At 44.7% G+C, this 143,864-nt stretch overlaps 4 protein-coding genes across 8 annotated transcripts in view; 2 read left to right on the top strand and 2 right to left on the bottom strand.

The window, feature by feature from the left end:
• The window catches only part of SRSF3 (serine and arginine rich splicing factor 3), an 8,279-nt gene extending 4,990 nt beyond the window's left edge, over positions 1-3,289 (bottom strand). Inside the window, exons 1-3 of the mRNA XM_074935958.1 lie at positions 3,170-3,289; positions 1,900-2,107; positions 75-209 (exon numbers count right to left, since the gene is read on the bottom strand). Coding sequence (XP_074792059.1) covers positions 75-209; positions 1,900-2,105 — 341 coding nt within the window. The 5' untranslated portion in view covers positions 2,106-2,107; positions 3,170-3,289. The remainder of the gene's footprint in view (positions 1-74; positions 210-1,899; positions 2,108-3,169) is intronic.
• A 17,665-nt stretch (positions 3,290-20,954) lies between these two features.
• Positions 20,955-40,220, top strand: STK38 (serine/threonine kinase 38). Of its 4 annotated transcripts, none has more exons than XM_074936491.1 (15): positions 20,970-21,039; positions 23,538-23,652; positions 24,181-24,316; positions 26,224-26,275; positions 26,431-26,553; positions 27,282-27,365; positions 29,726-29,849; positions 31,467-31,621; positions 32,944-33,046; positions 34,961-35,022; positions 35,972-36,089; positions 36,399-36,522; positions 37,781-37,876; positions 38,222-38,316; positions 39,234-40,220. In XM_074936491.1, the coding sequence occupies exons 3-15, from the start codon at positions 24,186-24,188 to the stop codon at positions 39,362-39,364; spliced, it is 1,398 nt and encodes a 465-aa protein (XP_074792592.1). In that variant the 5' UTR covers positions 20,970-21,039; positions 23,538-23,652; positions 24,181-24,185; the 3' UTR covers positions 39,365-40,220. The 4 variants fall into 4 exon arrangements, with proteins under 4 accessions (XP_074792593.1, XP_074792591.1, XP_074792592.1 ...); XM_074936494.1 differs by having other exon boundaries at positions 24,184-24,316; XM_074936492.1 differs by lacking the exon at positions 23,538-23,652 and having other exon boundaries at positions 20,955-21,039; positions 24,184-24,316.
• A 6,635-nt stretch (positions 40,221-46,855) lies between these two features.
• On the bottom strand, positions 46,856-91,272 carry KCTD20 (potassium channel tetramerization domain containing 20). 2 transcript variants are annotated; one of them, XM_074936141.1, is made up of 10 exons: positions 91,223-91,272; positions 79,060-79,192; positions 76,057-76,102; positions 57,204-57,406; positions 55,229-55,502; positions 54,313-54,415; positions 53,752-53,872; positions 51,612-51,809; positions 49,995-50,105; positions 46,856-49,680 (listed from the first exon to the last, which is right to left on the bottom strand). In XM_074936141.1, exons 4-10 carry the CDS (start codon positions 57,358-57,360, stop codon positions 49,388-49,390), a joined length of 1,257 nt encoding a protein of 418 aa, XP_074792242.1. In that variant the 5' UTR covers positions 57,361-57,406; positions 76,057-76,102; positions 79,060-79,192; positions 91,223-91,272; the 3' UTR covers positions 46,856-49,387. The 2 variants fall into 2 exon arrangements, with proteins under 2 accessions (XP_074792242.1, XP_074792243.1); XM_074936142.1 differs by lacking the exon at positions 79,060-79,192 and having other exon boundaries at positions 91,223-91,252.
• An 11,334-nt stretch (positions 91,273-102,606) lies between these two features.
• Positions 102,607-112,329, top strand: ETV7 (ETS variant transcription factor 7). Its single transcript, XM_074936479.1, has 8 exons — positions 102,607-102,613; positions 103,930-104,088; positions 105,083-105,247; positions 108,656-108,778; positions 109,452-109,667; positions 110,548-110,690; positions 110,839-110,939; positions 112,042-112,329. The coding sequence occupies exons 1-8, from the start codon at positions 102,607-102,609 to the stop codon at positions 112,157-112,159; spliced, it is 1,032 nt and encodes a 343-aa protein (XP_074792580.1). The 3' UTR covers positions 112,160-112,329.
• The last annotated feature ends 31,535 nt before the right edge of the window (positions 112,330-143,864 follow it).

The following is a 143,864-nucleotide window of genomic DNA, read 5'->3' on the forward strand; positions in this document are numbered from 1 at the left end:
AAGAAAGCCTGCTTCTATGATGCTAAATGGTAACAATTTCAACAGCTCTATGCATGATCTTTGACCTAGGGTACCTGCGGCGAGGAGGAGGACTTCTTCTGCGATAATCATCTCGAGGACGCCTACCCCATGAGGGTGGCGGACCACGATTACGACTCCGTTTTTCACCATTAGACAGCTCCACCCTGACACGGCACCCGCAGAGTGTTCTGGAAAAGAAGGCTGCTGTTAATGCTCTAAGCAACAGATCTGTGTGCACTGAAGACACGCTGATATGCACTGGAGAAGGGAAACATCTGTTCTGTACATTTAGTCAAATATATAAGGTGTTCGGATACTACCATAATGAGCACAATATAAAAAGGTCTAAACAAATTCACAGGTGACCAGAGCCTCTCATGTCCAAAGCTACTTAAACAGGGAGACCCAGTGTCTTCTGGCCATGGATTTTGTAGATTTGACTCCATTAACTCGAACAGTAGTTTATATATATCTGATACAGCTGGAAACTAAAGAGGATAGATTTTAGTGAACACTGTAGTTTTATACCTTCACAGCATTTCTGTCTTATGCCAAGATAAAATTTGACAATTAAGCGAAGCAGATTTTATTGTATACTCTAGAACAAAAATGGCTTCCCTACTACCATTTCTGAGAGAACAAAAAATCCTGCATCTCCTCTCTCCATAGAGGATTTTACAAGAAAACTAAACCAATTCATTTTTAAAATTTGACTGAAATGAAGGGATAGCATTTAACACTCAGATACAATTTATGGACATGTCAATTGCACTATGGCAAGGGTTCTCAAACTGGAGATCAGGTGGGGGGGGTCACAAGCTGTCAGCCTCCACCCCAAACCCTCTTTTCCCTCCAGCGTTTGTGGTTACATATATGAAAAAATTAACAAACAAGTCACACTCATAGGCTTGCCATATGAAATGTGTCACCAGTATAAAAGCTTGAGAACCACTGCACTAGGGTTTTGTGTTAAGTCTGTACTCAGTTGTAGCTATAGAGACATATGAATTCAAAATCAGGGTAGGTTGCTCAGCTGTTAATAGGTTTAAACCTGGCTGGCTGTCAAAATGCAAATATTTTTATATCAGTATTTTAAAAGATCTAATAGCTCAAAACTAAACTATTTTTGTTCTCATGCATTTCAAATTTTAAACTTAACTCCATCTTAAAAGCAATGATCAAACACCAGATACTTCTGAAGTATTGTATATTCATAAGTTACTTCAGAAAAATCTAAAAATTCCCTTCAACTCAAAATGAAGTGTTATTGACAGATGTCCATCTCTTGTGCCCCATATGCCAGGTAAAGGTGGACTCAAACTAGTCTGAACTCTAGAGGCTCAAGTATTTCTTCTAGATGCGTTATTAGGTATTTCGAATTTCCAATCTCAGGCCAAGTCTATACTAGAAAGGGTTTGTCAGCATACCAGCAAGTAATATCAGCTTATACCAACAAAACATTTCCTATACCAATTCCCCAAATGAGAAACTATAGCAGCAAAAGGACTGCTTTGCTGGTATAAATACCTCTACACTAGGGCTTTGCCAGTATAAAAACAATGAATCACCCCCCTAAACATTACACCAGCAAAGGATCTGGCTTCAATGACCAAAAATATGAACACAGATTATCAGGGAAAAAGCCTATTTTTACATAGTTAACCACTTCACTTACCAACTAGTTTAATTTATAATGCAGAATAACTATTTTAATTAATACTAACCAACAACTGCATGATTGGTTAAGAAACTCAAGACCATGATGTTTAGGTGTCACTGGATCTTGGTCAGTTTAAGTGAGAATACAAGTTGCTTAACACTGTCTATATTGTTTAGTTTTAATTAAATTAACTCCATAGCCCAAAAAGCAAATTTTACCTTCCATCTAGTTCTCTCACTGCATCAGCTGCATCTCGGGGATCTTCAAATTCAACAAAAGCAAAGCCAGGAGGATTTCTAGCAACCCACACACTGCGCAGTGGTCCATAGTAGCCAAAAGCTCGTTCCAATTCAGTTTTGTTGCCATTGTTTCCAAGGTTACCTACATAAACCTTGCAGTCCAGCGGACAAGAGTCACGATGCATCACTAGAAGAGAAATACTTAAAGTAAATTTTTTTTTTTACTTCCATTCAACCTACAGATAAGTGCCTTATTTTGGCCTTTGGTTCAGATCCTCAGAGGTTGTTAGGCTAACATCCACTGAAATCCATAGGAATTAGGTACCTAAAAACTACTGCACCCAGAAACCACAGCAATGATACATAATGAAGAGTAAAGATTAGGCTCCCCCACAGGTTAACATGTGTTAAAATTATAAACGGACTGGTCTTCACTAGGATTTTAACTCAAGTTAGCAAACTCCAAGAAAGAGCAGCCTTCTTGGGGAGGAAGCCAGGACCCGTGGTTCTTTAACCCCCGGCCCCTGGAGACTATGCCAGGTACAGGCGGACTCAAAACTAGGCTGAACGCTAAAGGCTCAAGTATTTCTTCCAGAAGAGGTGTTATTAGGAGACTCGCGCCCCCGCGCCGGCGTGTCAATGTCAGGTCTGGAACGCTGGCACCAGCGAAGCCTGCAGGGGGCGCCGCCGCCCGCGCGTGCCGAGGGCTCCATTGTTCGCGGGGCAGCGCGCGAAGCTGACCTGCGCGTGGAGGGCCAGCAGCGGGGCAGCCCGTCGCGGAGGGGACCCGGATCAGGCCCAGGCCGGGCGTGCACGACCAGCTTCCCCCCCCCCCCCCCGGAGCTGCACGGAGAGCGGGGACACCCCTCCCTGCGCAGCTCAGCGGGAGGCCCCGCGCTCCCCAAGCCAGCTCCGGTGACGGGAAGCCGAGATGGGCAGGCGGCTCCATCCAGGCCCGCCCCGATGAGGATCTCCCTCCCCCCCCATCCCCGGACCCCCGCGGCGCCTCTCGCCCAGCCACGCCTCGTCTGGCCGCGGCCCCGTCGTGCCTCGGGTGCTCTCTCCCCGCTGCGCCCCCGCCCCGGGGGCCCCGCGGTCCGATTAGCGGGCGGCCGCCGCCCGGGCCCGGCCACACAAAATGGCGGCGGCTCTTTGTTCGGCGCGCAACGGGCCCTGACGGCTCCATCCGCCCCGCCGCGGAGCCGGGCCCCGGTTCGGCCTCGCCCTGACCCCCGGGGGAGGCGCTCACCGATTCCCGGGGTGGGCGTGAGAAGGGAGCACGCGCTACGCCACAGCCGACTCGATCCCAAAGACGCTCCCGCTCCCCGTCTCCTCACTGGACAAAATGGCGGCAACCGCTGTCCCTGCCCGGACTTATATAGCCCCACCCTGCCCCCACGTGTCCAGCCGGCTGTCAAATCACAGAGCGCCGCTTAAAGGAGTGACAGTTCCATGGAACCCGCCCTCTCCCGCTTCCTGAGTAGGGCCCGGGCCCGCCCTTCCCCCTCCCATCGTCCAGTGGGGCCAGGGCCAGACCTCAGCCTTGGAGCCCATTGGGGACCCAGAAAGGGGGCGGTGGTTAGTGTGCAAAGGCGTGAGGGGAAGATGCTCCCCCCACCCTAACACCCCAGCATCAGGGGGTCCAGCCCCAGACCCCAACTGGTTTGTCTGTAAGGGGCCGAACCAACCCCCCCATAGGGTGACCAGATGTCCCGATTTTATAGCAAGAAGTCCTGATATTCGGAGCTTTATCTTATATAGGTGCTTATTACCCCCCACCCCGTCCCGATTTTTCACACCTGATATCTGGTCACCCTCCCCTCCCCCGGCCCCAGTCCAAATCCCCCTGAATGTGGGGATGCAATGCAGGCCCATCCCTCATAATACCCGTCTTACGTCTATGTGGGGCCTTCCATCCCACTCAGTCCCCCCAACGTATTTGCCTCTCATCTGGGCACTCCTGGGTTCACTCCAGCTTCGGGACTGGAGGAGCGTGATTGTGCCTTCAAGGCATAAAAGGCAACTGTCTTATTAACTATTATATAGCACTTTACAAACATTAGTGACACCTTGTTGCCAACCCCAGTCCTTCACAAATCTCATGTGTCAGGCCACAGCAACTCAAGAGACTGGCTTAAAAATCATGAGATTTAAAAAAGAATAACAATAAATACTAGGTTTCAGAGTAACAGCCGTGTTAGTCTGTATTCGCAAAAAGAAAAGGAGGACTTGTGGCACCTTAGAGACTAACCAATTTATTTGAGCATGAGCTTTCGTGAGCTACAGCTCACTTAATTGGTTAGTCTCTAAGGTGCCACAAGTACTCCTTTTCTTTTTAATAAATACTAGGTTCTTTTTCTTTTCTCAGGTCACATGTTTCAGCTTTTCTGCCCAACCACTTACTTTTCTTTAATGAAAGCTGAGAAGCTCAAATAATCAGTTATGTCTAGGAGCCGGGGCTATACGAAAAACGAGAAATGCTGTGATAAAATCACAAGAATGGGCAATCAGAAAAAATTTCATGAGTCATAACATTGGAAAGCAATGTTCAAACTGGTAAGAGCTCACCATGCCTTTTTTGTGTTTTTTGAGGGAAAGCAAATTCAGTTGTTGCAAGTTTGAACGTTCCTTCCCAATGTTATGACTCAAAGTGACATTTTTTCCTGTGCAAGGTTGTTAGGTGCAAACTTATTTATCCATTCATCCATGTATCTATCTACAGCCTGGTCTACACTAGAATTTTACGTTGGTGCAACTACTTCTCTCAGGGGTGGGAAAAATATAACCACCAGTGTAAACAGCTTTAGGTCAATAAAAGAATTCTTCCATGATCTAGCTACTGCTTCTCAGGGAGGTGGATTACCTATGAAGACAGGAGAATCCCTCCCCTCGGCATAGGTAGTGTCTACACCGAAGCACTACTGTGGCACCACTGTATTGTTTTAAGTGTAGATAAGCCTTACCCAGCCATCATTTAGCTGCCCGAGTGTGGCTTCTGTAAAGGAAAATAGTATCGCTCCAATCTAGTAGAATTCTTTCAGTGCATCCACAACATTTTGGATAAAGGATGACTGGCTGACATAATTTATTTTGACTTTCCAAAAGCCTTTGACAAAGTCCCTCACAAGAGGCTATTAAGGAAATTAAGTAGTAGGATCAGAAACTGGCTAAAAGACATAAAACAACAGGAATTAATGATCAGTTTGATGCATATTGAGGATGATCAGTGTTGTGCTGTACTGTAATTCCAGTGTCACAGTCTGGCAGCATGAAGATCGCAGCATCTTGACAAACTCACAAAGGGGAAATCCCTACGTCAGCCCAATAAAGAGATTTGGCAAAATTCCATTTTTATTTTTTATAACATTGACGGATAATATTGATGTTTATATTTAAGCACTTTTTTCAATTTGTCTCCATTCAAATTTTAACATTTGTGCAAAATTACGAGGGATCAGGCAATAAAGACAGTAGACATGGAATTCAAAAAGTTCAAGCTTTCTTACAGTTAAAACATAAACTGTCAACCTCACATGTCAAAATATGCAAAGTAAATATCGGTAAATCGAACTCTAATAGGTTGTCAAGCAATTTTTCTCACTTCATAAATTTCAGTTATTTTCTCTGGAAATATTTTTGTCAGTTTGTGTGTGCAAGGTGAAATCAACGTTTACCAACATTTATCCCTAACAATCTAATCATCCCAAATATAGATAGATAGATAGATAGATAGATAGATAGATAGATAGATTTGGGATGAATATATATATATATATATATGAATATTGTAAGTGTGCGGTCAATTTCTCTTCCTTCCCCAAAGTTTGCAAAGTACTAAAATGGCTTTGGAAAAATCCTGTTGACTAGAGTTGTTAAGAGAAAGAAATATATTGCTTTTCTCCCTTTTCGTGCTATCATAATATCATATAGCACAGTGACAAATATATCACTCATGGCTGTTATACTGATGATGCCTTGGGGTGATTTACTTTTTTCATTCACATTTTCCTGAATGTGGCAGGCAAAACTGACACAAAAAATGAGCTCAGGGCCATTTTACAGTGATGGGTAAAGATCATACTGTCTCTGGCTGAAAAAAAGGGGGTGTAAAGATTATTCTGCCGCTCCTGAGGAGGCGTCACTGATGTGAAAGGATTCATCTGTTTAAAACATTCCAAGGAGTATGGGAGACATGGGTTTGGACTGGGCCACTATGCAGCTCTGTGGCACACTAGTAGCAACTCTTTCAAGCCGCTATCTTGTTCTACAGAATCTGAGCTTTCATTTAAAAAAATGAACGCCCTCTAGCTGTTATGGTTGTGAAGAAAACCTCAGAAATATGAATCACGTGTAACCGGGGGTGCAGAGATGTCTAAGGGCAAATATATAGCTAGACCAGCAAGCCCTCCCCTGTAAAGACATATCTTACACCGCAAAAAATGCTTTTGCCAGTGTAGTTTATACCAGTTCCTTGAATGGAATAAGTTGTACTTGTCAAAAGCACTTTTATAATGGCATAGCTGCATCTGCGCTAGGGCTTTTGTCAGTATAGAAATGTCGCAAAAATTCACACCCCTAACCAGCATGATTGAGATCTACTGATGAAAACTGCTATCTGAGAGCTAAGGATTAATAATAATACCATACCAGCAAAAGCTTCTAGCATAAGTGACACGTTTCAGAGTAGCAGCCGTGTTAGTCTGTATTCGCAAAAAGAAAAGGAGGACTTGTGGCACCTTAGAGACTAACCAATTAATTGCATAAGTGACTTTGTCGAAAACCTACAATAGCTCTGAGCTGTGTGAACTGCCCCGTTCATCTTAGTGAAGTGTCAGCTTAGATGCCCAGTGACGATCGATTTAATGTCTACATGTTAATGATTTCATTCCTCATTCATGTAAGCAAGGAGAGGGAGGATCATAGATCTGCCCAATTTACTGGGAACCCAAGGGCATATTTAAGCCCCCTCAGGTGGAGCTTAGAGAGCATCATATTTTGAACATCTGCCCAACATACTGTGAGCACTGTCACATTTTGTCTGCTCATATAAGCAGAGTTTAATTAGTAAGCAGAGTTTGGAGGAGTACCTCCACTTTTTTCCCCTTCAGGTTGATCCCCCATTGGAGACTGACTGGGGGATAAAGAAAGTAACCCCTTCAACTCCCGATCCTTAGCCCAAGAGAGTGTGCTACAGAACAATGGCTCTAGGGCTGGCAGTATGAATAGGACTACAGCTCCACCATTTTCTGAATCATCAACAAAACTACCCACAGCATATAGGTTGTCTTGCAGACAGTACAGAGCCTGATTTGTTTGTAAGAGCCAATAAAATCCCAAGCTACAGTGCTATAGCTACAAGCCACTTACTATGGGAGAGGAAGATGTCACATTAATGCTCTTCTAAAGAGCTTGTCATCCCTTGATCTCAAAGCACTTTGCAATGGTGGATAAATAGGATCATCCCCATTTCATGGATATGGAAACTGAGGTGCAGAGAGGTGAAACAACTTTCCCAGGATCACACAGCACATCAGAGTCAAGATGAGAGGAACTAACACAACCTGATTCTCAGACCTCTGCACACTACATGAGAGCTGCCCTCTCTCACACTTGTAACTAGAATAAGTTGGGCAAGGAACATTTATGTAGTGCAGCTTCATTTATGCAATTATGAAGTGCATCTGGCGCTCAGTTAAATGGTTGCCAACACAATGCTGCTTCTGCCTCCTTCCCCTGGGAGGGCATGTAGGGGGTGAAGGAGGGTGAAAGGATAAAGGCCGCACAACCGAAACTTCTGTGGCTGCTATAGCATGTGTGTGTGTGGTGGGGATTCTTTGTGACCTTAGTGTTCACTGTGAGGTGTAGATTCCTCTGATCTCTAGGTCAGGGTGGGGTAAAGAAAGCAGCAATTCATTAGTGTCTGCTTCACCATCAACAGAGGGAAATGGACTATATTTACCATTCACGTGGTCAAACAGTTTCCTCTCAACAGTGTGGTGCCTCTTTCTTTCTTTCCTTCCCCCCCCAGAGCAATTCTGAACCTGCCCAAATGCTAAGAAAAAAAAAAATCCTTTCCAAAATGAAATCTTAGAGCACACCCTCTTCTATGAGCATGCCCCCTGCCCCTCCAGTAAAAGCCTGGAAAAATGGGTGAGCCTTGGGGCTTGCTCTTAAGGTTGTTAAATCCAGGCTCTGACACCTCAGGCTATGTGCATACTATGAACCTTACAGTGTGTTTTTTTCACACCCCTGACTGACAAAAGTTTTACTGACAAAAGTGCCCATGTGGATATAGCCTCAGGGACACTTCCCAAGAGTAGAGCCTTCTCAGCAGTTAGGATACTAGCCTGGGAGACAGGAAACCCTGCTTCAGTTCCAAACATCAAACTTCCTGAGCTTGGGCAATTGCTTTTCTGTGCCTCAGTTCCCCATCTGTAAAATGGGGATGCTAGCTCTGCCCTGCATCACGAGGTGTGTGCTCCCGTAGTATGGCGATAAGAGTCATATGAATAATTAAGAGGCATAGGATTCCTGGGTCCCTGCCAATTTGTCCCCACCTGAAGTTGACCCAGTGAGTACTTGCATTTGACTGAACACCCAGTATAGTGCTGCTCTCGGCAAATTTCCATTCCATTTCCCCTTGAGAGAATAGCGTTCCCTCAACCTCTGAGTCCCTATCCCCCATAGGTGCTGGAACTAGGGGTGCAGGGGGTGCTGCTGCACCCCCTGGCTTGAAGTGTTTTCTATCATATCCAGGGTTTACAGTTTGGTTTAACAGCTCTCAGCACCCCCTCTATAAAGATTGTTCCAGCCCCCCTGCCATCTCCTGCAGTTTGATCACTTGCCTGCTTCAAACCTCGGTGTAGTGGAGTTTAATATAGTAGAAACATGTAAGCCCGAGAAGGAAAAATTAAAAACAAAGCAAAATTCAACAAAAATCATGGAATTAATAAAACATTTGCAAACCATCAAACTGTTCACTCCGCTTGTGGGTGCTCTCCCTTGCTCACAACTCCTCATCTGTCTTGTCTATTCAGATTGTAATCCCCACTGGGAAAGGACTGTTTCTTATTCTATGGCCCTGATCCAGCAAGTACTTTTGTATACCATGAGTAGCCCCATGACTATGATTATTAAGTATTATGATGATCAGTGTATTATACTAGAGTGCCTGGCACAGTGGGGTCCCAATCTTGGCGGGGATCCCTAGGTGCTATCTCATCATAAATAAATGACAACTGCTGCTGCTGCCGATCACAATAATAATTAACAATTAATGATAATAAATGGAAAAGGCCCATTAGATCAGCCAGTCGGTCTCTCTGCAGATGATTGTCCCTTATAGAGCATATTCAGGTGTTTTGCCCAGTCCCACTTCCACCACTGCCCTAAGGAGACTATTTTCCTCTTCTCTTCTTTGCATTTCAGCCCCTTCCCCCACCAACCTCGCTCTTGTGCTGGGCCTCCATCTCTTTTCTTTGCCTTTTCTATTATGCTCTGTGCATCCCTATTCACTTTCTCACACCACCTGGCTCCCTGGGGAGTGGATTACAAAGCAAAACAAAAGAGTCCTTGGCATGGGAAACCCTGATTCTATTTTCTATGCACACAGGCCTCCTCATTCAAATGCATTACATTGAAAACAGGTTATTGTGTTTTAAGGGCCTCATCCTATTTGAAGTCATTTGAAGTTTTGCTATTACCTTCAGTGGGAGCAAGAACAGACTCTAAACCAGAGGCAAATTTAGGGCTTGGTCCAAAGCCCCTTGAATTCCATGGAAAGCCTCCTGTTGGTTTCAGCAAAAAGAACGAGGAGTCCTTGTGGCACCTTAGAGACTAACAAATTTATTTGAGCATAAGCTTTCGTGGGCTAAAACCCACTTCATCAGATGCATGCGGTGGAAAATACAGTAGGAAGATATAAGAAGGCCCTAACATAGTAGAATCCCAACCAGTTGCTTCCTAAGAAAATGATTATATCACTTGGAAATAGATCTTCTGATCTACACTAGAAAGGATTTGCCAGTACAATTATACGGATGTAGTTATACTGGCAAGCCCTCCTAGTGAAGATGCTGTTTATATCAGCAGAAGAGCTTTTCTTCTGGTACAGTTTAGACCAGTTTCCAAAACAAAATAAGCTATACTGGCGAAAGGACTATTGTTTGCTGGTATAACGGTGTCTATACTACACCTTTTGCTGGCATACCTAAGCTGGTAAGGGGGTGATTTTTTTTTCACACTTCTCACCGACATAGGTATGCCAGTGAAACTTTTAAGTGTAGACTAGGCCCGAATCCGAACTCCAAATGAATCCGCAGAGCAGTGCCTGTAAAATTAATTTATATCCGAACTCCCATGCTGTTCCACTTATGCACAGTTGCCAACTTTTGTGCGGTAAATAAGCACCCCGACTTTCACAATAAGCCAAAAATCAAGCTAATCCCATTTCAAAACAAGGTCAAAACAAGCCAATCCCTAAGAACCCCAACACTCTATGTGACTAGAGCCCCCCGGCGTGCAGTCTGGGACTGTGGTGGGCCTGCTGTGCACCCCTGACTCTCTCCTCACCTTGCCTCTGCTTGCCAGGAGCCGATCAAAAAAAAGAAGTAACAAGCTACAACAAGCTACAAGCCAAACAAGCAACAAGCTACCAGCCAAAAACTAACCAACAAGCAACTCACAAGCCTATTAAGCCAAAAACAAGCCCAATTTCTGCATTTTTTTCCATGGGTTTGGCATATCTGCTTACTAGCTGTGTGTCCATGAGCAAGTCACTTAACTTCTGTGCATCTCAGTTTCCCCATCTTTAACATGGGGATAATGATATTGCCTCTTGGTGGTGGATGGTGATGGTCGTGTTGCGTAGTCATGTATGATGGTAGGTAGCAGGTATTATAGGGATTAATTAATGAATGCTTGTGCAGCACGGATAGAAATGTGCTATATAAAGTGCTTTGTGTTATTATTTTTAGAAGTGCTACTATCAAACTCTGCTAACACTTCTTAAGGCTAACGTTGGTAGCGCTAACAGCGAGTCCTTGGATGTGATGTTTCGCTCATAGCAGTTTTATATCATTAGAACATAAGAACGGCCAGACTGGGTCAGACCAAAGGTCCATCTAGCCCAGTATCCTGTCTTCTGACAGGGGCCAATGCCAGGTTCTTCAGAGGGAATGAACAGAACAAGCAATCGTCAAGTGATCCATCCCCTGTCGACTGTCGTCCATTCCCAGCTTCTGGCAAACAGAGGCTAGGAACATTCAGACTATGGTGTTTCATCCCTGACCATCTGGGCTAATAGCCATTGATGGACCAATCCTCTATGAACTTATCTCGTTCTTTTCTGAACCCTGTTATAGTTTTAGCCTTCACAGCATCCCCTGGTGAGAAGTTCCATGGGTTGACTGTGTGTAGTGTGAAGAACTACTTCCTTATGTTTGCTTTAAGCCTGCCGCCGATTAATTTCAGTGGGTGACCCCCTGGTTCATGTGTTATGTGAAGGAGTAAATAGCACTTCCTTAGTCACTTGTGTCAGACCTCTATCATATCCCCCCTCAGTCGTCTCTTTTCCAAGATGAGAAGCCCCAGTCTTTCTAATCTCTTCTCATACGGAAGCTGTTCCATACCCTTCAACATTTTCCTTGCCGTTCTCTGTACCTTTTCCAGTGCTAATATATCTTTTTAGAGCTGGCGTGACCAGAACTGTAGACAGTATTCAAGGTGTATTCAGTATTCAGTGCTGCATGACTGGTATCGGTGGAGTTACTCCTGATTTACACGTAGCTAAGTGGGATTAGAAAATTGCATGTCACCAAGGAAAAAGTTGGCTCTGACTTCCTGGCTTAAAATGGTAGGTTTTGTCGAAAGTACTGCAATAATAATGTACATTCTGCTGAACCCTTGTGATTTAAACTGGTCCAGGCCCCAAATCTTATTTAATACAAGACTTTTGAAGCCACAACCTCAAAGAACATTTTGTGCCTCCGTCCTCCCGGTTCTTAAATGGAAAGAAGTATCCACGGAGGCAGAGTAGTCAAGGTAATGCGCTTTGGCCATGACAGAATGCTTCAAGTGCTCATTCAGTGGCCATGTTTCAATTTCCCTGACCTGCCTGCAATTGCTCAGACAAATGCAGTTTGAGTTCTTACCATGAAGATGCCAGTAATTGCACTCAGTGAATGCCCATTAAATAAAGGAGATGATAAAAGTTCAAGGATGAATTAGACCAGATGTTTGGGACTTGACTTTTGCTAATGCTTATTAGTCTTTGAAGATGTAACTAGGAAGCTCTGCATTCATGGAGAGATAATTCAGCGTAACTTTAGGCTACCCTGGAAACTAAAGAGAGAAGCAGGCTTCTATTTTAGCAGCATTTTTAAAACTAGTTTTTAATTGGTGACAGGCTTTGTCCTCTTAAATTAATGACCCTTGCATCATCAGTTGGAACTCATGTAACGAAGACCAGGAATCCTAATTTGATTGCCATGAAATATCATGGCTCGAAATAAATTGACCCGAGGACAATAATAAATGCAATTTGATTTCAATAGGAGCTATTGGTAAAGACTGGACAGCTGTGAGGGCTGGTAATGGGATACATCTGCTTTTGTCGTTAAGCCACTGGTTTGAATCCAGCCATGGTTGATTGTATTGGAAATGTATAGTTCTTTGGGAGCCTATGCAAAATGAATTTGTGGTCTTTGTTCCCACTGAGCTGGTATCTTTTTCTTCAAGATTTCTAAGGAATTAGTCCTCCAAGAGGACAAATATTTTTAAATTCAGAAAATAAGAATTTCCCCTCTAGAATAGACTAGTGGTTCCTCTAGTCACTTGATGGACAGTCCACATGGCAGAAGACACCACCATAACAGGGACTTATTACTCCATGTTGTCGGGAGCCTGTGCAGAGAAATCAAGGCCCCAACTCCCCTTCTTCCTCTCACTGTGGTTGATACTGGGATCTTATCCAAAACACACTGACGTCAATTGGAGATTGATGTCAGGTCAGGAATGGGACACACTGGCAATAGGCACTGTAGGGTGTTATACCCTCTTCTTGGGGGAAATAGAGGATTTTAGTGTCCAGTCCAATCAATTCAGCACCATTCACCAGCATTAAAGATATTAACATAAGTAAACAAATCAATAAATAACCAAACCCTGAATTTTATGTGAGGAAAAACAAAAGTTCAAAATGCTCTCTAGCTGGTGCATGTAGGCTGGGAAACAATGAAATCAAAGCAGGGCAGAACTTCAGACATGATTCATGTATTCCAAGAAGATCTCTAGTCCTTTCCAGTCCTAAACTAGTGCTGGGTGAGCATTTGGATTCTCTTTATTCAATTGATTTAACATCTCTGGCCCTGATCTTGCAGTGAGGTACACCCAGGTTTATGCCTATCCAGAGCCCATTAATGTCAAAGAAATTCCATGCAGGTCAAGCATCATGGCCTAAGACCTCCAAGATCTTCAGCTGCCCCAGAGCTCTGCTTTAAGCCAACTGCTAGCTCCCCTGAGTCCCCAGACTGCCTTCTCCCCGACACACCTTGTGTACACCTGATAAACCGGGGCAGAGGAGTGTATGTCCATAGAACCAACCACCTAAAATGCCTCCATGCCATGGGAATCCCCAGCTGCCTGTTCAAGCCATCTTTTCTGTATCTTTGCCACACCAGAGTGGTGCTAAAGGGCAGGAGCAGTGGTCCGAATCTGGTTCCCTGTGTTTGGTGAAAACACACATTTTCCTGGTAGCTAAACATATACAGTCACATTTTCAGGGTGGCCACTGATTTTGGGTGCCTCCGTTACTGACTTGCCCACATGAGACATCTTGGGCCTGATTTTCAGAGGGGTTGAGGAGCTGTAACTGCTATTAAAGAAGAATGGCCCAGGCAGTAGGGCACTACTCTTGGATCTGGGGCAACTTGGTTCAGTCCCACAGACTTCTTGTGGGACCTTGAGTAAGTTACTCTCTGTGCTTAAGTTCCCTGTGTGTAAAACAGGGATATAGTACTTCTCTGTTTCGAGGGGTGTTGTGAAGCTAAATATGGTAAAGATTGTGAGGTGCTTGGACTCTATGGTACTTGGAGCCACATAAGTCCCAAAGGAATATTTACTTCAGATGGGGTGGTGGGTACTCAGTACCCTTGAAAATCACTCTCACCTTTTCCCATGCACCGACAGACTCAATACATGCAGAGCTACCATCCTTCATTGTTTTCATAGGTGTCCAGCTTCAGACAAAACTTCACGTGGGTACGATTCCTGTGATGCATGCCAAAATTCATACCACATTCCCCTGTTTAGCTTTGACCATTGACTGAAAACACATCAGAATGTGGCCTCTTGTGTAAGATCTAGTGCAGCCACAGTTTAATATCTAATACAGGCTTTATCTGGGGAGGTCTAACATTTCTTGTGGTAGTATGAATTCAGTGATCTGCTAGGTCTTTTCCATATCTACCTATTTTATAGGATCCAAAATAAACAGATGTGTTTCACTGAACAACCAATGGGCTTAAGCAAAATTCTTCTTGTTGAACATTAAAGTCCAGTGGCATCCTTATTTACAAATGTCTCAGATAAATTTTCCATTAATACCAGTCCTCTCTTACCAACTTTGTCATCCTCATCAGTATATACTTCTACATTATTATTAATCCAGACACCTACTTTACAAATTTAGAGCACTACTGATAGGTCTGGAAGGATAGCAAAGCAATGAAATGTTGCTGAGATATTGTAAGTCTTTTCTTTAATCACCAAAGGACAGCAGACTTTATCATCCAAGGTGTATTGTCTTTGGAAATATGAAGCCCACTGATTTCACCAATATGAGAGGAAAGGTCTTAGTCACAGAAGGCACTGTACAGCTCATGTCTATTGTTTGTGTGGTTCCTGAGGAGGTATAAAAGAAGCTGGAAGACACACACTGGCATTGCAATTTGAACTTCACTAGAGGACTTGCCGTGAGACTGAGCTGTGCTGATCTGGATTTGACCCTGTACTGTACCCTTTAGGATCAACAGTAAGTATACCATATGTTAATGTTGTACTTTTGTGTCTCAGAGATGCTTCTCATTGATGTACAGGTTATTGTAGATCACAATATAAAGATACAGCATGTCTATTACATACAATCAGACTAGTTATATCTTGAATAGTCCACAATATCATATGATAGGTGATATATGAAATACTTGAAAAAAAATCAGAATTGGTAACCATTCGCCCTGCAATACCTTTTTCCTCATCTTCCATGGAGATCAGTCTAAAAAAGTGGAATATATTTGTCAAGAGTGAGGTTTAAGTTCTACTGTCCGCCTATTTGATATATTTCAGAGTAGCAGCCGTTTTAGTCTGTATCTGCAAAAAGAAAAGGAGGTCTTGTGGCACCTTAGAGACTAACAAATTTATTTGAGCATAAGCTTTCGTGAGTTACAGCTCACTTCATCGGATGCATGCAGTGGAAAATACAGTGGGGAGATTTTATATACACAGAGAACATGAAACAATGGGTGTTATCGTACACACCGTAATGAGAGCGATCAGGTAAGGTGAGCTATTACCAGCAGGAGAGAAAAAAAAACGTTTGTAGTGATAATCAAGGTGGGCCATTTCCAGCAGTTGACAAGAACATGTGAGGAACAGTGAGGGGGGGGGGGGAAATAAACATCGGGAATAGTTTTACTTTGTGTAATGACACATCCACTCCCAGTCTTTATTCAACCCGAGGCTGTAGCTCATGAAAGCTTATGCTCAAATAAATTTGTTAGTCTCTAAGGTGCCACAAGTCCTCCTTTTCTTTTTGATATAATTTCTGCGGGTGTAAGAGAAACGGAACACCCTTCTATCCAGGTACTGCCAGTTTATTACCCAAAATCAGTATGAAGCAAATCCATTTTTGGACGCTGTTGAAGCTGGGCTTGAAATGCATTATCCCAAAATGCTTCTCTACTTGCTTTTGTTTCCGAACAAAATCTTTTGCATCTAAAAAAAAAACTATATAAATCTAATTTATATAGAAAAAATTGTAATCTTTCTTATGCATACATTTTTATACTCCCTTTTTCATTTGTTTTGTTTGCCTTAATTAACATACACCAGGTTTTCCTTATAACAGTTAATCTGGAGACCTGTTAGTAAGGTGATAGGATTAATCCAATGTTTAAAGCCATGCACTATAGTTGAAGTAGACAACCCAGATAGTGTGGTGATAAAACAGATGATAGATAGATAGATAGATAGATCTCAGAAACAGGTATCAGTGTTGACTTGATTGTAGTGATAATTTAAATTAAAAATAATTATTGCACATACAGTTAAATTGAGCAAAAAGAATGAGGAGTCCTTGTGGCACTTTAGAGACTAACAAATTTATTTGAGCATAAGCTTTCGTGGTCTTATGCTCAAATAAATGTGTTAGTCTCTAAGGTGCCACAAGTCCTCCTCGTTCTTTTTGCTGATACAGACTAACACAGCTACCACTCTGAAACCTGTCACCAGTTAAATTGAGCTAATTCTTACTTCCCTAATCCACAAATCCAGTAAATCTCAGAAAAAGCCACAACAGTTTCATCCTGCTTCTCAGCAAAGATTTAATAGCAGAGTTGTATGGTCTGATATCATTGGCACAGGCTGTGTGTCAGATGTGGATCTCAGTTAACTCCAGTCAAGGCTGGATTTAAAGCGGTGCATGTGAGAGCAGATTCTGGCCCACCATATATTTTCTGCTCTGAGATGATGCATTATAATAGGACCAAGTCCCAGAGTTCTTACTCTGTCTTCCACTCAGTCCTTAGGGTCCAATCCTGCTCCCACAGAAGTCAATGGCAAATATTAGGGATGAGTCCTGAGTTCTTTACTCCAGTCCGTCCTTAGTAGGCACACCTCTTGTTGGTTTAAATTAGTGTGATCTACCGTGCTTGCAGATGCACAAGAGCAGCTACTAATATGCGTACAAGTAGAAAATGCACCTGCCAGAATGAAAGCGGCAGCTGAAAGAAAGAGCGGTTTGGTAATAATGTCAATCTTTTATTGTTTTGTTCAGCAGATACAAAGAAGTCAGAAGATGGTCCTGTCCCAAAGATCTCTGCAGATAGTTCCATTCTTGGTCATCTTTTTTTTTGCTTGTTTTGCAACATCTCAAGAAACTGAAAAGTAAGAAAAATCACTTTTGTAACTAATGCTGTTCATCAGCTGCTTGCACTTAATCTACTGGGCCGCAGTCTCCACTGCCTTGCATCCTGTGTAGCCATTTACTCCTGTTCAGAAATGCTATCAATCTGATTTGGTAGCATTTTACATCCACTTTGCACAGTAGAGAATCAGGTCCTCTGTATTTTTAGATACATTAATGTTGTGATTTGTGTTTAGTTGTTACTTTTATACTATGCTAAATGCAGTTTAGGAGACACCTTGTAATACAACACAGTAATCCAGAGCTGAATCCTGTTTCAGAGCCAAATTCCCGGCTTGAGCCTGTTGCTGTACTTGACCAAATCTAAACTCACTGAAATCTGAGAGCATTTGGGTTTGTATCCAGATTTTCAACCCCTACATTCAGGAGTGTTTTGGATCAATAGTTTTGGTCAGGCTCATTATACGGTTATAAGGGTTGATTCTCCTTTCACTTACACCACTGGCTTCAACTGAATTATTTCTGATTTACATCTGTGTAAGCAAAAGAAAACTTTGGATCATAAAGTTGAGATCTAGATCTGGATCTGGATCTGGATCTGGTTCTGGGAATTTGAGGGCCTATATTTAGACCACTGGAGAGAGCACAGGATTGTGGAGCTGGAGAACTGGGTTTTGTCTGCAGTTCTGCCCCGACTCACTCTGTGACCTTGAGAGAGTCGCAGCCCCTCCTTGTGTCTCAGTTTCTTCATTTCTAAAAGGCAGAGAATGTCGATACAGACCTAGCTTTGTAAAACACTCTGGAATCTATGTACAAAAACCAGCCCCACTAGAAATGTGAGCTCAGCCCTGAACATTCTTCTGCTTCCTAACTACTTTCCTTTCACATTGCAGTAAAAGAGCAATATCGGAACACCAGTTCATGCAGGATAAAGGAAGAGCACTTCAAGGGCTGAAGCGGCTGATGTGGCTCCACAATGTCATGGGTAGTGTGCACACAGCCAGGGCCAGAGATGCCTCACATTCAAATTCCTTGTGGGACTCACAGAAGAGCCAAGACCTCCCTGACCTCTATGACAGTACCATCAAGGATGAGATGCCAAACCTGGTGAAACAGCTGCTGCTGGAACTGACAGAAAAGGAGCAAGTTTTCCCTGTGCTAAAGAAAGCTGATTTGAGGCAATATCTAAAAAATCCGAAGGGTAGCTGGAGCCTGCAAGATCTTTCTGATCTATTTCAAGTCAAAGACCATGGTAGCAAGAGAAATCCTGCCGCTGAGACAGAGCTCTTCCCTCTAGACTGACTCCATCTCAGTTTGACCATTGCTTGAGACATGTGATGTTATCTTGAGGGTAGCTCTAATGTAAAGGTGAACTACAAAAGAAAAACGTCTGTACCATTTACTACTCCTTGATATTGCATGGACAGCCTCTTAAAGGTCCAGAGTCTCTCCTCAGCCCACAAGCTTGTGTGCCAGGGAGGTCTGCAGGGGTCTGAATTTTCCCTTGCTGAAATGCTTCTGCTGCCTCCTGATTGTGGTCATCCCTGCAGCTCTGGTACACACGCTCCTCCCCACAGTCCTGTTTGCTAAGTCACTTATCTGTAGATTTGCATGGTCATAGATCCCCAGGGTCCCATGATTCTGAATGCCCCGTTTGCATGTTTGGGTGCAGCTAAGATGGGTCATTTTGGAGCATCAGTTTGCCGCATCCTAATCCCCCTTTGTGCAGAAGTCCTGCACCTGTTCCACTGTGTTCATGGCCTTCTGCAACCATTAGCCAGGCTGCAGGATTTATTTTTCTGGTTGTTTTTACATCAGAAATAGAAGCTCCCCACCTCTCACTTTTTCCTGGAGGATATTGGAAAATCTTTGGAGGGCATGATAGCTGGAGGTTGGGAGTTGCTTAGCACTTCTCCCAGCCTAAGGGTTTGTATACATGGGGAAATTGACCAGCATAGCTAAAGCAGAATAATTATACCAGAATAAAGTCACTTTATTCAGGAATAGAATATCCATGTGGGAAATCATACCAGCATAATGACAGCGATATAATTATTCTGCTATCGCTATGCATTTCTTCCAGATAGACAAGTGCTAAGACTCAGCATCACCACCCAGCACCTTTGGAGAAATGGAAGAGGTGCAGCTCAGCTTCCAAGCTCCATATTTGATATCATGTTTCAGGTCCTCCTAAAGATTTCCAAAGTCCCCCAAGGAAAAAGTAGAGGAAGGTCTGAGCGACATAAATATTTTCTTGGGGAAAAATAAATTTTATGAGGGCATCTCCACATATCCAAAAGGAGCAATAAAGGACACAAACACGTTTTTATTTTGCCAGTCACCTTTAATGCCAAATTTGCCAGCTGTGTCTAAGCAAAGCAACATCCAGTTCAGTTGCAAAACAAATATTTCAGATACTATATTTTTGTCATGCTTGTAACAAATGTATCAACATATCCATTGATTGGGGATTACATGTGCCACTTGAATTCATTGAAAATCCACTGTTGGTGTATGTGCAGAGATCAGGAGTGTGTTTCTCATTTTACACAGTGACAGAATGTAAACAAAAGTCCTCAGTGTCATTAAAGTTAAAAGGCTTTTAACATGAAATATATATATACACAATATTATATATATATAATATTGTACTTGATTTATTGTAGAAATATAAATAAAATAAAGCAAGATTATCTTTCGCTAATATCTCTATATATTTGTAATTAACATGGAATCACAATGGCTCTTTTTCTTATGTGTACTGAGACAGAGAGACGACTGGATGGCTCAACTGAGATTGGAATATGAGCATATAAAGCCGGTTTCAAGATTAGCCGCGGCTGGCAACAATCAAAAGTCACGTCACATTGTGAAATGAATTGGTTGTCTCAGTCCAGTTCCATTCTGACAATAATATTCTTTTGCCATTTATGGCACCTTCTGTCAGAGGATCTTAAAACACTTTAGAAACATTAATGAAATAGAGGAAACGTCCCAAGACACACCTATGAAATAAAAAGAAAAGGAGGACTTGTCGCACCTTAGAGACTAACCAATTTATTTGAGCATAAGCATTCGTGAGCTACAGCTCCCTTCATCGGATGCAAGATGAAGCTTATGCTCATATAAATCGATTAGTCTCTAAGGTGCCACAAATCCTCCTGTTCTTTTTGCGAATACAGGGCTGCTCCTCTGAAACCTACGAAGTAGAGGTTTTTAGATCCATTTTACAGATGGGGAAACTGAGGCCCCCACTGGTTAAGTTGCCCATGCAGTACGTCAATGGCTGAGCAAAGAACACACTGAGTCTTGACTCTTACGCCCCTGCTCTTTATTTTGTGACAAAACCTCATGAATTTTAGGCCAGTCTCACGATTTGGGGGGCAAGGGGGGCTGCCTCATGACTTTTTGCACGGTTGGCACGGTCAGTGCTGTCATGTTGCCCTGGCAAACGTCATCAAGTAGATGGCACGAGCAGCGTTACTGGCTTTTTATGCGGCCACCGACCGACCGACCGACGCCGGCCAGCTGCAGCCACCTGCCGCCTCTGCAGCGGCGCGGGGCCGACTCGGAACCCGGGGCAAGGAGCGCAAAGGAAGGAGAGACATGCGCAGGCGCACAGCGCGGTCCCCCCCCCCTCCCCGGCTGCAAGACACGCCTCTGGAGGGAAAAGGAATTTGCGCATGCGCCGTTGCCCGCTCCGCCTCTCTCGGGGTGAGGACTGGGCGCTGAGAGGGCGGCGGCGCATGCGCAACGTCGTCGAAGTCTCCGGGGGGGGGGGCTTGCTGGTCTTGTCCCGTCCGCGGCGCCGTCCGTTCCGTGAGTGGCGGTGCGGAGAGCGCTGGGGGGGCGGCGGTAGCGACGCACCCCGATCCCTTCCCCCACCCCCCCCCCCGCCCGTCCCAGTGAGGAGCGAGTCTCCGGCTCTGAGGAGGGGCTGGGTCCGCGCCCCCATCTCCGCCCCGCGGGGGGCTCCGGTAAGTGACTCCCCCGGCCCCCCCTCCCCTCAGCTTGTTGCCCCGGTGACGCGCCCCCTCCCCTCGGGGCAGCTGCCTCGGCCCCGCTGCCTCCCGCACCCCCCCCCCCCAGTCTGCCGCTGCATCCTCCCTCCCGGCCTGTGGCCCCCCCCCGGTCTCCCCTTCAGCTCCTGGGGCCCCCCCGGCTCCCCCCCCGCGCGCCCAGGCCCCCGGCAGCTGGAGGCAGCGTTGGCTGCCCCTGGCGGGCTCAGCCCCTCGCTCCTGTGGCAGACAAGCCTGCAGCTGCCCCAGCCGCCGGCATGAGGGGCCTGCCGGCCTCTCTGCGAACAGGGCGCCCGGGTGGGCAGCTGCCTGGCCTGGGCTGCGGGGCTGAGCTCCCAGGGCCGGGTCACAACGCGCGCCCCGGGGCTGGCTCCTTTTACTGCCACCCCATCGAGTGGCTCCTACGGCCGCCGGCTCGCCCTGGGGGGGCACCGCCAGCTGGGGGGACCAGGTGTCCCGATTTTACAGGGACCGGCCTGATACTGGGGGCTTTGTCTCAAGTGGGCGCCCTGGGGCCCCCTGTCCCGATTCTTCACACTTGCTCTCTGGTCATCCTTCGGCCAGCGGACGACCAAATGGGCCCTCTCCTCTGGGTCATCAAGGTGGTCCTTCCCCGTCCAGGTTGAGCCGTGGTGGCGGGGCGCCTGCACTGTCCATGCTCTATAGATAAATAGAGGCACGCGTGCGCTCTCCCTTAATAAATTGGTTGGTCTCTAAGGTGCCACAAGTCCTCCTTTTCTTTTTGCGAATACAGACGGACACGGCTGCTACTCTGAAATCTCCCTTTTATCAAACTTCACACCTGCATAATTGCATTTGAGTGAGGGACAGTTGTCTGTCTTCCTCCCCCTCCCTTTATCTGCCATCCAACACCGGCTTTGTCACTTGATGGTTTTCTGGGAAATAGGACCTAGTAGCATAATCAAATGTGAGTGATGTAAATGTGCTTACAGTACACAGATACCGGATTGGCACGCTCTTGAAGTGCTGTGTATAGAGAGAATCTGTCCTTTCTAATTCAGATAGTGTCACTTTGAGCTGGTTTTTTTTTTTTTAAAAGAAATAACTTCATCAAAAATACAGCAAAAGTTCCTCAACAGTCCCTACGTTGCCTGTGTTCTTTGAAGAAAGAGAAGATGTCTAACAGGTTAAATAAAAATAGCTTCTATTATAAGGTCTTTGGGGCCTGCCACTTTTTGTTATCTAGAGGGCCATGCACACCTGTGGTGCCTCGGATTTCAGATTTGTCACTTCATTTTTTAGAATTAAAATTTATGGAGCAGTCACTGTAAATTTAATAAAAGTCAGGGTTTAGTGACTGCTCTGGGATTTTGTTTTTTAAATTAAAAATGCCCTGATAAATGAGGGAACACCAACCACTTATAGCAGCACGCTTGGCCCTGGCATGGAAACCCTAATCCTAGCTCTGTGAGGAGAGGAGGCCCAGGGGGAGTGGAGGTAGGAGGGGGCTGGAGAGAGAGCCTGCCTTGCACTCACCAGGGACACAGCAGTGGCTCCTGTGTCCCATGGGGCTGGGCCATGCTCCCTGTTCCAGGTCTTGCGACTTGGTGCATGGGGTCACAGCGCCACTTGCTCTGGTTTGGCCCTGCCTCCACTTCATTGTAATTGGGAGAGAGGCAGCAGGGCCAGATTTGAGTAAGTAGTGCTGCAACACGCCCAGAGTGGGGAGCTGGGCCCAGCCGCACAGGAGCGGCTGCTGTGGGGTGAGTGTGAGGTGGGCTCCGTATCCAACTCCTCCACCTGGGCCTTCCCTCTGCACCACCCTCCATGCCCCACCCCCCTCGAGCCTCATGGACAAACAGAGAAGTCACAGTATGCATGACTTTTTCTGCACCCTGCCAAACCTGCAGCCCTATAAATGAGATAGTGTCTGTAAATGATATCTCTGACTTCTAGGGCTGTGTTCCAGCCATGGGAATTTTGTTCTTTTGGGTTATATTGCCACTAGAAAACCTCAATGAAAATAGGTTTCCGATCGCAGCCATGTTAGTCTGTTTCCGCAAAAAGAAAAGGAGGACTTGTGGCACCTTAGAGACTCACAACTTTATTTGAGCATAAACTTTTGTGAGCTCACGAAAGCTTATGCGCAAATAAATTTGTTAGTCTCTAAGGTGCCACAAGTACTCCTTTTCTTTTTTCAATGAAAATACTGTCTTAAATTGTTCAAAGAACTTGTACATTTTATATACATTACATTTTACTTATTGTTTCTTACAATAAACAAGCTAGGGTCTTGCCCTGAATTTGAGCCATAACATGGAATCGGCTAGCTTTTGTATTTTTCTTAAACTTTATTTTTAATTTAATTTAATTTAAGATGTAGATGCAGTATACTTAAACCCCCCCCCCCCCCAAAAAAAACAACCCCTCAAGATTGTTGTTTTTTTTAAAGTTCGTACTTGTTTAGAGGTAATTATCTATCTGGATTTTGGCAGGCTGTTTGTGGAAATGTCTGCTACAGTGGGAGACCCTAATTGCAAAAGTAGCTAAAAATAGCAAATTTGTCTGTCTTCAGCTGCTCCACACATCCATTTAATATTTTGGCTCCTGGTAAGTTTCATAATAAGGGGCTCTGCATGTGACTGACAAACGTAGAGGTACCTTGTTTCTCGAAGTGTAAAAGAAAAGGGAACCCCTGACTGGGAATCTCGGGGTGGGTTTTTCATGCCTAACAATTTTACAAGATTAGGAGAATAGATTGGGTGAAGTACAAAACATTTTCAATACTGCCTAAAATGTGGTTTTTGAGGCATAATATTTGTCAAGTTTCCTTCCCTCTTTTTTGAATGCTGTTCAAAAACAGGAAGCCTGACGTGTACCTTTTATTTTGTAACCCTCTTCCCTTCAGACTCTCTCATTAACTGATGGTGCCCAGTTTAGACAACTAGTCTATCGTTTTTCTCTCTCTGATAACTTAGATATATAAACTATATAAAATATTAACTTCAGTCTGGATTCTTAATTCCAATGTCTAATGTAGTTGAGCATCAGTTATTTGGTCAGAATTCTTGCTTCCATATTTTGTTGTCATTAGTAATGTCAAATGTGTATTTTCCCCTTTTTTTCCCCCTTTTCTAGTAGCCATGGCAATGACGGGTCCAACACCCTGTTCATCCATGAGTAATCACACCAAGGAGCGAGTTACAATGACAAAAGTGACATTAGAAAACTTCTATAGCAATCTCATAGCACAACATGAAGAACGCGAAATGAGGTAAAAATCCCAGTTGGGAGATGGAAAGTGCGTCTATGTAGAAGTGAAAGGAAACTAGTGGCATGATTGTTTAACTTGAGGTCCCATTTGAGCAGGTGCTATCTAGTAAATTGTAGCCCAAATTTAACTTACCTTAACGTTACCTTAGGCCTTGCTAGTAACTACTTACTTATCTGAGTTTCTCAAATATGATGTTGACGAGTAAAAATGGTTAGGTAGAGGACATTATTATAAATTAAAAGAAGACGTTTTTCTGATTCAGAATATCTGTTCTTAAATCCATTATTCCATTGCTGAGCAATTTTAAAAAAAGCCATTTTGTTGAGCATGCTTTGATGAAATCAGTTGAAACATTTTCCTTTCAAACTTGAGTCAAATAGACACATTGTCAAGATTTAATATATCTTAGTGGAAACCAATTGTATATTTAGCTTAGATTCGTTTAAGCAGTAAAGTAAGAGGCCAGTCTCTACAAATATTTACTCTTTCAACTGTTGCTCCTTTTGATTTTTATTCCCTTTTAACATTTCTTGTAGTTTTATGAAGTCATGTGGTTTCAGCTTCATTTTCTGTTACAGTTTATGATGCAGTCCTCTGATAAGGGGAAATTCACTTGTTCAAAGGCGCCAAGCAGCTGCTGTAAAGGCTGTAATTTAACATTAACTTGACTAACTCATAGGTGGGAGGAGCCTAATAGGCTTCGATAGATGAGATATGATAAATTCCTTAAATATCCTTGGAAACCTGTATTTTCTCTTTGTGGGCCAGATTCTCAGAGGTGCTGAGCACCCTAAACTTCCATCAAATTCAGTGAGACTTCAGTGTGGTGAGCAAGTCACAAGAATAGGCCTATAACCAGAATTTTCAGAAAGGTTTCCTGTAAACGCTTAATGTTGGAAAAAGCTTCAACATTGCTTGGTCCTGCCGAGTACTACTGCTGCGGAAATTCACATTTGGTATTTGAGTGGGGTGTTAGAGAGAGAGAGAGATGGTGAGCAAATTGTACTTCCTAGGTGCCTAAATAAGGGGAGAGCAATTTCAGTATACATGATAGAGATGTTGGGCTAAAATGTTATCATACCCCAGCAGTTGCTTAGTGGCAACTGGAGGTTGGAAAAGGATCTTGCAAAGAATGACTTGCATATTGAACAGGAATTCTTCAGTGCATTTGTATAATATGATGCTGAAAAGGCCATCGGGAAGCTCAGAACATAATTAATGTAGGAATTTTTCCTGCAGTGGCCAAAGCTAAATCTGAACAACAAAAATAGATTACCTTCCTTGAATCAAAAAGGGGGGGAAAAAAGTGGAATTAAGGTTGTAAATGTATCAATATTTTAAGGGAGAAAGCCATTAATATCAGTTTAGGTACAAATATGGCCCCATCTCCAAGGTATCTGAGCATCTCATAGACATTAATGAATTTATTCTTTCAACACCTCTAGGTAGGTGGGGAATTATATTACCCATTTTACAGAAGGGGAACTGAGGTACAGTGAAACTAAGTGACTTCTCTGGTGTCACACAGGAAGCTAGTGGCAGAGCCAGGATTTGAACTCAGAGTTCCTGAGTCCCAGTCCAGGTGTAGCCACCAAACCATCCTTGCATAAAATAAGGCATGTGAAATTTCAGGCAGACTGGTTTAGATGAGCAAAGTTATAGAGGGAAGGTGGTGAAGTTGGACTTCTATTGGAAAGGTAGGCTTGAGCTTAAAACTGGAGAGACCAGCATCTTTCCATAACTCTGATTCTTCACACTTCCATATTGAATCCAAATTCCTAGTCCGCTGACTTAGTTCTAGACAACACTTCCAGGTGTTGAAAGTATCTGTGCTTTTTATAGGATTTTCTGAAGAACTAAACATGAATTTTTTTTCATTGCTTTTTTTTTTCTTTTTTTTCTTCCAGACAGAAGAAGCTAGAAAAAGTGATGGAAGAGGAAGGTTTAAAAGATGAAGAGGTAATGAACAGAAAACAAGTTTTTTGGTTAGATAATATAAGTAACCCATAGTCATACCTTTAGTAACCTCTCTGATTGGTTCAGTATGATCCAGATGAGAACTTCATTATGGAATCTCATAAACCATATGGCTTTCTTTTTCAAACAAACACTAGAAGAGAATCAGGAGGTCCGCACATGCCCGAAAGGAAACAGAGTTTCTTCGATTAAAGAGAACAAGACTTGGTTTGGAAGATTTTGAATCCTTAAAAGTAATAGGCAGAGGAGCATTTGGAGAGGTAAGAACAGAGCAACTGATTACTGAATAAAACTGTAGTAGCATTATAGGGACTGGAATGCTTTTGAAAAGACTTGAAAAGATCAGAACAGTACAATTTGAAGCCAAATGACACAATAATCACTGCTGAATGTTTGTTTAAAGTTTGTCATTAAAATGCATCAGACTTTATATAGTCAGTGCTAGTTTGTATTAAACAAACAAGCAAAACTCCACATCTTTAAAAGGACCAAAATGCTGGTGAAATGGGCTTGGTTGGCAACCTTGGAAAGCCCCTCTATCTATAGAACAGATATAACAGTAGCAGTGCAGGTGTGATGCTGCTGTGCCAGTGTGCCTCCACCCTGGCCCTGTAGTAATGGGATGCAGCGATAGCAGAAACTGCATGCCAAAGGGCCTTTAATAATGGGTTTTCATGATGTAGAAACTTGCCCACTAAACTGGGTTTTGACCAACCAACTCGTTTCATGTTACTGATTGCCAAATGATATCAAATGGTATCATCTTTGTTACAGTAATCTGGTGTCCTAGAGGTAGCCGGCTCTGTATCCCATTACCATATCATAAGACAGCTAGTGCTAGTTGTCCTTATAATCTGATTCTGCTTCGCAAAATAGAAGTTAAATGTTTGCTTTTAGGGTATGATACCCAGAATACTGTAAAAGAAACCTGGAAAAGTTGGGGGGATAAGGATGTGTTTCTGACTCCATATTTTTGCAAAACTTGAAGGTGCGGCTTGTCCAGAAGAAGGACACAGGGCATGTATATGCGATGAAAATACTGCGCAAAGCTGACATGCTTGAAAAAGAGCAGGTGATTAATAGTAATTTCAAATAGCAATTCTAGTAGCTCTGCCTCTTTTTAAAATCTTTTTTTCTGCTCCATTGCAAACTCAGATTCCTGGGGGACAAAAGTGGGCCTATATTTAAAAAAAAAAAAAAGGACTAAAGAATAATCACTGCAACATATGGTTTAGATTTTGCTAGCTAAAACGGCTAAGGGGGTGTGGATGGATTTTTTTTTTTGACTTTCCAACCTGCCTTCGATTTGGATACTCAGTTTTCCCTAAAACGCTTAGAACATTTCAGCCTTATTGTAACTCTTTCTGGAAGAAAGACTCTAGAGAAATTACATAACTTTTATGTGGTAATGGGGAAAAATATAGGTTTCACTTACTATATTTCTTTATCGATTTTTATCAGTGACTAGTTAATATGTATTAATTCACATGTTCAAAACAGCATTTAAAAAAAATTCATTGTCTCTGCAACCTTGGTCAATTTCTTGATGAAGGTTTCAGTTGTACTGGCTTTTCACAAGAGGCACTGTGATCAGATATAGTGTGTGACTGTACATTCTGTTTCCATTTGAAAACATGGAGAAGCAAGGTGTAGGAAATCAGCAGTTTTCCTCTAAACAGCAACAGAGGAACACTTGTATTGCAACTGATCATGTTCCTCTTTCTGCATTTTGTGATATTATGTTACCACTTGAAACCAAAGATATGTATGTGAACTCTCAATACAATCTTCAGAGTGCTGGCTTACTGCAAGTCTGATTTCATCCTGATTTAGCGTGTCTAATGGATTTAATTGTAAATATCAGTTGCTGGAACTGCATGAATCCTTCAGACTCACTCGCAGGACCTCCAAAGTAGTGGCACTTTTCATATTAATGCCAATCTCTGAATGATCGTATTATATCTTTGAAAGCCCTTCTGGGAATATTAGTCTGAACTAATCAGTTCTTCTTCGGCACTGGAGTTCATCTAGGAAGCAATGTTTTTGTAGGCAGTAATTCCTGAATTAACTTTTGTCTTTTAAAAGTATTCGTTGAAAAAATAGCATTGCGTTCTTGACCTCTTTGTCTTTACATAGCAATTTTGAAAGTCAGTGCTTTGTGTGTGGGCCTGCATTGATGTGTTTTGAGACCTGGGTTTGACTCCCAATCTCGGTCATGAAATATCCATGTCTCATCTGCTAGATGTTAACTGTTCTGAACTGTAGTTAGTACCCTTTGTGCATGTTTTAGTTAGTGCTCTTAATATAGCAGATATTTTAACTCAAATAGGAAGTAGTTTATCTTGTAAAATAAGCACCTCAAAATCGAATGTGTATTTTCATCATATCTATAATTCAATCAATGTTCTCTTTTCCATGTGAAGGTTAAGGAAGTAACAATATTAGACGTTGAAGTGCTCTGTTTGTCTACAGTCCAGGTATAAAGCAGGTAGCTGTAAGACAAGCTTCTCCATACTACCCTAGCCACAGCTGCACTTCTGACTTGGAGGGGATCCATTTTTTATAGGTATAGTAGGTGTATATATAAATGGTCATCTAGGGTAAAATGGGATTATTTTTCTCCATGAAAATTTGCTGAATAGTTGTATGCAGTGGGTTGAGTTACACGCTACGGTGTTAGACTCGTCTTTTGTTCCAATGGATGAGGACAAAGACCTCTTTAGGACCTGATCATGCAGCCATTCGCTACTAGACATAGTGTTCGCTACTGTCAGTAGTCCTGCTGACTGCATTTAATTGGACTAATTGTTGTAGCAAACGCTACTTAAGGTGGTGTTTCTAGGATCGAGCCCTTCAATTGCCGTTAAAACTAGGGTCATATTGTGAACCCTTTGCTTACATTGGTGAACAGTTACTTACGCAAACATTCCCTTTGCAGTTAGTAGATCTACTGATGTAACTGGATAATTTTTTCAAAGATCCTCAAAACAAAAACGTGTCATTAAGGTTTACAGTTGAAACCTCTGAACATAAAGGATCTTCAGATCTATGCACTGAGGGATCAGATGGAGTCAGAATCCTAAGGAATTTATTCAGTAGGTACATTCCAAACAAAGCATATGAAAGAATGGCAGTGACCTTTAGTAAGGTTTTCTGCCTGTTCATTCTCAGAAGCATAATTTTTTAAGCTGTTGCAGTCTTCAAAAGTTATAATTGTCTGAAAACCTGTCACACTATTTTAATATATGAAAATGTCCAGTGATGAAAGTATTGAGACGGGCTGGTATTTCCATTCCTCATGTAAAGACTTGACAATTGCATATTCAGTCTTTCAATCCCCTCAAAACAGTGTTTGAATTGAGTGTGAAGATAAATGCGTCTAATAAAACATAATAAACTTAATAATTAATCATATGCATTCATATACCCTAGGTTGGCCATATTCGTGCGGAGCGGGACATTCTAGTGGAGGCAGACAGTTTGTGGGTTGTGAAAATGTTCTATAGTTTTCAAGATAAGTTAAACCTCTACCTTATCATGGAGTTCCTGCCTGGAGGTAATTACCTGAGATCAAAAGGTCCCTTTCATTTTGTTCTGTGGCCGTCTTCTGGCTTTATAACAAATCTTGTCTGTCTTTGTTACCGGTATTTATACATGTGTAATTGCTTTACAATGTTGTCTTGGGTCTGATCCTGTAGGGAACTGAGCCATTCTTAATGCCTGGTGACTTCATTGGGGAATGAGGGTGCTTGGCACCTTACAGGGTCAGGCCCAAAGTTACCTGTCTGTACCATGGGGCTTTTGCAGTCATGCTTAGGTACAAATGCTTGCAAACTTGACCTAGATGTTCTGTCAAGCCTTATCTTCACAGTCTGACATCTATCTTCTTAGAACCTTAACAGCTTTCAGTTTTCTAACTCTTTTCTTGTAGTTGGTTTGCATCAGAAATAACCTCTTGTCTGCAAAGAAGAGCTTTAAAGGTTAACTCTTGAGTGCTGAAACCACTGGAGTTCACTAACAAGAAGAATGTTATACTGAAATCTTGCTGGGTTATACGGAAAACATGATGTGACTATTGAAACCAAATGATTGACTTCAGACCTGACATTGTGCAGTAATGCAGTCTGTTCTTGCTAAATGTGTTTCTGGCTGCAGAATTGTTATCTAAGGTCCAGATCTTGTGTGTGGTTGTCCATAACTAACTTTGGTTTGTGGAACATTTCTATCAGACAGTTCACCTTTTTGCTAATTGGATGTTTTATAACTGAGACAGAAACTCTCAGATAGACTGACACAAAATAAAATGCAGTAGGGGCTTGCTAAATAGCACACAATAGTTTACACGCTCACAAGACAGTCTCTCTTCACTTCTCAGTGACATCTATATAACTGACTATTGTAGTGAGGCTTTTTTATATCCATTACTTTATAACATTATTTGGTATGTTATCAAGTCTTTAATGAAAACTAAACTAAAATTATAATGAACCAACGCGCATTTGGCATATCCTTTTAAATTTCATCTACTCGCTAATTCACAGAATCTAGTATTTCAGTGGGTCTCTTGGTGATTAGTACAAATTAGTTTGGGTCTACTGGATTTCTATAAAATTGGATGTCTCAATACCTGCCACCAACAAATTCCTGTATGTGGCTTTACATCACTAAACAATGTCAAGGTGACGTTCTCTGTTAGCGCCAGCTGATGGCCTGTGATCATTCTATTTGTGATGTCACCGAGAGAAGACATTGCCTGGAATCTAGATAGCATATATCTTAAATTTATGTATCTGTATTGTGCTAGCAACCTGAGGCCTCAATCAGGGTACAAACAAACTGGTAGTCATGGTCCCTGCCCCAAAGAACTGGCATTCTATTGAAGCTTTATTTTCATAATCTAATTGCTAAATACTCTTTCAATTGAACAAACTAATGAGCATCAACAGGCTCGACTGTAGCTGAGTGAAGAACTAATTACACTTCTGTATGCATTTCTTGGGTGTTTGTGAATCCACAATGTACAAAATATAATTGTTTCATAAAAACTCTACATTCACTGAAATGTAAAATGGATGTCTTATTTAATAGCTTTGGTGACATGTTACTAAGAGGCTAGGGCTTAATTATCAGTTTGTATTTACTTCTGCTGTTTGTGGTGGCTGACTTTTTCTAGGTGATATGATGACACTGTTGATGAAAAAAGACACCCTATCAGAAGAAGAGACTCAGTTTTATATTGCGGAGACTGTGCTAGCCATTGACTCCATTCATCAGCTTGGTTTTATCCATCGGGATATCAAGCCAGATAACCTCCTCTTGGATAGTAAGGTACAAATATATTAACCACTGTATGCAGTGTTGTTGTAGCCATGTCGGTCCCAGGATATGAGAGAAACATGGTGAGTGAAGTAATATCTTTTGTTGGACCAATTTCTGTTGGTGAGAGAGTCTCCCCAACAGAAATTGGTCCAACAAAAGATATTACCTTAACAACTGGGTGACGTTTGGGTTAGCAACAAATATACTGGGTAACTTAAAATTCAGAATGCTATGATAGATGGCACTATCGGTTAGTTAACCTTCAATTTCTTACCCTTGCAGAGGATATTTTCCATTGTCCTGATAGAAGTGAAGCGACCTCAATCTAATCTTCAGCTGACAGTACCTTATTTACAGAGTGCTCTCTTGTGGCAGTTATTTGAACTGATCTGGGTGGTTTTCAGTGCTGTTTTAAAACCATCTTTTGGTTTCATTTCTTCCTCCTTAGTCTAAGACGTTTCCTTTGGGTCTGACATCTGCTTTGCGTGTGCTCACCAAATATTGAGTAGTGTGTTTACACCAAGTGTGGGGATGTTGCTGATTCATTAGGCTTCCAGTCTCATTAGCTCTTCTCAAAATCTTTCTCCAGACTGGTCAGGATACCTGTTTACTTGTATGTATTTATAGTAGGTAGTACCCAGGAAGTTGGGGTGTTTCAATACCTTACTATTGCTAAGTAAAATTTTATATTTTTCTACTTACCTTGTCTGGGACAAATTTGCTGGCAAGAAGAATTTACCTACTTCTGTTAATTTCAAACTATAATGAAGTGCTCCGATTGGAGCAGATCTTTACAGAGTCATGCAAGTTTAGGATATAATATGCCGTTTTTAGGCTCAAAAAAGAACTTCACATTGAAAGTCATTGCTGCCTTGCACTGTGGATAAGACAAATTCAAGCAGAGTAACATTTTTCTTTGTGGAATATCCTGTGTCTTAGCGAGTCTGCCCATGACTCATCCACTTTCTGACAGAGGAGTAGACAGCACTGCTCCTGGAAACGCTTTGTTCTTACCTGGGGTGGTCATTGCCTCATCCCATTCAATATTCTCCCTCAAGGGACTATGGGGCTGATCCTGCAAGGGGAAGTGCCTTCAGCTCCCATTAAAGTAAACAGGTATTGGGAACATTACTGGAAATTGAATCACATCCACTGTGTGGCAGTGCAGAAAATTATCCCTAGGTTTGTTCAATATCTCATTCCAGTTGTAGGCTAGAGCAAGGTAATAAATATGCTTGGTGTTTTGTCATATGAAATAAATGGGTAAATAACTCTATTCTTTGGGTGGATGTCTTGTATTTCTTCTGCATTTTGGGTCTCCACATCTCTAGGGCCATGTGAAACTATCAGATTTCGGTCTCTGCACTGGGCTAAAGAAGGCTCACCGAACGGAATTCTACAGGAACTTGAACCACAGTCTTCCGAGTGATTTCAGTAAGTTCTCTGTCATCAGTACCAGCACTTACATTCTCTCCTATGGGAATGGCGTTAGAAATTCCGAAGGGGACTGATTTCAACACAGTGGTGGAAAGCTGCTGTTAGGGATCTAATGAATCCTGCCTATGTGGAGGGTTTGGGGATAAAAGGGTGAATGGTATATGTGGCACATTAGTCCCTGTTAAACTGCAGCTTCCCTCTTGCTCTTTCTGCACTGTGCACTTCCTTTATTTTTGCTACTTACCAAGATATTTATGTAAATATAAGCATTTACCTTTCCGATAAGCTTGCTCCTTCCTTCCAGTCTCACATTATCCTTTCCTTGCTGTACTACACGGTAGGCTCATTGCATGTACTGTAGCAAGGACTGCTAGCGGATGGCACAGTAGCAGCACGCAGGACTAACGTGGCCAGCCCTGCCATAGCACATGTGGAGGCATGGAGATATTTTAACTCTTGGGAATACACATCCCCAGAATCTAAATCTTTAAAATTGTTTCGCAAGAAGAGCTGGAGCATGGCACCAGAACGATAGGAAATGGCAGACTCTCCTGAAGCTAGGTCTTTAGCAAGAAACAGAAAACTTCGTTCTCTTCAGTTTCTAGTCAGTTTCCCTCTGCAGCAACACCAGTGTGTATGCTTCTGTGCTGGATCTTGGTATGACTCTGTAGTTGCTAGCTCCTCTTTCATGTATTACTTGAAAAAAAGGAGGCAGTCACTTTCTCTTGGCTATTCCTCCGTGGTGAGGATGTGTGACTAGTAAAAAGGCTTTTGATATATTCACCCCAGTGCTTTTAAAAGAAACAGTTCCTCCTGATCAGAGGCTTTGAGATCCCAATTAACTAACATTTATGATTAGTAGTCAGGGTCTTGGCTATCTCAAAATAGTTTCATTGAAATGATTGACACCACTGTGAGTCCAGTTCCTGGTGAACAGGAGTACACATTACAAAAACCACCAACATAGTTAGTACTAACTGACCCTTTTTTGGCAGTCTGTCTTTGGCCTCTCTGAGCTGTAGACTGAACACCCCTCTGTCCTTTACAGATGGTCCCTTCAGATCAGGTTTGAGGCATGATAGGAGGGCAGTGTTGGGAAGCTGGCGCTGCTGCTGCTTCTACTTTACCTGCTCTGTGGACAGAGAGGACGTCAGTCTCCAGGGCTCTCAGTCTGAGAACTGCTTTTCTGAACTGAATTCGCAGAGAAGAGATGGATGCAAAGAAAATGTTGACCTATATTGTCCCTCCTGTTCCTGTGTTGCACTGTAGCTTGAGTGCTTGCACTGTAAAATTCCATAAACTTGACCATACCTGATATGCCTGTCATCAGAGATAAGGTTTTACTAAGCAGATAAGGCCCAAGTACCCAATCTAGGCTTTTTTAACTAGTTGTGCCTATGCTATGTGAGTGACGAAAAGACCCTCAAACATCAATGTCTTTATTTTGCCTTCAGCAAACAAAAGCATATACCGTGTGTGAATAGATTTGTTTGGAACTTTACAGAGAGTAGAGGTTGGGTTGTGATCTCTTTTACATCATTTTAAAGCTGAGCTAACTCTGTTGGATTAATGAGATTTATTCCAGATGTACATGGATGTAAGTGAGATCAGAATCTAATCTTTTAAATGTAGTCATCTTGAAGTGAGTATTTTGTTCCTGGAGTTATAAACTTCTGAAAACATGGATGTCTAATGGAAGTGCTTACAGAATTTTAACTTTAGTGCAAAGAATGCAGCAGTGTCTAGTGCTGGCAGACTGTCAAGTGGCAGGGTCTGGAAGCTACAGATGAGCTAGGAGTAACTCTGCCCCTCTATGTATAACTTCAAGTGGGGCTATTTATCGTGGATAAAAAGTGGAAAAGAAAAGCGAAATGAGCAATACTGATGTCTGTGTGTTCTGGTCCTCTTTAGCTTTCCAGAACATGAATTCCAAAAGGAAAGCAGAAACGTGGAAGAGAAATAGACGTCAGTTGGTAAGTGCAGTCCCTCTGTCTACAGATGCTCATGGGTGAGCTCTGAGATGCAAGTGGGTTGGCTGATTGATATTAAAAATGACCAGCATTTACACTGTGACACTTTTCAAAACTCTCAGGGCACTTCTCTGAAGTACTGTGAAAGATCTGTGCAGTTGGGCTTTAAAAAAGAAATAACTCTTGTTTGTCCATCTGCAAAATTCTGGTGACTTTTATGCTTAAGATAGAGAACCACCATGGCTTGTTGGTTTTTCTGGTGCAATTATGGCTAAAACTAGCCAAGTTCTTAGCTACTTCTAATGTAACATTGCCTCTGGGGAGACTTCTAGCCCATACCCAGACTGCGATGCCTTAAGAGAACGGGACAAAGCAGATTGAGGCACATAGTGGTGATTTTACCTTGCAGATTTCGTAAACAATAACATCTGCCCAAGTCTAGCTGGATCTGGCAGAGAAACTCAGTGATTAGATTTGCATCTATCACATGTTACTTGGCAGTGCTGATGCTAGAGATGAACATGAGCCAAGTCTCTAGTGTGAACTAGGGCTGTACTGCAATTTGTGTTGCAGCTGTTGGCCACTGTCTAGCCTTTTTGCCTCTGTAGGGGCTGGAGGAACAGCTTCCTACAAAGACACTTAAACAGTATTATTTATCTCTTTCTTAATCTCACTTGAAATGTTTCTAACAGTCTATCTTCTCTAAGAGTAGAGCCGCGGCATTTAAACAGGTTTTATTCCCTTCCCCTACAATAGTGTTTTTTCACTGCTGTCACTTTAATGGTATATTGATAGTATGTGAGATCTTATTTAAAAAAAAAAAGTCATCTTTTAATTTGAATAAGTTGTCTGTGTGGGTTCTGTTCGAGCCCTCTGGTCCTGTGAAGATTTCTCAGTCACTTGTCTGTCGGGATCTCTCTCAAAATGTGTAACTGAAGCCATTCAATTTCAGGCCTTCTCCACTGTGGGAACTCCAGATTACATCGCTCCTGAAGTCTTCATGCAGACGGGTTACAACAAGCTTTGTGATTGGTGGTCACTTGGGGTCATCATGTACGAGATGTTAATTGGTAAGAAACGAGCAATGCACAAACCTGGAGTATATGTTAAATTCATATTACGTAATAGCAGAGTCAAAGTTCACTTTTTCATGGCTTCGTTTATCTTTGCTGGCACACCTTCACACTTAGTGCCCATTTTCACATTAAGCAATTTTCTCCAGTTTGCTGTTCACCTGAATTTTTTTAAACTGCTATCTTGTAACCCAAATGCAGTTATTGCTGTTTTTTCTCCCTGGTGACTTTAAATTAGTTCAATTTAAGCTTTAGTAGCCATAAATTACTCTTTACTTCATTGCAGGAGTGTATTTTCTCTTTTAGGTTATCCCCCTTTCTGTTCTGAGACCCCTCAAGAAACGTATAAGAAAGTGATGAACTGGAAAGAGACTCTGACCTTCCCGCCGGAAGTTCCAATCTCTGAGAAAGCAAAGGATCTTATTCTAAGGTACCAGTCAGTCAATTGCTGCAGCTGACCAAGCTTGTAGTGTGGTGCCACTTGTTACATGTCATGAATTTTCTCATCCTACAAACTGCATGAAACACCTCTTACAACTTGCCTAATGAGACAGTGGGTGCTTCAAAGTTTAAGGTGATGCATTTGTCGCATTTATGTATTGACTAGGAAGATTGCTAATCAAATGTTTTTCTCATCAAATTCGTGGTGGTTCACTGTCATTTAAATTGGGAGCCCTTAAAGAACTGCATTAATGGGGGCTCTTGTAAAATGCTTATGTTTGGGAGAACCTCATCTCGTAGCTTTTTTTGCCTCTCACATGTCTTCGTCCCCCATTTCCTGTGCCCCTGAATTCTTCAGAAATTGAATCTCCACTTGAAGGAAACACAGAATGAGAATGTTGAGTTGTATTAACTGGCTGTATGGACCCTTTCTGTTTATATTGGCAAAGGATGTCCTTGAAATAGGCTTACGCTTGTTAGGATAGCAGGTTAGAATTACTGGCTTTCCATCCTGTGTATTTAAACGCTTCTCATGAGTGATCTAAATTCCTTTGGGAGTTGAATAGTCTATCCAAACAAACTCCTGTCTGAAATAAGGTTTACCCACTTTGCTTCCATATGATACATATCTGCCTTAAGGCTGTTAACGCCCCATCAGCCTTTATGCGTTCCACAAAAAGCAATCACCAACCCAGAAACATTTTGTCTTTGTCTAAACCAAGGCAAACATACGCACTAAAACTCAGATTCAGTTTAGGGAATAAATTCCCTACAAACCTCCTTGGAAGTGGCTCAAACTGGTTTCCAGACCCACCATTGTAATGCAACAGGCAAGTGTCTGACACTGTGTGTAGAGTTTGATTTATAAACCTATTCCGTGCACACTGAGCTGGGCTTGTGAAAGAGAATGTGCAATCATTTTGCTCTTTAGTCTTAACTATGTACATAATGTTTCGGATAGGTTTTTAATCTGGTCTCAATACAAAAGTGAAATGTACATGCTTTTGTGTGTACTGTTGCCCTCTGCTGGTCCTGGATGAAAGGGCATATTATCCTTGAAAGTAAATTCCCTATATTCTATCACAGCCTTAACATTCCTTAGCATGGTTTGTGTGTTACTTTTAAAATAAGAGCTTTTATCGTTATCCTTCCGTTACAATTTCATACATGTAAATACTAGTTTCTGTTTAAAATGACTCACTGTTTCTAAATATAACACTTCACTATTTTCATGCTTCCTTTCACAGATTTTGCTGTGAATGGGAGCACAGAATTGGTGCACCTGGTGTTGAAGAAATCAAGGGTAACCCCTTCTTTGAAGGGGTTGACTGGGAGCATATCAGGTAGGACATTGCCAGACACGTCAGCATCCTTCTAGAAAGCTAGTCCTTGTTTAATTTCCTATCCAGTGGTCTAATTACATTAGACTGTTAGGTTTGTCAGAAGTGCTGGTACAGTAAAAACTTGCCTGTGATGGTAAAAGGGGCAGCTCTGACTTGAACACGCAGGGAACCAGGCCTGTGCAATAACCAGGCCTACGTGGCAGCGAAGAGGTTCAGATCCTGATCCAAACTTCTCTGAGGTTCAAGCATATCCAGATCAAGGCTTTTTTTTGTGAGTCCCTATAGAAATGGAATGTATTCATTGCCTGCCTTAAAACCTAATATTGAGAATGTTGCTTTTGGCAGAGAGAGACCTGCTGCAATATCAATAGAAATTAAAAGCATTGATGACACCTCAAACTTCGACGAATTTCCAGAATCAGATATCCTTAAACCAACAGGTAAATATCTCCCCTTCTTGTCACTATCCTACATATAATGATAATGTAGGATTCCTGTTAAAGTAAACTCTGCAAGTCTGGCTTGCTAGCAAGTTCGGGATAAGAGTCCTTAATCATCTGATACTTAAGGGGAATGCTGAATGGTAACTTTTACAAACTGTGGGCCCACTTCTGCAAGTCCTTCATGCACAGAACTTCTACTGATATCACAGGGAGGCAAGGGCTTGTGGGAGCAGACTCTGAATTTGCTGCAAATCTAGATGTAAGGGGATTTGAGGGCAGTTTCAGACTTAAACCCACAAACTAAAGCGAAACTCAGAACTGTCAGATCTTTCTCCCTCCCCCTATCTTCCTCACTCGACTAGTGTAATACATTTTGTGGTAGCATTAAAGCCAAAAATCCCTCATGGAAGTGCCATTGATAGCCTTACCTGAGTTTTTCATATACATGTGTTTTATAAAGAAAATATTCATCTTTTATTGTACAAATAAGACTACGATGGTTCCTCTGGTGTTACGCATGACGACTGCCATGGAAATGTATAGTTGGGATGTGGCAGTGCTTCTCAGGGCACATTTGTGAGACTTAATGTGTGTAATTTTATAACGTTTTCTAGTGTCATGGCGAAAATGGCTCTGCTTTAATCAACGAATGGTGGTTCCACCATGTGTTTTGTAATGGCAGCTTCTATGTCAAGGCCTGTTTGAGCATTTGTTAGCATGTGGATTTTTAACACACAATAGACTGTAATGACTCCCTTTTTTTCTAGAACTGAAGAATAAAACTGGGAAACAGTATTTTCCCAACCAGAAGTTGTATAATTTCTTTAAAACTAAAAGGCTGTGTCCAGTGTTCTGTATGATGAGTACAGTTTAATATCTGAAGAAGCTAACACTTGTATCGCTTTGTCTTCCAGTGGCCACAAGTAACCATCCAGAGACTGACTACAAGAACAAAGACTGGGTCTTCATCAATTACACCTACAAACGATTTGAGGGGCTGACAGCCCGAGGGGCAATACCATCCTATATGAAAGCAGGAAAGTAGTGAACTGTGACCTGAGACTATTTCTGAGCCTTGGATCTTGTTTCTCTGTACTGGGTTTATGCCCTTAAAGCAACTTACCTGAAGGCTATGAACTTTTTGAAAAGTTTTTCAGGTCACAATATATTACACGCCATTGTTATTTACTTGGATTTGTTTCTTCCGCTCCATTGAAAACTTCCACGAAACTCTATCACCTCTGATGCAGGCAGATATTTTTTGCTGCTTCAGGAGCAAGTCTGTCTCTGTTTTCACATTAAATTCCTTGCTAGACTGTTCAGTCCAGTAGAGGAGGAAGAGAGAGAAGAGCGCCTTTACTTTCTAACATCACAAAGCACATGGTATTTACAAAATATTTCACCAGTCCTGCAATGAGTGATATACTCAGTCCGCCAGTTCTGCCAGCACTGTTTTCCTAATGGCTAAGAACTGTAGCACAGAGGAAATAAAGCAATAATTAAAGCTTGAGATAGACAAAACTGTCCAGTAAATTATCTAGTAGATGAACAAACCTTGTATTGCCTTAACCGTAGTGTGTAGTTTGCTATTTTTTTATAACTCAGAAGCCTCTTTAATAGCATTTTTCAGCTCAATCAGTAGCCTCAAGTTGTGGTGCACTTTACTTTTGGTACTAAGACAATGACCCTCAAGCCATTAAATATTTTTCTAAATTAAAAAATTGTGTAACACTTTGCTTTTTCTGAGCAGTGACAGGAGAAACAGGCCACTCATCCTGGTAGAATTTATTCCGTGGAAGCTAACAATTTCCAGCTGTTGTACTGAAGAACCTCCATGCAAACAAATGACTATTGTAGATTATCAGTAAACTAGCCAATAACAAGAGCTGACCTAGAAAAGGAGTGGGTAAGATGGGGGGCGGGGGCATAGGAAGGGGAGGGAGGGAAATCCGTTTATCCTGATTGATGATGGGCCTCCTATGTATAATAGGACAGGAGATGGGGTTTTCTGTTCTTGCTGCTGCCATCTCTTGGCCACTTGTAAAATCTGCCGGTCTTGATCAGTTTCAGAGATGATGATGCTAATTTGCTAGTGGCGTGGGGTAGTGTCAAGTAGCAAGATATGGCAAAAAGTGTGACATTCTGCCTAGGGCTCCTCTTACAAACCCTTATTCACAGTGGCCTTCCCATCCTCTACTTGGTATTTCAAAGTTCCTCTCAGTACCATGGCTAAGACATCTGTACCCAGAGTCTTCCAAGGGGGGGGTCTGAAAATTCTGGTACATGGGTCCTGCCATGTCTCTCTGACTAATTATTGCCTAATGTAGATTATGAAAGTGTATTCCTTTATAATCAGGATGCTCTCCATGAGAGCGCCAAAGTGCCTTCCCTTGCCTAAACACCTCTCAGAACTGTCTAACTGGATCAAACTAATTTGGAGGATTCTTTATCAGCTGAGCTCTTGAGAATTCCTTTCCATGTGCAGGAACACCACTTAGCTATAAAAGAGGTGCAATCAGTGCATTCCTAGTGGCGTGTGAAACAAACAGATCCACCCCCCTTGTGGTGCTGGTCTTCAGTGTGTCACTAGATGTTAAATTAATGAGATTTTTAACAAGTGCATATCTGTTTGAACAGTTTAAATTCCTGCTACATTATATTTTTGGTGCTGAACACTAAAAATACCTAGCAGCTAAAAACTACTGTTTTTAAAAGCTAGATCAGTGTGTCAAGATGACCTGGTGGCTATCGTTTGTATATAGCCCTAGCTTTCTAGATTAACAAAGGGAAGAAACTGTGATTGTAATGTAATAATGTTTTTAATGGCTGCATTAGGGAATATTCCACTAAATGTCTTTTGGATTAAAGTGTCACAGGGTAAATGTTGAATGAAGGAGTAATTTGAGTGCAAATACTGTACATAACAGAAAGGCTGATTAAGAGTGTGGGTGACAACTTGTTAACATCCTCTCCCTAAGTGCTGTAGCTATGAGACCGTCCAGAAACCCTGAATCTATGCTGTTGTATTTCTGCGTAGTAGGAATTGGTTTGGTGCATTGCTGTAAGCAGTTTAAATGCTAAATTCAAGAGTAGTTTTTACTCTGACAGTAGTGATTTTTGGGCCCATGGGATTATTCATAAGACTACTTAAGCAAAGTAAAATAAAGATCAGGGTCTTTATTTGCTAGCCAGCAAAGCATCCTTTTATATTACTTAGTTTTTTTGTTTTTTGTTTTTAAATCAAGGATTGATTATTACATTTTAGATGTGGTAAAATTGCTCTGTCACCCACATTTGAAAATGTTGCCTTATAAGCCATTGGAAAGTGAAGAGCTCTTGGCATTTTTAACTATTGAAAATTGTTTTGCAATTCTTGCTTTCTTAAAATGTGAAGATCAAAACCCTTTTGAAGCTGTTCTGGTTTCGGAGTAAAAGGTTTTGAGACAGCAGATGCATTGTTAACCCTTTAATAAAAGGGACTGGTGTTTTTACAAATACCAAAGAACAAGGGAGAGAGCTATACAATTATAGCTTGTAGGGGTTTGCTGTGAAAGTCTATAAACAATACCTTGTTATGTAAATCTCTAGTGCGCATGTGATTTTCTGAATGCCTTCTGACCCCACACTCAGATTCTCCAGTTGGGTGTTGTATATTATTGTCCTTGAGTTAAAAAGTGGAGAACTTCAAAGGCACAAGTGGCTCTTACGAACCTAACTTCTTTCAACTTTCAGTGGGAATTAAGTGCCTTTGAAAATCTTCCCCTATGTGTGAAACCTGTCAGTCATCCCTTCTAAGTGGTAATTTTTCCTTTACAACAGAGCCTGCCTTTTCCTACAGGTATTTTTTTATCAACACTAGAAAAACAGTACTGTGTATTATTTCCAGGATCCACACTTCACTGTTATCAGAATAAGATTTTTGTACTTTTTTCTAGATATGCTCGCCAAACATTTTTATTAAGTTAATAAGTTACCAGCTTGTGTGCGTTCTCATTAGCTGATAAATGGAGGTAATTAGGAATGCCTTGTGGTTTTTTGTTTAAAGCTGCAAACCGATGAAGGTTGCAAGGAGTGGGTCTGGTTCTTTTCCAGCTAGACCTGCAGGAGAAACGAATTCTCATCTTAAACTTCCTAATGGATGTGACCGTAAATTATGCTGCCAGTTCCTCTCTTCATACTCTACCTAGCACAAAACTGCACTTAGGTGTCACTTATTATCACTGTGCCCTGACTCTGCCTTAAACTGTCCGTTGAAAAAGCGTTCTGTAAATACATGATGCTGTTACTAAATTGCATTGTAAAATTTGGCAAACCTGTTGTGTGTGATGCTGGGGTCTCAGCAAGGAGAAACCCAATTTATTTTTATGGAATGATCTTTACATTCTGCTGAGCTGTGTAAATAAATCCTCTTCAGTCACTGTCGTTTTGCTGCTGTGTTTTGTTTTTTGCAAAGGGGAATGTCCCTTGCTGATATTTACACTTTTTTATATGCAAAATAGCAATTACTTTGAAAGTAGGGTCCTTCACCTAGGCACATTGGCTTAGACATTGACTTTGACATTTTAGCCCCTTAGACTACAACAGCTCTGGATTTGATGATGGAAGTGTCTTGGGTTTTTTTTAAAATAGCCTTGAGGATTGTTTCCTTAGGTGCGTTCTACTTTTGCCCAAATGAATAAGATGTTGCAGGTGAAAGAAATATGGTCTCTCAGCACAAGAGATTATAATAAACCCTGGTACTAGGCTGATGGGAAGACAAAAGACATGACCATGAGATCATGTAGCTGCGTGATGGGGGTGAACAAACCCCACACTGGGCAACATGGGGTTAAGGGATTATTTGGGTTTAGTTACTCCCCCCACACACACCTGCAGCAAATGCTCCATCTGCTGGAGGAATTAAGCCAGGGAATTAGCTCATTTGGGTGGCAGAGCTGGAGGTGAGCAGCTCTGCAGCCTACAGCTCCAGCAGTGCTGAGCAGAGGAAGCCTAACGGAAGAGAGGAGCAACCCCAGAGACAACCAGCGAGGGAAGTATCCTGTGGACCTTGGACATTGGTAACCCCCTCTTATTGTGGTTTGGGTTTCCCCACCAGGGGAAAGTCTCGGACTAAGATGATGTGAGGGGAGAGGGGAAGAGGCCCACAAAGGACCCCCTTAAGCAGCCTTGGTTGCCAGACCACTGGTAGTCCAAAGTTCCCTGGGTGGAATGGGAAGGCCTGGGGTCCCCTCTCCATAACCCCCTTGGCAGTCAGTTGTGGCCGTGAGCACTAGGCCATGCTCCCCAACCAGACCCAGAGTGAGGATTGTTACAAGCTGCTTTGGTGAGGAGCATGTGATGATCCTGGTTTGTTAAGGTTCTGGGCCAGATTGCCAGCTGGTGTAAATCGGAATACTTCCGCTGATTTCAGTGGAGCTCTGTCAGTTCACACCAGCTGAGGATAGGGCCCATTATTACTGTAAGGGGAAAGTGTAGGGTTTATTGTTGCTGTTGGGTGGGGCTAGGTATCAAGAAGAAGAGAAATGGTTTGATGTGCTGTGTGGAGACAGGAATAGGGAGTGAGGGATGACCTGAAGGAGGCTCTGGTGGTGTGAGTGAAGATTAGACTCCTTTCCTACCACACTGTGGCCTGCCACAGCCAGCTGGCAGTTCAGACCTCAACACAAGTTTTTGTTCAGTCTGCTTTTGAGCACAGGATCAGTCTTGCCAAAGCACACAGCCCTGGGCCAATATCTGATCATCACTTACAGCTGTAATTCCACTTAATGGGGCTTGGGATTCCTAAAGCTCTGTTTGTTTACAAAGGCTGTAACCCCAGCTCAAGTTGCAATCAGCTAGAATGCAGTAGGTGGGTGAATTGTCACTGGAGCTAACTTAGAATTGTGCTTTAGATTCTTTTAATTTTTTTACAAATGATCTAGGACTTTAAAATACCTTCTTAGCCCATGAGGGCCAGCTTAGATGCAGAGCTGTTACTAAATGATGGCAGGTATTCTCTGCTCTTACTGGGTCTAATTAAAGATGGTTTCAGGGCCACATTTGCCTGTTTATTTGTACAAATCACTCCTAGTCCCAGAGACCTGGTGGCATTTATCAAGGGGTAGCAGTAATGTGGGTCTCTTTCCCAGGCCGCTTTGCCACTTATTGAAATTACCGAGTGGTAAAATTAAACTCTGGACTTGCTGTGACTCTTGCTTCTTTGTGGAAGCTTCCATAATTGCCATCAACTTGATAAGCAGCTGCTCGCTCTTCAGCCTAGGAACCTATAAATGGGCCTGTCTTTGACTCCCTTAGATCACCCACCATGTCAGAGCATGGACGGAATTCAGGTCACCTGTTTCCCAATCCAGTGTCTCTTCCAGTGGGCTGATACCTGCCCCTATCCAGTGCTGAGAGCTCACTCAGTGTGCTTGGAGATCCTCGGCTAGAAGGGGCTACAGAAACGAGGACTGTTCAGGTAGCCTTTTGTAGCTCAAGGTTTGGGTCAGAAGCTGGTCCTGGTTCCATCTTAAGTTCTAAGGCACTCTTAGGAATGAATGAACACACGTTCCCTCCCCCTGCCTGTCCCAAATTAAAAAGAAAATTCAATGAATCGGATTTGTGTGGAACTCATTATGAAACTCATGGGGCTTTTGTTTTACAGTGACAGAAATTATTGCTCATGAAGATGAAGACCCTCAAGCCTTCCAAGCACTGTTCGAGCTACCCCACGCAGCCAACAGCCTTCCGTGCTGGCCTCCAACCATACCCAGCCAGAGGGATCTCGGGCAATGGCTGATGATTATGCCAAATGGTTACAGTCTTGTACACAAGAGACAGCCAACAGCACTGAAACTGCTGAAGAGTGAGTAAAATCTGTCCTACTCCATTGTAATAACTCCCCTTCTCGACTGTGCAGTACCCTTATTTTCCCCCCAGGCTACACTTAACAGCAACAGAACAGCTGTAGACAAGTTGAGTGTTGCTACCTGTCTAGACCTAGTGTTTTAAAACTTTTTAGTAACCACAGGCTGGCACGATGCCTTGACAATGACACTTGACAATGGTTAGACAACTCCCTGCTCCCCTTGTTTTATCCTTGGTAAGTGCTTTGTGTAAGGGGCTGTCTCTGTTGTGTGTACAGTGTCTAGCACAATGGGGTGTTGATCCCAGTACGGTCTATCTTAAGTAAATCATCACAGGGCTAAGTGGTAACCCCTGAAATGTGTGCAGAGATGATCTTTTGCATGTGAACTTAACCCTTGCTGTGCGCACAGGGAAGGAGCTGCACCTGTTACTAGGATGCTAGGGTTGGGTCTTCGGCTCTATTCCCATGGAGCTGGAGGGTCAGGGGCAATCAGGACTGCAGTTCTTGTTTGTTAGACTTTGCCACATCTCCCAGGAAGGAGTCTAGGGCTAGAAAAAAGGGTGTATGGTGTTCGAATGGAAGAGGGAAAAGATGCAGGAGTTCAGTTTCTTTTCCTTTAGTGGGTCAGACCATCTGAGTGCCACTCCTGTATTTCACTCCCTGTTGTATGTACAGTTGGAACTGAGCCGCACTGTTTGGATTGTGGGGTGTTAGGGACAGCTCTTTAGGGAACTAGCGTGCCTGCTGTGAAAGCTGAATCGGCAATCAAATTTAGGCAAGGCTCCAGGGTATTCTGACCCAAAGCCCTTGACCAGACACTTTAACCAAGGGCCAAAGACCTATACTCTGAAAATCAGGTCTCTTTAAGTTGTCATGTTGTGCCCCCAAGAACTGAGAGCCCCAATATCACTAGCCCTTTCTGAAAATCTTGGCCATCACTTATACCAGCATTAAATGGGCTGATGTTTAAAGCTGGTGCATTAGAATCTTACTGTGTAACTTGTTATAGCCAACTGAGCCTACAATGGCATGAAAGATTGAAATGGGTCTGACACCTGCAAACGTTTGTGCTAGATGAACAAACAGCACTCATTCCAAAATCGGAAGTTGAATTTCAATAGCTGTGTCCGAGCCCTTCAATCTGCCAGGAAAGGATGAGATTTCATCACTGGTCAGTGACCGCTCTGGCCTTTCTTTGAAAAGGCTCTAAAACCCTGCCCCTTGAGAGCTTAGCTTGGGAAACTCTTTAAACAGATGTGACCGAACAGTAATGGGTGGCTGCTAAGGGTAAGTGCTGCACGGGACCTAGGAACTGAACTTTGTCTGCCAGCTCTTGAGCAGCGCAGCCCCTGCAGCAAAGGAAGGTCCCCTCTTGTTACCCTCACAGGCTCTGGCCTTCCACTTACAGGCTCCATAAGTTCATTCCATTTTCCTTGGCTAGGACAACAGTGGTTACAACATTGGGCTCTGAGGGTAAAGCAGAGGAAAATGGGGAGTCTCTTCAGGGCTGTATAAAGGGTGAGTGGGATCTTGAGTGCAAGGAACAGAACTCTCAGTAGAAAGCACATCAGGGGAATCTGCAGGCTTGATGGACAGCTCGGTCATCCAAAATTCCCTTTCTGCTTACTAGAGAAAACAGAGGCTGCATGTAAATTATAACACTTTATTACAGAAAAGAAACCTTACAACTGCAGGATCCTGTAAACACCATGAGTAACACTGAACCAAATACAAAACGTAAGAAACGAGTTGATCTTGTACCTGAACAGTTGGTGACATTCAGTGTCACCACTTACTTAGTTTTAAACTATGTTCCAGTGGAATCTGCTTTAGAACACTCGAAAAAGGGATATGGTAAAGGACACCATTGTGGGTGAACTGAATGGTTTATGTAAACCCTTTCTTAATTAGATGTATTCCATACCCCTAACACACTAAGACCTGATTGTATGAAGTGCTGAGTGCCCTCAACACCCACTGAATCTAAAAGGGTCTGACCCTGTGAAAAGCGTTCAGGTGCCCAACCCCTGATGCTCCAATGGGGTTTGAGGGCACTGTGTGTGTGTACAGAAATATGTAAACTCAAATTCCAGACCAGCTCTCCAATATATATCTAGTTTACTTAAAACTGAAGGTGGTTCAGCAATAAATAGACAATGTACAACCCGTAAGCCCAATCATGCTGGTGAGTACTCCCAATGAAGTCTGCTCATGTGAGCACCTCCCTCCACCCCGAGGAAAGGACTCAAGTGGGCCTTCCAGGAGGCAGATTCTTCTCACGTGCCATGTAAAGTCTTCCAGTATTTAACAGAAAGAAATTAAAACTAACAGTCACAAGTGATTGCATAAAATGTCTATTGACCTGCCAGCAAATGCTTAAGGACACACTTCTGTCCTGCCCTAAAGAGTTAGGAGGAGCTTTTCAAAAACATCTAAAGGGATTTAGGAGCACACAGCCTAGTGACTTTCAGTAGGCAGTTTTGAAAATCTCCTTCCCTTAGGCACTTGTAAGGAGAGGAAATCTGTTTGCTGTTCTTCCGAGGCCAAGAAAGAGCCACTGCAAATATGGGAACCTGGCCTCAGCGATAGTCAAGCACAGATACAAATAGAAACTAGATACACATCAGCAAGTGCTTGCCTCTTTTTAAACTACAGCAGCGTTTGTATATTCATAAGACAATTTGTGCTTATTATTATCAAGTTAAATATGGTGAGAAAAAATATACCTTTAGCAGCAAGAGAGTCTAGTTTACAATCTGTAAACAGACAGAGGGAAAAGAATGAAAATATGCTTTGCTTTCACCAAACGATGCTTAGGGGGGAGAAGAGGAAATGCTGAAAGGGGATGCTTATTTTAAGAAGCTGGGCTCTGTTTTTGTAGGCAGGCAGATGTGTAAGTGGTATGAGTTTCAACCACAATTAACTGCAGGTGTAGTTATTTGGAGGGGCAGAACTGAGCATTTGCACCTCTTTAAAAAAATGAGGACTTCAGACTCTTTGGACTGGAATCAGGACTGGACTAGCTGTAACTCTTTTTGACCATGGTCATGGCTAGTACATTCCTGTATCCCGTCTGAACTGGGCCTTTAGCGCACACACCCCCTCCCGAAACAAGTCAGGAGAAGCAGGAAATATTTTCTCTCACCTGTAGATTTACTTCCTTACACAGCTGTTCTTACTGTGTGTGTCTATAAAATGCTGCTAAAATTCTTTCCCCCTCCTCTCTCTCTTTGCCTGTTTGACAGAATAAAATTACCCAAATCAAACTGGAAGGAAGGAGTCTGCCTTGAAATCTGCAATCGGATGGGTGTGGGGTGCTCCCATGGGAATTATGAACGAACAGCTGCAGCAGTTATAAAAGAGGAAGAAAAAACTACCTACAGGTTCTGCCAAGGTAAATTGCTGAGCTGAGAGACTCTCTGGCTTAGCATGCGTGTGCAGCAAGAAGCGGTGGTTCTTCGGGTACAGAGCCGTCACTAAAGCAGTTTCACGCATTTAACAGGCTGTCAGACGGATTTATCTGGTAAAATATTATCTAGATTTGTTTTCATTCCACACCACCACCTTGTCCTGAATACGAGGAGGTGATTCTGTCTTGCACAGAATTGTAAATGAGCCTGTGACCATCCGAATGCTACTTGTTAAACTAGCTCCACCCTTCTAGAGTACAGTAGTATACGTGCTGGATGCAAAGCCTACTGGTGGTGCAAACAGATTCCTCCACACATGGTGTTTTGCTGACACAACGGTGTCACGTCTGTGCTTGGATGGAAAAATGGAATCTGTCTCACGGTGCCGGTTGTAACTGAGGGATTATCGTTAAAACAAAGGCAAGCGTCTAATACAGTTCTCGTTGGATGCTAATATTCATGGAATTCCCCTTCTCATGCTGAACAGGTTGTTCTGTTTTTCACAGGTTTAGGTAAAGCTCAACCACCACCAATCCACGTGGGCACAGGCACCTGGGGAAATCTCAAAACCTCCAGCCGGGAAGAGCTTCCATCCCTTCCTTTTCAAGGAGACTGTGCTTGCAACTGCACCGTTAGATTTAGGGACCATAGCTCATTATTAACATGCTTGAAATATTCCACTATAATAAGAGCGACTACAAGGATAAACCACCTTGCAAGAGAGCGTGTCCCGTGTCCTGGGATGAAATGATGCTGAGAAATTTCCCAACGCAGGAGCCCTACTGGGAACCCGCAGACCCCTTAGTCTGTATTAATCCGGCAGATCGTTAGGAACTATTTGTGAGAATGGTGCGTTTAACCTATCGAGTTCATCTACCTGGGGTGGATGATGCATCAGAAGTTCCTGGTCTTCTGAAACATCCTCGCCTACTGCCACCAGGTTTGTTAGAGATTTGCTTCTAACACACTGGAAGTCGACGTGACGGCTCTTTCCTTCTTCCTTTTCCCAAGACATCTGGATAAACGGCCGTTGCACATAGTTGTATATAACTTCTGACCGGCCTCCGGATCTCCTCTTGACCTTTTCTTTACAGGTGGGATAACCTGAAACACAATCAATCAGCCTGTCAGTCTCAATCCAGCCCTTGCATGCATCACAGCACCGCTCAAACAAGTTATGGCCTGGCAAGAATGCTGGGTTCAGCTGGGACAACACCTCATGCACTAGGTAGAAAGGTGCTCTCATTCCACATTTAGACCCTGTAAAAATGAACTAGGCCTATAGCACAGAGCTTCAGATTCTGTCAGCTCCCACAGTGACAGTGTATTTAAATTGGCAGCAGTGGTGTTAGTGTCCAAACCAATTGTTCTCTCTTTTTATTTAAGGTTTGTGGTGGTGTTTAGGAAATAAAATTTACCTTCAATGCCAATTCGAATATTTTTCAGCCCACGCTCCTTTAAGACGGTTTTTGCAACATCACGGTTCTCAATGTACTTGAAGAATCTGTACAGCTTGGAACTGTAAAGAACTTGAGAAACAAAGTGATTCATTAGTCACAACAAGACATGCATCTCCAGCTAGCATTTGGCTAATGGGTATCAGCTGCGATATTTTACCCTGCGATGCCTGTGGGCAGCCCGGGTGCTGGAAATATCAGCCTTAGGTATTAATAGTAGTTCTAAAACCCCATCATCAGGCAATGGAAGGGCCTAAATTCCTTGGTGGTGGTGATACAAGTTACAGGGTAGGTAAAAAGGGGTCTGGAAACAGCAAAAGTCATGTAACTTGCACCAATCTACCATTCGGTGGCTGGGTAAAATGAATACAACTCACTCTTTGGGGGAAGGTGCAGAAGGAGTTTTTACAGGCAAGGCACATTAAGAAAAGGGTGCAAGTTAATGTGTTGTTTTCTCTTATCTTTTCACTAGTTCTATCCTCACAGTGTTAGTCATTTTGCAAACCCAGTAAACACTGCATCTTCTCTAATGAATCTGTCCCTGAGACTTTTATGTAAGTAGCATCTTCTTGCATTAGGGATCAATGCAATCTAGGGTGTAGCAGTGATCTAAAAACAACCCATTGCATTTTAAAACATGGTTGGTTGGCGGCTGCTTTCTCTCCCTGTAACTATAGGGTGTTGGATATCGCTGATCATTTGCCATTTTTTTAGTGCTGGTAAATGGAACAAGTCTTTGTCTTCCCTCTCTATCCAGGAAGCTGCAAGTGGAAAATATGAATGTTTTGTGCCTTTGTTTATGCATTGCTTGAGATAAGCTAGTACGAAAGGACACTCTTATTCCAATGCCAATATTTGAGAGCAATCCTGTAGTCAAAGCTCCCATTAATATCAATACGAATCTTGAGTGAAGGAGGGATTGGGTCCACTGACAAAAGCGGAGGACAAATACTATAGACTACTATACAAATAGTAATACAAATAGTAATACAAATACTATACAAATAGAGACTTTCATAGTGGAGCAAACCTTAGAAAATAGTAGTCTGTTTGAAGCCAGAAATCTAACAGCAGAGCAAAACAACCGATCTTCATTGGGATATTTGGCTTTGTATATATTAACAGAACTCCTACAGATGCTGATAGCAAAAGGTTGGAATCAAGCTCTGCCATATGGCTTGTACAGAAATGTTCTACCTGACCCTGTCATCACTAAACACTTAGCCATGCTGATATTAATGAGAACATTGTGCTTTAAAATAAATATTTTTACAAGATTTTGATTAAATCTCTCACTCCCTGGTAACCTGTTCCCCCACTAATGAAATCTCAACAGAATAATTTGAGTGAATCAAGCATTCTGAAATAAACATCTAGGGTCTGGTCTTCCCAAGTGTTGACCACCCACACAACTCCAATGGGAGATACAGGTGCTCAGGACCTCTGTAAATATCAAGCCATTATCGTCTTTTCAATACAAGGAAATGTCCTTGCCCAGGATCTGAGAGAGCCAGTCGCTGGAAGCTCTCTGTCACCCCATTCAACAAATGATTTTACAATACAATTCTCAGTTCTTACTTTGTGAGTATTCCTCTCCCATTGGAGGTGGATGGTCTTCGTCCCAGTCCACTGTGTCTTCATCTGTTAATACTACAATGTGGCATTCGCGTTCTCCTTTCTTGGCGCTACCCACCATTATGGGCAGAATAAGCTCTTCCAGGTAGTTATCAAACTGCTTGTGAGCGCCATCATTAGAGAGTTCGTGCAACAAAGCACCTAAAAGGAGATCAATCAAGTACAAATAAGTAAGCATTACTGATCTGCCACTGCATTTTATACCAAACTGATGTCAAGCTGAAGTAGGACACACATTTCTGGGGGTATGACTCCTTAAGATGGTTTTAAAACCACCACTTGCCTTTCTGTAGCACTCAATCTGATGAGCTCAAAGCACTTTATAAACATTAACGAACAAAGCCTCATAACCTCCCAGTAAAAGTGTTATTCCCATTTTACAGATGGGAAACTGAGGGTAGGAAAAAAAGGCCAAATGGTTCAAAACAAGGCTCCTACTGTACATTTATAATTAGGCCCCTAAATAAGGGTGGCCTGATCTTCAGAGGTGCTAAGCATGCACAGATCTCTAACCTCAACGGCAGCTGTGTTTACTCAGGCCACCTGTAGATAGAGTTAAGCACCCAAGCATGGACTCACTGGCTTGCCCAAACTCAGTCACCGGGAGAGCCCATAAGTTCCAACTCCCACTCCCTTTAACCATCTCACTCTTTCATGTAACATACATCCCAGTGTTTTATTGATCATCGTATTAAATCTACAACAAACGAGAACCCATCCCAAGGCCCTGGGCACCTTTGACAACCACCTTAAAAACACACATTCATACCAACAATATCTCTAGTCCACTTCCCAGATCACAATGCTGGCAATAGCAAAAACAGAATACAAATTTGATTTAAATTTTATGGCCATTACAAGGAACGATTTTTTTTTTTTTTTTAAAAAGAGCCCAGACCCAATCAATATAGTAAAATCATAATCGAGAATTATGAATTCTTACAGTGAATTTAAATGTATGCATCTCTCACAGATCCACGGGATCAGCAGTAGACACCCCAGATTTCGAACAGTCTGTAGGAGGAACCCCTTCGGTGTGCCTGCCAGATCCCAAGGGGTCTCGCTCTTCCTGCACAGGGTAGGTCAATGCTATCTCAACCCCCTCCTTAGACTGAACCTCTGGGGCACCAGCACTCCTGTTTCACAGCGAGTCCAGCAGACAGAGACGCCTGGCAGAGACTTGTACGCTCTTCAGGGATGAATGCACCTCAGCAAGCACTTGGAGTGACGCTCAACAGTCGGGTTTGTTAGTTAATTGGAACACAGCACAGGAAGTCTTTAGGTTACCACAGAGAGCTGAAGGTTAAAGCATAGCCCATTCTGCTTAGCCCAGAGCTAGAGCCATGGCTACACCACCACTTATGCCGGCCAAACTTATGTCACTCGCGGTTTATGTTGCTGAGCGATGTAAGTTTCACCTGCATCAGTGGGTAGCGTGCATAGGGCCATGGCGACGGGAGAGCTCTCTCCTGTCGGCTTAGAGCAGCTACACGAGCGACCTTACGTGGCAACCCTGGGTTGCAAACTGCCTCATGTAGACCTGGCCTAGGGGTCACTGTCCTGGTGATTGGATCGGCTATTGTCTTCTCAGATTCACCCTAGATATGGGGTCAGCCCCAGCCAGTCCTTTTCAATGACTCGTTTCGGCTCAGACAGCTAGGCGTCATTCATACCAATATCTCAGCCTGCTCTGAGAGCCAACTGTCCTCCTCCCATTAACGACGCAATGCATAAGGGAAACTGAGGCCCACACAGGGGTCACAAAAATATTACCTCATCGCAGCATCATAACCAGCAACAGCCCTCCAAGTATTTAAATTCTTGCAATTATTTGCAATCACGCACAAAGTGAAGAGCAAGAACTTGGATCTTGCAAGATGCGGAGCACTCTGGCCCTGGTCTAGCAAAGCACTTAAGCACACGCTTAGTTTTAAGCACATGAGCAGTGCCACTGAAGTCAATGGGACAAAACTGCTTAAAGTAAAGCACACAATTAAATGCTTTGCTGGATTGGGGCCAAAGTGAGCAGCACCCTGCAGGATCAAGCCCTAACTTCTAGCTAATTTCCTCTACCCCTACTTACTTAGGTCTTGACATTTGATTGTGTTGAAATCAAAGTTGATACAGAGGTAATCGCACGTATCTCTGAGATCAGGGATAGAAATTCCATCGGGGCAGTGAATGATTCCAGTTTTGTAATAGTCCTGTAAATAAATTGTAAAGGAGGAAGATGATGTTTCTTTAAAAAAAAAAAATCTCAGGATAACCTGGAAATATTGTTGTTAATTAGCTTATCGTTCTGCGGGAAGACAGTCACGCAGAACTTTGTTAGCTAGCAAAAAAAGACAAAGCAGCTTTGCCGTGCAACAGAGCAATTATTCATGCAATTAATGTATGCAGAAATGGGGTGACTGAGGGCAGAGTTCAGAAACCGAAACGGTATAAAGGGAGGGAAAAGAAGTGGCAACACAAATTCAGAGATGGCAGATTGAGGCACGTAAAAAAAGAGGAGATTAAGATTTATAATCCGAATGCAAAAGAGTTCTGGAACGTAAATTTGAAAGGGCATGTGGCTGCTTTGAAGGAAGCACAGCTTTGCAAACACAATGAGCAACCGTTTTCATAGCTAAAAACGTGCCCGCACCAGCACTGTGTGAAATACAGTGGAGCTAATTCCTTCCGCAATTTCATATTCTCCCTTTTCATTTGGCCGAGTGAAGTTATATTCTCTACCTGCTCCAAACATTCTGGAAGATAAAAACACATACACAAATATATTTAATACATTCATAATGTGGACCAGATGGTGCACTGACATTAAAAACAATCCAAAAGAGTTCTAATACGGTTGGAGGCCCAATTGCAAATCACGTAAAGTCCCAATAAAAGAAAGCATCGATCTCAAACAGGCCCTGCTGTAGCAGAGTTCTGTGTCCATAACTGAACCATTCCACTGTACGGAAGAAGTAGCAGTCACTGTTCTGTGAAGGCTGGCATTCAACCTTGGGTCAGATAAATGGTTCTTGGCTACAAACGCCCTCCCACTGAGGTCCAGCTTGAGAGGGAAAAAGGATGGCGGAGTGGCAATGAGTATATATACTTTGGCTAGTAGTAATCAAGCTAGTGAGTTTACGATCAGGTCACTTATCTGCATAATAAAGTTTGTCATAGAGGGTTGGAAGGGATCTCCAGGAGGCTCCTGGGACAGCTGGGGGACTAAGCCTCTGAATTACTCAGAGCAGGACTGGGTTTCTGTTAAAGGGATGGGGAGGAGTGAATGACATGACAAATAGCAAAAAGGCAGGGATTGAAGTGAGCCAGTGCACGGTGTCTCCTACTGCCATACTCACTGCCGATTCAGTACGGACTCAGAGCGGGGAGCACTAACTACTGAATCATCAATTGCCCTCTTGCTGGCTCCACTCTACAAGGTCTCCCAGGCAAGTGCTGAACCAGTCTGATCCCGCTTAGCTCATGAGAGCTGAGATCTCACGTTCTCGTCCCTTTCGGAAAGCGTTTTCCCCATTTTAAACATCTTTAAAGTTACTGAAATCACCTACCTTCCCAGCATGGTGTCAGGATGAGCAGTGAAAATCTGCGGATTCACAACAAACCGAGTGCCATCTACAACAAGAGTCACTTTCTCCGGGGCCTGGGATTGTGAACTACCGGTGGAGCCCATAGCGCTGCTTGCATTTCGTTCTTGAGCAATAAAATGGTCTAGATGTCTTTTACTCCCAGCTTTGGAATTAGTGCCAGTTGTATCTTCAGGGGTGGGTAACATGTTACTGAACTGGGGAGTTGCTGGGCGGGAAGCGTATCTGAATTCGGTATCTAAAGCCAACACAAACAAATATTGTGAGAATGAAACACTATTTGCTGGATAAGCTCAGTTCATATTAAAACCCAATAGTTAAATAGAAAAGCTTTGGGTCATGCAAGAAGGAAGAGCTGCTGACCGACATCAACAATCCGAGTTGAAAATGGACGTCAATATATGGAATAGCATTTTGCAGGACATTATATTACGTAACGCCGCACTACAGCTCCGCCTGATGTCTGATCTAGGTTCAGATCCAAACTTCTGTACAGTTCTAGGGAACTCCGCTTAATGTGGATGTTTAAGTGGATAAAATGGGAGCATAAAGATTCAAATGAGGCTGAGAGAAAATACACTAATACCTGTCTTAAGCAACCGCTCAAATAACTGAAGATGGAACAGAATCATACTCTTATTTCTGGACGTTTGAGGATACTTTGGAGATGTCACTTGAGACAGGATGCACAGTATTAAGGGCAGCCTCTTGTGCTGGTTTCATTTAATTACCTTCCCCTGTGGTATGTGTGGGAAAGGTCCAGCGAACTAAACAAGGCCAGCTGTTGGCACTAGTGAACTCCGCAATTACAGGGGCCCTCTCGGTGGATCTGGGGTTTAAAGTGGATATAAAAGTTATATAGGATATAAAAGTTACTCTGTGGAGTGTAAAAGGGCCCTCATACCATTGCTTCCAAGTAATCCTACATGACCCTGGCCCGGCCCTGCAAGGGCAGGTCTGAAACAAGGGTAGCTTCTTTAAGAACGGTATAGAATAGGTCTGACTAATAATTGGTTTTAATTGAGAGCTGCTTCTAAACTGAGATATTAAATACACACATGTTATTTCCTTTCCGAGACATAGCCGTCATTTAATAAGGAAAAAGAAAAGGAGTACTTGTGGCACCTTAGAGACTAACCACTTTATTTGAGCATAAGCTCTGCATCCAATGAAGTGAGCTGTAGCTCACGAAAGCTCATGCTCAAATAAAGTGGTTAGTCTCTAAGGTGCCACAAGTACTCCTTTTCTTTTTGCGAATACAGACTAACACGGCTGCTACTCTGAAACCTGTCATTTAATAAGGGTTTCACTGAAGCAATAAATCATTAGAGCTCAGACATTTGGGTATAAATATATAGGGCCTGTCATGTGCCATTAGTAACAAATATTTGGGGTGCAAACATAAAGAATGGGCCTGATTTTGTGAGATACCGAGTGCCCTCCATTCCCACTGAAGTCAAGTTTGGCGATGAGGACACGACATCTCACTGGATCATGTCCATTACTTGATAAATATTAACTGAGAAACAGCTTTTAACATGAATTATATATGCAGCGGGCAAGTACATGACAACCAGGAATAGGCTGATAAAGACTGAGGCCTGCTTCAGTGGATTTCCTCCTGGCTGCTTGGGAAAGAGACATGATGATCTTTCCAAGACAACACTATCCCAGACCGAACCTGCATCTTTCATACTGACATGATTAACACAGATTTTGCAAGTGCAAATAACTAAGTAAGGGCACACGTAGGTGCACATTCAATTCCGTACACACACAAGTGCAGGCCATTTCGACGCCCGGCTGAAAATGTGTCCTTCGGTATCCTGAATTGCCTTCTGGATCCTGGGGAACACTTCCCCAGGAATCAAAGGACCTTTGAAACCATGTCTCCCTTAGTTACGTGTTGTTACAAAGTAAATGTGTCCATCATCCTTACCATCATTCCTGGGCACTGAAGAAATGCTAGGGGTTTGGCTGCCTAGGGCCAGGCTATCTTCTTCTGGATCATGGATTGGAGGAGTTATATTTTCTGCAGAGTGACTGGACTCTTGATTTCTTGACTGGTCAGTCCCACTGGCACAGTTATTATTCATGCTGGACCTCTGTAAAGCAAACCGACTGCCGGTCCTTAGAGAGGTCCTATAAGAGAGGATCACAGGCTAGTAGGGTTGGAAGAGACCTCACAGGTCATTGAGTTCAACTCCCTCTACCTAGGGCTGGATCCACAGCCCATTCAGGTCAATGGGTGTCTTTCCAGCGACTTCAGATCAAGTTTATATTACCTCCTCTAATCCATGGAGAGTTTTATCTAATCTCATTTTGAACGGCTCACCGATGTCTCAGTGACTTTCCCTGGCAGATGTTCTGTTGTAGAACTGTAGAACATTAGGAAGCTTGTCCTACATCTAAACTAAACTTGCCATTTTTAGATGAACCTTTTCGACCCTCAGCAAGGGTCCCAACTCCCACCTCACGCCTGCTCCCTCTCACCTCCACAGTCCTTTCATATCCCATCCCTGCCAAGCACCAGAAGGTAGAAAGCTTCCTGCTTACCTGACTGCAGTCACCAGGGACAACAATGGGGTTCCAAGGAAAGAAAAGGGAGGGCCATTGGGGATTCACTGATGGCAAGTCTCAAACAAACCCTCCCTCCTAGCAGCCAGACACCCTCCCTCCTCTGAGCACAGTGTCCCCTAGAGGTTCCTTCAGTCGCTACTCTCTGAAGAGTTAGTGAAATTACATTTTTGTTCAGTGTTGAATAGGTTCTCCCCCCCTTCACACGATTTTCTCCCAGTATTTGTGTAGCGCCATCTTATCCCTGCTTTCCCCTTGAACCTGCTTGCACATGAGGTCTTCCAACCCTAAGATGCAATACCCAAACCCTGTCGCTTCTTCATCTAAAACATCTTAATAATCCAGCCTTTCCTCTCCACCCTTTCTACTAAAACCCTGTCTCATGGTCACAAGGCTGGGTGTGTCTCGGTGATCTCTCTGATCTCTGAGTGCACCCGTCGGGTACCAGCCTCATGACATTCCTCTCCTGGGGTGGAGACATGCAATTCTCCCACTCTTAGCCTGGGCCCTGGGTCCCAGTACCCTGTGTATCAACCATGCTAAGCCAGCAGGTCCAAATGGGTTTGGCACTTGCAGTTCTTCCCTTTGGGAGTCTGTGACCAGTGATAAATAGTAATCAGAGAGCCTTCTTAAACCAACATATTGTTTAATCTTAATTACACGAACAAAGCATAAAAACAAGAGAAAAACAATAAATGGTCTATACACGTCTATCTTACCTATAGGGTTACCATCCTCCCCGAAGGGAACCTAGAAGGCCTAACTTCCTCAGACAGCTCCCCCAGTGTGTCAGTCTGTCCCCCAAAGAGCCCTCAAAAAACTGAGTGACTGCTGGACAGAGTCCTTTTAACTGTTTATAGTCTTTTTCATCTGCTGGTTCCCAGCACTGGCAAAACAAGCTTTGTAACCTGGCTGGAGCCCAGAAGGTATGATCTTCAAAGTTAATAGCTCAGGCCACTTGGAAATGTTTGCCAGGAGATGTCTTATCTCAAACCACTGTGTTGCCTTCCTCTTGGTTTCCCAACTCTGTTGATTTAACCCAGTGCTGCTGTATATTAAACCTCCCAATACTTAACCCAATACAATCATACAGTAACTATCCCGACAACCATATCGCATAGAGTGCTCCTGCATTACCACCGAGCAGCCTCACGTTTGCCAAACCCTGGTCCGGGCCTTCATCAGCTCTTGCTTTAACTAAAGCAACCCCCCTCCCGTGTACGCTAAAAGCCACCCTCTTCCACTTTTCTCATTGTGAGCCCATCACCCCTACTCCTTGTATCTAGTCATTGGTTTCTTCTCATTCCACATTAAGTTCCCTTTGTCTGTCATTATCTTTATAAAGCTCTACCCATCTATCTGTGCTCATTTCACCCAATCCCTCTGTATCCTCTCTCCCAACAGCTCCCCTTTGCCTCTTTCTCCCATTCTCAATTTGACACTTTCATGGCAGGCCTGATACAAGACAACTTTCCCCTCTCTTTGCTTTGGGAGCCCGCCCCTTGATCCTTCAAATCCCTCTTATTTTAAAAAAAACTTTCCTGCACTGATTTCACTAATGAGGTGTCTACCACTTCCTGAGCTTCCACCATGATTCAGTTGCACTGCCTTTCTCTCAATTAGAGTCTAATGTCTTCAAGTGTGTTCTGTAAAGCAGGACATAACATGTACCAAGCTACAGAATTAGTGAATAAAACAGATCAGATAATGAAACAACGAGCTACTAATAAACAACAGCGAGGGCGCTTTTCAGTCATAATGCACCAAGAGGGATGGTCTTAATGAGCAGCACAACGGAGCTGAACTAAGGGTTTTAGGACTGTCATTAGTGTAGCTCAATGGAAGCGTTTCGATCCCAACTAGAAATGAACAAAAGCGGCAACTAATTATCTTTTCTAAATGGAAACACTAATTTAGCAACGTGTTTATTTCTGCGTATTTTTAGTCAAGAGGCGGCTTGTGCTTCGTGTGATATTCATGAGAATAAAATAGTTCCTTGGCAACCACAGCACCTTCTTCTGGATCACACTTCTATTTTAGATGCCTATGACGGGCTCCAAGGGGTACACAGCAACGTGAGAGACCAAGTGAGGACATTTCAGTCTGAGGAAATTGAACAGATCACAATGCAACATTGCACAGAACTCCTATCACCGATTACTAGAATTCGGCTACGCTCACCCGACTGCATGACAAAATGAGTCGCCAAGTAATGAACTCCCTTTAAACGAACACAACATGACACAACTCTGTTTCTAGCAACTTCCGTCTGCAATAAGACTGAATATGTACATCCACAGAGTGCAGCACGCTATAAACCTTCCAATGCCATTGCAAACCTGACTTTCATTTAAATTTCAAACTCCATAAAAATTCACAGCGATTCTTGACAGGGTTTCAGAGTAGCAGCCGTGTCAGTCTGTATCCGCAAAAAGAAAAGGAGGACTTGTGGCACCTTAGAGGCTAACAAATTTATTAGAACACAAGTGAGCTGTAGCTCACGAAAGCTTATGCTCTAATAAATTGGTTAGTCTCTAAGGTGCCACAAGTCCTCCTGTCCTTTTTACAGCAATTCTTGGAACTCATTTTGATACAGACCTATAGCATATATTTAAAAGTAAATCAGTTAAGATCACAAAGCTTTATCAGACATTTTTTAGGCCTGGTCCACATGTAAAACCTATCCTGGCATAGCCGCTGGTTAGGAGTGCCGTTTGTTTGGCTTTTTTACACCTGCATAGCTATGGCAGTACAAGCCCTACTGTAGACACACACGGACTGGCATAAAATTGACTTTGCCAGCATAGCTCACGTCTCTTGGAGAACCGGTGTGACAGCAGAACCACTTTTTCTCTGATCTAAGATGTGTCTACACTAGGAGGGTTTGCTGGTGTAGCTACACCAGAGCAAAACTTTTCTAGTGTAGACAAGACCTCACACTCTATACAGTTACATCACACCTTCCAAATACACGACATTTAAGCAAAGATAGGTGACAAGGAAATACTGCTACCATTGATCATAATTTTATAACTATCCAATAGCTGCTGTGATCAAATCTCAACTGAATTTTTTTGATCCGTCAACCCACAAATCTTGCCGTCAGTTTTGTTCCAGATTAAATATACATATATGTCAGAGATTCCACGAGCCACATATTGATCGCCAGCACTCTGTAGGCACCTGGATTGAAATGACCCAATCCTTTCTCATAATTTCTTATAAACCAGTGTTATGAAAGAGAAAGCCAGATGCACCAGACACCTATAAGTTGCAATAAATGTAATATGACTCAGATAGCTTTTTTACTTTCTACTTAACCTGCTGAATGTGCTTTTTATAAGAAGCTGGCTTTACCGACACCTTATTTCTCATCCCCTTCCTCCCGCATAAGTAAGCGAATTTAGTCCTGGTGAAAGGTACCAGGCTAACAGTCCTCAAGATGTAGCAGCAGGTGCACACCAGTATCAATCTCGCGAGTTCTTAGAGGCAATGTGGCTGTTGTTCCCCATTGATTTCAACTGAAATTGAGAGTGCTCAGCCCTTCTGAAAATCTGGCGCACTGTGAATAATGCCAGTTGTGTTTCCACTGCGGCAGCGTGGCTCCACTCTTCCCCCAACAAGAGCCTGTGCCTTATAGATGTGACTAAACCCCAGTTTTGGTGGATTAACAAAATGGGTGCTATTGAGTCAGCATTTTACGCCATGACCACACGTGGAAGGCACAACAGATGCTTATTTAATGTACCTACAATTATATGAACAATCCGGCATGGAAAATGGTTCTTAAGCCCATATAACAAGGCTATATTGAAGTCCTCCCAGTTCATTAATGTCCTGACTGGGGTAAAGGTACATTACCTTAGTCCTTGCCATGGTGGGAACAAGCATATAAATAATAATTAGCACTTTTCATCTTCAAAGCTCTTTCCAAACATTAACTAATTAATTCTTTGAACACGCATCTGAGGTACTGTCAGAAAGTGTTTTAGTGACAGAAAACAAAGGCACAGGGAAGGCCAGGACTTTTCCAAAAGTAGCCATGGGTTCTGAGTGCCCAACCTAAAACAGCTTGGGCCTGATTTTCAGAGGCATTGAGGGCCCTCAGCTCCAACTGCCTTCAACTGGACTTCTGGGTACTAAGCACCTCTAAAACTCAGGTCCATCATGTCTCAAGTTCAGCACCCAAAACAAGTTTTTGAACATCTAGGCTCTGACCTTGCAAGGGAGTTAGTGCCAGAGCCAAAATTAAAACTCAGGTCTGGTTCCTAGCATTTGATTTTACTTTGGCTACGTCTTCACTACCCACCGGATCATAGAATCATAGAATATCAGGGTTGGAAGGGACCTCAGGAGGTCATCTAGTCCAACCCCCTGCTCAACGCAGGACCAATCCCCAATTAAATCATCCCAGCCAGGGCTTTGTCAAGCCTGACCTTAAAAACTTCTAAGGAAGGAGATTCCACCACCTCCCTGGTAACACATTGCAGTGTTTCACCACCCTCCTAGTGAAAAAGTTTTTCCTAATATCCAACCTAAACCTCCCCCACTGCAAATTGAGACCATTACTCCTTGTTCTGTCATCTGCTACCACTGAAAACAGTCTAGATCCATCCTCTTTGGAACCCCCTTTCAGGTAGTTGAAAGCAGCTACCAAATCCCCCTCATTCTTCTCTTCCGCAGACTAAACAATCCCAGTTCCCTCAGCCTCTCCTCATAAGTCATGTGTTCCAGTCCCCTCATCATTTTTGTTGTCCTCCGCTGGATGTTTTCCAATTTTTCCACATCCTTCTTGTAGTGTGGGGCCCAAAACGGGACACAGTACTCCAGATGAGGCCTCACCAATGTCGAATAGAGGGGAATGATCACGTCCCTCGATCTGCTGGCAATGCCCCTACATATACATCCCAAAATGCCATTGGCCTTCTTGGCAACAAGGGCACACTGTTGACTCATATCCAACTTCTCGTCCACTGTAACCCCTAGGTCCTTTTCTGCAGAACTGCTGCCGAGCCACTCTGTCCCTAGTCCGTAGCGGTGCACGGGATTCTTCCGTCCTAAGTGCAGGACTCTGCACTTGTCCTTTTTGAACCTCATCAGATTTTTTTTTGGCCCAATCCTCTAATTTGTCTAGGTCCCTCTGTATCCTATCCCCTACCCTCCAGCGTATCTACCTCTCCTCCCAGTTTAGTGTCATCTGCAAACTTGCTGAGGGTGCAATCCACGCCATCCTCCAGATCATTTATGAAGATATTGAACAAAACAGACCCGAGGACAAACCCTTGGGGCACTCCATTTGATACCGGCTGCCAACTAGACATGGAGCCATTGATCACTACCCGTTGAGCCCGACAATCTAGCCAACTTTCTATCCACCTTATAGTCCATTCATCCAGCCCATACTTCTTTAACTTGCTGGCAAGAATACTGTGGGAGACCATGTCAAAAGCTTTGCTGAAGTCAAGGAACAACACATCCACCGCTTTCCCTTCATCCACAGAACCAGTTATCTCATCATAGAAGGCAATTAGATTAGTCAGGCATGACTTTCCCTTGGTGAATCCATGCTGACTGTTCCTGATCACTTTCCTCTCCTCTAAGTGCTTCAGAATTGATTCCTTGAGGACCTGCTCCATGATTTTTCCAGGGACTGAGGTGCGGCTGACTGGCCTGTAGTTCCCAGGATCCCCCTTCTTCCCTTTTTTAAAGATGGGCACTACATTAGCCTTTTTCCAGTTGTCCGGGACTTCCCCGGATCGCCATGAGTTTTCAAAGATAACGGCCAATGGCTCTGCAATCACATCCACCAACTCCTTTAGCACTCTCGGATGCAGCACATCTGGCCCCATGGACTTGTGCACGTCCAGCTTTTCTAAATAGTCCTGAACCACTTCTGCGGGTAGTGCTTGATCTATCGGGGATCGATTTATCATGTCTTGTCTAGACGCGATGAATCGATCCCCGAATCAACGCCCGTACTCCACCTCGGCAGGAGGAGTAAGCAGAGTTGACGGGATTGCCGTGAGGACAGCCAGGTAAGTCGAATTAAGATACTTCGACTTCAGCTACGTGAATAGCGTAGCTGAAGTTGCGTACCTTAGTTCGTAAAAAGAAAAAAGAAAAGGAGTACTTGTGGCACCTTAGAGACTAACCAGTTTATTTGAGCATGAGCTTTCGTGAGCTACAGCTCACTTCATCGGATGCATAGCATATTGTGGAAACTGCAGAAGACATTATATACACACAGAGACCATGAAACAAAACTTCCTCCCACCCCACTGTCCTGCTCGTAACAGCTTATCTAAAGTGATCATCAAGGGAGGGCCATTTCCAGCACAAATCCAGGTTTTCTCACCCTTCCCCCCGCCCCCCCCACAGACACACATACAAACTCACTCTCCTGCTGGTAATAGCCCATCCCTCTTTGAAACCTCTCTTTATAATGCGCATGATAATCAAGGTGGGTCATTTCCAGCACTAATCCAGGTTTTCTCACCACCGCCACCCCCCCCCCCACACACACCCCCCTCCAAAAACCACACACACAAACTCACTCTCCTGCTGGCAATAGCTCATCTTACAATGTGCACAGCAATAATCCAAGTTTAACCAGAACGTCTTGGGGGGGGGGGGGGTTAGGCTACCTTGCATAATGACTTAGCCACTCCCAGTCTCTATTCAAGCCCAAATTAATAGTATCCAATTTGCAAATGAATTCCAATTCAGCAGTTTCTCGCTGGAGTCTGGATTTGAAGTTTTTTTGCTTTAAGATAGCGACCCTCATGTCTGTGATTGCGTGACCAGAGAGATTGAAGTGTTCTCCGACTGGTTTATGAATGTTATAATTCTTAACATCTGATTTGTGTCCATTTATTCTTTTACGTAGAGACTGTCCAGTCTGACCAATGTACATGGCAGAGGGGCATTGTTGGCACATGATGGCATATATCACATTGGTGGATGTGCAGGTGAACGAGCCTCTGATAGTGTGGCTGATGTTGTTAGGCCCTGTGATGGTGTTCCCTGAATAGATATGTGGGCACAGTTGGCAACGGGCTTTGTCGCAAGGATAGGTTCCTGGGTTAGTGGTTCTGTTGTGTGGTATGTGGTTGTTGGTGAGTATTCGCTTCAGGTTGGGGGGCTGTCTGTAGGCAAGGACTGGCCTTTCACCCAAGATTTGTGAGAGTGTTGGGTCATCCTTCAGGATAGGTTGTAGATCCTTAATAATGCGTTGGAGGGGTTTTAGTTGGGGGCTGAAGGTGACGGCTAGTGGCGTTCTGTTATTTTCTTTGTTAGGCCTGTCCTGTAGTAGGTGACTTCTGGGAACTCTTCTGGCTCTATCAATCTGTTTCTTCACTTCCGCAGGTGGGTATTGTAGTTGTAAGAATGCTTGATAGAGATCTTGTAGGTGTTTGTCTCTGTCTGAGGGGTTGGAGCAAATGCGGTTGTATCGCAGAGCTTGGCTGTAGACGATGGATCGTGTGGTGTGGTCAGGGTGAAAGCTGGAGGCATGTAGGTAGGAATAGCGGTCAGTAGGTTTCCGGTATAGGGTGGTGTTGATGTGACCATCGTTTATTAGCACTGTAGTGTCCAGGAAGTGGATCTCTTGTGTGGACTGGACCAGGCTGAGGTTGATGGTGGGATGGAAATTGTTGAAATCATGGTGGAATTCCTCAAGGGCTTCTTTTCCATGGGTCCAGATGATGAAGATGTCATCAATATAGCGCAAGTAAAGTAGGGGCGTTAGAGGACGAGAGCTGAGGAAGCGTTGTTCTAAATCAGCCATAAAAATGTTGGCATACTGTGGGGCATGCGGGTACCCATAGCAGTGCCGCTGACCCCCCACCCCACCCTCAGTGTAGCCCAGGCCTTAGTGTGACAATTTGGGGAACCTGCCTATGTGCATGTTATGAAATCTGCTTAGTTATATGAAATTGTTGTATCAGTGAATGTCTCAATGCATAGAGAGTCAGCCATGGGATGGCGAGGTCCGTGGTATCAGCCATCCTGTCTGGAAGAAGCTTCAGAAAAAAGAAAAGTTGTTAAACTTAACGATTAGGCTCTGGCCAAACAATGGATATGCAAAGAAGGGTGTCAGAGCTGGAAAACCACTTTGATCAAGTTTATCTGCAGGGAGTGCAGAATGGAAAATCCCAAACAGGAGAACAAAGGGACAGAGGTGATAGAGCAGAGGCTCAAAAAGACTAAAGGAAACTTGGGGCAAGAGAGAGGTCCAGAGGGGCATGTTTTCATAGCAGAGGGGACAGTTTTTGATTGAGGTATCAGCTGAGAAAAAAAGAAGCTGTCTGCAGGAGACAAACTCATTCAATTATTTCTAGACGCTATATACAGGAGTGGGGTCCTGGACTCTGACCAAATCCCAAAGAATGCTCAAGAATGGCGAGGAAACTGAGGCAGGGAAGGGCATATAGGTGGTTTATCATTTTGTTTAGATCTGTGTATCTCATGCCATCCAAAGTAAAGAGTAATTACCTTAGAAACCTTTACAAAGCCTGTGAGTTATGTGCTTCAACTATCATGTGTTGCTGAAGAGATAAACTGTAAACCAGAGTGCCCGCAAGGCTGAAGCTCTGGGAAAGAGTGTGCTTAAACTACTGGGGTTTCTTCGCAGGGAGGGAGAAAACGGGTCAGCACTGGTCGTGGGGGTCTCGGGCTGCTGAACCAGGAGGTTCCACTTCTGTGAAGGGGTAACGGACTGTGGCCAGAAAGTGTGTCAAGAGGTCAAAGAGTGCTGGAGCCTACTCAGATCAAGGGAAGTTTAAGAACACATGGGTCCTGTGTAGCGGGGCCCACACGCAGTAGCCTACTGAGTATCCAGCAAGGGGAGATTTACAGGGCTGATATACTTGGCTTGGGACATTTGCCCATTTCCTGGAAAAGGAAGTCTCCATTTTAAAATAACTTAGAAAATTAAAACATTCCTCAATAGCCAAGACGGAAGGTGCAGGGTTATCTGTCGTGATTCACTGAGGAATGTTGTAAAACACTACAAAGGCAGTCTGGCAGGGAATAAGGAAGTACAGTTTTTACAACATTTTAAAGTGAAAACGGACACAGCTTCATTTGGTACAGCATCTTTCAGACAGCCTGCAAAACACTCTGCAGAGGTAAATAACAATCAGACTGATGCTTGTTCCACATGATTCTCAGTAAGGTGGAACCCTCTGTGACGTTGCACTCCATAATGTTTTATGGAAATATGCTTATGAGTGTGAATGTGATGTAACTGGAATATGCTTTATGCAAAAGGTCTCTTGTAACGTATTATTACAAAGCTTATAATCTACTGAGTGTGTTTGTCCTATTTGTATGCATGTATCATTCTTGTATCTAAAGCTAGACATATGAAGTATAACTCTGAGGTCCTGTTGTAACTATTCAAAATGTGGGCCATTAACGGTGGTTTAGAATCTTGATGGCTCCCATTGACTAGGACAATTGATTGTAGATGGTTTATTTACCTGCAAGCCTTCCTGTGGATGTGTGGGCCAGCACATGGGTAATGAAGAATGAGGTCTTACAGTGACATGTGACCATGTCACATGATACTGGAATCCATTTAGAAGGAGGGTTGGGGACCCAGTGAGACAAAAGATTCCCACCTTGTGCCAAAGCTATAAAAAGGGGTGGAACAGAATAAAAGGAGCTGCCAGTCATGAGAATACCCCTAGTTTCCACCTAAGATGTCTGCTGGAACTAACAAGGACTGTGCCAGAGGAAAGGATTGGGCCCAGACTAGGAAGGAGTCTAGTCTGTGAAAGAAGCTTATTGGAACATCTCTGAGGGTGAGATTTTACCCGTAAACAGTTTCTTAATGTATTAGGATTAGACTTGCATGTTTTGCTTTATTTGCTTGGTGACTTACTTTGTTCTGTCTGTTATTACTTGAAACCATTTAAATCCTACTTTTTATTCTTAATAAAATCACTTTTGTTTATTAATTAATCCAGAGTAAGTGATTAATACCTGGGGGAGCAAACAGTTTTGCATACCTCTCTATCAGTGATATTGAGGGCAAACAATTTATGAGTTTACCCTGTATAAGCTTTATACAGAGTAAAACAGATTTACTTGGGGTTTGGATCCCATTGGAAGCTGGGTGTCTGGGTGCTGGAGACAGGTGACCTGCTGAGCAGTTTTTGGTTAAGGTCTGCAGCTTTGGGGGCGTGGAACAGACCTGGGTCTGTGTTGCAGCATGTCTGGCTCAACAAGGCAGAGTTCTGGAGTCCCAAGGTGGCAGGGAAAACAGGCTCAGAGGTAATTCCAGCATGTCAGGTGACAGTCCCAAGGGCGTCTCTGTGACCGAACCCGTCACACCCTCCCTTTGCATCTTCCCTGTTGTGTACTGAAAGGTGGGGGGATGGCTAGCTGCCTCTACTACACTATCCTTCCCTGCTCTCTGTGATATTAGGGATTACCCCCCACAGCACACAGTCCCCTCACACAGATATTAGAGGGGTTGACTGGGCCACCTATGACAGAACAAAATAAAAAATAATTGTAAACAGAGAATGTGGCAAAGGAAAATAGTTTAAGTCTGTTCACAATAATAAATATCCAGCAACCGAAGTTCATCTGTATTTAGAGCCCGGCAAATCCGAAGATATCCGCTGTATACCCATGGATATTTGCATCCGCAGATGTGGATGTCCGCAAACATGGTCTGCAGATCAGATGCAGTTTTGTATCCCAGCAAGGCTCTATCTATATTCAAAGTATTTTATTCAATGAAAGATAATAAAAACCCAGTGCAGACCAGCTGTCTCCTGCCACCTCTTATTTTCATAGAGATATTATGTCCTTCTTCCTTATCCCAATACAAATTTGATATTTAGTTGATAGTTTTTAAAGACATTACCAGGTGGTTTAGGTTAGGAGGTTTTATAAAACCTAATATTAAGGGAAATTTTTCATACATTAAACTGAATTTTGTTTGGAATTAAACATTTCCTTAGTGTTTGGCAACCCTGCCCAAGGACTGTGCTTTTTGCATGACAGCAGGAAAAGTAAAACTGACTAAAAACAGTGGAAGTGACTAGTTTAATTCACCATTCAAGATACTAGAGGCAACAAAGAAACAATCTCACATTTAAAATTCTTCCAACCTTAATAATTTAAAGTGTAACCAAGATGAACAACACAAAATCTTAGTTTTAAGGTGACAGTGTCCCTTTAAATCCGCAAATAAATTTCCATATGGAACTAGGATGAGAAACATGAGTTAAGCAGGAAAGACACACTTAGGATGGGTGTGCCTGACCTAATTCTATACTACATAATAATTTAGAACAGGAATGTATGTGTACTCTAATTGTACACATACAATTCCTATGTTTATCCGTGCGGCAATTTCCTAAGACACATCCTGAGAACATGCCAAAATGAAAGGAAACTGCACATTTGGCTACGCCTTTACAATTCCTAGTTTGGAGAGTAAAAGGGAGATTGCACAAGAGATTAAGAAAAATGAGAAAAAAATATAGAAGGAACAGCATGTTGCAAGAATTAGTATTGGGGTCACTTTTGTGAATTTTGTATCTATACCTAGGGAGGAAGCAATAAACACGACGGAATTGGTTTCTGATGTGACACAGAGGGAAGCCCGTACCCCTTGGGCCTCTGCTCAGCAGCCAGGCACAACTGCAGCCCGTGAGAAGGGGTGGGAGCATGCCCCAAAGCACTGGTGAGCAGAGGTGGGTGGAGATTTGGTGTACAGTGCTCCCCCTGTGTGTTGGAGAACTATGGCAAGGAACTCTTCCCTGCGGTCTCCATGGGTCAATGTGGCTTCAGCACAAGGCTATGCCTATATATAGCAAATTGGGACCAAAGGGAAGAGGGTGATAACATTTAGCATCACTTAAGACTGAGGGGATGTGGCGGATAAATGATTTCTGTAACTCATGGGAGAGAAAGGCAAAAGAACAAGAAGTAATATATCCTCAAGCTACAAAAGAGGCCTGGATGGGAAGGAGAGGATAAAATGGAACTCCAAACCCAGGGTCTGACAGCAGGACAAAGTAGACAATTCCAGTATGTATACAAGAACCTCATGAATGTCGGGGAGTCTCAGTGAGGAACAGTGAAGTTTATGGACCACTCCGGAGAGGGCCAAGATTGGGGGAACAAGCCCCACTGGCTGATTGTAAGTGCCCTCCCTCTGATTTCAGTGACTTACAGAGAGGTGTGGTGGAGCCGGGGGTTACACGTTGCTCCCCCAGTTGACAGGGGCGAATAGGTCATCACCCACATTAGCCTTGCCCCCAGTTGTGCTGATCTGTGCTTCAATAAACTGCTGGCCCGACAACTCCTTTTTGATAGGGATTATTTGGCTGCACTCCAGAAACAGATTTTTCTTGGAGAAAGATTCAGAAGTGTGATGAAAATCAGGAAAGTGGAATTAAAACTGGGGGACCTAAAATTTGCTATTTAAAAGGCCATCTTGGCAACCTGTCAGCAGCCCAATCTATGCTGACGAACTGTTAGTCAAAAAATGAGCACATGACAACCATAATGTTTGCTCATGCTCATATCTTCCTTGAGAGGGGGATAGAAATTGCTTGTCAGCTGAGTTCATCAACTTTGTCTTCTGAGCCTGCAGTTATAGGGAAATAATTCCAGATGGTTGTACAGAATAAAATCGTAATATGATTGAAAAAAAAGCTGATTTACACACACACACACTTACAGCTCCATTAGAGAGCAATAGCAGATCAGGGGCCCAGTTCAAAAAGGCGGAACTTCACTGAAACCAATGGAGTTCAACTGATGTAAATTAGATCAGAATCAAACTTCTGGAGTTTTGGCTGGTTAAAATTATTAGGCTCCCCATATCGTATCATATATATCATATCTAGTAGCTAAAATATAGGAAACTGGAGGTATCACCAGATGGCACTGATTCTCAGGCTGTACCTTGGGTGCCCTTGCAGTCATAATAAGCAAAATGGAGCTGGTGCAGAGGGGTTTCAGTGGGCTTGGGAGAAATTGAAACCTGCTATATTGTTTCTCCTCCTTACCTTTTCTGAACTTTGCTCCTTTCTGTGCATGACACATACGAAAACAACATCAGAAAAACAATCTTCACAGTAAATTGTATCAAACTAATAAAGAGGGAGAAAAGTCTGCTTTTCTATTTGTCACTCAAAAAAGCTAGTCTGAATAAACATGAACCTATCATTCTTTATCCACTCAAGCATAAAAGTGAGTCCATGGCTCCAAGTTCAGTGCCAGTAATATATGGTTTTTAACAGAGGGAGGTTTTTGTCTTGCAGTAATACCATATTATGCAGTGTGTAAATCACACTGAATCTCTGCCTGCAGTCAGTAAGTGGAGCTATCGTTAAACAGAAAAAACTAATTGCCTCTCAAATACAGACAGCAAAACAGTGACTTCTTACAAAGCTGAAGCTACTGTTACTGAAACTTCTGCACAATTTGAGCACACAATAACATTGATGATGTTTGATCTTTTATATTTTCAGTCCCATATTTTTATTGCCAACGGTTATTCCAAATATTTAATATGTAATTACTTCAAATATTCATTATTGAAAAACAATTCACTTCCTTCAATAATTAAAAAAAAATGCAGAACCACTACATAATCTTTTGCCTTCGATATGCCTGCCCTGTAATGCTGCCCTTTTCCATTTTTAGCCTTGTTATGAACATTACACAATCATAAATTGCACAATACTCTCTCTAGAATGCTTCGTAATTCTGGACAACAAATTCTTACACATGTGAGCTATGTGAAGGAATTTTGTTTTGCTTTGTGACCTACAATGCCTTTGACTGCTGCTTTCAAACTGTAGTCCTTATTTTCAGCTAAGTTCCACGGTCTGAACAGTTTCTCAGATCCACAGGGCCTCCTGTCACTAAACAACTGTAAAATGTTTATAAACATTTCGGAAATTCTCAGACAAAAAACTTTGTTAATACTACACGCTTTAGCAGTATGACGATTCAAAATTAATATCAACCAAAAAAGAAGATGGAAATATTTGGGACATGTGTTAAGAATAAGGCCAGAGCATCTGCAGGTGTGCCACTGGGCAGCTGGAGAAACACCCAAAAGGGCCAGTCAAAAGAATCCCTCTGTCAAATGCTAGAGAGAGAGGGAAAACTTATGTGACTTAATAGAGAACATGCAATGAGCAGCCAGGACAGACAGTGATGGCAGAGCCCTGTTTGTGCTGTAAGCAATATCTGACGGCATGAGAAGGATTCAGATTGAGGGATACTGCCAGGCATTGCTGAGGCTGGTGGATTTTTTTCTTTAAATAGAGGATTTTTTTACATTTTTGTGGAACGCTGTGATGCTACAGTACTTCACATGAAGTGAATCTCTCCGTCACGTGCAGATCTCTACACACAAGCACAACAGCAGTGACATAGCCCTTGCTTCTTAGTTCCTTCTCTTTTGAACTGAAGACAGAAGTTACCCCAGGTGTCCTGCAGATAAGCATATACTACAAAGTGCAATGTTTAATTTTCTGTGGAATCTTTTATGATGACTGACAGGTTGCTTTGTTTTAACAAGGACAGTAGGCTAATGAGCATCTTGGGTGTGAACTTCAGGAGATTACATATACATTAATTTAGACCAAGGAACAGTAGATCCAACATATGTACAAACTGCAAATTATTAGCTACGACCCTGATCGTGACAGCCAAAAATTACCTGGAGCACATTTTTATGTACAAAACATTGCACATTCTCCTCTTCTCTCGTAATTCATGCAATCAGATCCAAAGCAAACAACAAAGATACATCTCAAATATATCTTGATACTACAATGGCTCTTTTTACATAGTTTTTGTGATACACGCTAGATGGCACATTGAAATTTCTCTTTTGCTAAAGTCACAATCACAATCAGGTAATAAAAGGGCACTTTTACAGTATGAAGCAGCGTGCACACACATTACAAAATGACTTTCCTTTTTTATGAAAGAGCTCTATTAATACACAGTGGATTCATTTTGCCTACAGTGTTAGAATTATAGAAGGAAAGAATGTCCACCAGGATTCATGCAATTTAGTAAATCCCAAAAATTCTGGTAACAGACTTTACATTTTAAAGTCTGATGAAATGCCTGATTGTTTCCCTCTATTCTGCGTATAGTACTTTACTGTTAGGGAAGTTTATTGCATTTCTCATTTATTTGAATCCTAATAGAAATTCACTGTTTCTACAAATGTAATCTGAAACTGCGGTCTGGAATATGGCTTTAGTGGCTTAACATAGCACATCCACACCATGATTTAAGGGCCATGTTTTGCCAGTTTAACCTTTAACACTGAAACACCCTGTTCTCCCACCGATGGTTGGATGATTTACACGCAAAACAATTATTATTATTATTATTGGGAATTATATCAATTCTCTACAGAAACAGAGGAAACAGAATCTTCAGAGTTTTCTTGGCAACACATGATCAGCAGGAGGACTTAACACACAATGAAAATTAATTGGGACTCATCTAATTGTATAGAACTAATTATGCTTTCAGGAGTGCTTGGGAAAAGAGTGAGCAGTGGGAGGGGAGAAGATGATGGGGAGCTGGTACTCCTGGCATGCCACAAAGCAGGGAGGGCTGAAAGCAGTGGGAGGAAGGGAGGGTGCATGGACGTTTAGGACTAGAGGGAATCAAGGAAGGTCGGTACAGTGGAAGGAAGAGGGAGGGAGGGAGCCAGGAATAGGAGTTCCTGGGAACTGGTAGTGGGTGGGAGGGAGGGCCTGGGGGAGTGGGAGACTGGGAATGGGGAAAAATGGGTGGAGGGCCCAGCATTGGTGCTGTAGGTTGGGGAGGAGATCCAGGTTACCTGGGAGTGGGGGATATTGGGAGGGAAAAGGTTGGAGAGTGCAGGGAGGGTCCGATGGTATGGGAAGGGAAGGTTCCAGGAAGGCAGAGATTTGGGGCACACCACTGAGATTGCTTTTGCCAAAGTCTCCAGTGATCTCTCCCTAGCGAAAGTTCAGAACCAGTACTCCATCCTCTTCCTCCTCGACGCCACTGACTGTGTTGTTCTTGAAATCTTGTCTTCCCTTGTCCTCTCCTGGTTCTCCTCTTACCTCTCTAATCATTCCTTCAGCATGTCCCTTGGAGGATCCTTCTCGACAACCCACTCCAACTTTCTATGGGGGTTCCATAGGGCTGTGTCCTTGGCCCCCTTATCCCTGGGCAACCTCATCCACAAACCAATGCAACTAACTCCCTATGTGGATGACTCACAGCTGTACCACGCCACTCCAGACTTGTTTCCTACCGACCGGGCTAAAATCTCAGCCTGTCTCTCTGCCATTTCCTCGTCGATATTTCCCCCAAGCCTTCTACCCTACCTCCTTTTTCCATCATTGTGGACAGCACCACAATCCTGCCTGTTTCTCAGGCCCATCAGCTGAGCATCGGCCTGAACACTGACCTCTCTCTAGGTCCTCACATCCAGGCTATGATTACATCTTGCATTTTATTTCTGTATAACATGGCTAAAGCACAGCCTTTCCTAGCCATCCACGCAGCTAAACTCTCCTGTCTCAATTACTGCAACCTTGTTTTCTCTGGCCTTGGCAAATGCAATGCCCTGCTCGCTATCTATTCAGAATGCTGCTGAAGCAGTAAACAACCACAAAGCTACTTCATTATCCTCAAACATGACCTATGAGGAAAGGTGAAAGAAACTGGCATGTTTAGTCTTGAGAAAAGAAGACTGAAGGTGGGGGATGATCACAGTCTTCAAATATGTTAAGGGCGATTAGAAAGAGGTCGCTGATCAATTGTTCTCTGTGTTCACTGAAGGCGAGACAAGGAGTAGTGGCTTAATCTGCAGCAAGAGAGATTTAGCTTAGATAGTAGAAAAAACTTTCTAACTATAAACATAGTTAAGCTCTGGAACAGGGTTCCACCGGAGGTTGTGGAATCCCCATCACTGGGAGGTTTTTACGAACAGGTTGGACAAACACCGATCAGGGCTGCTCTAGGTTTACTTGGTCCTGCCTCAGTGTTGGGGATGGACTAGATGACCTCTCAAGGCCCCTTCCAACCCTGCATTTCTATGATTACTGTGAACTTTTCCAAAACAAGCAGACCACAGGATATTGCCAAACTAGAACGGACTACGATCCATCTAGACATCTGACAGTGATCTATACCGAATGCCTTAAAAAAAAGCCAAAATGCCTCAGTAACACTCCTGGCCAATATCCCGCCACACACATTTACGTCTGCCCAAGAACTGACAATGTTACCAATGATGCGTGGACGGGTGCAGGGGCACCACCATATGAAGGCTGTTTCCATTGTTTACATTATTTGGGGATTAATCCTTTGAGAAATGTTTGCTCTTAAGCCTAACCCTTGTAAAGGGCATTAATATACCACAGGAATGGGAGTTTCATAAATGCTTGTAACAATCACTACGTGAAAGAATTATCTTTGAAATCAATTAGCACTTAAAGTTAGCCTCATTACTTCAGAAAGTGATACCTCTTTCCCAGCCAGACGGAAAAGGAAACCTGGGTTATTACTAGATTAGGGGAAAGGGCCAATGAAAATGAAGCTTCTCCAAATATAAGAGTTTTGTCCACATTTTGACTCAAGAAAACAAATTCTGCTTTCACATATACAGTCATGGGTGTAAGTGAGGTCAGAATTACAACCAGGGAGTTTAATTAACAATCGCATACCTTTATATTACTGGATCAACCTAAAAACCCTCACATAAAAGCTTTTTACTAAAGGATCACGAGGGGATCAATAACACGATGTTTTATCCTGTGTTCTGTGAATAGACCTATTTACAAGCCCTACAGAAATTCACGTTACACTTCAGCATAGCATAAAGCAAGATTTTTAAAAATCCCTTTATATTTTAAAATGGCATTTTCTCTTTTGCATTCTCTTCCTTAGTAACCATCGGCACTTTGTTTCAGTTCATAAGAATATCTTAGTCTACAGATTGAGATTTTACATTAACATTTCGGGGAATCCCCTTCTTTATACGATCTCTATGGGAAAACTCCAGAAGAGCAACAGTCTATATTTGAAAAGTCGTGTATTCTAGACTCTGCCTAACGGCAGCATTTAAAACCCCAGAAGGAAACACGCATGATTCTATTTCTAACCTTGGAGTAAAGCTCTCACACAAACACTCATTATGACAGACAAATGAAATACGCCCAATTACTTACTGTCAGTTCATATGTTCCTGGTAGCTCTCTGAAGTCTGAAATCCACCTTTAATACAAGGAAAAAGCTAAGTCATAAAGAAGCTCCAGAGTTTAAACTGTTTATGCTGCAGCGACAAATGCTCCTCCCCGAAAACCCAGATGTCTGATTCATGTTAATATTTCAAATTAAAAGACCTTGCCATGCCCAGCATATATAGGAGAGAGAGAGAGACACACACACCCCCCAGAGGGAGAGAAAGAGAATGTTTGCATATGCAAGAATATGTACATTTAGTTTAAATATGGACAGATGGCTACGAAATAACATTCTTCCAAGCCTGATGCTTTAAAACATTCTTTTGGACACCTGTTTCGTGTTGGTTTTCCACTAGTAGCCTAGTAGGAAAACTGCAGCTCCTGATCCCCTATGGTTAGGTTTTCAATGTCACTTTACAGCATACCCTAGCCCACTCTCCCACTACAAATGCTAAATCCAGATATTAAGGGTCAAATTTTGAAGAGGGCAGAAGCATGCAGTCACGCACATAAATACACATGCAATGATGTATCCTGGGCCTTTTCATTGACTCCACTGGATTTGGATCATGGTTCCAATATGCATGCACAATTACTGTGGATAAATCGGACAACTGCGTATGCAAATGACAATTTAGACACCGAGCAAGAGAGCTACAAATACCTGATTCACACACACACCAGCAGTACGTGCACACACAATTGCACAGGCATTACTGCATGTGGTTCTGAACTTCTACCCTTTAGAAAATCAGGCCCCAATTCAAAAACTTCTGTTGTTCCTAGATACTTTAATGTAAGACCTTACTGGATTTCTCAGAAAGAATCAGATGCAAATATCATTGACAAGAACTACAGAACTGGTCTTTTACTGCTAAAATTAATGGTAAAATATTTGCATTTCAAGACATTATTATAAGATGTGAAGAAGTTACAATTTTTGTTCTGACTCATATCAGTGGTAAAGCTCATGGCTATTCCGGCAGGTAAATTTTAAATCTGAATGCACTGTTAAACACACACTAGATACATGATTCACTTTAATTTAAAAAACCAAAGCTTATCTAAAAAAATCAAAATGTCGGACATGTAAAATCTAGCTGCTTGTCATTAATTTACTAACCCCATTTTTGTAACGTGCTTTGAATTGCATTGTGAATATTAAGTAGTATTTTTGTTTTGGGAACAAATTGTGCAGTGCCTATAAAGGACTAATCAACCGGGGGAAATTTTTAAAATGTGAAAGGTGCAAGTCAAGGAGTATACTTTTATTTTAGGCAATTCAAGTTTTATTATGTCTATAATCACAGTCACCCTGAAGAAGCAAGGACTATAATTATGACTATTTGATATCAGGTCATTGCTATTACAGTACTATTAATGTACAGCTGCTTTCAGAGTTTTTATATGTATGTATTTAGTGCAAACTGTAACATTCACACATATTTGCACAGTACAACTAAAACAGGACCCTTCCTCTCACATCGCAGATAACCAGAAGTGACTTCATTGAAGTCAGTGAGTTACACCTGCATGAAACAGCGTAAATAAAGGCAGATCAGGACCAATGTATTAATAATTTGCAACATGTTAAAATATTTTTAATATCCAAATGATTTTTAGGTACCTGTTATATGAGAAAAATCTCTAAAGACAACCTTTAAAAAATCCTTAATTTCTTCTCATCACTTATTGAGATTTTTGGTTTTTTATGAAGTGTCTTTCGATGGTTCCCCCTCAGAGTCAACATACAATAGTTACTCTCCTAGACTCTTATTTTAAAAAGATTTTAAAAAGCCACCATCTCTCCTTGGAAGGAATCCCAATAAGTAACTGCTAACTCATTCCTGTCTCAGCTGCTGCTCTCTAACTGCCACTGATTTTTAACCAACTACGTGAGAAAAAACAAAAATAAAAAGGCAGATTCTAGAAAGCGATGTCAAAGATAGCGCGGCTATTAATTGCAGAAACCCCTTGTGACACTGGAGCATAGCTAGATATCTTGAAAGCAAGCCAGGGAAATACCATATTGCTTAACTGAAATGCCTCTGAAATCAAAGGCTTCGTAACTTGAAAAACAACGGCTTCTGAATGAGTAGAGGAAAAGTTCTGAGTGTAAAAGGATAAAGCAGTCACTAGAGTGGGCACTCTAGGAATAACCAGCTGAATCAAGTGAATGCCAAAGTGACACCATTGTAAAAAGCAAAAAGACTGTAAAGTCTATTTTTAAAAGTATGGGTAGTGTTGACAAACTGTGTAAGTGATATTTTGTTTACTCCGGTATGAGATGACCACAACAGTTTTATTTAGCACAATTTCAGCTGTCACGGGGATACATCACATGTTTTGTCGATTTATTTTTCTGGGGCCACAGCCTCAGCTGGGGTAAATCTGCAGAGCTCCAAACAACGGTGTTAAGCCAATTTGCAACAGCCGAGGATTTGGCCCTTTGTTTTTAATAGCTGGAAGTGTTTTGCTCCCTGTTTCATAATAGCTAAGCTTTACGACAGTGCACTGGCAACAGACCTCTTGCTTTGTTTACATGACTGAACAAACATTTGACATAGCACACTTATAAATAATATATGCTTTCTAGGAATATTTCCATAACATCCTTATTTATGGGACTAATAAATATCCTCTCACATAAAAATATTTAGTTAGCATAACTGTTTTTAGCAAAATCTCTTGGGAAATCTGTTGTTGGAAATCCACAAAGACAAAATTGTGCAAAAACCAAAACCAAGCAATCCAAGATGATACCTACTCCAACACACATAAATAGGTGCCTATATAAAGTGACAACTAAGTGGGTGCCCACAGTGGTTTCTCAATACTGTTGCTCTTGAAACTAAAAGTTGCTGAACTCTAGTGTACTCCAAAACACAACACAATCCATTTAAGCTCATTTTAAATTTAGCTGTTTTAACAACGTTCATTTTATGCCAATTTTTGGGTCCAAATTAAGGCTGTTTTGAGAGTCCTTACCTCACAGGGGAAGGATGAAAGGAAAATCTGATCTTTAAAACTTCTTGCCTTATAAGGAAAGCTGCACCATTCTGCTCAGCAGTCTGATGGGTTCACATATTGAGAAGCACGTCTGGTGTATAAGCCGGGACACCTATGTAAAAGATTTAATTTAAAATAGGTTTTACTGAGGAGCCTGGATAGCTCAGGAGATTCGTAATGTATAGAATCTCTCTTTCCTCCTCAATTCCAGATTTTAATCCAGGACAGGCTAGTCATGCCAAAAATTGTTACCATCTAATGGCTGTTTTGTGGCTCGTGTGAAATCAGTTTGATGTTCTCAGGCCAGCTGCTAATGGGACAAATGTCCACATTTGTCACCACCACCAACTGGCCTTCTTGTTGGCGGCCTCAACAGAGAGACGGAGGCCTAAATGGGCAAGAAGCCTAAACACCCTCTCACTGCTAGCGGTGGATGGCCCCTCCCGTGCAGAGCTGAGGTGCATTGGCAGAGAAGCATGATGAAGTTGGCATGGCGACTGTCAAAACTCCACTTGTTCTGTGGAGAAATGGAGGATTTGAATCCAATAGCTGTCAATCTGGTGTTCTGCATCAGCACTAAATTCACAAGAAATTACTACCATTGTTTTTTTAAAGTTATTTCTCACCCTCCTAGAGGGGCAGTCATCCTAATGGCAAGTAACATCAAATGGCACGGAAACTCATTGTAAGACCAGGGAATAATATAGATCCTGCATTAATAATGGTTTAACCTCGGTAGAATAAAAAAAACAACCCAACCTTTTAATATTAATACAGCGCTTCCTGGAGCTATTTGAAACACAGGTTAAACCGGTTCTGGGATAAAATGGTGTAAAAGACTATACAAATGCTAAGCCACATTAAAATCAGTTTTAGAAACCATGGTCAAGATTGGGTAGCGACAGTCTCAAACACGGCTTTTAAAAATGGTTTTTAATATGTCTGATCTCTCCAAGCAACATTTCATAATAACAGCAAGAGACAGTTTGGGACAGCATTTAAATGTATTCCCCACCTGCCCAATATAGTGCCTGGTAGCATACATAAATACATATATGGTCAATATTTTGCTCGACTAGTAAAGCATGAGAATGAATGGCCTTGAATCACACTGACGATACATGAAGATTTTAAGCACTTCTGTACTACCTGCTTACACCACAGATATGCAGTATTAGGGGGAAAAAACCTAAAACCTGTCGAGCTCAAATCCACCGAAACATTGCATTAATGAACAGACCATACGAATGGATCCATTAGAAATTTGGTGGATTAGTGGATTATGTAAGGAACCTCTTCCACTTGACTGTCAGAGAAATTTTGAACAGTTCATCTACTACAAAACTAAAACTTTCAACAAATGTATACTGAACCATCTGTGATCTGAAGATCACGGAATTAGCTAATGATTCTCAACACTGGTCACTAGGTCCGTCTGAAGGGAAGGGGAAGAGTGCAGTGACTAAAAAAAAAAAAATGCAATGAATAGCAATTAGAAAACACCCTTCAGGGGAAAAATACTGTACACATATACTGATAACATTGAAACTACAGCTGAATTGAGTCATTAATATTCTGTACCTACAACAGCATATTTGACGAACATAGAGTATAATTTAAATCATGATCAGTTTATCCAGTTTCCACGGGATTACAAGATCTAGGAAAACACTGAATTAAATCAATGACACATGCTCTTTCAAAAGTAAAGTGTGGCTCAAAACAAATGTAACAAAATATGACACGTTTTTACCTTGTCTGTCTAAAATGCCTTTGATACGGTGAGCGTCTGTCTCCTGGCTCTGTATTGCAATCACAGTCACTCGCCTGATGAAGACCAGTCATCCCAATGAGCATTAGACTACAGAAAGTTTTCAAATGTGTGCCAAACTGTTAATATCAGTAGATTAGGGGAACTCATTCATAATTATTAACTACTACTGTAGATAAGACTAGACTGTAGTAACCTTTCCTGCGACAGGGTGTTATATAACAACATGCTTTTAATCCACTCTCAGGCAGAACAGTATGGAAGAACAAATCCTCCTGCTTTTATAAAGGTTTAAGGCTCTTCATTTTCTATTTTCCTTCCCCATTTACTCTACATAAACTGAGCTGTTCCCGTAGATGGAATTACTTATGCATAACCTGGGAGACGGTTGTAAAATTTGCCCAGATAAACTGTATCTTCCTCTTCTACTAGTAACTTCTACAAAAAAAACTGCAGCCATTATATTCACAGCTCAGACAAGGTTTCTCTCCTTCCTGTCACTATCCGCTCCCCTTTTGTTTGATCTCTTACTCCAGTTACACAATGGTACCTAAATATACCGTACAAGAATAACAGTCACATTAAAACATGTTGTATACGGAATAAACATTTTCTTACAAATACCACTTTTAAAAATAGATTCATAGAATCACAGGGTAAGAAGGGACCACAAGAGTCATCTAGTCTAACCCTTTGCCAAGACGTAGGAGTTGTTATGTCTAAACCATCCAAGATGGATGACTACAGTCAATGACTGGTTTCAGAGTAGCAGCCGTGTTAGCCTGTATTCGCAAAAAGAAAAGGAGGACTTGTGGCACCTTAGAGACTAACAAATTTATTTGAGCATAAACTTTCGTGAGCATCCGATGAAGTGAGCTGTAGCTCATGAAAGCTTATGCTCAGATAAATTTGTTAGTCTCTAAGGTGCCACAAGTCCTCCTGTTCTTTTTATAGTCAATGATTATTACTATAAAAATATTTGCAATAGTTAAAGGGAGCCTTTCAGCAACACAAGAAAGACCAAGTTTTTCACACATGAACAGCGTTGATAGGCCATTTTGAAATTCACCCTGGTCTCACAGCTCTTCTGTAGCTGAAGTTTAGGAAATGCGATGGGCAATTGATGATGGCAGCTGATGGACTGAACCAGTGGGCCAGGAGTTGAGAGAGCTGGATTCTCCTTCTAACGCCACTGTTTGATTTGCTGTGTGTGCTGGGGCAAATCATTTAACTCTTATGCCTTAGTTATCTTGTTTGTAAAATGGGGTTAATATTGCTTACCTATTTTCCTAAAGGGCTTTGAGTTCTATGAATGAGAAATGCAAAGCATCCTCAAATCAAAACATCCATCCAATCTGTCAGTCACATAATGTTGCCAGATCACTGCATACACGAAAGATGACAAGACTGCAGGGAGAATGTACTGCACATATACCGTTTCCCATGACAATGGCCACAAGAACAGATTTCCAGTGTACCACTTCATGCTTTTTCCTAATCTATCATGGGAATTAGGCATAACTCTGCTACTTTTACACACACTGATCAGTACTTGACTCTGCAAGTAGCCCCACTGATTTCAGTGAGGCTATTCATGGAGTAAGATACTACACCCAACATTAAAATGGCAGAATCTGGCTCTGAAATTGTGGTCTCTCATTTTCTGAAAGATAATTAGAAACTGCATTATTGTTCCATTAAACTATTAATGGCAAATTCATACATGATGAAGAATAAATCTGACTCCATACCATGATTTAGCTACAGAGCAGTTACAATCCAGGTGCAAGGTACATAATTGCTCTCCCACTTCTCCCTGTCCTGAAACAGTGCTTCTCTCCCCAGTCTTTATTTGTCTCTGTGACGATTTGGGGAATCTATGTATGATTTAGGAATTGTAGTTAATTTGATGTAATTGCTGTGTCATTGAATGCCTTAATGTCTAATGACTCAGCCATGTGTTGATGAGGTCCCTGACACATTATTACGTACCCTGTCTGGAAGGAGCTACTGAACAAACAAAAGAAATGGTAGGGAGCATGCTTGAGCTGGAAAACAATTTTGATCAGCTTTATCTGCAGGGACAGAGAAATGGAGAGTGGAAAAATCCCCAAACAGGAGAACAAAGAGACAGAGGTGACAGAACATTGGTTTAAATAGACTATAAGGAAACTTGGGGCAAGAGAGGAACAAAGGGGCATGCTTTCATAGCAGAGGAAATAGCTAATGGCTAAACCAGCCAAGGAAGAAGGAAGCTGGCTGCATGATTCAGAGAAACCATGTGCAGGATGGGGATCCACAAGAACTCTGACCAAATCCCAAAGAATACTCAAGAGCGGTGAGAAAACTCAACCGGAGAAACTGGGGTGTTTTATCATTTCATCTAGATAGCTATATTGCTTGTGCCATCTAAACTAAAGAATGATTAGTTTTGGAACCTTTTGCAAACTTTCTGTGTTGTGTGTTTCAACTTTTCCTCAAGTGGTACGCTGTAACCCAGAATGTCCACAAGGTTGGAAGCTCAGGAAAGGATGTGTTTAAGTAATGCGGGTGTCTGGGGGTGGTGGTTTTGGGGGTCGGGGCAGCTGGTCCATGAGGTCCCAGTTCTGTGAAGGGGTAACAGTGTGCGCCCAGGGAGCATGCCAGAGAAGCCAAAGAAAGAGACAATGCTGGAGCCTACCCAGCCCAAGGAAAGCTCATGGGCACATGGGTCTTGTATGGTGGGACCCAGAATTCAGCAGGGGGCGCTCAACTAGATCTGTGCCAGTGTGTCTGACTTTGTACCTTGTACAATTCAACCTTTTACTCTTGCAACAAACAGCCAACTAACCTTTACAAAGCACCCTCTGTTAGAGTGGGATATGTCCATATCAAATTATTAAGTCTGGGTTGTATTAAGTGTGGAAATGTTACTTAGACCTATGACTGCAGATTCATCCAAAAACATTTAGCCTTCATCTCCCTCCCCTAAAGAAGAGAACTGTGGGACACTTTCCAGAAAAACACAACAATAATGTTAAAAGCAAGATGTATAAATAAAACAAATTTCACTAACCTAATTGCTGTGTCTGTCACACCTTTATTTTTTTTCCATGACTTTGCTCCTTTTCTTCTAATGTTTCACTGTATCTTTGCTTTCATGAAAAATTAACACACAAATAGGCTTGGAAGGATTAGATTTATCGTAAATGTCGATAAACATCGATTTCACTGTACCCACAAACCAATGAAAAAATATTTTCAGCGATAATAATCTAAATTTACTGATAAGCAAAGTAAAAAGAACAAAACCTGTTGCTTGAGAACATATTAGATTTTGATGCAAGGACAAAATTTTGACATGTGTTGTTAACACTTTGTGTTTTAACAGTTAGAAAAGCTTTAAAATGTCAAAATGATAAAAAATAAAATAAAAATGGAATTCTGCCAAGCCTACTTCTAAATAATAATTAATCTCCTGTTGTATACTCGTCTCTTTTTTTTAATCTTGCCCCTTCCTCTACCCATCTTTCCCTTTTTACCTCTCCTTTGCCCCTTCTCTTTCAAACCAACACAAAAGGTAGCTAACTTTGCCCCAAGTTACAGATCTCGGTTTTGCCCCAATTCATTCCCGAATCATAGAAGATTAGGGTTGGACTTAGAAGAGACCTCAGGAGGTCATTTAGTCCAACCCCCTGCTCAAAACAGGACCAACCCCAACTAAATCATCCCAGCCACAAACCGTCCTAAAACAAAACACAGCCTTGATAAAACAACAGAGAGAGGCGTGAAGGTACAATTGGACATTATATGTCAAAATGGCATAATATTCATTCATTTTGAGCTTTTACTTGTAACTTAGGATAGTCCATTTAAACTGAAGTATGTCACTCCACTCGAGCAAAAAGGAGCTCAGAGACCATAGTAATGGGCACATTATAAATTTAATCAGATTAGACAGATGACAGCCTACTTCACAAGCATATTCTGACAAGTTTTATTTGGAAGAGAGCAACAAAATGGGAACAGATTTCCAAATGAAATGAATTACTGGTAGCAGAGGAATACCAAGATCCAAGTCAGCCTGTTCTGGAATTGGTTTTATCTGCCACCTTGTGTTCATTATAGGAACAGTTAAGCTTTATTCATTAGGTTTTGCTTTGCAATAAACTGTCTTGCAATTGTGAAATAAAGCATTAAGCAGAAAGAGGAAGTTCCAGAACATGTCCAATGTGTAAGCTATTTACTTTAAAAAAAATCGCAGAAGTCTCTTTTGAGAAAGTTCTGTTAAAATGGGATGTTATAATGCTATGTCCCGCCAAGATAGGACAAGAATGATGTTGGCACTCCCAGCTAGAGTAAAAAGCTGCTGTTGGATCATTTATTCCAAACCCTTATGTGCCACTGTAGAAAAGTATTCATAGAGACCTAACAGGGATTCCACTGAAATATGTCTACACTTGTTTCTATTACTTCCACATATTCCCTTGGCAGGTTATTCCACTGTCAAATTAATCTGGATAGTATAAAATGTTAGTTGGATTTACCTTGGACAAATTTAGCTCTCTTAATCCCCACAGCCAAGAACTAAACAACACTCTGGTACCTTAAGATGTACACCGATAAGTGATATTCACATGGGGTAAACCCAGGCGCTTTATACTAGAGATTAATTTGGTCCCATTCAATCCACTTATTCCCTCTGTGCCTAATTCTGTGCTGATTTACACCCCCTGTAAAGCCATTGACTTCAATGAGTCTAAATCAGTCTCAACTTGACTCTCTATTCTATTTCACATATCTACAAAGTTCCCTTGCAACATTTTTCATTATGGGAGGCATGACCTGGACCCCCTCCAACTCATCTCCTGGCTGGTCCTACAGCTTCTCTCCTTGTGTTTTCCCACTGCAGCTTCGTGGCAATTCAACTGAGAGAGGACACATCTGTCCAAGTCATTTGACTGACACGACAGCTATGTCTACACTACAGAGCTTATGCTGCTAGTGAGATGCTCTAAGCTGATGGCAGAGAACTCTCTCTCTCTCGTCTACTTAATTCCTCCAGCCCCTGCGAGCGGCGGTAGCTATGTAGGAGGGATAGGTATAGCTATGCCAATGTAAGTTCCCAGTGTCCTTGCTAATGTGTGAAAACTACGAACAGTCTTGTCTTCACTAAGATTTTACCCTGTGTTAGCTTACACAAAAAAAGAAAACACCTTCCCGGGCCTGGTCTACACTTGAAATTTTAATTGGTATATCAGTATCAGTCAAGGGTGTAAAAAAAAAAAAAAAAAAACCACCCACCTCCTAGTGACATAGCTATGCTGATAAACCCCCCAGTGTAGACGCAGCTATATGGAGAGAAGGCAGCTTCTGTTGGCATAACGGACGTTGTTTGAAGTGGTGGTGTTCCTATCTCAGCAGAACGCCGCCTCCTATCGGTGCACATTGTGTATATACTAGGAGGCTCAGCCAGCATAGCCAGGCCACTGTAGCTATGTCAGCACAGGCTATGTAGTGTAGACACAGCCTAGGGTGGTTGCACATCCAGGTACAAAAACATGTTAACAATTATTAATAGTGGTCTTACAAATGCTTAACTACTATCTCAGAGACTGCCTTTCAGAGAGATCGTTATCTAGTTGTATCAAGTTTTAGTCAGGCCTTTTGTAAAAACCCTCCAAACAATTTGGTTTTCTTCAAGAAATATGGACAAGTCCCAAGACCCTCCATCGCAGGAGGGAATAACTTATACCAAGTCCATATCACCTCCTACCAGCAATGGGTATGAGACCAAACAATTCATCGACTCTTACCATTGCTAAGCTAGCCTCAACTTCAGCACGAGATATTATTCCAATTGCCTGACTTACTCAACAGTGCAACACACTGAGGAAAGATGGTCTCATGGTTAAGGCACTGAAATGGGACACGAGATCTAGATCTTGTTCCTGGCTCTGCCACAGACCATCTGTGCACGCTTGGGCAAGTTACTTAATCTCTCTTTCTCCTACTCTTTAAGGTCAGAAGGGACCAGCATGATCATCTAGTCTGACCTCCTGCACACTGCAGGCCACAGAGCCTCACCCACCTGTGTTGTCTATTTAGACTCTAAGATCTTCAGGATGTGGATGCTATCATAGAATACCAGGGGTTGGAAGGGACCTCAGGAGGTCATCTAGTCCAACCCCCTATATGTTATGGCACTGGCTGAGTTCCCTCATTGTGGCCAGATACCAGGCTTGCTGTATTGCACCCAATCTTTGGATCCCACATATTTCCAGGCCTACTGGGTCTGATCAGCATCTAGACACTGCAGCTAAATCTGGCCCCTATAATCCCAGGGTGCTGAACCCTTGTGTAGCACCCCTTTTCAGGATGTGGGGCCCCACAACCCTAGACTCCGAGGCCAGTGTAGACCCCCTCCCCAAGGTCTGTCCAGTAGCTTAAACACACCCTGCCCACAGCTCCACTCTTGTGTGTATTCTGGTTTACAGTTTAACTCTTTGGGGACTATGACAGTTAAAGCAAGGAACACACAGGCTTTTTAAAGGAATTTCGTAATTGGACATACTTTACTCAGTCAAGCACAAGAATTACAGATCTGGTGGTGGTAGGGGGAACAACAACAAACATCTGAATGCAAGACCCTCCCTCCATTTCCTCATCCGTCTGAGAGCCCTTTGGGTTTTGGTCAGCGTTCTTCAGAGAGTCAGGACTGTCCAGTACCCCACTCCTCTTGCTCAGTCTTCTCCTCTTGGCAAGTCTCCCAGTTTGCGAAAGAGCGAGTGCCTTTTTAAAAGCAGTTTTTAACACCATGTCTCCTTCAGCCTTTTCCATTCTGTCCACCCCCCATGCTGTTGGCACAGATAGCCATTACAGTGGATAAGAATCACAAGTTGGGCCCAATAAATTCACAGTCCATTTTGGTCAATTTCACAGTCATAGGAATTTTTAAATGTAAATTTCATAATTTCAGCTATTTAAATCTGAAATTTCACAGTGTTGTAATTTGAGGGGTCCTGACCTAAAAAGGAGTTGTGGGGTGGGGTTGGGGGGGTCACAAGGTTATTGTAGGGGGTGCTGTGGTACTACCCTTACTTCTGTGCTGGGCAGCTGGAGCATGGCGGCTGCTGGCCAGGAGCCCAGTCTGAGGGCAGAGCCACCGCCAGCAGCAGTGCAGAAGTAAGGATGGCAGGATACAGTATTGCCACCCTTACTTCTGCGCTGCTGCCTGCAGAGCTGGGCCCTCAGTAAGCAGCTGCCACTCTCCGGCCACCCAGCTGTGAAGGCAGCGCAGAAGTAAGGGTGGCAATACCGCGACCCCCCTAAAATAACCTTGCGACCTGCCTGCAACTCCCAGTTTGAGAAACACTGGTTTCCCCAGTGAAATCTGTATAGTATAGGGTAAAAGCATACAAAAGACCAGATTTCACGATCTGTGACGCGTTCTTCATGGCCGTGAATTTGGTAGGGCCCTAATCATGAGTCTTTGACAGTAACCTCCATTGCTAGAGCAAAGCTATTCAATTTCTGGGTGGTTCTTGATGTCCCTGTTATTCACGCTCAAACACCTAGATATTGGTGCCTCCCCCCAGCACAAGAGGGATGATGCAACCTAGCATTAGCAGTATATAGTGCAGCATGCGATCAAGGGGTCTCAAAATGGAGACTGACATTCACAAAAATCAGACTGGGTATACTAACATAACCCCTCAAACTATCATACTCTTATTATGTGTATGTGCAGCACCTAGCACAATGGGACCCTAACCTTGGTTGAGGCCTCTAGTCATCAGTGTAACGCAAATAATAAAATACTGCCACCTACTTGGACTCTGACACTACAGTTACATTATGATGTTTACAGTTTGTGCAACAGTGGTGCTGAGGCTGAGTTAATTTTCACAGAGCACTGTAAGATCCTGGCATGAAATTTACTGTGAAATGCAAAGTAGTATTTAAACTTATTTGTTAATTTTTTTCTGCACAAGGGTCTTCAGGCTCACGGGGTGGAATTTTTAACTGTGTTCAACTCCCACTTTAAATTGGTATTGGGCATCTGTATCCCTAACACCCTTTGGAAAAATCCCACCCACTGATATAAGGCCAGTGTGAAAAAAGGGGTAGTAGTAAGGAAGTACTAATAAAAATGTGACAGACACTTCTGGGCGGCTCAAGGAGAGGTCAAATGATAAACAAGTCCTAGCATGTCCCCAGACTCTCTATGCTAGTAGAATATAAACCACCACCCCAATAAAAGAAACATACAGTTGTTGTTTTTGATGAGCTATGGCAGACTGCATCTAACCAACAAAAATGTTATGATGTATCAATCACAAAGTGACAACAGACATAAAAGCTCATGGCAGTGAAGCCGTTTTCTCAGATGCTTACCAGCAAGGCAAGACTGAACACGTCAAAGAGAAGAGACAGCAGATATGGCAAGAAACCCAGGTAAGAATTCATTTACAAACAGATCAGATGAAATAAAACTGCTTCTCAATCCTTTTCCCTAAATATACACGCAGGCCAGGTAGTGGGGGGTAGCACAATGCATAAACCAGTAAAAGGGTATGAAGTTAGGACCACAGTCTTTGGAGTGCAAAACAAAGTAAAGAGTTATCTCCATTCTCTTCGACTCCATCTGCACTACACATTTAGCCATTTTGAGAATTACTTTTAAAGTGGTTCCCACTAACATGGTGGATTAGGTATACATTTAAACAGTTTGAGACCGGTATCCCTTGCTCCCCTTCTCAGAGACCAGTTTCAATGGATTAAAAAAATAAAAATCCACAGTTATATACCAACCACACTGTCCAACACAACTGTGTCTGCTAAAATCAGTTTTTGAACATGACTGAACTTGTAGCAGACAGGGATTTGGGCCCTTTTGAGTCCCACATGGACAAATCCCTGTAACCTCTTGGAGCCAATGAAGTCAATGGGGCTCCACACAGGTGCAGACACCCGCCTGCACAGAACACCTCAGAAGGTAAGAGACCTTAGAAATATCTATGCTATGATTTCCCACATATAAATATAACAGTATTGCATACCTCAACCCACGCAAAAATATTTCAGAACTATTAGCAGGGGCAGGGTTGGAAGAAAATGAAAACATATTTTCCAAAGATAATTTTAATACACAAAACAAGGCGTTATCTATCCATAAATCTACACCAGTTTAGCAAAGCTAGTGCACACCTCTGCATGGATTCTTATTTTTGTTTAAGCACATTTTATTTCAGGTCAGTTTAAACCTGTTCCTAACTGATTTAAGATCTACTGAAACAGACCTGACTGATTTAATGCAAAATAACAGTGAAGTGCCTTTATACTGATAAAACTGCATCCAACTAGGTTGCACTGAATAATTATTACTATTGTAAGGATAACATCCCTAATTGAAGTAAAAAGAACAGGAGGACTTGTGGCACCTTAGAGACTAACAAATTTATTTGAGCATAAGCTTTCGTGGGCAACAGCTCACTTCATCCCTGGTACAGAAACTGCATCTAAACCTGCCCTCAATGGGTTTAAAAATCACACCTCCAGTTAACCACTGCAACTCTGTGCATAGACAGTAAATCCAAATTTAAACACTAAATAATTGACTGCCTTGCACCTTGTGTAGTTATTTACATCTCTGCCAAGTGAGCATAAAACAACACCAGTGCAAGTACAGAATCGTGATTCAGTACCATTTTGCACCCCTTGCAAAAGAGTAAATGATACACAATTTGACACCCCTTAGCCTTCATAGTGAGGAGGCAGCCGCAGCCCCTAGCACCGCCAGAGACCCCCCTCAAAGTATGTGTGTGTGGGGGGCAGTCCTAGCTCCTACAGAGACTACTCCCCAGAGTGGGGGGTAGCCCCTAGCACCCCCAGAGACTCCCCTCACAGTGTGTGTGGGGGGCAGTCCTAGCTCCTACAGAGACTACTCCCCAGAGTGGGGGGCAGCTCCGAGCACCCCCAGAGACTCCCCTCACAGTGTGTGTGGGGGGCAGTCCTAGCTCCTACAGTAACTACTCCCCAGAGTGGGGGGCAGCTCCGAGCACCCCCAGATACTCCCATCAGAGTGGGGGGGGGGTAGCCCCTAGCACCCCCAGAGATTCCCCACAGTGTGTGTGGGGGGCAGTCCTAGCTCCTACAGGGCTACTCCCCAGAGTGGGGGGCAGCCCCTAGCACCCCCAGATACTCCCGTCAGAGTGGGGGGGTAGCCCCAGCCCCTAGCACCCCAGAGACCCCCCTCACAGTGTGTGTGTGGGGGGGCAGTTCTAGCTCCCCCAGATACTCCCCTCAGAATTGGGGGGCAGCCCCAGCCCCCCAGGGCCCCCTCCTCAGAGTGGGGGGACAGAGCTCCCCACCCCCCTCGCTCTCTCTCACCTCCTCTCCGCCGCGGGCCGCACCAGTCCAGCGCCCAGCGTCACCGCCCCAAACCACGCCCCCTCCTCAACGTGATTGGCCCACTGGATTGACACCGATAGCCAATCAGATCCGAGAAAGAAGAGGGCGGTGGCCGGGCTCTCTGGTGGGGCGGGGGGAGTGAGGGGGGGCATGGCCCTGGTGACCCAATGGGAAGTGACGTGGGGGATATCCCTGGTGCCCCAAGGGGGAGTGATGGGGGGGGGGGTTGTCCTTGGTACTCCAATATGGGGAATGATGGGGGGGGGGGGAATGTCCCTGGTGCCCCAAGGGGGAGTGATGTGGGGGGAGGGTTGTCCTTGGTAGTCCAATATAGGGAATGATGTCCCTGATGCCCCAAGGGGGGAGTGATGGGGGGGGGGGGTTGTCCTTGGTACTCCAATATGGGGAATATGGGGGGGGATGTCCCTGGTGACCCAAAGGGGAGTGATGGGGGAGGGGGTTGTCCTTGGTACTCCAATATGGGGAATATGGGGGGGGATGTCCCTGGTGCCCCAAGGGGGAGTGACGGGGAGGGATGTCCCTGGTACCCCAAGGGGAGTCACGGGGAGGGTTGTCCCTGGTGCCCCAAGGGTGGAGTGACAGGGGGGATGTCCCTGGTACCCCAAGGGTGGAGTGATGTGGGGGATGTCCCTGGTATCCAAAGATTAGGGAGTGATTATTGGGGAATTTCCCTAGAAGGAACTCAGCGAGGAGGGGCATGGGGAGGGGTGATATCTCAAGTGGATTGTGGGGGGTGGAGTGGCCTTGTCTCACACAGAGGAGGGTTTATTCCTTGGGACTGGGAAATGTTCCTGGCCCCCGAGGGGCAAGTGTAGCACTGTTGATGCCTGTTAATTATACCTTTGCAGGTGTCTCTGGCAGGATTATGTTCCATGCAGGCAACATGAGCCAACTGCCTTCACAATTCTATTGTTTAACCTGTGCTCACCCCCCATCCAGGTCACCTTACCCTTCTTCCTCAGCCAGCTCTTCCCTCTAGGAGCAGCAGCCAAGAGGAACTGTGCCAGAAGCTGGCCCTTCAGCTGGCTCGTATTGGGGATGCTGTTGATCACAGGATTGTCAGAGAGTTTAGGCAGCATGCTGAGCAAGAGGAGGATGTTGAGCAGGTAGAGAGAGAGAAGGGGGGACAGGCCTTTGTGCTCTGTATGCAAGTATTGTCTGAATTAAACCGCAAACTCCTTTGAGCGGGGACCGTCTGTTCCTGGTCATGCTTGTGAAGCAGCACGTGTGTTCATTGAACAGCGCTCTGTAAATACGGTGTCACATCCATGGACACATCCCAGCAGCAGGAGGGAGAGGAATTTGCCATTTTCCTTAAAAACACCTTGAGGCCCAGCTTGGCAGTCCTCCCTCCTGAGATTGGCTCCTACTGAAGCCACGAGGTTGCAGGATTAGGCACCTGATGTTTTCTGGTTACAGGCAGAAGGTGTGATAATTCTCACATTTGCATTCCCAGCCTGTTGTTTAATACCTTGGCATGTATGTTTTCACAGGGCCTACACATGGGAGAACCAAGAGACGTCAGAGAGGGGACAGCTCACTTTATTTTGTTCTTGCTTAGAAAGTTTCATGAAGTTTTGCATTATTTCTCACTACATTTACAGTGGGATGTATATAACGAAGCGATCCCTTAGCTTAGACTGCACTGATGTGTTGGTCACTGACTTCACGTGATGCGGTTGGACAGATCAAATGAACCTCTGTGACCATTTTGATTATTCACAACATTCCTTTGGGATGCACATTAATGAGCCTGATCCTGCAAACATGTAAGCATTTTAGTAATTTTACTCACCCAGGACCTATTGAATTTAGGGGACTAGGCACACGAGTAAAGTTACTCACTTGCATAAATGTTTACTGGATTGGGCCTATATTTAGTTAAAAAGCAAATTCTGTAAATTGTATTACTTGTAGCCAGTCACCTTCCACCACATCTTATATCACTCCTGAAAAATGAATGGTGACGGCAGTAATACACAGCGTATAGACTTCCTTATCAATCATTTGTCAAGAGATCTGGATACCAGTGCACAAACACACACATTGTTGTTGCCTACCTATATATACACATGGAAAGAAAAGTGACCTACTTGTTAAAGGTGCTGAGTACCTTCTACTTCCATTGGCTTTTTGGGGGGGGGATTTGCAGGTGCTCAGCACATCTGAAAATCAGGCCACTTTTATTTAGATGCCTAGATATGAAGTTGGGGGCCTGTCTTTGGCACCCAGCTTGGAAAATGTTGGCTATGAATGTTAATTTGAACTTCTTAATTAGTTACATATCCAGGAAGCTTCAGTCTCTGGTTATGTGGCGATATATTCTGCGTAGCAGCTACTTTGATGTTTAAAGCTATGATCACACTAAAGCAGCAGAAAGAATGCTGTAGTACATTGCAGCTGTTGTGGTAACAAATGTGTTCATGACGCGAAGCTGTCGGTTTGAGATGGTGCTTTTCATCATGCAGGGTCTATTACCTAAACCCGCCAACATGGTACAGATCAATGCTAATTTCTAAAAGTAGCTCTTGAGTCAGGAAGTGTAATATTTGAAATTATTGCCTGTGTGTGGCATTCCTTCCTGTGGTAACAGTGCATTAGCTTGAATCTACATGGGAGAATCCACAAGGGAACAAAGGTGGCAGAATAGAAGAATTACAGATTGTGTCATAAGATTATTTGAAAAAAATGTCTACTTGGATCATAAGTGGTGTTCTTTGTTCTATGCTGGGGTGCTTTATGGTTGTTTCTATGATTAAAAAGTTCAGGTTTAAAATATAGAGAAAAGTTTCTAACCCCATTTTCTTTGAGCTCGTTTATGCGAGATTTGAAAAATAAACATTTAGCACTTGCAATTAGTGTTTCATGTTTCTTTTGTTAATGAAGTCAAATGCGATCCTGCCCCCGAATGTGGTTCGGGTGTGTCACCCCACATTGGCTGAAGCCACGTTAGTCAAAGCCAGAGAAGGGATGGGGGGTTGTCGAAGCACAACAGAACAGTAGTTATGCCTGCATAAATCATCTTTTGGCACAGGCTTTGAGGAGTTGTCCCTAAGGAGGTGCTGGGCCCTGCGGGGAAGGTGTTGGCAATAGGAAGACAGAAACTGGCCTGCAAGGAGCTGACTCACTGGCTGAGTACGTCTTCACTACCAACGTTAAAGCATTGCCACTGTGTAGTCACGGCTCCAGCACTAGGAGAAAACTTGTTAAAAAACACAAAAAAACCACCATGAGGGGTGTAGCTCCCAGCACTGGTGCGCTGTCTACTCTGCCACTTTACAGCGCTGAAACATGCATCGCTCAGGGGTGTGTTTTTTCACACCTCTGTGTGAGAAAGTTTCAGTGCTGTAAAGTGGCAGTGTAGACAAGGCCTTTATTTCTGAATGGGTTAGGCTAAAATTTAACTGGGATTGGATTCACCAAAATCTCACTGTCCCCCCCCAAACTTCATGGTCTTCCCCTTCCCAGGGGAGAAGTTGAGCCCATTTACGAGACAAGAAGATTAGGATCTGCTTTTATAGCAACCACTTAAAGGGAGATGCTCACTGCTAGTGGGCTGTCACAGAAAGGAAAGAGGATTCAAAAAACAAGAAGCAAGGGAAGATTTTTCTGCTGTCAGCCACATACCCATAAGTCAATTGTTTAAAAAAAAAAATCACACCACCTATGCCCTTTCTGTGAAGACTTGTGCCTTTCAGGGGCATAATTTCAGGAAAATTTGGAGAGGAAGAGATAGGGAGGGGCAAAGTTGTGTTAACGTTATATGTGATTTTATTATATCCTGCAAAGTCAGGGGGAGGAGGAGCATAAAAGGGAGCATATTGACCTATGACACTGGGGGGGAAAAACAAGGTTGGGGGCACCTGCCCCCTTTGCCCTATAGCAAATGACACCCCTCGTGTCTCTCACTTCAGATCTATATCTACTTGTGAAGAACTGCTGCAATGCCCACCAAGGGGATCTGCTACTGAGATCAGCTTCCCTTTTACCGCATTTAAGTTGACCCTCTTTCTGTTTCAGAAACCTGTTTCAGATTTGCTCTTGTCTCTTTTTACTACCTCCTAGGACCCCTACCACAGAGTATTGTTAAGCCAAGGCCTTCTGCCATTATACCAGTTCCCCCCCGCCCCCCCACTGGCTGTGTGGTTTTGGGCTACTCATTTAGGCAACAAGTTTTAGGACTGGCCCCTGATTTCAGGTGCCAAAGCCCAACATTGAGAAGTGTTTGACTTCACACAGCTGTGTGAAGTCATTGGGGATTTTAGGTACTTAGCATCTCTGAAAATGAGACCCAAGGTCTCAGGTTGGGCACCTCAAAAAACAGAGGCACCCAAAGTCAACTGGCTACTTCTGGACATGGTGACCCTCATCTTCCCCTCTGTCAAATGGGGGTAATAAGTATTATTTACCTGCCTCACAGTGTTTTATGAGGATTAACCAGTTAATGATGGAGGGCTGGCTTAACTAGTTCTGGGTAAGGTGAGTGAAAAGGTCTGAGGGAATCCCAACAAATGGTTGTACAGTGCTTTGAAAACACAAGTTGAGATGCTCAGGGAATCAATCAACAGACCAGATTAACACAGAACTCTCTCAACCTGCTAAATAAAGGGAGATTCTTTTATACAGATTCATTGTTTATTGCATGTTAGACATTGAGAGACATTCTGACCCCCCCCCCCCCCCAGACTTTATGGTAGTTACTGAGCTGTGTAATATGGCTACTTGGAACATCACAAGAGCGGTCACTAGAAATCAGATCCTTCTCATTTAGCTGAAGTGATAAGGGCCAGCACTTCTAGAGAAAGGTCAGAGTTCTTTCTCTGTTGTCTGGAGGATTTTGTGATAAGCCCCTTCCACCTGAAGGAAAGGGGAATCTCAATTAGCTTCTAGCAGCAGGGAGTCTAGACTGTTGTCTAGTTCTGATGCTATCCAGTAGAAGACAGTGGAGGACACACACGAACCAGCTATTTCTTGTTTGTATTATCTTGGCACCTAGGAGCTTCAGGTGTGGACCAGGACCCCATTGTACTAGGTGCTGTATAAACAGTAGAGACAGTTACTTACACACCCCCTTTGTAAATCAAAGCTGGTCCTCAAGAAGCTAGGATTCACTGCCTTTCAATTTCACATGGAACTAACCAACCGTCATTACCTAGGATTTCAGAGCACCCCCATACTGCACAGCAGGGGCATTCAGAGCTATGCTCAGGGGAACTAAGATTCCCTGCTGCTAAAATAGAGCCTGCAAGCCCCTACCACTTATGCTAAAGGAGGATCCTGGGTAGATGTTAGCAGTATAGGCACTATGAAGCACTTCTGCTTTAATCCTGTAGGGGGCAGCACCACCACCAACTCGTTGCAGTAGGAAAGGCAAACTTTGCAGGAAGCTATAACGAGGATATTTGGGCTGGGTATTTGGGGCTATAACGAGGATATTTGGGCTGGGCGCTGAAAGATAGGCAAGGCTCGTTCCTGGTATGATTAAGGTACCCTGTATGTACCCTGGCAGGGGGTCGCCATCATGTGCCACACAAATTTACAACCCACTTACGGATGGGGTTAGAGGTGTGACGGGGGCTGTAAAACACCCCCCTGCCTCCGGCTGTCAAAATCCTCCAGCCCAGAAGCGCCTCCTGCCTCTTGCCCTGGGAGGGCAGTTCCCTGGCACCGGGCAGCTTAGCTGGTGCCCACCCTGCAGTGCTTAATTAGTAATGAAAGAGGTGGCGGGGCTCAAGCAATTAGGGGTGCCAGGGCTGGGAACTGCCAAGCCTAGAGGGGCCGGGGCTAGGGACTGCCAGGGTTTGGCACAAGCCCTGCCGCCTTGATCCCACCGCCCTCCACCCAGCGCGGCGCCCCCAGGTCTTTGCAGGGCTGGCGGGGGCCCGGGCGGCATGCGGGGGGGGGCCCGGGCGCCGCTGTTGCCCCGGGGCTGAGCGCCTGGTTCTCTCAGATCCGGTTTGTTTCGTTTTCGTTTCCCGGAAGGATCCGAGCCGCGGCCACACACGGCTGTGTCTGCGCTCGCGGGCGGGGGACCGGGCAGCCCGGGGCGGAGGGAAGGGATCGCTGCTCCCCCGCTGGCTGCGTGGGGGGGAGCGGGGGGGAGCCTGCTCGGGGAGCAGCGGGAGCGGAGCCCCCCGGGGCCGGAGCTGCCCCTTCCACCTCCACCTGGAATGCAGGTAAGAGCTGAGCCACATCGCTGCTGCACCAGCCACCCACCTCCCACTGCACCCCCCCCCACCCTGCAGCCTTCCTCCCCCCTGCCCCCCCAAGCACCCTCCCCGGCTTCCTTCCCGACCCCATCCCCTCAAACAGCCCTGCTAACTCACCCCCCTGCCCAGCAGTCTTCCCCCCCTTCAAACACTTCCAGCAACCTTCCTCATGCACCCACACATCCCGCGCTATAGGTCTCTGCCCCTTCAGTATAGCTCCCCCCCTCAAATCCCCAAGCTCTCCTAGCCCCCCTACTCTGTCCCTTCCCCCCCGCCAGACACTCGCAAGCTTGTGAGGCTTCAGATCTCCTTGAAACATTCTGATCCTCCTTGCTTCGTGTAAGCCTGTAATTAACGAACACTGGAATTCCCCTTCCTTCCTTCCTTCGGGACAGTTCATAAGGGGAAGGAGGCGAAGCGGGCTAGATCATGCTTCAGTATATAGAGCGTGGACCAATACACTAGCATTTTGCAGAGAAGACTAATTTTTTTTTTTTGGATACCTCCCCCATAATTTTACAAATTTAACTTTTAAAGGAGGTCACCTTAACTTAGAGCTGCTGGAATACTCTAGGATTTAGGTTTTGTTTCCAGGTAAGTTTTATCAAGTTTTTAAGTCTGCAGCAAGCCTCCATAGACCCCCCCCCCCCGAAGAGAACCCATGAGAACTAAGGAAATGAAATAGCCTCAAACACTCTAAAAAGGAGAAAATAAATGGGACAATAATTAAGGCTGCTTTTCTGGTCTCCTAAGAATACCTGCAAACCGGCAGAATTTTGACCACCTGGATTTTTTTCTTCTTTTCTAAAGGGTAAATCTAGCTGCAATATAGTTGAGCTAGGGGAGAGAAAAACCCGAAGTTGGAAAGTGTCTTTCCAGAAGAGAAACACATAATTTACCCTGCTAACCTCTTTCACTTTTATTTTTCCTGTAGCCTGTTGCTTAGAATGAATCTGAAACATGCCTCATGTTGCTGTAAAAAGTGTTAAAAAGTTCATGCTGGATTGTTTCCTAATAAATTAAGTTTAAAAAACCCAAACAGATACAATACTACCTCTAATAAAGCTAACTAGACCTGCTGAAAGAAGTGCAGAGATTTTGGAAAGATCTAACTAATCATTAAACCAGTTTCGGAAGGCTTTCTTCCTTTTGGACACAGTTAACACTAGACATTAAAGACATTGTCCACATGAAGTAGGAGACTTCCTAGTTTCATAATACACAACCACTCCATAAATGGAAATAGTGCATCTCCTACTGCAGTTATAAATTGTTGCTCAAACGTAATGACATGGCTACCTTGGGATGTTATGAAGACCAGGAGAGATCATAGAAGATTAGGATTGGAAGAGACCTCAGGAGGTCATTTAGTCCAACCCCCTGCTCAAAGCAGGATCAACACCAACTAAATCATCCCAGCCAGGGCTTTGTCAAACTGCGCCTTAAAAACTTTTAAGGATGGAGATTCCACCACCTCCTTAGGCAACCCATTCCAGTGCTTCACCTTTGAATATCCAACCTAGACCACTGCAACTTGAGACCATTAGTCCTTGTTCTGTCATCTGCCACCACTGAGAACAGCTGAACTCCATCCTCACTGGAACCCCCCCTTCAGGTAGTTGAAGGCTGCTATCAAATCCCCCCTCTCTTCTGAAGACTAAACAAGCCCAATTCCCTCAGCCTCTCCTCGTAAGTCATGTGCTCAGGCCCCCGATCATTTTTGTTGCCCTCTGCTGGCCTGTCTCTAATTTGTCCACATCCCTTCTGTAGTGGGGGGCCCAAAACTGGATGCAGAACTCCAGATGTGGCCTCACCAGTGCCAAATAGAAGGGAATAATCACTTCCCTCGATCTGCTGGCAATGCTCCTACTCATGTAGCCCAATATGCTGTTAGCTTTCTTGGCAACAAGGGCACACTGCTGACTCATATCCAGCTTCTTGTCCACTGTAACCCCTAGGTCCTTTTCTGCAGAACTGCTGCTTAGCCAGTTGGTCCCCAGCCTGTAGCGGTGCATGGGATTCTTTTGTCCTAAGTGCAGGACTTTGCACTTGTCCTTGCTGAACCTCAGATTTCTTTTGGCCCAATCCTCCAATTTGCCTAGATTACTCTGGACCCTATCCCTACCCTCCAGCATATCTACTTCTCCCCCGCAGCTTAGTGTTATCTGCAAACTTGCTGATGGTGCAATCCATCTCATCATCCAGATCATTAACAAACATGTTGAACAAAACCAGCACCAGGACCGACTCCTGGGGCACTCTGCTTGACACCGGCTGCCAACTAGACATCGAGCCGTTGATCACTACCCATTGAGCCCGACAATCTAGCGAGCTTTCTATCCAGCATCTAGTCCGTTCGTCCAATCCATACTTTTTTAACTTGTTGGCAAGAATACTGTGGAAGACCATATCAAAAGCTTTGCTAAAATCAAGTTATATCACGTTCACTGCTTTCCCCATATCCACAGAGCCAGTTATCTCAGAGAAGGCAATCAGGTTGGTCAGGCATGACTTGCCCTTGGTGAATCCATGTTGACTGTTCCTGATCACCGTTCTCTCTTCCGAGTGCTTCATTTCCTTGAGGACCTGCTCCATAATTTTTCCAGGGACTGAGGTGAGGCTGATCTGTCCATAGTTCCCTGGGTTTTCCTTCTTCCCTTTTTTAAAGATGGGCACTATATTTGCCTTTTTCCAATTGTCTGGGACCTCCCTCGATTGACACGAGTTTTCAAAGATAATGGCCAATGGCTCTGCAGTCACATCAGCCAACTCCCTCAGCACCCTCAGATGCATTAGATCTGGACCCATGGACTTGTGCATATCCAGCTTTTCTAAATAGTCCTTAACCTGTTCTTTCATCACTGAGGGCTGCTCACCTCCTTCCCATACTGTGTTGCCCCGGACAGTAGTGTGGGAGCTGAACATGTCTGCGAATACTGAGGCAAAAAAAACATTGAGTACTTCAGCTTTTTCCACATCTGTCACTAGGTTGCCTCTCCCATTCATTAAGGGTCCCACACTTTCCCTGACTTTCTTGTTGCTAACATACCTGTAGAAAGCCTTCTTGTTACCCTTCACATCCCTTGCTAGCTGCAATTCCAGTTGTGTTTTGGCCTTCCTGATTACACCCCTGCATGCCGGAGCAATATTGGTTATACTCCTGCCTAGTCATCTGTCCAAGTTTGGACTTCTTGTAAGCTAGCTTCCTTTTTGTGTTCAAGCTCACTGAAGTCTTCTCTGATAAGCCAAGCTGGTCACCTGCCATTTTTGCTATTCTTTCTGCACAATGGGATGGTTTGTTCCTGCACCCTCAATAAGGCTTCTTTAAAATACAGCCAGCTTTCCTGGACTCCTTTCCCGCTCATTCGCCTCCCAGGGGATCCTGCCCATCAATTCCCTAAGGGAGTCAACATCTGCTTTTCTGAAGTCCAGGGTCTGTATTTTGCTATTCTCCTTTCTTCCTTTTTTGAGGATCCTGAACTCAACCATCTCATGGTCACGGCTGCCAAGGTTGCCACCCACTTCTACTTCCCCTACCCATTCTTCCCTGTTTGTAAGCAGCTGGTCAAGAGGAGAATGGCCCTGTACATGTAGATTACAATATTCACATTGCCAGTAGCCCCTCCCATGAATCCTCCATTCATTCTGGCTGAGACCAGGTTCACATCTTTGGCCTCAACTAGAGTGAGGCATACTGATTGTGTGAAGGAACTGTATGCGGCTGAGGATCTTTGCTTTAGAGTCTGAATGTTCCTTGGTGGCTTGGAAAGGCGAGAAAAGTGTATGCCTTGATTTGGGGCTACACAATTTGATTGTCTTCACACCTAATTTTTGGAGGTGCTGAGCACCCACAACTCCAAATGAAGCCACTGGGAACTGCAAGGGTGCGGCACCTCCACCAATCAGGCCCAAGCTGGGCTCCCAGAAATTAAGGTGCCCAGAATCAGTGGCTGGTTTAGAAAATTTGGCTAAACCTTTTTGCACGGTGGGTACTAAAGTTCCCAGGGAGTGAAATCTTTTCCAGTGTAAAGTCAGCTCAGCGATTGGTTAGAACCACATTACTGGGATTCAGAGGGGGAGGGGGAAGACTACTTCCTTGCACATTTCACAATATAAATTGGATTGGATGCAGAACACTGCTGATTCTTGCTGACATAGCATTATAGAAGTGTAGGGCTGGAAGGGACCTCTTGAGGTCAAGTAATCCAGCCCCCTGTGCTGAGTCAGGACCAGGTATACCTAGATCATCCCTGACAGGTGCTGGATTCCACAACCCCCTTGGAGGTCTATTCCAGTGCTTAATTATCCTTATAGTTAGAAAGTGTTCCCTAATAGAGAACCTAACCTTGCTGCAGAATAAGCCCATTACTCCTCATGCTACTTTCTGTGGACATGGAGAACAACTGATCAGTCCTCTTAACCGTCTTCAAATAGGTGAAGACCTGTTATCAGGTTCCCCTCTGCCCCTCCTTTTCTCAAGGCCAAAGATGCTCAGTAACCTTTTCTCATAGGTCAAGTTTCCTAAACCTCTGAACCCTCTCCAATTTGTCCACATCTTGAAGTGTGGCACCCAGAACTGGACATGATATTCCAGCTGAGATCTCACCAGTGCCAAACAGAGTAGGACAATTACCTCCACTGTCTTACATATGCCATAACACACCTGAGAAGGGTATCAGCCTTTATTGCCACTGTACCACATTTTTGACTTGTATTCAATTTGTGATCCCTGTAACCTAGCTGGTCAACCCCAATTTTGGGATTGTGCATTTGATTTTCCCTTACTCAGTGGAGTACTATGCACTTGAATTTCATATGGTTGATTTCAGACTGGTTCCCCAGTTTGTCAAGATTGCTTTGAATTCTAATCCTCTCCTCTAAAGGGTTAGCAACACCTCCCAGCTTGGTGTCATCTGCGGATTATTTTATGCACGCTCTAGACTCCATTATCCAAATCATTAATTAATGACCAGTAGACCAGGACAGACCCCTGTAGTGCCCCACTGAGAGTAATTATCAGGTCCCTCCAGTTTGACAGCAAACTACTATCTAGAGTATGGTCTTTCAACCAGTTTTGCACCCACTTTAAAATAAGTTCATCTAGGTGACATTTCCCCTAGTTTGCTTATGAAGATGCCATGTGAGACTGTCAAAAGCATTACTAAAGATCAGGATCTCAGGTCTACAGCTTTGCCCCTATCCACTAGGCTAATAAAACATGTTCTGGATTAACATGAGTGACAGACTGGGTTTGGGATGGTATTTCCCCCAAGAGCAAACTGGCAGGGACCTTCTGCATGCCCCCCCCCCCACTGTCAGCACTGAACAAGGATTATTCATTAGAATCGGGTGTGTATACCCCATATAATCAATTCCCAGTGAATATAGAGGGCACTCCAACAGCAGATGGATGGTCTTGGAGTGATGGTGTTAATCTGGATTTGTGGAGAATAGGGTTTAATTCCAGGCTCTGCCACAGCCCCCCTGTGGGACCTTGGGGAAAGTCAGTCAGTGGGAGTTGGTGCCACTTTTGAGGATCTGGGCCTTAGTCTGGCAGTGTGTGAGTTCCCCCATCTAAGTGGGGGTAGCCCTACCTCAGTGGATGTTGGAAGGATAAACCCATTAAAGAATGTGAGGTGCTTGAACACTATGGTAATTGGGGCCATAGAAGGATAGGAACTGCCATTTATGTTGAAGTCGATGAGGGAGGTAGAGGGAATACAAATATATGGCTGCCATCACCATGGTATCCTGAGCATCTCAGTGTCACTAACACAATTAATCTTCAAACACCCCAGTGTGGTAGGGAAATACTAGCTCTGGGTTTTTTTGAGGCACAAGGTAGATTAAGTGACCTGCTTAAAATCTCTCAAGCTGCCTGCTGCGGGGCTAGGAATTGAATTTGGGCCGGCACCCTATCCACAAGACCATCTTTCCTAGATGTAGGCACAAAGATATAGCTCCTTCCATCCCACAGATCAATTTCTCCATCTCTGGAGCGTGAGTATGGTGTGCTTAAGAAGAATTAGAGAGCCAATGTTAAAGTTTAGGGAGAAGTTAGGGAAAGGGTGCAATTGCCCAAGTGACTTTTGGTCAGTACATCAGGGTTAAAAATCCTTCCCTAGCTTGCCCTTGAAGTGAGCGAGGGGGAATCTGACCACCAGACAGTTAGCACTTCTGCTGTGTGTTCTTGGATGTAAGATGGCACTTCCAGGAACACAGCACTAATTCAGGCCTGACTCAGGAGAGTACCCTAAACTGAATCAGCACTGGTTCCTGCAGTGGATTTTCCCTGATGGTATCCCCTCCACCTACCACCCAGACTCAAGTTTGCTGAGCTTTTGAGGATACCTGCATTAAAACAGAATAATGCTACTGTTTGAGACTGCTTAAACAAACAACCCCATGCTTGGGCACAGCAGTGGGGTACTTACAGCTGCGGCTGTTCTTTTTCAGTTGATGTGTTAACCTCTCTCCCCCAGGGTGAAGTGACAGTCAGTTCTTCTGGGAGCCCTGTAACAGCAGCTTCCTTACCACTGCAATCACAGTCCAGGTGTGCAGCCTTCTCGCAGCCAGTCAGTGAAGGCGAAATCTTCAAATTACCAGGCAGGCTCAGTGAGTAGATGTTTGTAATGGCCTACAAATTAACGTTACTGAGCAGGTATTTTGTAAAGCACGGTGCAAAAGCAACAGCCCACTAGCCTAATTTGACTTCTGGATCTTCATTACTGTACTGAAGACCTCTACCACTGGAGCTAAAGGAGTAACTCCATTAACAAATAGCACTAGTAGGTGGTTATGCTCCAGCTGACCAGTCACCAGAAGGGGGAATAGTACACACTGTGCTCATGTTGATTTCATAAACATTAATTACCTTAGAAGTGGTTAAGTCATCTTCATTTCACAAATGTGGAAACTGAGGCACAGAACAGTGAAGTGACTTTTCCCAAGAAATGGGACTCGTAAGTCAGTTCCTGCTGCCTTGATTTCCTTCCTCACACCCCTACATCTCAGACCTTCCCAGGATCCAGGCTTGCAAACTCCATGTTACCTTTTACATGCCTGAGTATGGGGACAAAGGGGAGTAACACTGACCAGAGGGTGACATGAACTCTGAGGTAGGCACCCTTTCTTACAGTCTGTACAGAACCTAGCATAATGGGACCAGGATCTCAGCTGGAGCTATAGGTTCAATGGTCATGTCAATAAGTTGGGCTAATGCCAGTCCCTGCTCTCACTGGGGTGTGAGGATGCAGTAATGCTGTCGAGTGCTTTGGGATGAGATAGTACCAGTTATACTCAGAGGCTGGGAGTTTCAAACAGGCCTAAGAATTAGGCACACAACTCCTATTGTAACTGTGCAAATAACTCTAGTCCTCTGAGAATCCCAGCCAGTGATGTTAGGAGTAAGTGGATGATACCAGAGCCAAACTTTACACGTCAACCTCATGTGTATTGTATTTTCTCTCAGGGGTTTTGTTCTGATTTATTGTAATCAGAAAGTGGTTCCTTTAGAATGGAAGTTTGATGCTGAACAAGACCAGTGTCCCATCCCACCCCTGGTCTAGACTGGGGCTTTATTTCAGAGATTGTTATGCCTTGGTTTCAGGAATCCAGCCCTCACTGTGGAGCAAGGATGACGTGATTCACTGGCTAAGATGGGCCGAGAAAGAATATTCACTCCGGCAAACGGATGAAAACAAGTTTGAACTGAACGGAAAAGCCCTTTGCATTCTCACCAAGGAGGATTTCAGATACAGGGCTCCTAGTTCAGGTCAGAAGAAACAATAGTATTTTGTAATGACGCTGCTGTACAATGCAGTCCACAGGATAGGGCACTGGGTTGGGATTCCGGAAAAACCTGGCTTCAGTTCACCCCTCTGCCACTGACCTGCTGCGTGACCCAGGGCAAGTCATTTCCCCACTCACCTGTTGTCTGATGAGACCGTCAACCCTTCAGGGGAGGGATAATCTCACAATGTCTGTACAGCACCTAGTACCATGGCACCCATCTCTATTTGGGGCCTCTTGGGAATGCAGGTAAGGACAGTAACAAAGTATCAAAATCCTGCCCAGTCTTTTTTGGATGCCCTGAGGAAAGGGGTGGGGGTGGAGGGGGAGCATCGCTACCATGCCTTCCTCACCCATCTATCTAGGGTATAACTAGGCAGGGTTACAGGAATTGCCAAATTAGATTAGACCAGTGGTCCATATAGTCCAGTTTTCTGCCTCTGGCAGCGTCCCATATGGAATGCTTCAGAGACAGGGGCAAGAACACTGCAGTGGGGAACCTGCCTATGGAGAAGGTTTCTTCCTGAGCCGTCTGTAGAGATTGGCATATGCCCTGACGTAAGAGAGATATATACCCTTATGCTGTCTAAATTAACTCTGGATGTTCTCGTTCATACGAATGTCCAGTCCTGTTTTGAACTCTGCCTTATGTTCTCACACACTGCCAAGCTGTCCTGCCGTGGCTTAAGAGCAGGAGTACCAAGGGCAGACTTAAGAACCAGGCCCCCCCAACCCGGTTTTGAATTCGGGAGTTAGATTTCACTAGCCAGTCAAGTGCAAGCACCACATGTGCTAGAACAGTCTCAACATGGAATGACAGACAGTCCCCTTGGTTTTGCCCATCTTCTTTTGCCACCCAGGTAGGCATACCTTTGCAATAGATGATTCCTTACACCAAGAATCGCAGCAGTATTCAGATTACTCCCAGCCCCAGAGGGCTGGGGAAAGTGGCTGGATCTCCACTGTATTTTCTCTCAGGGGTTTTGTTTGGATTTATTGTAATGTTAAGTGGCTCCTTTAGCATGGAGTACAGTTGAGATCCAGCCACTTTCCCCAGGTCAATGGCACTTCAGAACTCACAGCAAAGACCATGCTTGCACCCAGTCCTAGAATAAACTATCTAAAGACTTATTAACTAGGAAAAGGAAGCAAGAGTTATTTACAAGGTTAAGCAGGTGAACACACACACAAATGAGTTCCAATCTTAAGATCCTAAAGGTAATAGAAGCTTCTATAATAAGCAAGCTCAATGTGTCTTTTAGGGCTCTTGTTTAGGTCTGGAAAATGTTGCCCCTTATACAGCGTTCAAGCAGCATAGAAATCATTTCCTCCTAGTTAGGGGTTTTTTATTTCCTCCTCCCTTGTGCTCTGAGCTGCAAACGCAGCTGAGGGAGGAATTCACTTGCATGACTCATCTTCATGGGGGTGGGCAGGGGAAGAGTAAACAAAGTCTTTTGTCCTCTTTAATGTTCCACTATAGTTCATCTGGTGTTGCTGGGCCTTCCTTAGGGCTTGTCTGCACTGGCACTTTACAGCGCTGCAACTTTCTCGCTCGGGGTGGGAAAAAACACCCCCCTGAGTGCAGCAAGTTTCAGCACTGGTAGCTACGCCCCTGGTGGAGGTGGGGTTTTTGTGTTTTGTTTTTTTTCAGAGCGCCGGGAGAGCTCTCTCCCAGTGCTGCGCCACGAGAGCTCTCTCCCAGTGCTGCGCCACGACCACACAAGCCACATTAAAGCACTGCCGTGGCTTTATTGACCAGGATAGTCCTGCCCTTATGGACCAGGACAATCTGTTGGAGACCAGCATTTCACACTAGTTAATGTCCCTCTCCAGTCTGATTTACAGAGTTACAGAGATGTACAATACAAATGCTTGAATATTACCTTACCCTATGGGATACAGAGCTTATAAGTGAAATGAATGCATGCAGCAACTCACAAGCATTCCATAAACACATTTTTTATAATGTAATACCTATTTTAAATAATACTAACACACAGGTGAGTCAGAAAAATACACAGCTGAACTCAGTCAGTGTTTAGTTGGGATATGGGGACTTTGCATGAGCTGGCACCTGGTCTGCCAGCATCACTCAGGCCATACATAGTTCCCCTGAAGGTTCAATTAGGTATAGTAAGTTTCCTTTACTGAACTGCTGTGTAAAGTTGTAATGCCCTGTTAACAGCTGCTGTGTTCCACCCCAGAGGTGAAAGTAAGTCGGTACACCCCGGTATGGCACACCGTACTGGGGCAGCCTGGCTTCCCCAGGGCGCAATTTAAAGGGCCTGGGGATCCCAGCAGTGGCTGGAGCCCCAGGCCCTTTAAATTGCCTCCAGAGCCCCGCTGCTGGAGCCCTGGGGTAGTGGCTGCAGCGCTCCGGCGGCTATTTAAAGGGCCCGGGGCTCCCCTGCTTCTACCACCCCGGGTCTTTAAATAGCTGCCGGAGCCCCGCCGCCACTACTCCAGGGCTCCAGCGGCTAATAATTTAATGCCTATTAGGTATTAGGAAGAGGAGGAGAGGGGCGGCACTTACCTTACAGGGTGGGCTGGGGCTGGCTCTGACCCCCTCAGCCCTGCCCCAGGCCCTACCCCTTCCATGGGCCAGAGCTGGCCCCAGCATACTGGTAAGTCATTGGACTTACTTTCACCCCTGGTTCCACCCCAGAGGTGCTGCAGTTTCAGTGGAGGGGGAAGTGACCCTTTGTAATTTGTCTGTTAAAAGTTTGAGGTCCTTTGGGGTGCAAGGTGCTATGTAAGCATGGGATACTCCTGTCAAGAAACACACAAGCCTGGAGGGAACAGGTGGTGGACTGCCTGAATTCTGCTACTGCACATGGAGAAGCCTCCATAATTATTGGCCTTACGGTAGCACCAAAGGCTCACACCCAGCTCAGAGCCGGTGTGCCTAGTGCATTGTACCTGCACATAGTAAGAGATGGTCCCTGCCCCAAAGAGATTACAGTGTAATGAAACAGGACTGACAAAGGCATCAGCCCCATTTTGCAGATGGGGAACTAAGGCAGAGAGTCAGCAGGTGACTTGTCCAAGGATACTGTCTAGAAGATCTGAGAATGGTGAAATTCTGTGCCCTTTGTTTGACCTCCTGTGTAACATGATGTGCTATAGTCCCTTCTGGCCTTAAAAAGCTATGCATTTATGGAATCTGAGTCCCAGTCTAGTGCCTTATCTACAAGACACTTTCACAAGAGTCCTGTAAACCATGATAGACTGGGCAGCAGTTAGAGATCACATGACAGCGGAGGATGTGTGTTAGCTTTCCATGTCTGTTTCACTGCGCAGGGTACCCCTGGCCCAGGCACACTGCTGTGATTAAACACATTTCAGACCCTACTAATCCAGATGCACCCAATTGTCTTTCCTTTCCCCACAGGTGATGTTTTGTATGAGTTACTCCAGTACATAAAGACCCAGAGAAGAGCCCTGGTGTGCAGCCCTTTATTTAATTCACCCTTTAGGGAGGCAAAACACATGCAGATCCAGAGCCATCCGGAAGGTACCGTGTCTCTTTAGGAGCCTTCAGCGGGTGTGGGAGGTGGGGGTGGGGCTAGTCAAGGAAACAAACCTGTCAGCGCTCTCATTTGCATTTTTACATTTCTGTCTGAGGGAGGCAAGGCCTAGTGGGCTGAGCACAGGAGTGGGGCCAGGGAGTCCCCAGTTCTAATCCCAGCTCTGACAGACTGCAGTCTTCAGCAAGTCACTGGGGGGTGACAGTTTCAGCCGTGGCCTCTAATTCTGAATTGCCTCAGGTTTTGGAAGCCCAGCTTTTAGATGCCTTATGTGAAGTTTTGTCCTAGCCTGATCGGACATTCTTCACCTTCCCTTCCTGGCTTCCTCCGCTGATTCACTATCTACCCTCCTCCTAGCCAGTGACTCCCTACCACCACCTCAATGCCCTTTCAGTTCCCTGCTGCTTCCTTCTGCAACAGTTCCCCTCCCTTAGGGTGTCCCAATAGACTCCATTCTCCACTTGCATGCAGTGATGTCAGCATTACATTAGCATCAGTGACAGGAGAACCTTGTCCATCATCCACCTGGAGCAGACACAGGGCATGGACTTTGGCCAGAGTCCATCCTAGCCAGTCTGTGCTCTGTATCATACTGGTAAATTGTTCTCATAGGGTCTTCCTGGAAATACTGTAACAAGGATGCATTGGATTTCCTTGCAGGTGTGAACTGCGAGTTAGAAGTTTCCCCAGCTGCGGTCCCTTCATTGTCAACGAGCTGCCTGAGCCATGTAGGACAGCCCAAGTCTCCTAACAAAGCTTCCTGTAGAGTGGAGCCACTTAACCTCTCTCATCACAGCCCAGAAGTCAGCTACAGGGCAGAGATCATCTGTTCTTTTCCCAATACATCACCAGCTCCAGTCGATGGAAAAATTGCAGGTGAGTATTAATTTTTAAAGCCTCATGCCTGTGTCAGACAGGTCAGATTGGCCCTCAGGCAGTGAAAGCCACCCTGCCTGAAAAATGAAACTCCTGGAGATGTAAACAAGTTTCCGCCCAACAAGGGGCACACAAGAGGTTTCACTGGGAAATCTAGGTCTATGCTTCCAAACTCAGTGGCGAGTCTGGCCCTGAAGCATCTTTGTTTACAGTTGAACATCTGCAAAATATGCCTTGGTGTCCAGTGAGAGCAGCCAAATTAGAGCTGCCAGGACGACTTGAGGCTATCACCATTACCGTATACAGTTAGAGACGGGTCCTGTTAGGCATCCTTGCCCACAGAGCATGACATTCAGTCTAAAAACCTTTGTCATACTAAAGACAAAAACAAAAGAAGGATCTCTTGGAGAGCTCAGTGTGTGGGGCTCATTTGCCTCATGCCGCCCTACTCGGAAACCAGAAGTGACAGCCGTATTTATCCAGTGCCAGAACCTCTGGTTTTAAGACCATGAGCCTTTACTGCCAGCATTAAAAGAACCAGTTCTGTTAGCCAAGTTAGCAGGTTCAAGCTCTGTACGTGACCCAGCCACCACTGGAAAGGGACAGAGTGCTACACAGCGTGTGGGGGTTATACAGTCTCCCTGGCCGGGGAGGCTTGTCCCATGCTTCTGAGTTCCAGAGCAATGAGTCTGTGCCTCAATTTCCCTATCTGTAAAATGTGGATAATAAGAATTACCACCTTTGTCAAGTGCTTTGAGATTATTAAAAAAGGACTATATAAGAGGGGGTATTAATAAACACAGTCTGCTGATTGGCTTTAGATTGTGTGGACATTTCCTAGCTTAAAATGGTCAATGTTTTCTTCTCTGTTAATACACAGACTGCAGGTTACTCTGGGATTATGTCTATCAGCTCCTCTCTGACAGCCGGTACGAGCCATACATCAAATGGGAAGATAAAGAAGCCAAGATTTTCCGGGTTGTTGATCCTAATGGTCTTGCCAGGCTCTGGGGAAATCATAAGGCAAGTCTGGCTGAGAAGAAGTTGGTCATTCCTTAACTCTCAAGTACCAGGTCTTACCTGTCTCCATTTTAAAGGGGAAGTGTCTCACCTCCTTTCAGAGCCTGATCCTTTGGGGTGCTTTGCACTGAAATGCCTTTTATTCTTACAGAACCGGGTGAACATGACTTATGAGAAGATGTCGAGAGCTTTAAGACATTACTACAAACTCAACATCATCAAAAAGGAACCGGGACAGAAGCTGTTATTTAGGTCGGGGGGTTCAAGCTTTTTCTTTTCTGAGCCCCCCCCCACCTGCTATAAAAACTCCAAGGCCCACCTGTGCCACGACTGGTTTTCTGCAGATAAGAGCCAGGGCCAGCCTTAGGGGGTAGCAAGCAGGGCAACTGCCCAGGGCCCCACGCCACAGGGGGCCAGCAAAAGTTACATTCCTGAGGCTTTGGCTTCAGCCCCATGTAGTGGGTGTTTGGCTTTCTACCCTGAGCCCCAGCAAGTCTAAGGCTGGCCCTGCTTGGTGGACCCTCTGAAACCTCCTTGCGGTCCCCCATGGGGACCCAGACCCCTGGTTGAGAACCACCGATTTAGGGGACATAAGTCAGACAGCTAAAATGACCCTGTAAAGAGAGATGTTACCAGTGAATGGGAAAATGGCTTAGCTGCCTTCATCCATTCTGTGAGACGAAGCAGCGCTCAGTGCATTAGGTCTAAAGCTTCCCCAAAAATGTTAGAGCCAAATTCTCATCTCAGTTGCACTGGCCAGGCATCAGTGTAATTACTCTGGAGTAAATGGGATTGCTTTAGATTGACACTGCTGTTAACTGAAATCAGAACCTGGCCAAAGCCTGACTTCCACCCTTATGCACACCCAGTTCCCACTAAAGCTGCCCACATGTTTCCAAGAGCAGAAGTTGGCCTTCAGCTTGAGTTAAACACAGGGGGTGGTTTTGGTTTCACAAAGCTTCAGCTGTGAGCTTTTTTTCTGCAAAGCCAAAAATCTAGGTCCTGTTTTGCCCAAAACACAGGAAGTTGAAGGGCTGGGCTCAGAGGTTCTGATTTTGATCCCTAGACTAGTCTCATGGCCCAATCCTGCCAGAGGCTGAGCTCCCTCAACTCCTGGTGAAGAGATAAGGGCAATGAGCATCTTGCAGAATCAGGCACCAGGTAAGGTGCCCAGCATCTTCTGAGAACTTCTCCATGCCCTGATCTCCAAGGGCCTGATCCAGAGCCCACTGAATTTACCACAAAGACTCCCATTGACTTCAGTGGGCTCTGGATCAGGCCCCTCAAGCTCATTGGGAATTTTGGCTGCCCCCCATCCAGTGATGTCAATTCCAAAAAGTGTTTTTTATTCCAGATTTCTGAAGAGTCACGGAGAGATACTACATGACAAATCAAACAAACTAGAGCAGCTGGAGTGTGAGGAGCAGGAAGGACTGGATTTTAAGGAGGACACGCTGGAGGTCTCACCCTAGGAAGTCTGCAGCATGGGTCTAACTTGGGACCGTGCTGTGCTATAGACAAGCTTTGATGCCACTGAAGAAATCAGGATGCCTTGTGCCCCGACACAAGAGGCCAACTTTTTCTGACTGGACTGCAAGTTAAGGGCTTCAGTACATATTCTAGTCAAATACTATGCCATCCAGGGACCATTAGGAGCAAGGGTCATGCACAGAAATGGTTCTCCAGGCCTGTGTAACCTGAGATCAAACTGTGGGCTGGCCTTTGGCTTGGTTGTTCTCTTCATAGGTACTCTTTGTTTTATTTTTAAATGATCAAATTTGGTACCTTATGGACAATGCTCATTCTTTGAGTTTCAAAATGGCTCGGTTTCTTGAGGGCCCTCAAATCAACAGGACCTCCCTGTTCAGCAAAGCACTATAAGCAAACGCTTGAGTGTTTTCATTAATAGGGATGATCTTAAGTGCTTGCCTGAATCTAGGTCTTTGTCCCTGATGCGGCAACAGACTGGCATGCATGTCTAACTTTAAGCGTGCGATAGTCCCATTGACTTCACTAAAGCGTCTCACATGCTTAAAGTTGGACGGGCATACCTTGCCGACTCAGGGCTCAGGTGAAGATTTGTGTAGACTGAAGGGGTTCGTTAAGCTGCATATTTAATTAATTTCACTCTATTAATTCTACATTAGCAGGCCATGAAACAATGTGACAATACAGGAATGAACAGTGATAGAAAACACTTGAGAATTACAGATCGGCTACCTGTTTCACTGACATAAGTGAGAAGAATCAGGCTTGATAACTGCAGGAGGATTCAGAGCCACATGCTGCAAAAGCTGAGGGGGTATTTGGAACTGGGGTTTTGATCTGGCACATTAAAGAAGTGGGCCAGCCATAAATTTCAGATTTGGACCAGAACTTCCCAAGTGTTGGGGGATTGGAATCTGAGTTTTTGGTTTGTTGTGTCTCTTAAAATAATGGACCAGATCCTCACCTGCTGTAAATTAATTGCCACAGGTCCAGTGGCATGATGCTGATTTATGCTACCTGAGCATTTGGCCCAAAGTGTTTTTACACAGTCTGGCAGCAAGAGAGATGTTCTCATGTTATCAAGTATCAGAGAGGTAGCAGTGTTAGTCTGGATCTGTAAAAGCAGCAAAGAATCCTGTGGCACCTTGTAGACTAACAGACATATTGGAGCATAAGCTTTCGTGGGTGAATACCCAGTTCTTCAGATGCATGCATTCTTCAGAAGCATGTTCTCATGTTAGACATCCATGCAATTAACTCCAACATTGCCCTGCAGTATTTGTGACCAAGACACTGCAACTCTGCATTAAGAGCCTGGAAGTGAAATTGACTAATCTGATCCCAGTGTCCAAGATGAGTCATATGCAGAACCTAAACAAACAGCAAAAGCCAATTTAGGTTTTACAAGTTCATTCCTTTTTAATAATCTCAGGTGTGATTAGTAACACAGGTGTGTGCAGTTTTTAAGAAGACTTAATCTGACAATAGCCATTTATATTTTTAGATTTCTTCTTATTTAGGGAATAAACACCAATGATTGTCTTGCTTCTCTCCATTTATTGGTGGTGACTGAATGGTGAGAGACTGACAAATCTGCAGACTTTGCTGGGTAAACTGAGAACAGGTACAGTAGAGGCAATGACCATTTGCTGCCCCTGCCAACATCTCAACTCCAGAGGGTCTATCTGTGTTTTTAAATTAAAAGTCAGTGTACAAAATAAGGTGAAATCAATGGGATCCTTGCCCTGGATTTCAGCAGCATTAAGATTAGGCACTACATAATACAGGATCATAGAAATGTAGGGCTGGAAGGGACCTCAAGAGGTCATGTAGTTCAGCCCCCTGCACTGATGCAGGACCAAGTAAACCCAGACAGGTGTTTAGCCGGTTTTTAAACAGCCACCAATGATGGAGATTCCACCACCTCCCTAGGTAACCGGTTCAGTGCTGAAGTATCCTCAGAAATCATTAGAAAGCTTTTCCCCAATCTCTTACTGCAATTTTCCTTACTGAAGGAATTGGTGTATTCTGCCTATCCTACCCTTGGTGGACATTGAGAACAATTTATCACGGTCCTCTTTACAACAACCCTTTAAATACTTGAAGGCTACCAGGTTCTCCCTCCACTTCCTCTTCTCTACGTGCCCAGTTCTTTCAACCTTTCCTCACAGGCCATGTTTTCTAAACCTCTGATCATCTTTGTTGCTCTCCAGGACACTGTTCCACCTTTAGGAGAGGGTACATGGCCTAGTGGTTAAAGGAAAGACTCTGAAAGTCAGCATTGCTGGGTTCAGTTCGTGGCTCTGCCACAGACTCCATGTGACCCTGGGCAAGACTCAGTTTCCCCATGTGTAAAATGGGGCTAGTAAAACCCATCTCACAGGGGTATGGTGAGGATCCTGCAAACACCTATGCATGTGAATAACTATGCATGCATGCAGCATTGAACTCAATGTGACAATAGACATATGCTGATTTACACTAGCTGGTGATGTGACCCACTGTTTGTAAAGTTACTCATGTGACTAAGCGTTACTGGATCAGGGTCTACCCTTATTAAGCTTCACATCTGTGCTGGGGGCCAGCACAAGGGCCACACACCACCAATAAGTCCCATCTTGAGGCTTGTAAAATGCCCAGAGATCCTGTAGACAAAAGGCCATAAAGAAAATGCAAAGTACCATCATGTATTCACCAACCTGCCCAAGAGCTTGCAAAGCAGTCCAACACACTAACATGATGCACCTGCCTGCAGGAGAAGACCAGAACAATCCCCCTCCCTCCATCTGTGTTTTTATAACCTTCTCCCTGAGGCAATGAGAGTGGTTTTCATTTGATCAGTTTATTTTTTTAAAAAGAGAATGGATTCAAATGAATGCCCCACAAATTGGCACGCACATGCTCAGCTAATGAAATGCCTTTCATAAGAAGTGTGTAAATCATGATGGCTCTTCCAAGATAACTGTGCAGCTTGTGAAGATATTTCCTGAGAGTGAGTTTTGGAGGGATGGAAGATGGGATGCTGGAGAGATGGCTTGTAAGTTTCAGCCAGTTCTTCCTTCCTCTTTGGACAATAAAATCAAGGGGGAGGGGTTTGTACATTGAGAAGTCAATTTCTGTGTGTGCAGCAAGATGCCTGAATAAAACCCTGTGTTGCACACTTTTTATGCTGCACTACTGGTAGACACACCCAGGGCCCAATCCTCCATTGGGATTGACACTAATGCAAATGCTACTGTATCAGAAAGTCAGCCCTATGGAGTAGATTGCTGCAGTGTGTAAGGGGAGTCTCTGGTGACACAGACTCCTGTGTAGCCCTGCTACCTGTGGCCAGTGTAGGTGGTGTGACTGGGGAGAAAGTCCTGGCCAGGATCTCCCTGCACCCTGAAGAACCCGGCTGTGGTATCAACCCACTGGTGACTAGCATAAGAGAAGCAGTAAAGGATGGGGGTGGAGCACCTTTACACACCCCACTCCTAACCTGTGGGCAATAGTCCAGAGGATGCTCAGAAACTCTAGTGATGTGTAGTATAAATGCAGAATGATCTGCTAAATTCTAGAACTATGTGGAGTGTATCCCCCCCAACATACATGTACCAGCAGCTGCATTGCACATGCTGGGGAGATAAACAGCCAGCGGCTCTGCAGCTGTAAATTGGCATAGCGCCATTCCGGCTAATTTACACTGGTTGAGAATCTGTCCCTAAAGGTGCAATTCCTTCTCTTGCTCACTCTGGTGTAAATCAAGGCTGACTCCAATGAAGTCAGCAGAATTTCACCCAGGTAAAACTGATGTAAACTAAAATTAGAATCAGGCTGAACCACTTTAGGGAAAAGAATTAAAATTTCAGTCACACTTGAAATTCCCATTTTCTTCACTGACAATGGTCCCTCTGTTGACCTTTAAACTTTGATTGGCTGCAAAATTTATTGCCTGAACCCTAAAGACTTGGCACTCAGAAGGTTGACATACAGCTAACACGACCTCAGATACTGATTCTAAGAGTCCAGATCTCTGGGCTGTATTTTAATGTCAACATGATATGTGCTTTTCCACCCAGCATGTGCCATGTAGCAGCATGACCAGACATGTTCTCCATAAATGCTGGTGGGAAAGTTTCGCTTCCACAAAATTAGTGTCTCAAACAATGAGAGAGTTCTAAACAAATCCCTGGAGCCATCTGGTAGCAAGAGAAGGAAATGAAAGACCAGGTCCTCAGCTAGGGTACATCAGCATAGTGCCCTAGGCTTCAATTTACACCACCTGAGGATCTAGCAGGAACTCTCCCAACAGAGAAGAGAGGAGCATTGGAGAGGAGCAGAGGCGAGAGAGCCACCCCACACCCCCCAGATCCAAGTAGCCCAGAATTTTGGGTCCAGTGCTTTGTAACTTGCAATCTGGGAAATGAAATTCACATATCAGCACAGGGCCTGGGCGTTACAGGCATGCTCAGGTTTTGGGCTGCTCCTCTGGGCAGGGGTGAATTTCATCTCAGAGGGAAGTGAAAAGAGTCCCTTCTTTCTTAGGGTGAAATCCATCCCTGTGGAGAGAGCCAGTACAATGCTTGTGCTCCATTGAAGCCCCATTTTTAGGTCTCAAAGGGCACACAGGGTTTGCATGAAGGAGGATTTCATCCTCGCTCCAGGATTTAATCTCACTCTGCTCCAGGGCCTTCCCTTTAATACAGCGCATTAGTGGTAGAAATATTTCTGAACTATGCCTTGAAAAAGGGAAGACAAAATGATCTAAAGAACTGGGAAGCTCAGGGGCCTGGGGATACCACCTTTCACTCCCAGGCTGTCCACTGGAATCCAGGCTGGCCTAATAGTGCCTAAGAGCTGGGTGGCATGGAGGAAAGGAGTTTGGCGGTCTCCAGCCAGCTCTGAGTATACAGGTGTCTGCATCATGAAACCACCCCCACCTTACTGGGTGAGGGTCTGTGGCTCATGTTATCAGACTAGATGTTCCCTTTTAGCCTAGAGCCCATGAAATAATAATCACCCCTAGCTCTTACATAGCACTTCTCCCCCATAGATCGCAAAGCACTTCACAAAGGAGGTAAATATTACCCTTATCTTACAGAGGGGAAACTGAGGCACTGAGGCCAAGTAACTTGCCCAAGGTCACCCAGCAGGCCAGTGGCAGAGCAGGAAGAACCACCACCCAGGTCCCCTGAGCCTCAGTCTAGGACTCCATTCACAAGGCCAGGGCTCAGCAGTGAATGGAACACAGAGGCTGAATCTTCGCTTTACTTTCGGCATCTCTCCACAACCATATTGAGGCCTAGTGATGGTGAGGGGATTGGCCATAGGGGGTGTTGTAGCCATCAAAATTAACACAGCAGGGGAAGCCATCCCTGCCTATTGCCAAACCTGCTCTTAACACAAGCACCACAGTGACCAATCCTACACGGTTCATGCATGCTGGAAATACACAGCTTTCTGTAACAATACAAACCAGAAAGGAATTTCAAACCCCACCTGCAGCTTCCATAAGAGACAGTCTTTTCCTAAAGGGTGGGAATAATGATCTCTTGTGCTAGACAGCTACTGCAGCTTCCCCCCAGATGCTAGATGCATTTAGAGGTGAGGGACTGAATCAGCTTTGGGATGAAAGGCGCTAGAGACCATATTATCCTGCAACACAGCGCTACGTTTGAGGGATTAAGGTTTCCATATGTGAAAGTAAAATGAATTATATTGAAATTATAATTCATTAAAGAAATGCTGCTTGAAGAGTTTGTTGAAATATAGTTGCCAGGAAGAGAAACATTAAGGAGTGTGAGACAATGGGTCCTCAAACTAATTAACTTAGAGCTCCTACTGAGCTAGGAGATTGGTAAACATTAGTATGAAAATAAGATATGTATGTATATTTGTCAGTTTCTGCTTCCTTTTGTCTCCTATGTTAAATTGGCTTTGGCTTCTGTATAAATAAGTTAGCTTGAGCTTTTGCAGAGGGCTCACATATCTGGGTGTATTGGCAAAGCACTTTGCTAATAAACAGAGTGGTCTGACAAATTCTGTGAGCCTTGAATCTGACTTGGACACATAGAAGGGGTCATTCTGGGACAGAGAGCTCCCTTCTTGACAAGCTGTAATGCACCTACAGCTGGCGGGGTCTGTTAAAGGCTTTTTCCACCATTCAGGGGCTAGCTATGGTCTCATCGCTGCTGCTTTGTCTGACATGACCAGCTATCCAGGGCTAATACTTTTTGTAGCACTTTTGAGGTAGTAAGCCACCCAGGCCCGCTAGCTGCATCAGAAATAGGTACCCTAGCTAAAGGGAGAAAAGGATGCAAGACACCCATAGTAAGCTAACAGGGTCACTTAATCACTACAGGCTTGTAACAGGGACCTCCACCTCCCAAGCACTACCTCCTGGCCTGTGTAGCATCCTACCACCATTTCCCCTCTTGGGCTCCTTAGTAACTCACAAAAGGAGTTAATGAGTCCAACAATAGCCCTTCTTGGGGATTCCTGTTTCATTTAACAAGAAGTTCAAATGAACTCAATGCATGCCTCTCCTACCTGGCAAACTCCCACAGGCACTGGTCTGCCTTGTCCAAGTCTTTGTGAGCCAGCAGGCAAACCTCCCATGCTACTGCCAAAGCATGTCACCTATTTCCCTGCACCATTTCCCAGCCAGGGGCAGCCTTTCCCCCAGAAGGCCAGCTTTCCTCTTGGCTCTCTTCAGCCTTTTAAAGAAATCACTCAGCTGATCAGGACAAGCTTGTAGGGAGGAGGGTTGGGGGTGGGGTTGCTAACCCAGCACAGGTGTGGCTGAGCTGAACTAGCCTTAAAGGGCCAGCTGACCTGAGCCAGGGCCACATTTTCACATGAGCCTACTAAATGGCAGCTGCCAAACATGCACCGGCACCATGTGTTTGTGCAACATGATTACAAGAGTGCCAATGGGAGGCACAGTGGAAGTACTGTCTAGTGGTGAGAGCAGCGGGGGTCTCTTCCTGCCCTCATGGAGAAATCACACAGAAGTTGTCACAACCTGGTGCAGTCCTGCTGTCAGGACGGACACCAGTCCATTGTGAGTGGACCCAACCACTGAATCCCATGTGCTGCTAAGCCTCTGGGGGCTGGGGAGCGACTGGTCACTCTGCTTAGCCATATGTCCCATGGGCGGACCCCAAGTCTTACACTGGTTTTGTGCAGTGGGACCCCGCATTCCAGCCACGTCACCTAGACCCCAGAACCAGTGCCCAGCCCTCCTGAGCCTCCCAGTTGCTTAGACACATTTCTCCCAAGCCTGCCTGGCTGGGGGAGGTCTGGTTTCCTCCTTACACCTGGCAGGGACAATGTGGACGTAAATCAAAGACCACATCCGCTTACAAAATAAATATCCCCTCCCATCTCTCACCCACATAAACAACAAGGGAGCTGGATACAATGTCTAGGGCCAGGTCCCTTGCTGGGGTTGCAGCAGGGATAAATCACCAAGCTCAGCAGAGACACTGGAGGACAGGCAGGACTGCACATAGCAGGTGTTGATATGGTATGACACTGCAAGCTGCTTGTTTACTGGGCTTCTTGCACCAAAGACGACTGGACCATGCCTGACTGAGCGGGGATCAGGGATTTCCTCGCCCGTCTGGGAAAGCAGCCTCAGCCATTCATTCCTCTTTACAGCGAACGCTTTCGGGACCTACGCCGTTGTGGTGTTTATAACTAAGTGACGGGCAATGGTTTCTGGAACAGGGAATGGAATCCCATGCGTTCAACTCCGAGGTAGCCGCTTCCTTGTAATGACCCAAAGGGGACGCCAGCCCTTCTGGAGACAGGTCCTTGTTCTGCTTGGCCGCTTTTGCATTTGCAAACAGTTGTCTTGCCTCGTAGATACCTGCAGTCCATTATCTTTTTATAGCCTGAGTGCCAAGGTTACGACTAGACTATGTGCTTTCCTGGCATACAGCAGATAAATGATCCTTTCCTTTTTAGGCAATCCCAGCCCAGGGTCATGTGGGGGCCAGACTTACCACGCAAAGTCAATGAACAGTGGGTGCGGGAAGGCAAGGTAAGAGATCAGCTGCTTGCCTGGAAGCTGGGCCTATCCCTTTTACTAAACAAACCCTAACGACTGGCTGTGCTTGTGACATCCAGTGCGTGTGTGTGGGCGGGCGGGAGATGTGAGAGCAGTCAGCAGCCAGTGATTTCAGATACAGTATGTTGGCTTTACTCCGCCGGCTTTTCTAGGTATGAGAGGTGGATGGGGAGGGTAAGAGAGGAATCACAAGGAAACCCCAAAGAAAAGAGGTTTACTTTAAACAGTGGTCCCACCCCAACCCCAGGATCAGACTGGGGCAGAACTTAGCTGCAGTGGCTATGAAGGGGACTTTCTATTGAGGCTGCGGGGCACAGACAAGCCCCTGTGATTAAGAACATAAGAGCCATCATACTGCACCAGACCAATGGTCCATCTAGCCTAGTGTCCTGTCTTCTGACAGTGACCAATGCCAGATGCTTCAGAGGGAATGAACATAACAGACAATCATCAAGTGATCCGTCCCCTGTCATCCACTCCCAGCTGCTGGCAAACAGAGGCTGGGGACACCCAGAGCATGGGGTTGCCTCCCTGACCATACTGGCTGAAATAGTCATTGATGGACCTAGCCTCCAGGAACTAATCTAGTTCTTTTTCCCCCACCTTTGTTATAGTTTTGGCCTTCACCACATCCCCAGGCAATGAGTTCCACAGGTTGACTGTGCGTTGTGTAAAGAAATACTTCCTTTCATTTGTTGTAAATCTGCTGCCTATTTAAAAAAACCAGTGGCTTGAACTCAGCACGTCTCCACTCAGCACTGCTCTATAAATACTATGCGCTCACCAATTGTGTTACTGGGGCACCCACTTTATGTATCCTTCTACCTTGTGCTGCCCAGTGACCTCACATGGGATCTGCCAAGTCCTGATCTGGACACATCCCTCGCACAAGGGAGCAGTGACTATTGTCTTCCCCTGTTCTGTTCTCTCTGATGAGCTCCTCTGAACAAACTCATTTCTGTCCAAACACAGTCCTCCTGGAATTCCTCTGCTTCCTCCCCCTATGGTCACTAAGCCTCAGCTGTTGAAATCATCTCTGTGTATTATATAAATACAGCCATTTCCTCCATTAGTTTCATCATTCTTCCTGCTGTCGATGTGAAGGAGAGGGAAGCTCAAGCTCCCGAACAGATCCCGAACACCCGCCGCTCCAATGTTGGGGTGTTAGAGATAGGGGGGCTGACCTTGCTCAATATACAGACAGGGGTGAAATCTGGATCCAGCCCTGGGTGGGGATTTTGAACACCCCTAAAGTTCAGGGATCTGGGGCTTTGGTTTGAAAGGCTGAAGCCACATGAGCGATCCAAGTTTGGAATTCAATCCCGTGCAAAGCTTTGGGGCTGTTTCGATTTGGGGTATTGGCTTAGCCTCACCTCTCCTTCAGGCGGGGACCAGAAGCACCAGCAGAACATGGGAAAGCTTCAGTGGGTTCGTCTACCCTGTAGCTCAGAGCTGGCCTCCCAGCCCAGGCAGAGACACGTGCTAAGCTAACTGTGCTAAAGATAGCCGTGTGGATGTGGCAGCATGGGCGACAGTTTGGGCTAGCCACCGGAGAGAAGCCCGCCAACCCCTTGGGTCCAAGCTCTGGTAGCTAGTGTGACAAAGTTCCTCCTCCGCCTTGGTGGGTCCTGCACTCATTGGTGGATTTTGCTCGCCTCAGAGATTCATGGCAGCCCTCAGTTTGGTCACTTTTGTGGCTCCAATCTGCCGTTAACTCAGATAACCTCATCGCTGGCCAGCATGGGGGAAAAAGAGTAAGAACAATCCCCGCAGTCTCTGCTGATCCGCCATGTGGGTTGGGGACCAGCTCAGAGACCTTCCCCTCTGGTGGAAGCTCCTGTGTTGGGTCAGGAGTGGGGAGGTTTGGGGGGAACCCGGGCCCACCCTCTACCCCAGGCTCCAGCCCAGGGCCCTGTGGAATGCAGCTGTCTAGAGTGCCTCCTGGAACAGCTGTGCGACAGCGACAACTCCCTGGGCTACTTCCCCATGGCCTCCTCCCAACACCTTCTTTGTCCTCACCACAGGACCTTCCTCTTGATGTCTGGTTTCAGAGTAACAGCCGTGTTAGTCTGTATTCGTAAAAAGAAAAAAGAAAAGGAGTACTTGTGGCACCTTAGAGACTAACCAGTTTATTTGAGCATGAGCTTTCGTGAGCTACAGCTCACTTCATCGGATGCATAGCATATCGTGGAAACTGCAGAAGACATTATATACACACAGAGACCATGAAACAAAACTTCCTCCCACCCCACTGTCCTGCTGCTAACAGCTTATCTAAAGTGATCATCAAGTGATCATCAAGGAAGGCCATTTCCAGCACAAATCAAGGTTTTCTCACTCTTCCCCCCCCCACACACACACAGACACACATATAAACTCACTCTCCTGCTGGTAATAGCCCATCCCTCTTTGAAACCTCTCTTTATAATGCGCATGATAATCAAGGTGGGTCATTTCCAGCACTAATCCAGGTTTTCTCACCCCCCCCCCACATACACACACACCCCTCCAAAAACCACACACACAAACTCACTCTCCTGCTGGCAATAGCTCATCTTACAATGTGCACAGCAATAATCCAAGTTTAACCAGAACGTCTTGGGGGGGGGGGGGGGTTTGTAGGAAAAAAACAAGGGGAGATAGGCTACCTTGCATAATGACTTAGCCACTCCCAGTCTCTATTCAAGCCCAAATTAATAGTATCCAATTTGCAAATGAATTCCAATTCAGCAGTTTCTCGCTGGAGTCTGGATTTGAAGTTTTTTTGCTTTAAGATAGCGACCCTCATGTCTGTGATTGCGTGACCAGAGAGATTGAAGTGTTCTCCGACTGGTTTATGAATGTTATAATTCTTAACATCTGATTTGTGTCCATTTATTCTTTTACGTAGAGACTGTCCAGTTTGACCAATGTACATGGCAGAGGGGCATTGCTGGCACATGATGGCATATATCACATTGGTGGATGTGCAGGTGAACGAGCCTCTGATAGTGTGGCTGATGTTGTTAGGCCCTGTGATGGTGTCCCCTGAATAGATATGTGGGCACAGTTGGCAACGGGCTTTGTTGCAAGGATAGGTTCCTGGGTTAGTGGTTCTGTTGTGTGGTATGTGGTTGTTGGTGAGTATTCGCTTCAGGTTGGGGGGCTGTCTGTAGGCAAGGACTGGCCTTTCTCCCAAGATTTGTGAGAGTGTTGGGTCATCCTTCAGGATAGGTTGTAGATCCTTAATAATGCGTTGGAGGGGTTTTAGTTGGGGGCTGAAGGTGATGGCTAGTGGCGTTCTGTTATTTTCTTTGTTAGGCCTGTCCTGTAGTAGGTGACTTCTGGGAACTCTTCTGGCTCTATCAATCTGTTTCTTCACTTCCGCAGGTGGGTATCGTAGTTGTAAGAATGCTTGATAGAGATCTTGTAGGTGTTTGTCTCTGTCTGAGGGGTTGGAGCAAATGCGGTTGTATCGCAGAGCTTGGCTGTAGACGATGGATCGTGTGGTGTGGTCAGGGTCTGTTAACGCTTGTACTCCTCAGTCCTCCAGCAGCACACCCTCTCACTCCCAGCTCCTTACACGCACCCCTCACTAACTGGAGTGAGAGCCTTTTTAAACCAGGTGTCCTGATCAGCCTTAATTAATTCTAGCAGCTTCCCAATTGGCTACAGGTGTCCTAATTAGCCTGCCTGCCTTAATTAGTTCTAGAAAGTTCCTGAGTGTTCTGGAATAGTCCCTGTTATCTTACCCAGTGAAAAGGGACCTGCTTAACCTGGAACTAATGTATCTACTTTCGACCACTCTCTTGTAGCCATCTGGCCTGATCCTGTCACACTAGCCTGTGCTGTCGCCCAGCCCTCAGGAGCCACACTGATATTTTTAGCACGCTAGCTCAAGTGGAAGTAGCGAGTCTGTCTATCCATGATGGAGGGCTCCCTCCCAGCTGCAATGTAGATGTACCTTATTAGCCTATGGACCTGATCCAAATCCCACTGAAGTCAATGGGAATCTTTTTGTGGATTGTGATGGGTTTTAGGTCAGGGCCCTATAGGGAGATATATAAAAGCTAATCTCATTTAATAAGACCTCCAGATTCCTTACACACAAGTTTCAGATGGGAACAACTTTCAGTTCTTATTGGCTCAGGCTGGATATAAACCAGTGAAATAAGGCTTGACAGGAGTGCTGGTCAAAGCCTTTCCACCATTGGAAAATTGGGTTTCTGACTAAATGAAAATTTTCCCAAAAAAGTGCAATTTCTACAGACAATTTTGATATTTTGTTGAAAAACCAAACGCCCTCTCCCGAAATATTTTGGCCAACGTCTGAAATATTTTGGTGCAAAAACAGCACAGCAGTTCCTCGTCGGAGTTGTCATTTGGGTGCCTTACATGCCTATTCTCCTCTATGGGCCAGGCTCTTTGGCGGGACTACATCTCCCTTAACGGACCATGGCCAGGGTTGCCAGTCAGACACCCTTTCCCCTCAGGGAGATGTAATCTGGCCAGAGAGCCCAGGCCAAAGAGAAAATGGGAACCCTTGAACTACAGCTCCCATGAGACATTGGGGTGCCATTTTGAATTGGCGTGTTTCTGCTTTCAGCCAAAATATTTCAGTAGTTGATATTTCGCCAGAAAGTCAACATTTTCTGAGGTAAAAAGCTCCTCGTTTCCCCCTACCTTGACTCAGGACATCATTCCCAGTCCCCTACCTGAGGACTGTTTTTTTTAAAGTACTGAGTCTGATGATGGATGCAGGACAGTAGAGCACGCAAACAATATTTGATTGCGATCCACTGTCCTAGACAATGGATATGGCCTCTTATTTCAGGACCCAGTCATGACACTTCTCAGCACCTTGGAACTCATGACTGACGGCAGGTCATCCTGAACCGCCACTAACACTGGATGATGACCAGTGCTTAATTCATAATGAAAGAGGTGCCAGGGCTCAAGCAATTTTGATGCCACAAGCCCAGAGGTGCTGGGGCTCAGACCTGGCAAGCCCTGGCACAAATGAAGCACTGATGATGACATATAATGACAGATCTGGACAGTTCTCAGTCAATACAACATATTGACTCATAGTATGGGCTAAAAAATAAGCCAAGGGAAATGGATTGTGTTTCCCCCCGGAACCAGCCAGGGAATAGGAAATCATGACCCCAAAAGTTAAAAACAATAAAACTAAAGGAGTTAATCACACTTCGGATTAATTTGTTTTAAACCTGCTGCCTATTAAAAACCGGTGTTCCAAGTGAGGCTTTGGCTCACACTTTTGGGCCCTCTGCGTTGAAAACTGATGCCTGGTGTCTAGAAAACATATTGACCCCATTTGTAGCCCAAAATGAACCATGTCAGTGCATTGTGCTCACAGAAAACTAGAGCTAAGCCCACAGCAAACCTCAGATATACATACACCTGAAGCTGGGCTGAGTTCAGAACCCTGCTCTGGAGCAGAATTTTCCAGCTAATCTGCATCTCTGTGAGGAGCTGATCCAAAACCCTGCATCCAAACAGTTCCAAACGTTGGGGGTTCTGTATTTGGAGCAATGCAAGAATTTTGCAGCTTGAGGTTTCTGCTACAAATATTGGTCAGGTGAAAAACCAATGCATTGTCAACAGCAGAGAGCATGCTGGGAAAGAGATGCTCCAGAGCACCTTCTGCTCTGTTGTATGGGTGCTTTGGAAGGAGCAGGCCAGAGCAGGCTCTGTCACTTTGGAGAGGTGAGGTCAGCATCTCTGCTGATGTAAATGGGAATGGATTTACACCAGTAGGGGACCTGTCCCATAGAGTACAGAGTGGCACATCAAAGTAGCAGAAAAAGCCTCTTGCTTTCCTCCTCGGTTCCAGTCCCAGCTCTGCTACGAGCCAGCTGAGGGACCCTGGGCAAGTCATCTCATGTCTCTGTGCCTCAGTTTCCCTAGGTGTAAAATGGGGGATAATGACACTGAGCCCCTTTGGAAAGCACTTTGAGGTTTATGGATGAACAGTGCCAGTGGAGAGGAAAAAGCTTTTGTTCTAATGGAAACTGCACAGAATCTGGTTTGCAGCTGACGTAATGAGCTGAACAAAGGAAGCCATTTGCCATGCACACCAGCTATCAGTTCTATTTCCCTATATCCTGACTGCTGTTGCAACAGGCCTGAGCACATCCCGACACAAGACTCTCGCCATTCATTGTGGCCAGCTCAGCTTCTCACGGGCTTTAGCTACCCTACTTAGGCCTTGCTCCTGCATGAGGACCCACTAGGCATCATGTGGTATTCTACTGAGCGCGAACACACAAACAGTGGGCCTTGCTAACGGATGCTAATGCAGGCTGGTGGTCTAATGTTTTAAATTAAGGCCCCTGAGTGAGCCCTTAATAAGCTTGTGATTCAGCATATTAAAAGACAGTGCTAATTAAAAATATATATTTTGGTGGGGGTGGGAGGTAAAACAGCAACATACGGGCCCGCCTCGTATTTATTTTTTTTTAATTAACTGTTATCATCTATTATTTAAGATGGGAAGGCCCTGCCACAGTTCTGCAAGTGTTTTTTAAGGTGTGCAGAGAGACTTTTCTCTGAAAGGCATGCTATAAAGTTGATCGTTAGTCTGAATCCTCACTAATGAGACTTTTTAAATAACCAGCGCGCCCGGACAGACCATAAATAATGATCCCTTCCCTCCCCACATGCCTCGTTCTCCCTGAACTGCCATTAAAATTCAGGGGGCCACATTCATTCTCCAGCCGTGTCCTGTGCCATGTGTGCAGCAAGCAGGTGTGTGTGTGTGTGTATGAGAGACTGGAGGAGAGGGCTGTGGCAAGAAGGGCATCCAAGCGTCAGCTGTGTGTTCTCTCTCTGAGGTACCTGCAGGGTACGAGTGTGTCCGTATGAGTATGAGACAGACAGCAGGCCGGAGCCTCAGCAGGTGGCTCTGGACCGAGGCTGATTTACATCCGAAAGTGAAATCATGATGCAAAAGGGTTAAGAAGCGAGCAGGGGCCAGATCCTGTTCTGAGTCCCCACCCCCGCAGTGCTATGCCCTTCAGTGTGATTTCATAGGTTGCCATGATTCACCCTCCTGCCACCTTTGCCCCGTACCTTGTAATCCATCACACTCCCTCCCTCCCATGAGCTCAGGACAAACTCCACGTTTCTCTCTAGTTTCTGCATGTTGCTTTGGAGGCTCTGGAGTTTAATGATGCCTGGTGGGGAGCGGACGGGCAGATAGGTGGAGAGGGGAGGGTGGGATGGAAGATGCAGGGCGGGGCCCATATTAAGATCCTTCTCCCAGAGCTGGCAGCTCACTGAGACGTGGGCTGTTAGAGCCAAGCAATCAATATGTGAAAATGCAGCCCAGGCGAGGCAGGTGACTTCAAGAGGCAGCGTGAGAGGGAGAGGAGAGTGGTGTGAAGTGCAAAAGGAGATGATTTTTTGGGAGGGAGGGGGAAGAGGTGGGAAGTGAGCGAGAGAGACTGGGACAGGCAGAGCCCCTGTCCTCTGCACATCTGCCTCTCTGCTCTGCCTGCTGCACACACGTGCGCGCACAGGGGTGGGGGACTGGGAGTCCTGGGGAGAAGAGAGCCAGCAGGAGGACAGGCCCGAGCGGGGCTGAGGCCAGAGAGGTGGAATGCTGGGGGTTTGTGGTAAATCTGTATCTGTGTGTGTACACAGGTGCAGGTGTGCGTGCCCCATGCATCTGTGTTTCCCGGTGTCTGCACACACAGCCGCAGGCTTGCGTGCCTCTCTGTGCATCACTGACGTAAGGGATGGACTAATACCTCCCAGTCTCGCCTAGTCTATCCTCTGCCAGTGCAGAATTGCTCCCTGGAGTCTACTTTCTAGACCTCCATCCAGTTTAATTCAAACGGCTGCAGTGATGGGACCTGTTGCCCATGGGGGAGACTATTCTGCAGCCTGATAGCCCTAGCTGTCATTTAGCAAATGTTTCCTGAGATCCGGGCTACCACTTCACTTGCTTGGGATCCATCCCCATTACTTTTAATTATGTACCCCTTAAGCCTTCTCCCCTCCTTGATCATCGCATCCATCCAGGGCTGGGAAGGAGGGCTGGGAAAGTCCCACACTGAGCGGCTGTTTGGCCTAGCTAGACACCTTCAGTGCTTTCAATCTTCCTCCCCCAGTCAAGCCCTCTGGATACTTAATTGTTTTCTGCTGGTCACTATAAAGGGCTTCGTGCACTTGGTTCTTGCTTTGGCCTCATTACTATTTAATTGAAATGGAACAACTTCAACTTCAATAGGAAAAATTCCCCCTCTTCATCACACAGTGAGTGAGAGGAGCTGATTCAGAAATTCATGGAGGTTAGGCCTGTCAGTGGCTATTTGCCAAGAGGGTCAGGGCCATAACCCCATGTTCTGGGTCTCCTGCAACCTCGGACTGCCAGAAGCTGGACTGGATGACAAGGGATCACTCAATAGTTGCCCGGTTCTGTTCATTCCCTCCGTAGTATCCAGCACTGGCCCCTGTCGGAAGACACTATATGAAGCTAGATGGACCATTGGTCTGATGCAGTACGCCTGTTCTTATGAATCTCTCATCTCCCGTGGAGCCTTGCTGCAGTGCATAGGTCTGTGGCCACAAGGGCAATGCAAGGGGGAGGTTTTTGCCTGGATGGCAGATGGTGCCTTAAATGCCTGGCTTCAACTGAGGTCAGTTTACTCTGGTGTCTCAAGGGGCAGTGCAGCGCTTCGCCACTAGGTGGCATGAGAACAATTAATAGCCAACAGCAGCTTTTGGACGGTAACCACCATGCTGTGAAGCTAAACTTCCCGGTCCAAATTCATCCCTGGCGCAGGGTGTAATTAACTCCCTCAATGAATGGTTTTTTTGGCTCTGTTTTTAGAATGGCCTTATCTCCATTATCCCTCTCTGCTGAGCGAATTAAAACCAGCAAAACTCCCAAGGGGCACAAGTTTGTGTAGCAAATGGGCTTGCTTCTCCTCCCATTTAAGGATAAAAGGGCCCTACTACGTGGCGTTATATGTATTATCTGCCCGCACGAACGTCAACTCAACCAGGGATCCAAGGCCCCCTAGGGAGCTGCAAGCAGGTTCCAGGGGGATGGGGCCTCCAAGCAGGGCCAGCATTAGACTCACTGTGGCCCTGCTTATTCAAAGAGCTATTGAATAACCGGTGAAGGAAAACATCCTGTTATGCTAGAAGATGTAAATGGCTGTCATCAAGTGTGTCTTTGATCCACAGATCAGTCACAGACCTGGTTAAAGCTGATGGCCATGCTAATTGCCTTCTTTCAGGCTAAAGGGAAGGAGCAATTAAAAAGGTCCCTTTAAGTTGTGATAGCTGGAAACAATAGGAAGCCAAAGCCCAAGGCTATGGCCCACATGGCAAGACCGGTCAGAAGCTGCGCTGTGTTGACAGAGGGGTTTCCTTGGTACTGACTGTAAAGCGCAGGGGCTGAGGGATAGATTGGTTGCAGCTCTGTGTGTGAGAGGCAGACAGCAGACAATAACCAGCAGCAACAAGACAGTGACCCTAGGATGAAACCAAGAGATAGAGCTTCTTATGAGCACGTTACTCACTGGGGAGGCAGACTTGGATTTCTGTGAAAGCAAACTGCCTGCTGTTCAGGGAAACATATTTCCTTTTTGTAAATGAACTGGATTTCGCCAAAGCATAAACCTGATTTGTATCATCCACGCCTCCTCGTAATGGAAAGGACCTGGCAAGGGCTCAAATATTGACTAACCGCTCGAGCCAAAAGGGGCAGTGAAACTAACATCATGATCAGTAGATCATCTAGGTTTCAAAATGCATTTATTGCCCTCTGGGTGCATTGATTGGAGTTTATGAAGCTGTTGTTTTCGTGGTTGCTCGGAATAAGGAAGCTTTTTCTCCTGGTGAAACTCAGAAACCCCAGGATGCCAAATATGGACTTCCCTATCTACTGTTAACATGCACTTGCAGGGCGGAGGTGCTGGCTGAGAGACCAGCTGCAGGTGTTATCAACCTTTCTGCTACCTGAGTGGTTGGTAAAAATAAACATCTTGCTCAGTGTGAAGCCGGCTGTAATATAAAGAGAACTGCACTGGTTCCTGGGAGCCCTATAAGCATTAGCGCTTTGTGGCTAAGGCACCTGTCTTGAAACAGGTCAAGAAAGGCAGGAGTACTAGCAGAAAGGTAAATGAAATACAATCAGACTAAAGATGATTTGTCTTCAATCTATCAGAATCAATAGAAACAAAATGAACTTGCTTTTTTAAACTTTGTTAAACTTATTTATAAATGCAATAACATATTGGACTTTTTGGACCAACTTAAACTTGATAGAAGCCATCCTGGGGTTGATTGATGCTTTTGATACCTGAGAGTCTACATGTCTCTCTGCTCTAAAGAAAGTACTGACATTCGGATGGGTGCCTTTGGCTCTAGCTGTGATCTAAAACTTGCACTGGTGTAGTGCCATGGATGTCAGCTGGGGTCAGGCTCAGTTTGCACCTGTGAAAGCCCCATCATGCTTTTATTTCAGCTGCAGCTTTTCCGTGCTGTCTGCGGCGATTGTGATTTTGGATTTTGTGTACCGCGCCTTTAATTCCTAGCAAGGAAAGTATCCTTGGGGCCTGATTCTCCTCTCAGTCATGGTGAAATTGACCTCATAGGCAAGGCAGAGAGAGCTGGCAGAAAGCACATAACACTTTAAGTCCCAGATGATTCCTCAAAAGAGGGCTTAAGTGGTGCAAAGGCTTTGTGCTGGATCTCTGCGCAGGGCTGAATTTCATCTTACAATGGTGTAAATCAGCAGTAACTCCACTGAAGGGAACGGAGTTGCTCAACCAGTGTCAGAAAAAGATCAAATAAATTTGTTAGTCTCTAAGGTGCTACAAGTCCTCCTTTTCTTTTTGAGAAAGAGATCAGGATTTCTTTTTCAGTTGCAGTGTTTCATGGTGTAGGTAGAAGAAAAGGGGAATAAGTTACTGATCAGCTGGTTTGAGTAGAATTATCATCAGCATCGGCTAATCATTATAATGTAAGAGAGCAGCCACACAGGCTGTACTATTCACAGTGCCCCCAGCCCTCACCTGGAGGGACCACCTCTCGGGGAAAGCAGGGAGTTCAGACTCAATGATCCTCTCTGCCCATGGTCTCTGTGCTGAACCTACCAGCTGGGCTGATCATGAGTTTTGCTGTGTAGACACCTGTCCACCAGGAAGTGGGTTGAGACCACTAACTCCAGTGAAGAGCTGCAAGGCAAGTCACAGGCCTGTGACAGGAGTGGAAAACATCCTGATTTGTCTGGTAAATGGCTTGCTCGTTGTCTGATTTCAGGGAGTGACCGTTATTTCAAGGTCAGATAGTGCGTTAAAGGCTAGGAACCAGGCTAGAAAACAGAGATCATCGGCATGTAGCATTTCATTTTAGCTTTGGTGGTTTATGAACTGTTAGACCTTAAAATCACATTATGCGGATTATACTCCTGCAAATCCACTGTGTTCTGTACAGCATCCTGGCTTGTGACCCAGTCTGCCCCCTGGGAGCTGCTCTTAGGATAGAAACATATGGGCTTGAGCTGAAAAGCATCTTGCTCATCCCCTGACTCTTCCAGTCCCTCCGCTCAATTTTTCTTTCTGAATCTTTCTGATCTTTATCCTGGTTTGCGTGACAAAGCTGCACAAGAAACACGTATACGACCTAGATAAGAATTTGTTTGAGTAATAACAATAAAGACTGTCGATCATTGACCAGCAGTATCAGAGGGCCAAAGCTTCAACTGGTGGCCTTCAACTGAACCATGTTGATTTACACCAGCTGTCCCACTGAGTCTAATCCAGCTCTGTGGCTTCCTGAAATATTCTTTTCCTTTGTTGTAGCATCTAAGCCATGGAAACCCAATGGAGGAGACCATGGGAATCAGAGAGCCAGCCCAAGGGAAAGTTCCTATCTCTAGACAGGAAAGACGCCAAGAAGGTGTTGGAAATTTATGTCAAGCGCACACTGAGCAGCTGTGAGGATTCCTTTGCTGCTAAGAAGAGAGTGGAGGAGGCCAACGGCGCACAGGGGAAGAAGATGACTAAGCTCCGAAGAGCGGCAAGTGACTTCTGCGGGTACTCGGGTTCCAAGCTAATCATGAGGAAGGGCCAAGCAGACAGAGCCAAGGCACTGAGGCTGGAAGATACACTCAGCGAGAAGAGCAAACCATTGGCTTGTGGGAATGCTACAGAAGACGAGCAGAAGCCAAAGGGGAAAGGCTTGAAGAGCTTGTCCCCGGGGAAAAATCAACGCTCCTGGATCAAGACTCTCCTGAATTTCTTCTCCCAGAAAAACACTGATGACTATAAAGAACACTCCCATAAAAAGACGAAGGAAAAAGAGGCCAGCGTGCAGCGGGCTCCTAGCTGCATGGAAGCAGAAGCGGCTACAAGAACTGGAGCAGACTCCAGTTCATCGCCGCAGCCTGGGAAAACCATTAAAAAGAGATCCAGCCACAGGAGAACTTTCTCACTTAAGAAACATGCCACTGAGGAGGAAAAGAAAGCAGGGAAGGAAGCAGGAATAAAAGCAAAGAGGCCCAGCTTTCTTCCACTGCGGAGCGTTCACAGGCCATCCTCACAAGGTAGGAGCATAGAACATTTGTAGCTAAATAGCTCTGTGTTCCCTGTGGGGACCATGGGCAGAATTTTAAAGTGGGATTATGTTCAGAAAAGTGACTGTAACTGTGACACATACTGGGAGATTTGCAGAGGTGCGACTAGATGCCAAAGACCTTGTCTACACTGGCAAGGGTTTGCTTATGCAGATATACTGGGATAGCTATACCAGCAAATCTTTCTAGTGGAGATGCAGCTTAAACTGGCAAAAGAATTCTTTTGCTGGTGTAACTTATACCAGTTCTCGGAACAAAATAAGCCATACGGGGAAAAGGCTCTTTGTTGGTACAGTTGCATCTACAGGAAGGGTTTTTGCTGGTATGAAGTCATAAAGAATCACACCCCAAACTCACATTATACTGGCAAAATTTCTAGTGTAGACCTGGCCTTAATCCCATTGGTTTAAAATGATCTGTGACTTTCGGTGGGAGGACTGTCTGACATTTGTGCTTTTGAAGATCTCCCTCTGGGTGTCTGCGGAGTTCTCTCTCCTTCGGGCCTGCCTCCACAAGAAAGGTGCACTGCTTTGACTATCCTGGTATCGTGAAAATGGCAAATCTCCCCTCTAATAACTTATTCTGGTTTGGGATGTGCAAAAACGATACCGGTAGCCGGTACCTCGAAACTGATATAACTGAGTCCGCAATGGGACATTTACTAGAATCATTTTATCAGTTAAAAATCACACCCCTAACCGACATAGTTACGCCCGTTCGTCTTTTGAGTGTAGACAAGCCCATTGTTTATATACACATTTTAAGAATCATTTCTTCCCTGCTACACAGTCTTTATGAAGCGGCTGGTAAATTTTCAGGGTAAGTTTGAGAGGCTCAGTGATTGTCTTTGTAGCAGAAGCCAGGGCTTGAAAAGCACCATGTGATTGTCATGCTCGGTTGCTGGCCACAGTTTCACACGAATGCCCGAGCCAGGGCAAGCGTGAGCAGTGTCAGCTGGAATTTTGCTACTGGAAGGTGGCATGTCTGAGAACTCCCTTTCAGTCAGCAAGGTCACACCAATTAAAAACCTCACCCTCTTTCTCTCTGCAGTCAGGGAAGAACATGAGCTTTACTGCACACAAGTCTCGGAAGAGATACAGATGATAATCCAGGGCAATGAAGCCAAGAGAAACAGAAACCACCGTTACGAAGCGCTACCGAAACCGGCTGACACTCCTGAATCTGGTCAGTATCATCTCGTTCCAGGACATGTACAGTCGTGGGCCACCCTTGATCTAGGCACAAAAAAACCTGGGGGGGGTGTGTGTGTGAGATTCGTCCCTGTGCAGAGCCAGCCCAAGGTCTGTGCGCCGCAGAAGCCCATGTTGAGAACTGAGTGGCAATAGCTGTAGTGGAATGCCCCTGGATGGGTTGTCAGCAGCGGGGATGGACCTTGGGACCCGGAGGTCTAAAACCAGGAGCCCCCAGGGCCTGAGCTAAAAGGCTCTGCTACCCACGGCTGTTCCAGGCTCATCACCCTCTATACGTGGCCCAATCACCACTAGAGGAGGGCAGAGCACCACGCTGAGTGAGGGTGGGGTACATGACTGCAGTATAGGCCGCTGCCCAGGACTGAATTTCATCCAGGTAGGAATTGCCCATGCAGACTGTGGTGGGCATGTGGCCCTGGTAAGCAAGGTGGCTGGCTCTGAGCAAGGAAAGGGGCTACTTGTTGGCAGATCGGCAGTGCCGCCAACATGCAATTTTATAACGAATCTTGTGAGCATTTTAAAGCCCGTTTATGGGTGCACGGGGCTGAAATTTTATAACGATTTTATAACGAATTTTATAACGATTGCATGCAACATGCAACATGCAATTTTATAACGAATCTTGTGAGCATTTTAAAGCCCGTTTATGGGTGCACAGGGCTGAAAATTGGCAGTCAGGTTAGCGAGGACTGACGAAGAGCTGACAATCTAACTTTTGGAAAAGAGACAACAGATGGAGACCCAGACAGATGGACTGGGGAGTACAAGGAAACAATCAGGCAATTGTCAGCACAATTGGAATCGGCTACTGCCTGTGAGCTAACAGACCAGGTCCTTTGTGGGGAATCTATAAAAGTCCTGCTACAAACAGAGGGGGACCTAGAGCCATTCTGCTAGCATGAGTTACACCTGCAACTGGGCAGCCAGGCCAAAATTCCCCATCCTGTGAGCTCCATGCCAGGGGCTCACACTGCAGAGCTCATGCTGGGATCAGGATCGTCACAGCTCAGAATGTAGAGGTGCTTTTCTGTTGCCCTGGACACATCAATTGCTTTTCTGAAAATAACCTCTAAGTGCCTGCATTGAAAATCCTGTCCTCAGCATCGAGGGCGGAAGGACCTGGGCTTGTAGAAGAGACTGTCTTAAATGCTGGAAGTAATTCTCTTTCTCTGTCTGCAGAGGAAGCCATCATAAGAAAAATAGTTGCCCTGCTCAAGAGCACTGGGGATCGCTTGGACGAGAAGGTAAGGGGAGGACTTTATCTGGTGGGCTATAGATGATTTGGGTCAAATTCTCTGCTGGTATAAACTGGGGAAGCATCATTGACGTCAGTGGAGTCTCACATAAAGTAATCTATTAAGGACTCTGCTTTGACACCGCTCCTAAGCTACTTCTGAACCTGGGCTCCATCCCCAGCCCTTTTGCAATATCTGAGGGACTTGCTGTATGCATCACTGAAAGTCACCGAAAGCCTGGCTTACCTGCCAAGTGGCTTTCCATCCAAAGGGATTGCCAAAGGTGCTCAGTGCTTCTCACGGCATCTTATCATCCGGGGCTGATCCAAAGACCATTGAAGCCAGAGGAAAGATTCCCACTGACGTGGATCAGACCTCAGATGAGGTTGGAGAAATGAAGTGATGGGTTAGTCTTAAGGGAATCTGACAGACAGAAGGGGCCTGAACAAAGACGATGCACCACTTAGGGCTTAAAATAGAACTTAAGCAGTGCATTGACCTTGTGCTGGCTTTCTGCGCAGGGATGAGTTTCAGGCTAGGAGAGGAAGGAGATGGTTGTCTAGGAATTGATAGGAATGAATCAAATGGGTAGGAAGCCAGTACAATTTTGGGAGTGGGTCAGCTTGTGAGGTTGGTGGTGACACACAGATTAGAGGCAATATGTATTATATTCATGAATATGCGTGTTTACTGGTTTCCCTCTTAAACAGATAAAAGAAGACACAAATCTCACCACGTTCTTCAAAGATATCTCCTACAGCTCCTTCAAGCACTTAGCCGATGTCTACGTCAATAAAGAAGTGAAGGCCCAAGTGCCTGAGATGTCTCCCGAGGAGATACAATTTGCATTTGCTGTGCACTTAACTGCCAAAGTGGCAGGCATCTGTAACCATGCGGTGAACAGGATCATGGGCTTTGGAGACCAATATCTCCAGGATACTTTTATGCAGTTTTCCTACAGCAAGAACGTCAGGGTAAGAGGAGAAACGAGTGTGTGATACAGCCCATGACAGCACGCTGGGGCAGATTCTCAGGGGGTGTAAACCGGTGATGCTCCATAGGCATCAATGGAGTTATGCCAGATTACACCAGCTGAGCATCAGGCCCCCACCATTGTTATTTGTATTATTGTGACACTTAGTGATGCCAGCTGAGATCAGGGTCCCATTGTGCCAGGTGCTGTAGAGTCATTTAATGAGGGACAATCTTTGCCCTGAAGAGTAACAATAGGCTACTTGAATAGGCAAGAGAGACAAAGGAATGGATTAGCAGCTCCATTTTACATATGGGGAAACTGAGGCACAGAGTTGAAGTGACTTGCTTAAGGTCACACAGGGAGTTCATAGCAGAGATCAGAATGGAACCCAGATCTCCTGAGTCCCTGTTCAGTGCCTTAATCATAAGACCATCCTCTCTCTCTCATGCCTCCCTGCCTGATGGTCCTGATTTATATCGAAATAGTTCTAAAACCTTCCTTCTCTGGTCCCTGCAGATCTGCCAACGCCTGGCCCAGTCCCTCTAGCTGGGCACTGGAGGGTAGGAAGTGCCAGGCTGGATCAGGCAATCTAGTCTAGTAGCCTGTCTCCAGCAATGTTCAGTGCCAATGGCTCCACAGGACAGAAACCCCGCAGGAAGCAGAAATGGGATAAACCTGCCCACAGGGACATTTTCCTCCTAACCCCCAACAGTTAGAAGTTGGTTTATGCCAATGGCATTGCCATCAGTTCCCATATGCTCCTCATAACCCGCCAAGGTCTGTACTCACCAGCATCACACACCCATCCCGTTTGTGGAGCGGATCCTCACCTGTGGTTTCTTCTGTCTCAACAGGACTGTGAGAAGTTCAGCACCAGCAGCTGTGAAAGCCCAGACTGAAAACTGCTCCCTGGGAGTTCACTTTCTGAACTGCTGCCGGTACCTCCGGTATCTTCAACTTCAGCCCCACCTCTGTGAAGCAGAAAGCCATCCTGGGCTGGGAGGGACCAGCTGTCAGCGACTCCTGCATTTGATAGAATTTCGTGGCGCATGGATTAAAAACCACGGAAGACAATGAGTAACATGGGGGTCAACATGGAGATTGTAAAAGACGGCTAGCTAAGGATGAATGCTCAGTATCTAATGCTAATATTACCTTCGCCTGATGAATCTGTGAGAGTCCTCTGTTGACCAAATCTTTGCATATGATAGCTCAGGCTTATGAACAATTTTAACCCCAGGATATAAAAATATATTTATTTTTCCTACCATTCAAGGCCCTGGTAAGAAAATCACTTAAGCACATGCTTAATTTTAAGCACATGTGCTTAAGTGCCCTCCATGAATAGGATGCTTTACTAAATTGGGCTCCAATCCTGTTGGTAGGTCTTTTATTTATTATAATTAATACTATTAAAATTCTGCAAGGGATATGAAACCTCATGTCTCAGGGTTTAGCCAATCTCCAAGTATTCGAGATTGGGATGAAACCAATGAGGAGGTCAGATTATCCGCCATCGGCTACTGCTGGAGTTCTTGCATCTTCCTATAAAGCATCAGCTGCTGGCCGCTGTCAGAGATGGGATACTGAACTCGAGGGGCCGCAGCTCTGAGCTTCTAGCGCAATGCCTGTATTCCTACGCTGTCGGTTTGTAATGCAAATGCTGGTTCAGTGCAATGCCTGGGAAGATGGTGGGTGTGATGGTGCCACACTGTTGCATCCAATACCATGTGATCCTTTCAGACATAGACATGAGGGGCATGGAATGAAGGGACCCTTTGGGACAAAAATGGGCCATACTTGTCAGAATGACGGACATCCGAGAGTTCTGTTTCCCCATCAGAGGACTGTGATGTAACCATTCTGCAATGGGGACTGGAAATCATTTTGGCTCTGTCAACACTCGCAACCAAACCATTGTCAACACTGGTTGAGAGTCCACCGAGGACCTGTCTTCAGCCATGAGGCATTTTCCTGCTGCAGACAGCAGGGCCATAAACTCTGCTAAGCTACAGCGTCTCATCAAATCTCGGAGTGGGTTATGGATTGGGCGCACGTGAACTGACAAGTGGATTGCCGTTGGAGTCACGACGTTATGTACTGAACAATCAGGTTTTCTGCCAAATGATTTGAGGATCTACAGTTTCTTTTCGTACATTAATCAACACAGAGAGGAACAAACATTCCCAAATGCTGTTATGAATATCTTGGAGAGCATGTACTTGAGTGTATCCTTCTAATTGATTCTGGATGAAATGTGGAGAATGGGGTGAGGCAGAATGCAAGTGAATATTATGTTACAGGTGGAGTAAAGTGCATCTTAATCACCCAACGTGAGTCCTGTACCAGTTCTTTTATATTAGATAAAAAGCAGGATAAGAGGCATAATATTTTGGCAGGTGGCCATCGGTGTCTGTTGTTTTATCGCATGATCGTAGCTGCCTTTGCTCTTAGAAGGAGGAAGTTACAGAAATTCCAGCACAGTGATATCGGTGACTTATTAGTGAGTAGAAGACGGTTGACCTGACACCAAAGTACAGAGGGGGGTGGTTCACAGGTGGGCTAGAGCCTGCGCTGGCATGAATTAGCATCACTCCATGGACCAGCCAATTGACACCTGCTGAGGCTTTGGCCCAGCATGTCTAAGATGATGCACAATGTGAAAGCGATTAAACAGTAAGCCCTGGGAATGAATCCTAAACCTTGCCCCATTGCAAAGACCCCCCCTACGCAGGAGAATAGGTCTCTGGATGAAGGCCGCAGATCCTGGCTCGGGGCCAGTGGAGATTACCAGAGAATTCCGGAAGGACCCCCAACAGGAGTTGTTTGGGAAGGTCCCCGCTGCAGGGGACATGCCCTAGTCAAACAGAGCTGACTGGGCTCCATGCAGCGGTAACTGGATGAAATTCTCTGGCCTGTGTTATACAGAAGGTCAGCCTGGATCAGGGCCAGCTCCAGGCACCAGCGTTCCAAGCAGGTGCTTGGAGCCGGCAGTTCCTCCGGCCGCGGCGGCAAATCGGCGGCGGCTTCTTCCTTTTGCCATCCGAGGTGGCAGGTTTTTTCACTGCTTGGGGCAGCAAAAACTGTAGAGCCGGCCCTGGCCTGGATGATCCAATGGTTCCTATTGGCCTTAAAAAACAAATCTACGAAAGGGAGCATGTGGGTATGAAGAACACACGCTCATGCCTACCAGGGTACGTCTACACTGCAAGAAAACACCCATACCGCTGCGCCTCAGAGCCTGGGTCGATTGACCAGGGCTCAGGCTGCCGGCCTAAAAATATCTGTATAGATGTTTGGGCTCAGGCTGGAACCTGGGCTGTGAGACCCCCCCCCTCCTCGCGGAGTTTCAGAGCCTGGGCTCCGCTGCTATTTGTAGCCCCTCAACCCGCGACTGTCAAGCTGACCTGGGCCAGCCACAGCCGTGCCGTGGGCCTTTTAGTGCAGTGTAGCCATACGCTGGGTGGCCCGATAAGATCGGCATGGCACACTGGCGTGAGAGCGCCTCACACCATCAAACCTTCATTCTAACAAGCCAAACGTTCATCTTCAGCATAGATTCCACCCAGACCGGTGGGTTGATAAACAGGTCGTTGGAGACAGGAATTTTCCTTTACAGCACTGGCTTTTCTCAGCCAGTGTGTGTGTGCGTGTGTGTGTCCCCCTTCAAATCCCACTTGTGCACAGACAGCACTGCAGCACGTTCCATCGCCATAATGCTGCCTGCTAGGAAATCCAGCTGCCAAGACCAATGCAATTCTAGCCCATTCCTTCTTTCCAAAGCCAACATATCCCACTACCTAGAGGCTCTTGTTCCTACTAGCTCATGATGTGGGGTTTTGCAGCTCAGATTTGGTTTTATGCCTAGAAAAAGCAAAGGCAACAGACGGAAGACTGAAGAATTCTCGCACTGGATGTTGACAGACGTTCTGCTTTCTCACTGGTGAACATGCCAGGAGCAAAGCCATGGGTTCAGCTGGTAGGAAACGGCAAGTGTGTAAACAGATCTCAAAACAAGGGACAAAGCTGCCATTCAGGGATATTTCCTTCCTTTTCTCCTCCCTTTCCCAGGGTTATTTATAGCTCCAGATCATGGTGGCGAAGGGTCTTGGGAAATATCCCGGGGGTTAGTGGTCTCAGTGCCTCTCAGTGGGTTGGATCCAGTGCCCACTGAAGTCAGTGGCTACCCTTTGTTGCCTACACTAGCTACTCACACCATGGGTATGTGAGGGGAGGGGAAGGGCAGGCTCCATGAGACTGCCCTGTTCCCCCCATGCATGGGGCCAGGAGTTGACATGACGAGGTAGGCGATGCAGTAGGGGACTGGGGGACATGTGCTGGACAAAGTGGGCGAAGGGTATGTCCCACACTAGAACAGGGGGAACTGAGTGGCAGATTGGGATTGTCGAAGTCATTTTGCGCTACCCCACTTGGGAGCCACTGCGGAGCTCTTTGTCCCCTCTCAGGCAAAACTCCCACTGACGCTGATGCGAGCTTCTACTGAATAAAGACTATGAGCCAGATCCTGACACTGTTAACCACCTTCCGTGGGACCTTACTGTGCAAGAAGCCCTGGTAGCCTTTTCCCTTAAGAGCGGGCCAAGCAGAGATGGCAGGATTTGACCGCAAACTAACAAACACCCTTATATTTTTAATAGCACCCACTGGGGTCATGGGATCTGTGATCATTTCTGGCTTTCCTAGTCATTCCTGACTGATAGAGCACTGGGACTCAGGAGACCTGGATTCTGTTCCTGGTTCCACCACTGGCCTGCTGGGTGACCTCAGGCACTGCTCTGTGCCTCAGTTTCCCACTCTGTAAAATGGGGATAATGTTACCAACCCTCCTTGTAAAGATCCACTTTTGAGCTCCACTGTGGAGAAGCACCATATCAGAGCTACAGGTTTCAGAGTAACAGCCGTGTTAGTCTGTATTCGCAAAAAGAAAAGGAGGACTTGTGGCACCTTAGAGACTAACCAATTTATTTGAGCATAAGCTTTCGTGAGTTACAGCTCACTTCATCAGAGCTAGGTATTATTTTATTCTGGTAACTGATCAAGGCTGATGAGGGTGAAACCAGACCCTCCAAGACTGGTTAAAAACCACTATGATTGCATCATGTCATTTGCATAGCACCGGACGTGTGCATGACATTTGACTGAGCTGACAATTTAGATGGAGTGGGAATAGGAAGGTGTATCACCCAGGTGCGGAGGTTGCTTGCTTTGCTTTGCATGCCGCACTGTGGGATTTTGTTCTCTGTGCGTTCGGGACCTTCCCGACCAGGCAAATGAACATTTGCATAACAAAGTCTCTCCCCCGTGCCCATCTGATGTGGTCTCTCCAACGCCACGGGAGAAGCCAGTGTTCTGGTTCTGTAGCAGCTATAGTCCATCCCTCCTGCCCACCTGAGGAGCCTCACATGGGGGAAAACAGGGGCACTGGCTCTAGCCAGGGGCTGACTGCTGTAGCTGCCTGGTGAGGGACCCAAGCAGAGCTGCTCTCTACCAAGAGGCTGCTACTCAAGATCCTGGCCTGGGGCTTCCCACAGGCCTGGCAGAGGACAATGCCTTCCTCCCCAAGAGCTGATGGCTCTCAGAATTCAGGCCAGGAGAATGGAGAGAAGAGATGGGGAGGAGCAAAGTGAGCAAGCCTGACTCATGGGAAGTGCTGGAGGTGGGGGAAAGAGACATCTCCCAGTCGTTGCAGGGGAAATAAATTTGATCAGCCGGATGAAACCTTGTTATAGGGGGTGGGGGGAGAGGGTAAAGTAAAACCTCATTGAGATTGATAGGTGGGCACTCATCTTTCAATTAACATCACTGTAAGGAGAAGCTCCCACCGCAGACAAAAGGAGTATATGAACCCACCCTGGAACTTTTACTGACTTGTTTTGGGTGGGGGTGTGGGGGGGAGGGTGCGTGTGCGTGTGTGAGTGAAGACAGAGCAGGGCAAAAAACCTGGGAGAGACTGACAGACAAGGCAGCGGGAAGGAGCAGCTGAAAGCAGGGTGGCTGAGCCTGGCAGAAGCCAGGGGAGAGGCTTTGGGGCAGGGGGGTGCAGGCTGAAAAGGTGGCTCTTGGTGCTGTGAGAAAAAGAAGCTGGTCCCTGCTATTGGGCTCCTTCTGTGCTCAGAGACACAGGACTTGGTACGGTCTTTGTAAATAAAGAAAACTGCACCTAAGTGTCACCAATTTCTACTCCCAGCTGGAACATCCTCCTCAGGGCCCCAACCTGCTCCTGTGAGCGAGGGCTTGGAGCGGCTCACCCTTAGCCCAGTGCATGGATAGCTCTCTGGCAATCATATTTCCCCCCTCTAAAGCAACCTCACATCACTAAGCACGGGAGTGCATTACAAGGAAATGGGGAACAGAAATTTGGTAATCGAGGGCTTTTCAATCTAACAGACAGTTCTAGCAAGAGCCAATGGTTGGAAGTTGAAGCTAGAGAATTTTAGACTGGAAATAAGGACATGTTTAACTGTGAGAGTAATTAACCAGCGAACAACTTACCAAGGGTTTTGGTGAATTCTCCAGCATTGGAAATACTTAAATCAAGATGGGATGTTTTTCTAAAAAGTTCTACTTCAGTTCAACCAGGAATTAATTCAGGGACATCCTACGGCCTGCATTGCACAGGACGCCAGACTGGGTGATCATGGGGTCCCTTCTGGCTTTAGAATCACTGAAATCCATGCAGGTCTTGGTAGCAGGAGGGCGGAGGGGCATTTAAGTGGCTGACAGAATGGGGGGAAAGGCTGAGATGTGGGGCATCTACTTTGAATGTGGGCTTGGGGCCCATCTGAATATTGCTCTGCCTCACAGCCTGGGGCTAGCTGGCACCGGGCCGCTCAAGATGCAAATCTCTTGGATATCTTGCCCTGATTTCTTGATTGAGGGCCTGGTCACTTGTGATCATTAAGGATCCCACGGTATTATGGAAGGGTGGATTCTGGGTATTACATTTATCTAAATTCCCCACCCCAGTTTCAACCAGAGAAGAGATTCTCTTCACCCTAAAGCTACTGCTGTGCAGGGTTACTGGGGCAGAACATCTGGGATGTTACCTCCCCAGGGGCCCAGGAGAAAAGCCGCCCCCCCCCCCCCCCGGCACATACCGCTGGCAAAGGGCTCTGGGTTTTTGTTGCGCTTTACAAGAGCAAAGGGTTTATTATTCTTAAAGAGTCCCAAGGGGTTTGAGGATCCTCTTATTTCAATGAGTGTTTGCCCTCACTAATCCTGCTTTACACGGTGCCAGGGGGTAGATTATAAAGTCCGCCAGGCATTTAATGAATCAATCAGTTCTAAAGTCCATGCTGGTAAGAGGATGATGACAAGATTGTGTCTTATATATATTATGGCATCGAACCAAGCACGGACCTATGGCAATACTGTCCTCGCCAGTAATTATAGCTCTTTCTCAGGCACAGCGGGTACACCACCGAATGATTCGGCTCGTTTCGATATGGTTTGGTATGAAAAATAATAAAATGCACTGCAGTTGGAGAGCCATAACACTCGGCAGACAGGGGAATGAGACAGAGACGTGCAATTTTAACCCGTTAGTTACTGGATTAACATGCTGCACAGACTATAGAGCGTGTTGGGAAGGGGGA

The sequence above is a fragment of the Natator depressus genome, chromosome 21 (assembly GCF_965152275.1).
Source record: "Natator depressus isolate rNatDep1 chromosome 21, rNatDep2.hap1, whole genome shotgun sequence".
Lineage (NCBI taxonomy): Eukaryota > Metazoa > Chordata > Testudines > Cheloniidae > Natator > Natator depressus.

What these genes read in the sequence shown, in the direction of transcription:
- STK38 (XM_074936492.1), top strand. Translation starts at nt 24,186, where the DNA reads ATGGCAATGACGGGTCCAACACCCTGTTCATCCATGAGTAATCACACC. An exon ending in CAGTCTTCCGAGTGATTTCA is followed by an intron (nt 33,047 to 34,960) that starts GTAAGTTCTCTG and finishes GGTCCTCTTTAG; the next exon opens with CTTTCCAGAACATGAATTCC. An exon ending in AGATATCCTTAAACCAACAG is followed by an intron (nt 38,317 to 39,233) that starts GTAAATATCTCC and finishes TTTGTCTTCCAG; the next exon opens with TGGCCACAAGTAACCATCCA.
- KCTD20 (XM_074936141.1), bottom strand. Translation starts at nt 57,360, where the DNA reads ATGAATAATAACTGTGCCAGTGGGACTGACCAGTCAAGAAATCAAGAG. An exon ending in AATCAAATGTCAAGACCTAA is followed by an intron (nt 51,810 to 53,751) that starts GTAAGTAGGGGT and finishes ATCTCCTTTTAG; the next exon opens with GTGCTTTGTTGCACGAACTC. An exon ending in TATTCGAATTGGCATTGAAG is followed by an intron (nt 49,681 to 49,994) that starts GTAAATTTTATT and finishes ATTGTGTTTCAG; the next exon opens with GTTATCCCACCTGTAAAGAA.
- ETV7 (XM_074936479.1), top strand. An exon ending in CAAATTACCAGGCAGGCTCA is followed by an intron (nt 104,089 to 105,082) that starts GTGAGTAGATGT and finishes CCTTGGTTTCAG; the next exon opens with GAATCCAGCCCTCACTGTGG. An exon ending in AGTCGATGGAAAAATTGCAG is followed by an intron (nt 109,668 to 110,547) that starts GTGAGTATTAAT and finishes GTTAATACACAG; the next exon opens with ACTGCAGGTTACTCTGGGAT.